This window comes from Schistocerca americana, chromosome 4 (assembly GCF_021461395.2).
Source record: "Schistocerca americana isolate TAMUIC-IGC-003095 chromosome 4, iqSchAmer2.1, whole genome shotgun sequence".
NCBI lineage: Eukaryota > Metazoa > Arthropoda > Insecta > Orthoptera > Acrididae > Schistocerca > Schistocerca americana.
The window spans coordinates 139,036,200-139,180,378 of record NC_060122.1 but is presented as its reverse complement, the minus strand read 5'-3'; the positions used below and the strand labels follow the sequence as shown (position 1 = coordinate 139,180,378).

The window sequence follows — 144,179 nt, the reverse complement described above, 5'->3', positions numbered from 1 at the left end:
CCGAATCTAAGCCGCACCTGAAATTTGAGACTCGAAATTCGAGGGGAGAGAAACGTTTTAGGCCGCACCTCCAAATCGAAACAAAGTTGGTCCATTGTAATATGAGACACAATTTAGGTCGAATGAATGATGATACAGCTACAGTAGTTTGATTCATGTCATGAGGTTAGCAGGAAAGCTTTACCAGGTAGCCATTGCTATGGGTCAGATGCTCCGTCCGTATTTATACGTTGTTGTTGTTGTTGTTGTGGTCTTCAGTCCTGAGACTGGTTTGATGCAGCTCTCCATGCTAACCTATCCTGTGCAAGCTTCTTCATCTCCCAGTACTTACTGCAACCTACATCCTTCTGAATCTGCTTAGTGTGTCCATCTGTTGGTCTCCCTCTACGATTTTTACCCTCCATGCTAAATTTGTGATCCCTTGATGCCTCAGAACATGTCCTACTAACCGGTCCCTCCTTTTTGTCAAGTTGTGCCACATACTCCTCTTCTCCCCAATTCTATTCAATACTTCATCATTAGCTATGTGATCTACCCATCTAAGCATTCTTCTGTAGCACCACATTTTGAAAGCTTCTATTCTCTTCTTGTCTGAACAATTTATCGTCCACACTTCACTTCCATACATGGCTACACTCCATACAAATACTTTCAGAAACGACTTCCAGACACTCAAATCTATACTTGATGTTAACAAATTTCTCTTCCTCAGAAACGCTTTCCTTGCCATTGCCAGTCTACATTTTATATCTTCTCTACTTCGAAAGTTATTTTGCTCCCCAAATAGCAAAACTCCTTTACTACTTTAAGTGTCTCATTTCCTAATCTAATTCCCACAGCATCACCCGACTTAATTCGACTACATTCCATTATCCTCATTTTGCTTTTGTTGATGTTCAGCATATATCCTCCTTTCAAGACTCTGTCCATTCCGTTCAACTGCTCTTCCAAGTCCTTTGCTGTCTCTGATAGAATTACAATGTCATCGGCGAACCTCAAAGTTTTTATTTCTTCTCCATGGATTTTAATACCTACTCCAAATTTTTCTTTTGTTTCCTTTACTGGTTGCTCAATATACAGATTGAATAACATTGGGGAGAGGCTACAAACCTGTCTCACTCCCTTCCCAACCACTGCTTCCCTTTCATGCCCCTCGACTCTTATAACTGCCAACTGGTTTCTGTACAAATTGTAAATAGCCTTTCGCTCCCTGTATTTTATCCCTGCCACCGTTAGAATTTGAAAGAGAATACTCCAGTCACCATTGGCAAAAGCTAGAAACGTAGGTTTGCCTTTCTTTAATCTTTCTTCTAAGATAAGTCGTAAGGTCAGTATTGCCTCATGTGTTCCAGTATTTCTACGGAATCCAAACTGATCTGCTCCGAGGTCGGCTTCTACCAGTTTTTCCATTCGTCTGTAAAGAATTTGCATTAGTATTTTGCAGCTGTGACTTATAAAACTGATAGTTCGGTAATTTTCACATCTGTCAACACCTGCTTTCTTTTGGATTGGAATTATTATATTCTTCTTGACGTCAGGGTATTTCGCATATCTCATATATCTTGCTCACCAGATGGTAGAGTTTTGTCAGGACTGGCTCTCCCAAGGCCATAAGTAGTTCTAATGGAATGTTGTCTACTCCCGGGGCCTTGTTTCGACTCAGGTCTTTCAGTGCTCTGTCAAACTCTTCACGCAGTATCGTATCTCCCATTTCATCTTCATCTACATCCTCTTCCATTTCCATAATATTGTCCTCAAGTACATTGCCCTTGTATAGACCCTCTATATACTCCTTCAGCCTTTCTGCTTTCCCTTCTTTGCTTAGAACTGGGTTTCCATCTGAGCTCTTGATATTCATGAAAGTGGTTTTCCTGTCTCCAAAGGTCTCTCTAATTTTCCTGTAGGCAGTATTTATTGTACCCCTAGTGAGACAAGCCTCTACATCCTTACATTTGTCCTCTAGCCATCCCTGCTTAGCCATTTTGCACTTCCTGTCGATCTCATTTTTGAGACGTTTGTATCCCTTTTTACCTGCTTCATTTACTGCATTTTTATATTTTCTCCTTTCATCAATTAAGTTCAATATTTCTTCTGTTACCCAAGGAGTTCTACTAGCCCTCGTCTTTTTACCTACTTGATCCTCTGCTGCCTTCACTGCTTCATCCCTCAGAGCTACCCATTCTTCTTCTACTGTATTTCTTTCCCCCATTCCTGTCAATTGTTCCCTTATGCTCTCCCTGAAACTCTGTACAACCTCTGGTTCTTTCAGTTTATCCAGTTCCCATCTCCTTAAATTCCCACCTTTTTGCAGTTTCTTCAGTTTTAATCCACAGTTCATAACCAATAGACTGTGGTCAGAGTCCACATCTGACCCTGGAAATGTCTTACAATTAAAAACCTGGTTCCTAAATCTCTGTCTTACCATTATATAATCTATCTGAAACCTGTCAGTATCTCCAGGCTTCTTCCATGTATACAACCTTCTTTTATGATTCTTGAACCAAGTGTCAGCTATGAATAAGTTATGCTCTGTGCAAAACTCTACCAGCCCCAATCCATATTCCCTACTATGTTTCCTTCTCTCCCTTTTCCTACTCTCGAATTCCAGTCACCCATGACTATCAAATTTTTGTCTCCCTTCACTACCTGAATAATTTCTTTTATCTCATCATACATTTCTTCAATTTCTTCATCATCTGCAGAGCTTGTTGGCATATAAACTTGTATTACTGTAGTAGGCATAGGCTTCGTATCTATCCTGGCCACAATAATGCGTTCACTATGCTGTTTGTAGTAGCTTACCCACACTCTCATTTTTTTATTCATTATTAAACCTACTCCTGCATTACCCCTATTTGATTTTGTGTTTATAACCCTGTACTCACCTGACCAAAAGCCTTGTTCCTCCTGCCACCGAACTTCACTAATTCCCACTATATCTAACTTTAACCTATCCATTTCCCTTTTAAGTTTTCTAATCTACCTGCCCGGTTAAGGGATCTGACGTTCCACGCTTCGATCCGTAGAACGCCAGTTTTCCTGATAATGACGTCCTCTTGAGTAGTCCCCGCCCGGAGATCCGAATGGAGGACTATTTTACCTCCGGAATATTTTACCCAAGAGGACGCCATCATCATTTATCCATACAGTAAAGCTGCATGCCCTCGGGAAAAATTACGGTTGTAGTTTCCCCTTGCTTTCAGCCGTTCGCAGTACCAGCACAGCAAGGCCGTTTTAGTTAATGTTGCAAGGCCAGGTCAGTCAATGATCCAGACTGTTGTTGCCCCTGCAACTACTGAAAAGGCTGCTGCCCCTCTTTGGGAACCACACGTTTGTCTGGCCTCTTTTTAAGTACCCTTACTTTTTCATGTGCTTTGTCTGGTTTGAATCGATTGCGTATTTTTCTTTGATCTGATAGTGCCGTTCTCTTTGTTATAGGTGTTTACGGCACTCTAAGCTAAAAATCTGAAAATGCATTATTGTACTGTGTCACGCATTGTTTGTCGCATTCTGATAATATGTGTTTACGATCTGTCGCCGCTCGCGGCATGGCTTGCTTTTGTGCACGCTATCGCCGCTTACAATAAAAAAAAAAAAAAAAGAGGAATTGTCTCATTAGCGAAACAATGGCAAGAGACTGCTATTTGTTGTTACTTACACTGCTGCTTTCTTTGATAATGATCAACAAGAACCAAATAATAGACTGCGTATGATAGAAGATGTTCTGAATGAGAGTTTAGCTAAAATTTTTCTCCGTTTGAAGTTCTTTGCAGACGCCTCTTTTGTACATTACAATCTGCACAGAAATTAGAGTCATCTTGAATTTAAAAATCTAGTCAATTGCCGTGCTTCATTTCTGACTGTATCACTATTAGGCATAAGAATACTACGAATATAAACATGACATTATATGTATATTCTTCCGCGTTTGCTGTTGTCTCACACTAGTATTGTAGTTTATTCGGCTGAAGGATGTAAATGAGACAGCAGCAAACACGAAAAAATACATGGCAAAATGTTTATATTCATATTATTCTTATGGTGAAGAGAATACAGCATGTGATTTACAATTCATAAAACTTCCTATTAGCAACCATCTCTTCTCACAGGTAGGAAAAAATTCAGAACATACAGCTGGCCATATTGACAAACATCCCAAACAGTCTTGCCAGTCGGATTTTCATAGTACATTGGAATGCTGCTACATTTGAAGATGATCAAAACGGAATTTGTATTTACTTCATTGGATAATGTATGAAAATGCAGTGGTCGAAACTCGGGGCGGAGAAAAAAAGCTCGTTTCCCACCTTTTTTAAATTTATTTACTGACGCAGAGGTTTTGGTTCCAGTATTTATCTTTGTGCCTGCAAAGCATGCCTCTGTAGCGCTACATATAGTTGTCGGCTGAAGTTAGTTGTGGCGGCACCTACCAACATTTTTCAGAATTTCCGCTTACTTTGCACTCGATTCTAAGCCGCAGGCGGTATTTTTGGATTACAAAAACTGGAAAAAAAGTACGTCTTAGATTCGAGTAAATACTGTGATAATTCTGATTCTTTTCAGGCATCTACCTGGCCGGCCGCGGTGGTCTCGCGGTTCTAGGCGCGCAGTCCGGAACCGCGCGACTGCTACGGTCGCAGGTTCGAATCCTGCCTAGGGGATGGATGTGTGTGATGTCCTTAGGTTAGTTAGGTTTAATTAGTTCTACGTTCTAGGGGACTGATGACCACAGCTGTTAAGTCCCATAGTGCTCAGAGCCAGGCATCTACTGCTGCTGTTGCGACCGAACAGCGTTTGCAGATACAGAATCATGATAATAGTAGGAATAATTTTAACAATTCACAATCTGTAAAAGGTACAGCTAGATCGTAGCCACAACAGCCTAATCACAGTGTAAAAATTACCAAAGTTACTGACGAGTCACAAAGTGGACCTTCCACTTCATCAAACTAGAGATGGCCAATCTGTCTTCTGAGGCTGGTTACAGGGAAGGAGAAAGCAATGTGCAAATCCATGTTTGTATGTTACGGTATAATGATGGAGTAAAGTTGCAAGATGAGCTCAGTACAGAATCAGGAAAGTGCAAGACAGCAAGTAATAAGTCGATACAATCTACAGGGTGAGTCGTGTAAGACGTAACATCCCCTTTATTCCGGGGGTGATTGCACGTATCGCCAAGCAGTTTTTGGCAAATCATAGCGGACTATGGGGCACATACGTTGATAGATGCACAATAATCACAACGTTTATATTGACTGAGATAATGAGGCAAGTACATGTTTTTTTAAATGGGACGCTATACTTTTTTTACCATAGTTCGAACGCTCAGGAAAAGACGCGTATAGTGATGTACCACATGTTGCTATTGTGATTCAAACTTTGCTTAAAAGACGCTGGGAAATATTGTACAGTTGAAGGTCAATGTGATCGGAAGTGGCTGCAGACTGTAAACACACCTCATGTGACCCAGAAAGCAGGCCGCATCATACAACTTGTAGATCATGTGACGTTGAACCAGTAGGACGTGCATCTCCTATCCAGATGTAGTTGCCGCTGGAACATTACATCCAGGTATGTACACAAATCAGGAGAAGTTAGACATGTTACTTCTGTATGGCGAATGTCGTAGGAATGCTGTCGAAACTGTACGGCGGTACAGGGATATGTATCCTGATCTTCGGTGTCCTACTCGCCAGGCCATTGCAAGAATGGTTACTACACTAGTGCGAACAGGCAGCTTTAACAGCAAAAAACGGAGGAGGAAGAAGACTGCGACCAACAGAGGCGACGAAGAGGCTGTTCTGGCCATGACGTTTATCGATCCTCATTGTGGCACGAGACATACTGCCGCGGAATGTGGGGTCATCCAGACGAGTGCCATGTGCAATCTGCACTGGTATAAGTTCCACCCGTATCACCTTTCACTCCATCAGGCACTCGAAGGATGCAATTTCGAATATTGTATGGAATTTTGTTGGTTTGCTCTGCGATGCCTGCAGGATGATAATACGTGTGCTCTTCACTGACGACGCAACATTCACTAATCATGGGAATGTAAATTTATGTAACATGCACTACTGGGCTGCTGAGAACTCACATTGGCTTCGTCAGGTACAGCACCAAAGGCTATGGCGCGACAACGTGTGGTGCGGCATTGTAGGAAATTGCATCGTAGGACCTTATTTCATTACAGGAGTATTAAATGGAAATAGGTATGGAGACTTTCTTAGGAACATTCTACCTGTTCTGCTAGAGGAGATACCACTCAATGAGCGCCTGTGTATGTGGTTCCAACATGACGGTTGCCCAGCTCACTCCTCACGTGTTGCAAGTCAAATATTGAACGAGACATTTCCTGACTGCTGGATTGAATGGAATGCTGCAGTACAATGGCCTGCCAGGTCCTCGCGATTTGACTCGATTTCTTTTTGCGGGGAACACTGAAAGATGTGGTCTACCGTGGAGCCCCAACAATGCCAGATGACGTGCGCTGCTGAATCGTCACAGCTTGCTCCGCCATATCATCCACCTTTCATCTGTTACCAGTTCTCTTGAATGTCGATTACAGATGTGTCTTGCAGTTGAGGGTAAACCGTTTGAGTACATGCTTAAGTAAAGTACAACGCCATGTTTTGTTAAGAACACTGTGAATTGTGAAGGTTATCAGTAGGTACCAATATATTATTAAACAATATGTGTAAATGACCAGCGACATCCTTGAAGAATAAATGTAACATGTGTCGACAATGTGTATACCATGTAGGTTGTCCTTCTGTCGTATTGTTTGGTGGGAGGCGGTCAGCATATGAATGTGAATAAAATGATTATCTTATCAAATGTGTATTCTCTCTAATTACAATGTCCAATACTATATGTGGAAACAGTGGACACTTCATTACCCCACAGACACACTCAGGCATCACCCGGTGAAGAGTTTCCCATGACGCATCCATCAATAACATTATCAGCAGCTTACTGTGTGTCAGGTGTGACATGTTAACAGGAAGGGGGCAAAGCTTAAATGACATGACAAAGCGGTTGCTATGTTCACACACTAACTATTCATTTCAGCCTGGGAATGTCCACACATTTGGCATAGTTCACATAATCCCCTTTTGCTATGTGATTAGCTAGCATGTGCCACAGTTAAATACAAAACGCGACTTGCCACCCTTGTACCTATAGTGTATCATGAAGAGGGTGAATGAGGATTTACCTACGTAGCGTAGGCCATGTATGTTGCATAGAGCACGGAAACTCGGCCTGCAGGTCGTGCGAGGCATGTTTACAGTCTGCAGCCGCTTATGACCACCTCAACCTTCAATCGTACAATATTTCCCAGAGTCTTTTAAACAAAGTTTGAATCACAATAGCAACATGTGTTACATGTGTATTTTCCAGAGCGTGCAAACGATGGTAAAAAAAGTATAGCATCCCATTTAAAAAAAACATGTACTTGCCTCATTATCTCGGTCAATATAAACATTGTGATTATTGTGTATGTACCAAATTATTTTTCCCATAGTCGGCGATGATTCGCCAAACACCGCTTGTCGATATGTGCAATCGCCCCCGGAATAATGGGGGGGTTACGTCTTATGCGACTCATCCTGTATAATTAAGGTGTCGCTCCATGGTGTACCTGTTGATATAATTATTGACACTGGTGCTACAGCTTCAGCCATGAGTATGAATTTATACAAACAAATCAGTGTAGGTCATAAGATTCCAGTTTTCCCAGTGCAGAGTTGTAATGTCACTGCAGCTTTTGGGCTAAAGTGAGTGACTTTCAAGATGCACCCTCTCATTTTACTCATGTACACCTTGAAGTTGTGGGACTGCTTCCTCTGTTGAATGGCCAGTGATATCTCCTTAGAACCATTGACCGATTTACGTGCTGGCCCGAGGCAACGCTTGTGGAAAACATCACTGTGGAAACCTTAGCCTGTGCCTTCATGTCAACTTGGCTAGCTAGGTTTGGGTTCCCGCTCCACTTAACTACCAATCGAGGCAGGCAGTTTGAATTGGTATTTTTCACTCAGCTGGCTAGATTCTGTGGGTATGTATATCATGAAATTACTAGTTACCACCCTGCAAGTAACAGCATGGTTGAGAAATAGTACCATTCTCTGAAGGCAGTCCTCATGTGCTATGGTACATCCTGGACTTCTACTGTTCTGATAATTCCCCTGGGTTGAAGAATGATGTATAACCAATATTTGGACTCCACGGCTGTGAAATTAGTCTATGTAGAACATTTGCTTCTTCCTGGGAGTTCGTTGAGCCCAGCTCTCTATAGTTACCAATTCAAAATCAGTCAGAATTCCTTCAACAATTAAGAGCCATGTCACATGCATATAACCCCCGCAGTCTCCAGATCTGGTATACCAATGACTTATTTGCCTTGCAGCTTGGAAAGCTGCATGCATGTGATGCTTTGAATAGACAATGTTAAGCTTCCACTGCAATTGCCTTACACTGGCCCTTACTGTGTCCTGTGACAAAGCATGCAGACTTTAGACATTGTGGTAAGCAGCAAGAGTACAGCTATTTGCATCAAAGATGTATACAGCCTCAAAGAACAGCACTGAGACTACAGCAGACTTCAGTACCGGCATCACAATTCCTACCGCAGGAGCAACGACTGAGCAATGTCGACCAATGAGAGAAACGCATGACTCGTTTCGGCCACCAAGTACATTTTCCAGCCTGGTCCCGTAACGACACTCCAATTCAGCTGTGGGGGCTGATGCAACAACTGCTACAAAGTTTGTGCCAACCAGTGATGTTATTGTGTTCAGTGGTGCAGTGTTGTGGGTCGCAGCTGTCAAACAGCTTCCGTGTGAAATGCCAGGTGTGCTGTGTTTGATAATACATTTTTAAGTTGTCTTGTATTGTTTATTCTTTGGCATGTAAATTTTTATATGACTTTATATGTTCTGTGGTTTCACGTTCTATGATTGTATCTGTCAACAATTGGTTTTGTGACTCGCTTCTTCCTTAGTTATTCACACTTTCAGAACTTTGCACCTGTGAGTTAAACATTTGGATTCATACTTAGGGAGTAGTCGCTTGTCTAATCTGTTCACTGTCTCTAATGACTTCTTTGTCCTCCTCCAATCTGTTCAGCAGACACTGTTGCCACAATAAAGAATTTTGTTCCACTGAAACCTCCAGGCTCACTTTTTTTCACACTCAGCAACGGCCAGTTAGCTCAAGCTGTGCCAGTTAGCCCAAGCTGTGCTTATCCTGACAGTACTAATTTCACTCGTAATACTGAATGGTGGTCACACACTTCTATGAAAGCAGTCGCTGGTGTATGCTGCTAGTACAAATTCACCTGCATTCTTATTTTCTTGTTTATTATGAGATCCACTCCTTTATAAACCTTACTGACAAATTTGTAATCACCTGATCAGAAATCCTGTCCCATTAGACACCATCCCATCTATTTCTCTTTTCAAGTTTTCTAACCTAATAATATTATTAAAGAGTTTTATATTCCACATTCTTCCTTGCAGTAAATCAGACATGGTTTTTTCTTTGGCCAGCATCACACGGCTTACTGCTGGAGGATACCATCATCATTAAACCATGCAGTAGAGCTGTTTGTAACTACCACAATAGGAATGAATTTAGTATTGGCAATGTTGTAACTGAATGCTAATTCTAATTCAGTTCAAACACACGTAGCAGCAGTAAAGTGGTTTTCATATTATAGTTATTTAGAAGTGGCAGACTGCACAGTATATGTGTCAACTTAAACACTGACTTGACAGGGCAGTACTAGAACAGAAATGCGGCAACATAATAAGAAATAACCAATAACATTTATTAAGAGTAGGTTACACAATGGTACTTAACTTCGGCACAATTTTATGCATGCCACTCGATGTTCAATACTTAATATGATGATATCTAAATATCTTTGATAGCTCTTGGCAGTCTATGATCGTGTCACTATGACTGAATATAATTATGCAGACACTCTTGACTGTCTTCTTACTCCATAAACAGTCACTTCTAAGATGGAAAGTTGTTTTCTCAATAGTGTGCTACTTATCATAACTGTGGGAGCTACTGGAGCTTGTTGCAGGCATTGAACTGTGTCATTTTATAGCAGGGTATTAACTGTGTGTGTGTCCACAGCACACTGTGTTTTGTGCCTGTGGGCAGAAGAATTTCCATCTCTGCCAGCACAAGGCAGAAGCAATGTAGTCTGTGATTGACAGTGCTCTCTCTGGTGGCTGCATCATTACTGGCCAATGAGACCACGCTCAGATGGACATGGTGCAGAAGCAGAAAGTTGTTCAAAGCTGTCAGTGCCACCTGGAGCTGCTGCTCGGAAGTGAGGGGCACCAGGTGAGTGGTTATGCCTGTGTGGTGATGGCCTCACATGGTATTTGTTGTGTGCCCTTAATCCCAGTACATGAAATCTACGTACATAGTGTAAATTGTGTTTGATGGTATCTAACACTGAAATTTTTATCAAACCAAGATACTAGAGTCCGTGAGCAGTAAACTGGATGTTCCATTGGAAAGTTACAAAATAAACGTTATGTTGAAGCAACTTTAGTGTTAGTGTGATTTTGTTTTTGAATAGGTTCCACTTAGAGCAAACATGTTTCTTTTCTTCTTTTTACACAGTCACGTTTGCTGACGTTACAGAATCATAAATATAAGGTACACAGAACACAGAAGAATGCTACAAAGTTAACAACCATCATCCTACAGTCGCAGAACACCTTATGGATATGGAACAGAGACCACCAGACATGAATACTGACCTAAAAATTCTCAAATGTTGCAACAACTCCCAACAAACTAATACTGAAGAAAACTTCTGAATACAGAAAGCCATAATAGAAGGAAAAGAAATAATAAACAAATACATATCTCTCTACAAAGTAACTCTGTTCTCTGTCCTCAAAGAACTGTGAGACAAATCATACACGCCCACCCACCAAACCCTCCCCCCCCCCCCCCACACACACACACACCCTCTCTCTACACATTCACTCTGATACAATCTTTGTTTTCATATCTTCTAAATTGTGGGCATGGAGTTTCACAATGAAGACAATGTGGAAACCTGTAAAAGTAATATTCTAACATTCCCAGTACTAAGTTTTCGATGTAAGTAAGTTTTCTATGTTAAGTTCTCTACAGTGCAAATGTTAAACTGCAAAAGAAGTATGGTTACAGCACCTAGTACAGAAAGCCATAGACACCAAATATGTTAAGAAGGTAGCCATATATAATCTTTTTGTGCTTTCAGATTTGTGAACACTTTACTTAAAAAGTATAATTTGATATGTGCAGACAGTAAAAAGCTATTTTTTGTGTTATATGATAGAAAGAAAATAAAAAACTCACTGATGATACTGTAACTTCTACGAAACATGTCTGGGAAGACAAGAAGAAAAATTGTGTTTGCTCATAGTAGAACCTAACCAAAAGCAAATTTATTTGTAAGCAAACATAGACACGAGTGAATTTCAACCTCAAACTGTTAGTGTGTTTAGATAGTGTGCAATATTGAGTTTCTTCACATAGTTCTGTTCTGCTTATGTCTGGTGTTATTATAAATATATACATTAATTAAGGGGTAACTGACTTTCTACAAACACTCCTAGTGTCTTAAACAAACACTAGTAAGACATAACTGTGCTTTTGAAAGAAATAATGAGAATTTTTTCTGGAAAGTACACAGCAATGAAATAAGAACTTATTTTTGAAGTTATTGTGTTCAAACTTTGAATTTCTAATATTAACCACTATAAAAAATTATCAAACTATTTCCGGCTGCTACAGAATGTATTGTTATCGTTTTTGTCATCTGCAGATAATGCAGAATTACTATATTACTGAAGAAAGCAAATGAATTTTCATACAGTGTTAACTGCACTGTCCTTAAATCAATTGAGATGTATTATAAAGTTACAAAGCAACCATTTTCTACTAGGAGTATAATGCTATAACAATTTCTTGTTCATTGTGAAGAGTTATCTGCTTACGTATCCATGTACATGCAAGATGGCCACGAGTGTGGAAGTCGGAAATTTTAACACGAGAAATAGTTATAGTTATGTAGTTAAAAAGAAAACCTGCGAAAATTGTAAAGCTGAAATTACAACCCTAAACGAACGAATTTCAAGCCCACAATTCATAGTCAATAATTTAAAAAGGGAAATAGCTGCACTGAAGAAAGAAATAGGCGAAGTACAAACAGTGGAAAATTCGTGTGAAGTGAAACATGATACACGTGAGAAATCATCCAAGTGGATAGCAGTGTCGCATAAAGTTCGGTCTCAAATCACGAACTGTTAAAAGTGTTACTTTCTTAGATAAAAACAAATATGATGTCTTGTGTCATAACGAGTGTACAACTGATCGTGACATTGTAAAAACCTGTAATTCGGACACCAACAGTAAACTTGGAAACAGTGGTAAGGGCAACCACGTATCATTAAGGAAAAAGTGTGGTATTCTCGTGCTTGCCGACAGCCACAGCAGAAATCCATCAAGTATGCTCCAAGAGAAAAATCGAGAAACGGCAGTGACTAGCATAGTGAAACCTGGAGCGGGAACACACCACGTCGTAGACACTGATCTTAGCGGGTTCGAATGACATAGCTAAAAATGAAGCCGATGCCTGCATTAAAACTCTACAGAACTTTCTAGAAGTGAATAAATCTAGGAATACAATAGTAGCCACTGTGCCTCATACACGACCTAATTTACAGATCATGTGTTAATGTAGAAATTAGGAAAACTAACATCAAAATTAAGAAATTGTGTGCAGAATACGCAAAGTGCGATGTACTGGACGTAAGTAAACTACATCGAAACCTGCACACCAAACACGGAATGCACCTTAATTACAACAGAAAAAATGTTATGTGCGATCACATCAGTGAAATAATTAAAGAAAGACTATTACAAAATAAATCTGTCTATCAGCTTCCTGAACAACTTACAGGCAAAAATGAGGTAAGCAAATTCAACAAGAATGAAGAAAGCAGGAAAGAGGAGACATCAGAACACCCACAAAGGACTGCAGCAGCTACACCTGTAAGTGTTAATTTAAGATCAAGTGGGAATATACCCAAGGAGGAGGATTTTTTCCATCCCCTTCTGAGTAAAGAAAAAACTTAGCATCACCAAACAAGTTAAAGATAGCATCGTCAAACAAGTTAAGCAAAGGACTCCATCAGCAAATTGTAGGATATAAGGTAAAGTCTGAACCACCTCCACCAATGTATTAAAAAATTAAACAAAAAAATTCTTGATCTAAAAGTATACATCCATAATGTACAAGGGCTCAAAACCAAACTTAATGAATTAGAAATTTTGATCTCAAGTGCAAGTGAACTTTCAGATACACAGATATTATGTATTGATGAACATTTCATGAGGTCTTTTGAAATAGAAAATGTTGTGATACCAAATTTTAAACTTGTAGGTCACTTCTCAAGAACATCTTACAAAGGTGGAGGTAGTTGTATATTTGTAAAAGACAACATTACTGCTACACCTCTTGATATTTGGAATTCATATAGTATTGAAAAAGATATAGAAGTGTCAGGTGTAGAGCTTACAGATCTAAATGTTTATACAATAGCACTTTACAGGTCACCCTCTGGTAACATAGGGACTTTCTACAAAAATCTAGCACCAGTAATAGAAAATCTAAGTAAAAGAAAATCATATAGTGTTCTAATATGTGGTGGCTATAATATAGATTTTGTCTCAGAAAACTCTAGCCATCTAAGCATTAAAAATTTTATGAACAGCTATAACCTAGACCTAATGGTCAACACTCCAACCAGGATAACAAATCACAGTACCACTTGTCTGGATCAAGTAGCAAGCAATATAAATTGTACTGTATCCTCCATCAAACTAGGATTTTCAGGCAACAATGCATTAATTATGCAGGTCTGGTTGCAAAATAACAGTCACGAACACAATAAAATCACTGTACAGAGGAGAAACTTCAATAAAATTCACATGCATACTTTCCTCTTTGATATACAAAATGAAAACTGGCAAAATGTATATGAGGCTCAAACAGTAGACAGCAAATATGAAGCATTCTTGGATATTTTCTGTTATTATTTTAATTGCCACTTTCCCTTAGAAACAAAATGTATCAACAAAGATAGAAAACTCTCCAGCAGGATCACCCCAGGAATCATTAGATCATCACAAAGAAAAAGAGAACTTTTTTACATTAGCAAATCCAAACTAGGCAGTAGTGAAGCATTTAAGTCATACTTTACTCTATATAAAAAGATATTAAGGAACGTAGTAAATGCGGCCAAAAAGCTACAGAATGAGAACTACCACAATTTGTCATCCAATAAGAGCAAAAGCATGTGGCAACTTATTAATATGAATACTAATAGAGCAAAACAGCTACAAAGTGATATTACCTTAAAAATAAATGGAAAATTAGTCTCCATTGGGAAAGAAACAGAAGAGGAATTCAATAACTACTTTACAGAAACAGTAGAAAACCTGGCTAACTATCTTAAAAATAGCTGTCCCTTACAACTGGAACCAAACTTATGCTCTGAAACTCTATTTTTAAGGCCTACATCTGAAATTGAAATAGAAAAGACACTTCATAGCAAAATTAAAAAAAAAAAAAAAATCATCTGCTGGACAAGATCAAATTCCATGCTTCCTCCTTCATAACTGCAGTAACTTTATCAGTAAACCCCTAGCCCACATGATAAACTTCTCATTCCTGAATGGTGCATTTCCTGGTATGCTCAAAATTGCAAAAATTATACCTGTTCACAAAAAAGGAAGCAAAGAATCCTAGTAATTATCGACCCATTGCACTGCTTTAAACTTTTACTAAAGTATTTGAATATATAATGGCCACCAGAATCATGTCCTTTCTAGACAAAGAAAATATCCTGTCACCTGCTCAGTTCGGCTTCCAAAGTAAGAAATCTACAACTGATGCAATACAAAAAATTTCTAGATCATGCACTGGAGCTTGTGGACAAAAAACTCCCAGCCATGGGTATCTTCCTAGATCTAACAAAGGCCTTCGACATGGTTAATCATAGTATACTTTTGCAAAATATGCATTCCTATGGAATAAGAGGAAATGCCGATGACTGGTTTAAAAGCTATCTGGAAGATCGACAGCAGTATGTCGAATTAAATGAAACTAAGCTCTCAGGTACAGCTAACACTGCACATTCCTCCATACATACCATAAAGCAAGGTGTTCCCCAAGGCTCCGTCCTGGGCCCCTTGCTGTTCTTACTTTACACAAATGACCTTCCTCACAGCCTACCCGACACAAAAACCCTTTTGTTTGCTGATGACACCTTCGTACTCTTATCTGCGCCCGAACAAATTCTCCAATCTAATATAGATAGGACCACAGATCAAATAAGTCGATGGCTTCAAAGTAACAGGCTGCTTCTTAATGCAAAAAAGACAATTGGAATAACATTTCACACTGCCCAAAACAGAAATCCATTACTACCAACTATATCACTGGAAAAAATAATGTTAAACTTGAAAATGAAATAAAATTTTTGGGGGTCACTATTACTGATACACTCACATGGAAAAGGCACATCGATGTTACCAGCACAAAACTTAGTAAAGTATGCTTCATGATTAGATCAATAAGGAACGTCACTAACACAAGTACCCTAACCACTATGTACCATACACTCTTTCACTCTGTACTTAACTACGGAATCATCTTCAGGGGCCAAAATTTTGAATCAATTAAGATATTCAAACTGCAAAAGAAGATAGTCAGAACAATTATGTTCAAAAAACAAAGAGACACTTGTAAACCATTATTTAAGAAACTAAATATTTTGCCCTTCCCATGCCAATACATACTAGAATTATTAATCTTTACCAAAAAAAGTATCAACAAAATTAGCAAAAATATGGGTTACCACGATTATGACACAAGATCAAAAACCTCTCTAAGAATACTTACCCACTCAACAAAATTGTACAGTGATGGTGTCAAGTGCATGGGAATAAAATTATATAACCATCTTCCGACTTTTATACAAGAAATCCAAGAAATAAATAAATTCAAACAGACGGTGAAATCTCTTTTAATAAAAGACTGCTTTTATACCATCCAGGAATATTTTGAATCAAAATTGTCTTAGTGCATGATAACGTATCAAAGCTGAATGTTATTAAGTCAATTCTGTCACATCATGTAACACTTCTCTGTAAAGCTGTAACTTTAAGTAACATAATTTGTAGGTAATGTAAAATAATCAATCTTCTATGTTCTTGTTTACTGTTTTAGACTCCTGTAAACTGTATATTTGTATTGACTTATCCCATATCAGTTGTACAAGCCATTGTACTGATTTGATCTACGGGACAAATAAATAATAAATAAATAAATTAATAGTCATAATATCTCCAGCTGAGAGATGAACAGTCTATTTTATATAACAATGTTGGCTGCATTTATTATTTGATGATGATTGTTTCATGACATATCTAATGAGAAAAGGAAATTAAATATTTTTCTCAAACAGTTGGCTGATTCATATTATGAATTTTATCCTGCCAGGTGGTGTTTGAGATGTTGTGGAAGATCAATGTACATGTGTGCAACATGTCATTTAATCACTCTTGTTTAATTTTTGTCAGTGGTACTAACAACTTGCCTTCCTGGTAATAAACAGAAAACAATTAACAGTACACAAACTTGTTAACTTGGAAACAGTGTGAATTATCTACCGAATCATCAAAGAAGATAATTTTTAATGTATTGATGCAAGAAACAGAAGAAAACGTCAAAGAATTAAGACCTTCAAGTGGGCATTATCATGTACTTTCTCTCTCTTTCTCAGCCACACAGTCAATTTTCCACTTTGAATTTTGTTTGTTCATGGAGGAGTGTAATCCAAATACATTTGCTGGATGTGTGTCAGTTTTTCTTTGTTTCTTTTAGAAGAACATGATGAAATACGTGTAATCTACTGAATCTTTTGTGCTTTGGAACCATGAAACAACTGATATTTTTACAATTTTTACATATCCCATGATCCATGGACCTTGCCGTCGGTGGGGAGGCTTGCGTGCCTCAGCGATACAGATAGCCTTACCGTAGGTGCAACCACAACAGAGGGGTATCTGTTGTGAGGCCAGACAAACTTGTGGTTCCTGAAGAGGGACAGCAGCCTTTTCAGTAGTTGCAGGGGCAACAGTCTAGATGATTGACTGATCTGGCCTTGTAACACTAACCAAAACAGCCTTGCTGTGCTGGTACTGCAAACGGCTGAAAGCAAGGGGAAACTTCGGCCTTAATTTTTCCCGAGGGCATGCAGCTTTACTGTATGGTTAAATGATGATGGCGTCCTCTTGGGTAAAATATTCCGGAGGTGAAATAGTCCCCCATTTGGATCTCCGGGCGGGGACTACTCAGGAGGACGTCGTTATCAAGAGAAAGAAAACTGGTGTTCTGCAGATTGGAGCATGGAATGTCAGATCCCTTAATCAGGCAAGTAGGTTAGAAAATTTAAAAAGGGAAATGGATAGGTTAAAGTTAGATATAGTGGGAATTAGTGAAGTTCGGTGGCAGGAGGAACAAGACTTTTGGTCAGGCGAATACATGATTATAAATACAATTTCAAATAGGGGTAATGCAGGAGTAGGTTTAATAATGAATAAAAAAATAGCAGTGCGGGTAAGCTACTACAAACAGCATAGTGAATGCATTATTGTGGCCAAGATAGACACGAAGCCCGTGTCTACTACAGTAGTACAAGTTTATATGCCAACTAGCTCTGCAGATGACGAAAAAATTGAAGAAATGTATGATGAAATAAAAGAAATTATTCAGATAGTGAAGGGAGATGAAAATTTAATAGTCATGGGTGACTGGAATTCGGTAGTAGGAAAAGGGAGAGGAGGAAACGTAGTAGGTGAATATGGATTGGGGGTAAGAAATGAAAGAGGAAACCGCCTCGTAGAATTTTGCACAGAGCACAACTTAATCATAGCTAACACTTGGTTCAAGAATCATAAAAGAAGGTTGTATACCTGGAAGAATCCTGGAGATACTAAAAGGTATCAGATAGATTATATAATGGTAAGACAGAGAATTAGGAACCAGGTTTTAAATTGTAAGACATTTCCAGGGGCAGATGTGTACTCTGACCACAATCTATTGGTTATGAACTGTAGATTAAAACTGAAGAAACTGCAAAAAGGTGGGAATTTAAGGAGATGGGACCTGGATAAACTGAAAGAACCATAGGTTGTACAGAGTTTGAGGGAGAGCATAAGGGAACAATTGACAGGAATTGGGGAAAGAAATACAGTAGAAGAAGAATGGGTAGCTTTGAGGGATGAAGTAGTGAAGGCAGCAGAGAATAAAGTAGATAAAAAGACAAGGGCTGCTAGAAATCCTTGGGTAACAGAAGAGATAATGAATTTAATTGATGAAAGGAGAAAATATAAAAGTGCAGTAAATGAAGCAGGCAAAAAAGAATACAAACGTCTCAAAAATGAGATCGACAGGAAGTGCAAAATGGCTAAGCAGGGATGGGTAGAGGACAAATGTAAGGATGTAGAGGCTTGTCTCACTAGGGGTAAGATAGATACAGCCTACAGGAAAATTAAAGAGACCTTTAGAGAAAAGAGAACCACTTGTATGAATATCAAAAGCTCAGATGAAAATCCAGTTCTAAGCAAAGAAGGGAAAGCAGAAAGTTGGAAGGAGTATATAGAGGGTCTCTACAAGGGCAATGTACTTGAGGACAATATTATGGAAATGGAAGATGATGTAGATGAAGATGAAATGGGAGATATGATACTGCGTGAAGAGTTTGACAGAGCACTGAAAGACCTGAGTCGAAACAAGGCCCCGGGAGTAGACAACATTCCATTAGAACTACTGACAGCCTTGGGAGAGCCAGTCCTGACAAAACTCTACCATCTGGTGAGCAAGATATATGAGACAGGCGAAATACCCTGACTTCAAGAAGAATATAATAATTCCAATCCCAAAGAAAGCAGGTGTTGACAGATGTGAAAATTACCGAACGATCAGTTTAATAAGTCACAGCTGCAAAATACTGACGCGAATTCTTGACAGATGAACGGAAAAACTAGTAGAAGCCGAACTCGGGGAAGATCAGTTTGGATTCTGTAGAAATATTGAAACACGTGAAGCAATACTGAACTTACGACTTATCTTAGAAGCTAGATTAAGGAAAGGAAAACCTACGTTTCTAGCATTTGTAGACTTTGAGAAAGTTTTTGACAATGTTGACTGGAATAATCTCTTTCAAATTCTGAAGGTGGCAGGGGTAAAATACAGGGAGCGAAAGGCTATTTACAATTTGTACAGAAACCAGTTGGCAGTTATAAGAGTCAAGGGACATGAAAGGGAAGCAGTGGTTGGGAAAGGAGTGAGACAGGGTTGTAGGCTTTCCCCGATGTTATTCAATCTGTATATTGAGCAAGCAGTGAAGGAAACAAAAGAAAAATTTGGAGTAGGAATTAAAATCCATGGAGAAGAAATAAAAGCTTTGAGGTTCACAGATGACATTGTAATTCTGCCAGAGACAGCAAAGGACTTGGAAGAGCAGTTGAACGGAATGGACAGTGTCTTGAAAGGAGGGTATAAGATGAACATCAACAAAAGCAAGACGAGAATCATGGAATGTAGTCAAATTAAGTCGGGCGATGCTGAGGGAATTAGATTAGGAAATGAGACACTTAAAGTAGTAAAGGAGTTTTGCTATTTGGGGAGCAAAATAACTGATGATGGTCGGAGTAGAGAGGATATAAAATGTAGACTGGCAATGGCAAGGAAAGCGTTTCTGAAGAAGAGAAATTTGTTAAAATCGAGTATAGATTTAAGTGCCAGGAAGTTGTTTCTGAAAGTATTTGTATGAAGTGTAGCCATGTATGGAAGAGAAACATGGGCGATAAATAGCTTGGGCAAGAAGACAATAAAAGCTTTTGAAATGTGGTGCTACAGAAGAATGCTGAAGATTAGATGGGTAGATCACATAACTAATGAGGAGGTATTGAATAGGATTGTGGAGAAGAGAAATTTGTGGCACAACTTGACTAGAAGAAGGGATCGGTTGGTAGGACATGTTCTGAGGCATCAAGGGATCACCAATTTAGTATTGGAGGGCAGCGTGGAGGGTAAAAATCATAGAGGGAGACCAAGAGATGAATACGCTAAGCAGATTCAGAAGGATGTAGGTTGCAGTAGTTATTTGAAGATGAAGAAGCTTGCACAGGATAGAGTAGCATGGAGAGCTGCATCAAACCAGTCTCAGGACTGAAGACCACAACAACAACAACCATTATTATGTTTACAGATGTGTGATTATAGCAATCTACCAATTTAGTATAGAGAACTATGGTATCTTAAGTAGTAAATGTTATCATAGGCAATAATTTTATGATTGTATGCGTTAAAATATACTGCCAGAACTGGTGTTTTGTCTCAAGAGTACCATCAAATGATGTGCAGGTCTTTAACCACTGCATTAAAGACACGTAACGTGTATCCACAAGACATGTGGCCTGCAATTGAAGAAGTGTCATGATGATCTCTCCATTGGCAGAAGATTCCAGAATAGTCCCCCATTCGGATCTCCGGGAAGGGACTGCCAAGGGGGAGGCTACCATGAGAAAAAGATTGAATAATCAACAAAAGGATAACGTTCTACGAGTCGGGGCGTGGAATGTCAGAAGCTTGAACGTGGTAGGGAAACTAGAAAATCTGAAAAGGGAAATGCAAAGGCTCAATCTAGATATAGTAGGGGTCAGTGAAGTGAAGTGGAAGGAAGACAAGGATTTCTGGTCAGATGAGTATTGGGTAATATCAACAGCAGCAGAAAATGGTATAACAGGTGTAGGATTCGTTATGAATAGGAAGGTAGGGCAGAGGGTGTGTTACTGTGAACAGTTCAGTGACCAGGTTGTTCTAATCAGAATCGACAGCAGACCAACACCGACAACGATAGTTCAGGTATACATGCCGACGTCGCAATCTGAAGATGAACAGATAGAGAAAGTGTATGAGGATATTGAAAGGGTAATGCAGTATGTAAAGGGGGACAAAAATCTAATAGTCATGGGCGACTGGAATGCAGTTGTAGGGGAAGGAGTAGAAGAAAAGGTTACAGGAGAATATGGGTTTGGCACAAGGAATGAAAGAGGAGAAAGACTAATTGAGTTCTGTAACAAGTTTCAGCTAGTAATAGCGAATACCCTGTTCAAGAATCACAAGAGGAGGAGCTATACTTGGAAATGGCCGGGAGATACGGGAAGATTTCAATTAGATTACATCATGGTCAGACAGAGATTCCGAAATCAGATACTGGATTGTAAGGCATACCCAGGAGCAGATATAGACTCAGATTACAATATAGTAGTAGGCTGAAGTTCAAGACATTAGTCAGGAAGAATCAATATGCAAAGAAGTGGGATACGGAAGTACTAAGGAATGACGAGATACGTTTGAAGTTCTCTAACGCTATAGATACAGCAATAAGGAATAACGCAGTAGGCAGTACAGTTGAAGAGGAATGGACATCTCTAAAAAGGACCATCACAGAAGTTGGGAAGGAAAACATAGGTACAAAGAAGGTAGCTGCGAAGAAACCATGGGTAACAGAAGAAATACTTCAGTTGATTGAAGAAAGGAGGAAGTACAAACATGTTCCGGGAAAGTCAGGAATACAGAAATACAAGTCGCTGAGGAATGATATAAATGGGAAGTGCAGGGAAGCTAAGACGAAATGGCTGCAGGAAAAATGTGAAGACATCGAGAAAGATATGATTGTTGGAAGGACAGACTCAGCATACAGGAAAGTCAAAACAACCTTTGGTGACATTAAAAGCAACGGTGGTAACATTAAGAGTGCAACGGGAATTCCACTGTTAAATGCAGAGGAGAGAGCAGATAGGTGGAAAGAATACATTGAAAGCCTCTATGAGGGTGAAGATTTGTTTGATGTGATAGAAGAAGAAACAGGAGTCGATTTAGAAGAGATAGGGGATCCAGTATTAGAATTGGAATTTAAAAGAGCTTTGGAGGACTTACGGTCAAATAAGGCAGAAGGGATAGATAACATTCCGTCAGAATTTCTAAAATCATTGGGGGAAGTGGCAACAAAACGACTATTCACGTTGGTGTGTAGAATATATGAGTCTGGCGATATACCATCTGACTTTCGGAAAAGCATCATCCACACAATTCCGAAGACGGCAAGAGCTAACAAGTGCGAGAATTATCGCACAATCAGCTTAACAGCTCGTGCATCGAAGCTGCTTACAAGAATAATATACAGAAGAATGGAAAAGAAAATTGAGAATGCGCTAGGTGACGATCAGTTTGGCTTTAGGAAAAGTAAAGGGACAAGAGAAGCAATTCTGATGTTACGGCTAATAATGGAAGCAAGGCTAAAGAAAAATCAAGACACTTTCATAGGATTTGTCGACCTGGAAAAAGGGTTCGACAATATAAAATGATGCAAGCTGTTCGAGATTCTGAAAAAAAGTAGGGGTAAGCTATAGGGAGAGACGAGTCATATACAATACGTACAACAACCAAGAGGGAATAATAAGAGTGGACGATCAAGAACGAAGTGCTCGTATTAAGAAGGGTGTAAGACAAGCCTGTAGCCTTTCGCCCCTACTCTTCAATCTGTACATCGAGGAAGCAATGATGGAAATAAAAGAAAGGTTCAGGAGTGGAATTAAAATACAAGGTGAAAGGATATCAATGATATGATTCGCTGATGACATTGCAATCCTGAGTGAAAGTGAAGAAGAATTAAATGATCTGCTGAACGGAATGAACAGTCTGATGAGTACACAGTATGGTTTGAGAGTCAATCGGAGAAAGACGAAGGTAATGAGAAGTAGTAGAAATGAGAACAGCGAGAAACTTAACATCAGGATTGATGGTCACGAAGTCGTTGAAGTTAAGGAATTCTGCTACCTAGGCAGTAAAATAACCAATGACGGACGGAGCAAGGAGGACGTCAAAAGCACACTCGCTATGGCAAAAAAGGCATTTCTGGCCAAGAGAAGTCTACTAATATCAAATACCGGCCTTAATTTGAGGAATAAATTTCTGAGGATGTACGTCTGGAGTACAGCATTGTATGGTAGTGAAACATGGACTGTGGGAAAACCGGAACAGAAGAGAATCGAAGCATTTGGGATGTGGTGCTATAGACGAATGTTGAAAATTAGGTGGACTGATAAGGTAAGGAATGAGGAGGTTCTACGCAGAATCAGAGAGGAAAGGAACATTGGAAAACACTGATAAGAAGAAGGGACAGGATGATAGGACATCTGCTTTTTTTTATATAAAAAAAAATAAAAAATAAAAAAAAAATTAAAAAAAAAATTTGGGTCATGTGACTCTGCTGTGCCATTCTTACATCAGCCAACAGCACATCTAGCGAGCATTTTGGCGCACAGTGTAGCTGTTTTACTAATGGCATGGCAGAGTCACAGGACCTAATTGATTTCCACTGCAGCTAAAGGTCAGACAATATCAATCCTACCATTTAGTTACTGTTTTATTTTTAAATGCTGTGTCAGTAGTGGTGCATTCTAAGACAATTTGACAATAATTTTCAGCACCTAAATGCAGATTGAAGTTATCCAAACAATTCATGTGTTTCTCTTGCTATCCAACCTTTCTTACCTGTAAGAAGAAAACTGCTAATATACATGTAAGCAAAGTTTTCAAACAATTTGATATAGTAGCTTCCAGATACCTCAAACATGAACAAAACAGAGACTAACTGGTCATTGCTTAGAGCTTCTGAACAGAATTCATCAGATTTAAGGTCAGTATTAAAAATGAAAATAACGTTACTAAAATAGCAAAATAATCTGAAATTTTTTTAAAAATTATGATTCTCATGAAAGTGTAATAAATATTAATAAAATAACAAAAGAGGAGCTATAACTGAAATATGTTCATGTGATATATCTTTAACAATTAATTCTAGACTTATTAATTGATATTGTCCAATTTTAATTATTTCAATTTACCTTAGAAAACATCTACGTATTAAAATCAGTTAACACGATGTTGTTAAGTGCATTTATTTTCACAGACTATGTTACAGACATAAATGGGAATTATGGTTAGTGACACAGAAAATAGAATATTTTAGGTATAGAGATTAGCTTATAAATTTCTTATAACTTTGTGTGGAAGACAAAATGTAAAATCTTTATTATTTGTTTAGTACACCATTTAACAACAATATAAAAATAGGAAGTGTGAAACTGGAAAAAAAAAGCATTTCATCCACAGTAATTGTCATTTTGTAACATATATTACAGTGTATCTTTTGTGTGTAATACACCAAAAATATACTAAACAATATTCAAATAGAAAATACGTATTCTCTGTGGAACACATGAATGAGGGTTTCTTGTGACAAGTGATTGTGGTTGAGACCATCAATGAATTGTATCTTCAATGCCTTTAGCTTCACTGTGTGTTTCATTTACAGTATGGAGAATATTGTTTAGTGGCAGTCTGATGTACGATTTTGACAGCAGAGTGTGTAGAAAACTCTGCAGTCATACCCTAGGCACAAATACAATTTATAAGACCTGATTTTTACTGATTGACACTGATCTATCTTTTAAATACATTTCAGTGTTAACCTCACTAACTGATGTTAGAATGGGCAGTTCCCAACTTATTCTGCTTGCTTGAGATTTTTCCAAGTAACTTCCATTTTAGTTTTGTTTTCATTATTTATTCACAATCCTTGTACAGTCATTCTGTGTACCTGTTCTCAACAAGTTACCTCATAGTGTTATGCTGCTGTGATGCCATATTTGCTAATGCAGGACTCTGTGGGAGAGGTCTGTAAAACTCTGATTCCCTTTTCTGATCTCTGAGATGGAAAGCATTTTACTACCCATATCAAACCAGAAGGAAAGCAGACTGTATACAGTATGAACAAGTGTGTAAGCATTGTGGATTAAGTACTGATTATTTAGTTTCGAGTTTCCTCTCTCACATTTCAGTGAGTAATATTATGTAAGTGTCCCCTCTTTCACTTTGTGTGTCAATTACATTTTCATTTTAATTATAAGTGGAAAAATCGTTCTACTTCATATGCATTCATCATCTGCAATTGTATCTTACCATGAAACTCCAAACAACAGAAAGAAATATGCACACTGAGAAGCACATGCACTGACACTTATACACAGCTCAGTACATTTGTATATTGTTTATTGTTTTCCCATCAAGGTGTAATATTGTTGCCATACCATTTAGAGAGCTTGGTGATGGTTGCATCCCAGCAAATCTAAATGAAGTACAGGCTTATGGAATGATCCACTGACATGACTGTAGATTGCAGAGGAAATATTACAGTGGAAGTGAGACTGTGTCTGCATTAACATACCACAAAAACCCAGAACACAGTATAATAGTATCATTCATTCATTGGTAGCTATGCTCGTTAGACAGGTGCTTATTGGATCTTAATAAGTGGAAGTCACTTGCCTAGTGCAGTCCAGTTTTGATGCAAATGACTGTAGAAATGTATGTCAGAATAATGAGGATTATTTTCCATATCGAGAATAGGTCTATGCACACTTGTCAGAAATATGGTACAACAGTCCATTGGCATGTTGTTCACAAATCACACAGGTGCCTCAGTCTTTTTTAGAAACAGAGGTAACCGATTTTCATGATTACAATGTACCTAACCATTGCCAACAAAGAAAATACTGCTGATATTCGTTACACTTATAGTCCATACAATGGTTTTGACCTCTGGGCTAGGATGCAAAGTAGATAGCTGTGCAGCTAGCCAATCAGTGCTCATTCAGTTTCCACGTTCTGTGCTGTGCGAACGTCCATCACATTTGAGCATTCTATCATGTTCTATGTGTGCAAAACTATGATTGATTGATTTCTGTGTACTCTGTGAGTTTTTTTTTAATAATAGCTGAAACACTTAGAAGGTGCTAAGAGTTACACAGACAGGCAAGGGACCTTATATTTGAAGTGTACTCGTTCTTCAAATGTGAGGCAGGTTCAGTCGAGTCGGTCTGTGAGGTTGCCAGACTGCAGGAACACACTGCAGTGGCTTGTGGCGATACTGGTGCATTTTCAGCTGAGTTGACAATGGAGCATTTCTCGGGAGCTGTGTGGCCAGCGGCCATTAACGCTGCCACCGACTATAGAAGCTGAACATTGATGAGATTAAATGGAACAAAATGTGGAGTTGCACAGTATGCCTCACATATACAGGGTGACAATCATTGAAATATATGAATCATTATAACTTCTGAATGGTTTGCATTAGGACGTTCAAATTTCACAGTTGGCCACTGGGCACAATGGGGATTAGTTTGTGCATGCGCATTTGGTTTAGTGACAAAGCCTACTCTCATTTGGATGGGTTTGTTAATAAGCAAAGATGGCGCATTTGGGAGATTGAGAAACCGTATTTCACGATCAAGAAGTCTCTTCACCCTCAACGGGTGGCTGTGTGGTGTGCAGCATCCAGTCATGGAACAATCGATGCAATATTCCTTGATAACTTGGTGATCACCGAATGGTAAGTGAAGGTTTTGGAAGATGATTTCATCCCCATTATCGAAAATGACCCTGATGTCGAAAAGATGTGGTTCATGCAGGATGGAGGTCGACCCCGTCTAAACAGGACAGTGTTAGATGTCCTAGAGGAGTACTTTTGGGACTGCATTCTGGTTCTGGGGTACCCAGAGGCCACTGGCATGGGCCTCGATTGGCCCCCATATTCTCCGGATCTGAACACATACAACTCCTTTTTGTGGGGCTACATTAAAGACAAGGTGTGCAGAAGTATCCCAAAACCATTGCTGAAATGAAAACAGCCATTCAGGAGGTCGTCAACAGCATCGATGTTCCGACACTCCCTGGGTCTCGCAGAATTTTGCTATTCGTCAGTTCCGCATCATCACCAGTGATGGCAGGCATATTGTACATGTCATAACCTAAATTAGAATATGTGTAGTGACGTTTATGTATTGAATAAAGTGTGTGGACGCCATAATTTTTTTTTCATATACTTCAATAATTGTCACCCTCTACATATTGCTAGTCAAGGCAGTTGCCTGCTGTGCAGAATATTGCGGAGCCATTGTGTTTTCATGAGCCCTCAGTGTACATATTCCCATAAAAACACCATAAAATGGAGGCGTGAATTTCTAACAGTTTCTTCTTTTAGTTGTCATGCCGTAGTAAGAAGTAAGGTGTGCAATCCAGAGCGAACGATGGATCTCCAGCACCACAAACACAAATGCAGTATTGTTTGCTATGGTCTGAAAGATGTCCCTGTGGCACTGCAGACTGTAAATCGTAAAGTCATAATACGCATTTTGGATTGACATCTCTGAGGTCGCCGACTAACCTGAAACGTCAAAAAAAAATACATGATTTCAACCACTGATGGCTTTTTACACAAACTGTTCACAACTTTGCAAAAGCGATAATGTGTTACTCACTCGGCAGTGTTCGTCACATACACCCATCGGAACTCCTTAGACATTGGCTATGCAGGATAACGTGGGGGACCCTATAGAATGGTAAGCAAACGAAGACAAAGTTGAAGGAAGTATGGCCATCGGTCCTGTCCCTGTTATAATAGGCCCGAAGCCAAGGCTAAATGGTCAACATCATGGTTGGAGCCTTTTACAATTGTTATAATGTGGTGATGGTAGACTTAGCAAAAGCTGTTAAATTAGGAAATAGCAGTGCCTTTGTTATTAAGAAGAATGATGTAATGTTCCTCTGGACACGAACGAAGGGATATTACACAGCCACTGCTATTTCACCAATATCAGGCCCTCGACTCTCACTAAATATGTGTTCCCAAACAGGGATACACGTAACGTACGAGTGCAGGTTGTGACACATGTAACACATGTCGAACTTTGGGTCTGGCTGTGATTTGTCCTCAGGTAGCTGAAGCAGTTAAGGTGACCACTCCTATAAAATGGGAAATCAAGGATCCAGTCCCAGTATGGCACAAATTTTCGTTATCGTCATTCCGATTTACAGCCAATGGTGGTTCATATTGACAACTATGAATACATTTCTTGTTACAGTTATTCAAATTGCTTGTACATATTCCCCTCAGTCCTTTAATCTCCAGATCCCACACGGTCGTTCCACTCACAGGAAATCTTTTGGACGGTACCCACGTCTATCACAGAGTTCGCTAGTACACGTCTTTGTGGTAACGCTCGAGTCGGAGGAGATAGCTTGTTTGAATCCTGAAGCAGTCCTGTAAAATGGAAAATCAGGGATCGAGTGCCAGTATGGCAGAAATTTTCGTTATCGTCACTCCAATTTACAACCAATGGTGGTTAATATTCACCGCTACGAATGCATTTTGTACTCCAGTTATTCAAATTGCTTGTACATATTCCCCTCAGTCCTTTAATCTCCAGATCCCACACGGTCGTTCCACTCACGGGAAATCTTTTGGACGGTACCCACGTCTATCACAGAGTTCGCTAGTACACGTCTTTGTGGTAACGCTCGAGTCGGAGGAGATAGCTTGTTTGAATCCTGAAGCAGTCAAGGTGACCACTCCTGTAAAATGGAAAATCAGGGATCGAGTCCCAGTATGGCAGAAATTTTCGTTATCGTCACTCCAATTTACACCCAATGGTGGTTAATATTCACCGCTACGAATGCATTTTGTACTCCAGTTATTCAAATTGCTTGTACATATTCCCCTCAGTCCTTTAATCTCCAGATCCCGCACGGCCGTTCCACTCACGGGAAATCTTTTGGACGGTACCCACGCCTATCACAGAGTTCGCTAGTACACGTCTTTGTGGGAACGCTCGAGTCGGAGGAGATAGCTTGTTTGAATCCTGATGTGGGAAGGATTTTCGAATCCAGTATATGTCCGGCAAGTAAATTGCCTGTGCGCCATTCTTAGTGCCACCTCTATGTACTGTCTCGGGAAATAAGGAAATGTGACATTAAGAATCACGTTCCCATCGGTGCTCTTCGAAAGGAATGGGTTATGTATTGATACTGTGTTGAAGGTGTCAATTCTTTTATGAACAGAGAGCAAACACGTGATGCCACACTGTAAATACAGCCACTACACGTACACTGAAGACAAAACTCTCACAGTTTGCGGGGAGAAGGACTGTCGTGCGCCAAGGAAGCAGACACTGCGCTATTAGGCGTCAGAACCTACACCTTGCGGTTTCGCAGTCGAAAGTGTCGTACGACGCACTCCGTTTGAATGAAAAGCAGTTTTCAGTCGGTGAGAAGTTAGTTGCTGAAATTAAAGACGTCTCTTTTGAGTCTGCAAGCGGAACTGTGCGAAGTCCCCACATCTGCACACGACGTAGTAAGCGGAGGAGCAGGGAGGCGGTGCGCCGGCAAGCCGCGGCTAGACGGAGGCGCGCTTGGTGGCGGAGGCGTGCGGGGGCGGCTGCAGCGGCTGGTCGGGCCGGCAGGGCTGGTAGCAGCCCGCGGGGGCGGCGCCGGAGGCGGAGGCGGCTGCGCAGGACGAGGGCCCGAGGCAGGTGCACGAGCACACAGACACCTGGTCGGCGTCGGGCGCGTCGCCGGCGCCGGCGTGCGCGTGCCCTGCCAGCAGCTTGCCGTTCATGGCCAGCACCTCGCCGTCCAGCGTCAGCACGTGCTGCGACGCCGGCTGCAGCTCCGTGTCCTCGCGGCGCACGTCCTCCGCGTTCCTGCGAAAACGCGACCACACTCCTCAGCCGACAGCGTGCACACTTCCCACAACCGTTCGAGAGTCTCTCATCTCTGGAGTGAGCATCCACATGCGCAGAACAGATTTTGTGTTGTCAACATACACTGCAGGCCTGGTCACGTGTTCTCGGGACGTCGTGTGTTTGTCTGTATAGCGCCCTGTATATTTCGAATGTCACTACATCCCTAGTACATCTACATCTACATTTATACTCCGCATGCCACCCAACGGTGTGTGGCGGAGGTCACTTCACGTGCCACTGTCATTACCTCCCTTTCCGGTTCCAGTCGCGTATGGTTCGCGGGAAGAACGACTGCCGGAAAGCCTCCGTGCGCGCTCAGATCTCTCTAATTTTACATTGGTGGTCTCCTCGGGAGGTATAAGTAGGGGGAAGCAATATATTCGATACCTCATCCAGAAACGCACCCTCTCGAAACCTGGACAGCAAGCTACACCGCGATGCAGAGCGCCTCTCTCGCAGAGTCTGCCACTTGAGTTTGCTAAACATCTCCGTAGCACTATCACGGTTACCAAATAACCCTGTGACAAAACGCGCCGCTCTTCTTTGGATCTTCTGTATCTCCTCTGTCAACCCTACCTGGTACGGATCCCACACTGATTTGCAATACTCAAGTATAGGTCGAACGAGTGTTTTGTAAGCCACCTCCTTTGTTGATGGACTACATTTTCTAAGGACTCTCCCAATGAATCGCAACCCGGCACCCGCCTTACCAATAATTAATTTTATATGATCATTCTACTTCAAATTGTTCCGCACGCATACTCCCATATATTTTACGGAAGTAACTGCTACCAGTGTTTGTTCCGCTATCATATAATCATACAATAAAGGATCCTTCTTTCTATGTATTCGCAATACATTACATTTGCCTATGTTCAGGGTCAGTTGCCACTCCCTGCACCAAGTGCCTGTCCGCTGCAGATCTTCCTGCATTTCGCTACAATTCTCTGATGCTGCAACTTCTCTGTATACTACAGCGTCATCCGCGAAAAGCCGCATGGAACTTCCGACACTATCTACTAGGTCATTTATATATATTGTGATGGATTCTTTTCGTACTTGTCGTGGATTATTTATATATGTTATGCAGACATTTTAACAGTATCCATTTGAGACAGGGAATAAACCAGCTACGTAACTTTTAAGGGCAAGTGATATTGCATTCTGCTTCTTTGCGATAGGTGTCACAATTCAGATGCACTCGATTTTTGATAGTTTCCGGTATGATACTGCACTTTATAGTATTACAGAGCCTGACGTACATTTTTGCAGTGATAGTCTTGCGAAATGACTTGACATTACGTTAGTACTTTTGCAATTGTCCGAAAAACACCGAATTTGCCACACATTAGCGATTATATCCCTGCTAATTCGTCGTTTTTTTCTGCTATTTTCGCGTATTTATCTTCTCGTTTTTGCGACCTAAAGCACAATTTTTCTTACTGGTGACACTTTGAAGAGTTTATTTAACGCATTTTACGTACTTGCTCCCAGTTTATTAAATAAATAGTAGACTGAGTAAGAAGGGGGGGGGGAAAAGGCGATCGGAGAATAAATGTACTGTAAAGCAAATACAGTTGGTCATGTAACAGTCAACCCATATAACACCATTAAGGGAAGTGGAAAGTGACACTAATGAAAGAGTTTGGGGACATGTTTATTAATATTTTACACTTCTTAATCAAATGGCGAAGAAAATAAATTGAAGGCAAAACACACCAAAGAAGATGAATGTGTACTTTGATTAGCTACACTGCAGAAAATGTATTTAAGCTGAATGCAGAAATTGGTAGTAGGTGCTGTGGAAAATTAAAAATAGTTGGTATAGCATCTACCTCTCTCCACACACGTCCAAATTTTTCTCTGTCTAAACGTTCCTCTTCAAAGTGTTTTGAACATACTTTGCAATATTTTGTGGGGACAAAATTACTCCTCCTTATTTTCTGCAGCCACATCTTTACTCGTTGTTCATCCTTCGTGAAACTAAAATATAAATCACACATAATCATTCTCCATGTCCTAGACACACTTAACATAGTCTCCTACTGTAACTTTATAGTAAACAAAAAGGTTTGGACACACACACGATACGAAGACAATTACAGACTCCAACTCTATTGAATTTATCTGTCTCCCGTCTTTCAAATCTATATACATAATCCACAAATCACTCATAAATGCATGGAGGATAGTATTTGCTGAAACAGCTAACCATTCCCTTTCCTGTCCCACTAGCAAATTTACGAGAGGAAACGATTGTTTGTAAGCTTTTGTACGAGCCGTACCTTATATAGTCATAAAATCGTAGAAAAAATAGGTCTACAGAATCAAGCCGTAATTATAATGCGTCTCGAAATTTTTAAACATAGTACCCATGAAAAGTTACTATCCCTCCTTTCACATATTTTTCTTTGCATCCGTAGCAACAACAGTAATTCACCATCGCTATTACACTATCAACAAATGGTGAAAACACAACAAAAACTCTTGATATTATAAACTTCAAACTCTGCAGAAAGCACACACGCACAGCGAACTCCCGAAAACACCTGACAATCCTGGTTTAATGTAGACAACATGCGCAGAACGCAATGCTCACTCCAGAGACATTTACTCCATGCTGTACCCTCCTGTTCGGTACATGGAGGTAAAAATAAGAGGAGTTGTCATGACGTCACAAGCTTGAAGCCAACCCAAGTGAAGATCCGCCATGTTAGCTACCCCAAAACCTTCCCATCTGGTGGTTTGATTCCGTGTAGTTGTGAAGTGTTTTGATAAAAAATGCCGGCTTGCGTTGCTTACGGGTGTACTAATCGTTCTGATTGTAGTCTAAAGTTTAAACAAATCACATTTCATTCGTAAGTGGAGTTATTTAAGCGCTATTTCCTTATTTATACTTGAAATTCTGATACACTGTAAAGTTTTACAGTATGATTTTATTTCTGTGATTTGACTTCAGATTCCCTGTCAATCCAACACGACGAGCTCTCTGGAGGTGAGCAATACACTTGGTTTTCAGTGTTTGGTTATTCCCAAGTAACTGAAAAGTTCTGGCAAGAAATATCCTGGAAATGGGGACTAATGTTTTAAAATGCAATGACTTAATACAAGACTAATGTAACTACATGTAGTTAATTAAATCTTCAGTAAAATGTGTGGAACACCTGTTACAGTGGTTAAATTATAAGTACTTAAAGGGTTACATATTTGTTAAAGCGAAGTTCCCTACCTAAGTCCAGGCTATTTAGATCATTACATTAATCGCTGTGTTGTCGTGTTACCCTGCAAATTGCTGTTATTTGCCGCACTGAATGTCACTTGGGAGGTACAATTTAAAAACAAAGCAGATGTGTAAACTACAATGGGCCTGACAATCTTAAATTCAATTCTTTGCCTTCGTAATTTAACGAATCGTTCACTTTGTTGACATGAGAACTGGTTTCTTTGTATCATCCATGCATACATCTATGGGACCCCAATGGAAATAAGGTAAGTTTCTTACAAACTTGAACATTTAAATTTTGCATTTGACTTGAAAATGTAACGAATACAAATCGGTTCCTCTAAACTACTAATCATTGCTTTTGGAGTTCTGCTTTATCAATTATCGACACAAACACAATGAAAGTGAATAGAAATGGATTACGAAAGCACGCTTTTCATAGCACATACTTATTATCCCGGTTATTCGTTGTGTATAAGCAAAAAGGAATTACAGTACTGAGGGCAGAAGCGTCATATTTTCGTGTCGTATTACTGTATCGAGTACGCATTTAAGACCAGAAAAACGTTTGAAGTTGCGTTCCTTATGCTGTGTTGTTCACTAAAACAGTGTAACATTTACTATATAAAATAAATATCACGTGCACAAGACAGAAATAACGAACAAGAAGCAATTGTAAACACTCGTCTGCTAATGTTTTGGGGGATCCAAGATGGCGTCAGGCCCCGCCCACTGGCATCAAAACAACTTACAGCGTAAGTCTGTGGCGCCATCTCCCCTTATTCTACCTCCATGGTTCGGTATCATCTCATTTCAAAGAAAGATCACACTTCAGAAGAAAGAGGAAGGATTGGAGTAGTTCCCAGCAAATACACTATCTGAGCAGAGGTTTCTGTACACCCCTGTGCAATGTGGAATTGATCGGAAGTTGTCACGAGAGACGGACTTGCCAATATAAAAGGAGGCAGGGAGTGTCGTGTTGCCGGCAGAGAAGCTGCTACAGAAGAATGGGCCCACGCGAAGGGCTCATTGGCTTCGAACGTGGGATGTCACCAGAGTAAATGTCAATCAGGGACGTTTAAACTGTTTTAAGGATGCAGTGATAGTGGAGCGTCGTGGCACGATTGGAGCAGGGCGGTGCGGCGAGCGAAACAGCGACGGCGAAACAAACGAGTGCCGCGGAGTGCGCGTGTTTACAGTGGCGCTGCTAACAGGGCGGAGTGAAGCAGGCGGCACACAGCGGCGCTGAGCGAAACTAGAATGAATGTTTCTGACAAGGGAAACTCCCCACCGCACCCCTTCAGATTTAGTGATGAGACGGCACAGTGGATAGCCCGCCAAAAGCTGAACACAAATCGAGCACGAGCTTTTTAGCCATCATATTCGGCTACAAGATCTTCTTACAAGGGAACCTCCCCATCGCACCCCCCTCAGATTTAGTTATAAGTTGACACAGCGGATAGGCCTTGAAAAACTGAACACAGATCAATCGAGAAAACAGGAAGAAGTTGTGTGGAACTATCCCTCAGGTGAAAAGTTAATTTTCGCAAAGTTATGATCTGTCCGTTCGTTCACTGACGCCTCTGTTCACTGTAATAAGTTTAGTGTCTGTGTTTTGCGACCGCACCGCAAAACCGTGCGATTAGTAGACGAAATGACGTGCCTTTTTTTTTTTTTTTTGTTCGTTTTCGTTCGTTGTATCTGCTCGGTGCGGACGTCGCAAGACACCCGTTTCAGTTCGTAGTTGATCCATTATCTCAGTTTTTTTTATTACAGAGGGCAACCAACCCTCTGACAGAACACGCTGAGATACCGTGCCGGCGTCTCTCGAATGGGCACCGAAAACATTTGATCACAAGGTCATAGGTCAACCAATTCCTCCACAGGAAAACACGTCTGATATATTCTATACGACACTGGTGACGGCATGTGCGTCATATGACAGGAATATGTTGTCGACCCACGCAACTTGTACACTTGGCGAATGGGTAAGAAGATTCTTTTACCTTGCCCGATTTAGGTTTTCTTGTGGATGTGACAATTGTCTGAAAATAAAAAAAAAACTAAACTTTTCACTCGAGGGGAGGAATGAACCAAGGACCTCTCGTTCCGCAGCTGCTCACGCTAACCACGGCACCACGGTGCTCCTGATTTCATTTAACCCCTGATGTTGCATATCTTGCGCATGGACTACTCAGTTTGTACATTTTGCTTATTTTTTTCACGGTTCCACACAACTTCTACCTGTTTTCTCGATTGATCTGTGTTCAGTTTTTCCAGGCCTATCCACTGTGCCAACTTATAACTAAATCTGAGGGGGGTGCGATGGGGAGGTTCCCTTTTTAGAGCAGTCGAGAAGGCAGAAATGGCAAGATAACGTAATGTGGCGTGATATAACGATGACAGATGGTTTGTTCGGTACGGGTATCGTGAGAAAGACCGTCTAAATTGTGGGCCTTCTCTGCGATTGGCTGCTGCTTTCTGAAGTTCCGTGCCAAAATGATAATCTTCTATTATTAACATTAGACAAACTAAACAGCGTATTTACTTGCATTTCAAATTATAGCCTCTCTGAATAGCGTGCTATCATTCCATTATTTCACAAGTATTAGTAACCTACAGAATGGTAAACGACTGCTAAACAAGAAGGCAGAACCACTTCGGAGATCTTTGGATTGCACCTAACTTGGATGGCGGTCGAAGTGGTTCGGCTGTAACATCATAGCTGGTTCGGCAGCATTGAACGACATGCTGGCTGCCACGGTCGGTGTCAGTTAAGACTTTACTAGTAATTTATGTTTTTTAATTATCAGATATAGTTCGGCAGTTTCGGAGGATAGACATTTTGTCTGCCGCGGTCGGTGTCACTTAAGACTTTGTTTTCAAGGTCTAGTTTGTAAAGGTTCGGTAGTCTCTGAGGACAGACATGTTGTCTATCGTTGTCAGTGGCAGGACATTATTAGCAATGTATGGTTATTTGGACATATACTTGAGAACAATGTGACAGCAATTACAAAAATATGCAGTTCATTGTTTTGTTGAAGAATGGAAATTCTTTGTGACTCTAAAGTAGAATGTAATGTGCAGTTTCTGGTTGTCCTGCTAATAAAAACTGAGTGGCAGCCCGTGTAAACAAACTGATTGGGAATTTAATTATTTCTAAAGGAACAGTTCCCCGCTAAGAGTTTCTTACAGCCTCAAGGTAACGGATTCGCGACCTACGTGCCGTTTTCTGCGCAGGGGACAACAACTATAGAAGACTGCAGGTTGCTGAACATTTATTAGAACTTATGCATTCCAATCTGGGCGGTGGAAGCAAATAGGCACCTCGCCTGTACCACAGCCTTAGTACAAATGAGATCAGTGACACATCATCTGTGGTAACACAGAGGAGGTATGAAAGAGAGAAATATTTTTGAGGTAAGGGGTTTATCATACGCGCATATAGCCAGGTCCCTCCCTCCCTCTCTCTCTCTCTCTCTCTCACTCACTCACTCACTCACTCTCTCTCTCTCTCTCTCTCTCTCTCTCACTCACTCACTCACTCTCACTCACTCACTCTCACTCTCTCTCACTCTCTCTCTCTCTCACACACACACACACACACACATACAGACACACACACTCTTTTTCAACTTGTAAGGTGTACTGAACTGTGGAAAAAGAAGTGAACTGTCCAATCTCAAGATGTGTAACATCCAGAGAATTTCAGTAGCCGCGGCGTCATGGTTGTGTGGTGCTGTATTTTTTATTTTTCCAAAATTATGAACTGTCCATCCGGTCTGTTCGCCGTATTCAAATTTGTATCTGCGTCGCGGTGCAAAATCCGTATGCAACAGCGAGGTGTACGGAAGGGGCCTCCAAACGTACGTACCTCCTATTTGTTGTACACAAGTGCCACATGTTATGGCTATTGTGTTCCGTTTTGGAAGTTTTGACTCTTGAATTTCTTTGTTGTAACATAGTTCACATCCGTTTACTTGTTGTTTTCTTTTCTGTGGGATGTCTATGCGGGATCTCGCCTGCTTTCACTATTCATCATATTTACTTGCGTCAGTAACATATTTGCACCACATGTCTCAATGTATAGTATGACAATTGACAAAACTACAGAAGGACAAGAGACACAGCAATGACCAGACGAAAACTTCATAATTTTGCGAAAAAAAAAGAATGTTTATGAGGGAGATTTGATCATGGATCTCCTGCTTTGTGGTGCAACACCGTGACCACACAACCACGATGACGTGGTTCTTGTGCTTTGCTACATGCTCCATGTCTTAAGCTCAGAACGTTCACTCTTTCTGTTTTGTTTCTTTTTTCAAAGTTCAGTACACCTTCTGTAATATCCTCGTTGACACTGTAGAGTCTTGTACCATGGAAGCAAGGGAGAGGATGTGGTTGTGGGTGGCCAGTAACCTCTTCCCACAACGTAAATGCACACGTAGATTAACATGGTTCTTCAATTACACGAACAGATAACGGCTACTTAACTTGTAATAGAGTCCATGTGTTGTGGTACAAGCTTTTCCGTAATAGTCCTCTTGCAGACGATATCGGTGGTCTCGCTATAACCTGACGCTGTATACTGTCGTAGCCTATGCGCGCTCTGCGAATGAATGACAGAAGCGGAACTAGAATGAGTCAGTGAGAATGACTGGGTTAGTGACTGAGGCCCTCCGGTGAGCGGTGGCGATCTAAATACTTGCTGTCGAGCTTGCGAGTCTTGTCTTCGGCCTCTCGTGATAGGCGCGCTTGATCGACCTCGCGCTACATCTTTGCCGCCCAATGTAACAGCATGATAACGTAAAAAGCTTCCGCAGAGTGTTTGCGGATGATGCTGTTGTATATAGAGAAGTTGCAATGCTAGAAAGTTGTTGTGCAATCCCGGAAAATCTGATAAGATCGACGTCTGGTGCAGGCAGTGGCAATAAGCTGTCAGCGTGAACGAGTGTAACATATTGCGCATAGATAAACGGTAATTTCCATTGCTAAGTGATTACACGACTGCCGAACAGTCACTGGAAGCACTCACATCCACAACATGTTTGGGAGTGTGCGTACGGTGTGGTTTAAGTGGAACGACTACATAAGACTAACCGTAGGAAATGCAGATACCAAACAGATTCATTGGAAGAATTCTCAGGAACTGTAGTCCAACCGCACAGGCGGTACCTTTTTGACCGATAGTTGGACTGTGTTCGTCAGACTGCGACGTTATGAGACAGAGCTGAAAGAGGAAACAATGAAGATTCTAAGAAGAGCAGTGCGATCCGTCACGGAGATGCTCACCCATATGCTGTGGCAGATGGTACGAGAGAGGCACTGTGCATCGTGGTGTGGTTTATTGTTAAAACCTGGAAGAGTCAACAAATATTGTTTTCTCCTACATACGTTTCACGAAAAGACCCGAAGGTAAAATTACAGGTATCTAATCCCACACAGATGCCTACCAACAACCTGTCTTCCTGTACACCATTCGCGACTGTAAGGGGGGAAGTAACAATGGTATACAAACAAGTCGCCCCCTCCCAACACACATCATGAGACGGATTGCGGATTATAGATGTGCATGTGGGTCAATGAAATCGATCACCCATGCAAGGCCCCATCGATGGAAGGATGTGGTGCTCACCAGGTTGCGAATAGGACACTGTCGAATGACACACACTTTCCTGCTCCAGCAGGATGATTCATCAATATGTGAAACTTGTGGAATGTTATTTTCGGTATAACATATTCTAACTACGTGTATTTCATATGCTGACGTAAGGGCAATCCTCAGCTTGACTACAGATCTGTCTACCATCCCAGCTGATAATTTAATCAGTGTAACAGGCATTTCAGAACTTCGGATGTGTTGGGCTTCCTACCTAAAGTGCTGGGAAGAGGAAGTTAATGAGCCCTGAATGAATGTTTCGGCCACTGTTTGTTATTAAGCGACTAGCCACTCATATACAAGGAGAATCAAGAGGGAACGTATATTCTTTGAGGGGTCATAACGTAAGTTAGTTAGCACCTCACATTCGATGAGAACAAAACTACATGTTCATTTTACTATCATATACACTATTACTTAATTTACTGGTAAAATTAACTCAAAATGGCTCAAATGGGTCTGAACACTATGGGACTTAACATCTGAGGTCATCAGTCCCCTAGAACTTAGAACTACTTAAACCTAACTAACCTAAGGACATCACGCACATCCATGCCCGAGGCAGGATTCGAACCTGCGACCGTAGCGGTCGCGCGGTTCCAGACTGAAGCGCCTAGAACCGCTCGGCCACTCCGGCCGGCAGTAAAATTAACTATTTGAAATTTAAAGGACGCTTATATAATTTCAGTAAGAGTTTTATAGAACTCTTTTGGACGATTTTCTCGAGTCCTGCGTTTTTGATTTGTGTCATTGTTATTGTCGGGGTGCGATATATTGTAAACAAGTCTCTGTAAAGCCATCGTTATACAGGACGGTTGAGGGACGTCGGATTTTCAATATAAAACGTCAAATGAAAAAATACCTGCAGCTGTCTACATTTCAAATTTTATTTTACTTATGCGAACAGTTTCGGCGTTTCTCCACGCCATCTTCAGGCCCCCCTTACCGACATGTGGGCAGAATCCAGCCTCGTATGCAATAGAAGTAGGGGCCAGCATTCAGTAACTGATATCCGTGGACTACATTTTTAACAACGCGATCCCTTCGTTCACCAGTCGCAGACCAATTGTACGAGGGTAATCAGAAAAGTAATGTCTCCTATTTTTTTATAAGTACATAGACCTGTTTATTTCTGCAATCGTTTACATCAGTTTACAGCTTGAACATTTAGCTGTTTTTTGACATAATCACCTTTTCTGTCGATGCATTTTTGTAGACGCTGTGGCAGTTTTTGTATGCCCATGTCATACCAGCTCGCCGCCATGCTGTTCAGAAAGTTATGAACCTCTTCTTTCACTTCGTCGTCGGAGCTGAATCGCTTTCCGGCCAAATGTTCTTTTAACCTAGGGAACAGGTGATAGTCATTGGGCGCCAAGTCACGACTATAGGGTGGGTGGGTGATTATGTTCTAGTGAAACTGTTGCAGGAGAGCAACGGTTTGCCGAGCGACGTGTGGGCGAGCGTTGTCATGGAGAATGTGTACGCCCTTGCTCATCATTCCTCTTCTCCGGTTCTGAATTGCCCGTTTGAGTTTTTTCAGAGTCTTACAGTACCTGTCGGCGTTAATTGTGATCACAGTGGGTATAAAGTCGACCAGCAATACACCTTTCCGATCTCAAAAAACGGTTGTCTTGACTTTACCGGCAGACTGTGTCCGTCTGAATTTCCGCGGCTTTGGCGAAGAAGGATGCCGCCACTGGCGTGATTGTTGCTTGGTCTCAGGTGTAAAGTGGTACGGCCAGGTTTCGTCACCTATGACAATTGAGTGCAGAAAGTTGTCCTGTTCGGCTGCAAAGCGGTGAAGAAATGCGCTGGAAGCATCAACTCGCTGCCGCATGTGGTCCTCAGTAAGCATGCGTGGCACCCATCTTGCGCACACCTTCCGGTAGTTCAATGTTTCCGTTAAAATTGTGTGAGCGGTGCCTCGGGAAACCTGAGGAACCAACGTGCAGAGATCATCCAGCGTGATCCGCCGATCTTCACGCATGCTTTGCTCAACTTTCAACACTGTCTCCTAAGAAACTGACCGTCTCCCGCTCCTTTGTTCGACGTTAATTTCGGTCCGACCCGCTGCAAACTCTCTACACCACTTACGAACATTTTTGACATCCAAGCTCGACTCACCATACACTTCCGTCAATTGGCGATGGATTTCAATCGGTGCAGTGCCCTTTGCATTCAAAAACCGAATAACTGTTCGCAGTTCGCACTTGGCGGTAACATCCAACGGGAGCTCCATTCTCAACGGCTGCCAAGCCAAGACTGAGCGCCTCAGCGCGGCGTGCGCATGTTTACACACAGCGCGTGCCACACAGAGTTCTGTACTTAAAAAATAAAAAATAGGAGACCTTACTTTTGGGATTACCCTCATCATTGATTAACGAAGGGTTGCGTTGTTAAAAAAGTAGTCTTCGAATAGCAATTACTGATGCTGGCCCCTATTTCGATTGCACATGGATTCTTCCTACACCTCGGTCGTTATTGATTTGACGTTTTATATTGTAAACAGTTATGGCCTCATAAGCCTCTCTCGGCTACAGTTGTTCAAAAATGGTTCAAATGGCTCTAAGCACTATGGGACTTAACATCAGAGGTCATTTGTTCCCTAGACTTAGGACTACTTAAACCTAACTGACCTAAGGACATCACACACATCCACGCCTGAGGCAGGATTCGAACGTGCGACCGTTGCAGCAGCGCGGTTCCGGACAGAAGCGCCTAGAACCGCACGGCCACAGCGGCCGGCTGGTACAGTTGTATTCCGTTACCGAACGAGCAGTCATCTCCTGAGGAGGTAACGGCGGTCACACACAGGTGGGCGACTCACATGGTCATGAAGCGCAGCACCAGCAGGTTGATGCTGGCCGCGACGACTGCCAGCCCGAACAGGATGAAGACCAGGCTCAGCGCCACGTAGCCCGGCTTCTCGCTCAGCGCCTGGTCGTTCTGCAACACGAGACACACGAACGCAGGCACAGCTGACGTAAGGCCCGTGTCACAAGAGCGGCTTAGGGCAACACCGGCTCAAAGGAAGGCCTCGGCGCTTGTTCGTGACGTCACGTCAGCTAGGCACGGCGAACGCCAGGTCTGTTGCAGGCAGCAACGCATGGGCGTGCTTATCGCTATAAATCTCTTATTTTTGGACAAAATGTTTGGTATTGTTTTGGATTTTGCACTTTTATTTAGATGAAAGATTTTCTTACTATCGTAAAGCTACAAATGAAGATCATAGTTCTGTATTACTGAAGCCTGTCGAAACAAACGTAGATCAACATGAGAAGATGCTTTGCCCCATTGTAAGCTTCGGAAATTTTACATTCGAGTAACTATATTTACTTGATCCATTTTGTTATCGACACTTACCCCAGCCCCCTTACAATTAACTCGTTTCTTTTATTTATTTATTTATTTTCGTTTGACATCGTCACTGGAAATGTGAACTAATTTACATGTGTAAATGTCCAACTGTTGCCAGTCATTAGATTACAGTCGTTTTCAACGAAAGGAATTCTAAACAGGAAACAAAATAGCTTCATACATCGAACATACTGCTGAGCTTAAACTTTTTTAAACATGCACATTAGAAAAGATAAATATTCCCCTCTTGCAACTGAAAGGAGAAACTTTATAAGATAAAAAAAATTATGTGATAAAACAAGTATCTCTTTTGCCTCTTCTTCTGTCCCCCACCCCCTCCCCCAACGTGTACAATCGCAAGATATTTCATTAACATTCAGTGCTCCTCACCCCATAGTCAACCAAGATACATAAAGAAGAGCACCAATATGTTCACAATTTCTTGTAAAAGCAACCCAGTACAAACGTAACTTCCTCAGATTTACAAATAAGGTAAAGAAGCACGAATTCTGTTGCTGCTGGACCATGAAGTTGTTTTTGTATGTCAATCCTTAAAACAGGTGGAAATTTAAGTTCAGGAGCACACTATTTGTTAAGAAGTGTAATGGATTGCACAATTAATTGATTGCAGAAATCTCTCAGAACAATGTGTGTTGGTCAACTATCGCCAATAGTTCACATTTTCCTGTGTCAGAGAGGGAGACACCAGCATTATGAGTATGCCTGTAACAGACCTGGCGTTCGCCGTGCCTAGCTGACGTGACGTCACGATCAAGCGCTGATGCCTTTCTTTGAGTCGGTGTTGCTTAACGTCGAAATTGACTGCTCCAAGTGCGTGCGGCTCCCGTGCCTGCCTGTGACGCAGCAGCCAAAAACGTCGCGAGAGCATCTATGACGTCGACGACGTACAGATTGAGCCGAGTGTGGAGTTCTAAATTTTCGAGTGTGCCACACACTGTGCACGCGCAGAAACAACGGACTGTGGTGGCGGCTGCACAATTGGAACTTAACCTACTATGGGCGAGTTCACTGGAGTTATAGAAATTGATTTAGTGCTTTCGTGCCTTATCAGTCTCCATTGTGTTGTTTGCTTTCTTTTCGTGTCACACTGACAAGATTGCACGAGGTCCTGGTATTTTTCCTATTAGCGTTCTGCTACAGTAGAGACGAAATATCTGAAAGCAGAAAGATATTTACGTTTCACGCAGAGAAAACTTACACTGTGCATATATAAGAATGTAAATACACTACTGGCCGTTAAAATTGCTACACTAAGAAGAAATGCAGATGATAAACGGGTATTGATTGGACAAATATATTATACTAGAACTGACATGTGATTAAATTTACACGCAACTTGGGTGCATAGATCCTGAGAAATCAAAACCCAGAACAACCACCTCTGGCCGTAATAACGGCCTTGGTACGCCTGGGCATTGAGTCAAACAGAGCTTGGATGGCGTGTACAGGTACAGCCGCCCATGCAGCTTCAACACAATGGCACAGTTCATAAATAGTAGTGAATGGCGTATTGTGACGAGCCAGTTGCTCGGCCACCATTGACCAGACGTTTTCAATTGGTTAGAGATCTGGAGAATGTGCTGGCCAGGGCAGCAGTCGAACATTTTCTGTATCCAGAATGGCCCGTACAGGACCTGCAACATGCGGTCGTGCATTATCCTGCTAAAATGTAGGGTTTCGCAGGGATCGAATGAAGGGCAGAGCCACGGGTCGTAACACATCTGAAATGTAACGTCCACTGTTCAAAGTGCCGTCATTGCGAACAAGAGGTGACCGAGACGTGTAACCAATGGCACCCCATACCATCACGCCGGGTGATACGCCAGTATGGCGATGATGAATACACGCTTCCAATGTGCGTTCACCGCTATGTCGCCAAACACGGATGCGACCATCTTGATGCTGTAAACAGAACTTGGATTCATCCGCAAAAATGACGTTTGCCATTCGTGCACCCAGGTTCGACGTTGAGTACACCATCGTAGACCCTCCTGTCTGTGATGCAGCGTCAAGGGTAACCGCAGCCGTGGTCTCCGAGCTGATAGTGCTGCTGCAAACGTCGTCGAACTGTTCGTGCAGATGGTTGTTGTCTTGCAAACGTCCCCATCTGTTTACTCAGGGATCGAGACGTGGCTGCACGATCCGTTACAGCCATGAGGATAAGATGCCTGTCATATCGACTGCTAGTGATACGAGGCCGTTAGGATCCAGCACGGCGTTCCATATTACCCTCCTGAACCCACCGATTCCATATCCTGCTAACAGTCATTGAATCTCGACCAACGCGAGCAGCAATGTCACGATACGGCAAACCGCAATCGCGATAGGCTACAATCCGACCTTTATCAAAATCGGTAACGTGATGGTACGCATTTCTCCTCCTTACACCAGGCAACGCCGGTCAAATGCTGTTTGTGTATGAGAAATCGGTTGGAAACTTTCCTCATGTCAGCACGTTGTAGGTGTCGCCACCGGCGCCAACCTTGTGTGAATGCTCTGAAAAGCTAATCATTTGCATATCACAACATCTTCTTCCTGTCGGTTAAATTTCTCGTCTGTGGCGCGTCATCTTCGTGGTGTAGCAATTTTAGTGGCCAGCAGTATAGATAAATATCTTTCATGAAAATTGTTTCAGCACTGAAAGAGTCAGAATTATTTGGTGAACTAAATAATTTCCGATGTTATTTGGCACTTTGCAAGAAATCAAGGTGCACAGGGTAAAGGAAAAAGGCACTATTTATTGCGTTCTACACTGAGCTCACGGAATTCATGGGATTGCGATATGCACATATACGGATAGTGGTAGTATCAAATTCAGAAGGTATAAAAGGGCAGTTCATTGGTGGAGCCGTCATTAGTATTCAGGTGATCCGTGTGAAAAGGATTCCGACGTGATTGTGGCTGCACGATGAAAATTAACAGACGTTTGAGCTAGACGCACGTGAAATTCCATTTCGGAAATCATTGGGAATTCAAAACTCCGAATCCACAGTGTCAAGAGTGTGCCGAGAAAGCCACATTTCAGGCATTACCCCTCACTACTGACAACGCAGTGGCCGATGGCCTTCACTTAACGACCGTGAACATCGAAGTTTGTGTAGAGTTGTCACTGGTAGCGGACAAGCAATACTGCGTGAAATAACTGCAGAAATCAATGTGGAACGTACGAATGTAAGATATCCGCTAGGGCGGTGCTGCAGTATCTGGCGTTAACGGCTATGGCAGCAGACGACCGAAGCGTTTGTCTTTCCCAACGGCTCGACGTCGGCTGCGGCATCTATCCTGGGCTCGTGACCAAATCGGTTGTACCCCAGACGACTGGAAAACCGTGGTCTGGCCAGATGAGTTACGATTTCAGTCGGTAAGAGCTGGTGGTGGGGTTCGAGTGTGCCGCAGATCCCACGAAGCCATGGAACCAAGTTCATTAGAACGAAAAACCAGTCCAAGTAGCAAATTTTAACTTTTTATTCACTCGATGGCTAGTTTCGGACCGAGAAGACCCATTTTCAGATCATCTTAAAATAGTCGAAAATGGCATTTCCGAAGATGCCATTTTCGACTATGTTATGACGACTTGAAAATCGGTCTCGGTCCGAAATGTCACTGAACGAATAAAAAAAAAATTGCAGCTGAGACTGGTGTTTCGTTGTACTGATTAACAGAAGTTGCTGACCCAAGCTACTCCAGCATGCTGCAAGTTCGTAAATGAACCCAAGTTGTCAACAAGGCACTGGGCAAGCTGGTGGTGGCTCCATAATGAAGTAGGCTGTGTTTACATGGTATGGACTGGGTCCTCTAGATGTTCGGCTATTTGCAGACAATTTGCAGCCGTTCAGGGACGTCATGTTCCCAAACAATGACGGGATTGTCATCTTGGATATTCGGGAATCCAGCCGGATGTTCGCGTCGTTCTCGCACGATATTTCAACAGCGTGCCTCGCTGTCTTCTTCAGGTGCTACCTGAGACTGAGAGTCTCAGGTAGCACCTGAAGAAGACAGCGAGGCACGCTGTTGAAATATCGTGCGAGAACGACGCGAACATCCGGCTGGATTCCCGAATATCCAAGATGACAACAGATCGCCGGGAAAGCATGAAGAATTACAATGACGGGATTTTTATGGATGACAATGCGCCATGTTATCGCGTCACAGTTGTTCGCGACTGATTTGAAGAACATTCTGGACAATTCGAGCAAACGGTTTGGTCGCCCAGATTGCCCGACATGAATCTCATCGACCGTGTATGAGACACAACCGAGAGGCCAGTTCGTGCACAAAATCTTGCACCGGCAACACTTTCGCAATTATGGACGGCTGCTGAGGCAGCACGGTTTCAAAATTTCTGCAGGGGACGTCCAGCGATTTGTTGAGTCCATGCCTCGTCGAGTTGTTGCACTAACCAGGACTAAAGGAGATCTGACACAATATTAGAAAGTACCCCACGACTTTTGGAGCAACGGCCTTGCCGCAGTGGATACACCGGTTCCCGTCAGATCACAGAAGTTAAGCGCTGTCGGGCGTGGCCGACACTTGGATGGGTGACCCTCCTGGCCGCCATGCACTGTTGCCATTTTTCTGTGTGCACTCAGCCTCGTGATGCCAACTGCGGAGCTACTCGCCCGAATAGCAGCGGCTCCGGTCAAAGAAAACCATCATAACGACCGGGAGAGCGGTGTGCTGACCACACGCCCCTCCTATCCGATCATCCTCTGAGGATGACACGGCGGTCGGATGGTCCCGATGGTCCAATTGAGGCCAAGATGTTCGAAATTCTGAAAAAAATAGGGGTAAGCTACGGGGAACTACGGATAATATAAAAATAAGTACAAGAAGCAGGAGGGAACACTAAGACTGGAACGTCTAGATGGAAAGACTCGGATAAGAAAGAGTGTAAAACAGGGGTGCAGTCTTTCACCCCTACTGTTCAATGTATAAATGAAAGAAGAAATAATGTAAATAAAAGGAAAGTTCAAAAGTGTGATTAAAATTCAGGATGATAGGATATCAGTGATAAGATACGCTGATGACATTGCCATCCTGAGTGACATGAAGAAGAATGACATGCTGTGTTGAATGGAATTGTCTAGTGAGCACAGAATATGGACTGAGAGTGAATCGAAGAAAGGCGAAAGTAATGAGAAGTAGCAGAAACGGGAATACCGATAAACTCAACACCAGACTTGGGGATCATGAGGCAGACGAAGGAATTATGCTGTATAGGCAGAAAAATAACCTATGATGGACGGAACAAGGAGCAGATAAAAAACTAACACTGGCAAAGGGGGTATTCCGGGCTAAGACAGGTCTGCTAGTATCAAACATAGGCCTTAATCTGAGGAAGAAATTTCTGAGAATGTGCTTTTGAAGCACAGCATTCTGTGGTAGTGAAAGACGAACTGTGGGAAAACTGGAACAGAAGAGAATCGATTTGAGATGTCGTGCTACGGAAGAATGTTAGAAGTTAGGTGGACTGATAAGGTAAGGAATGAGAAGGAATCGGCGAGGAAAGGAATATGTGGAAAACACAAACACGAAGAAGGGAGAGGATGATATGACATCTGTTGAGACAGTTGTAGAGGCTAAAAATACCGGGTGATCAAAAAGTCAGTATAAATTTGAAAACTTAATAAACCACGGAAGAATGTAGATAGAGAGGTAAAAATTGACACACATGCTTGGAATGATATGGGGTTTTATTGGAACAAAAAAAAACACAAAGTTCAGAAAATGTCCGACAGATGGCGCTGGGCAGCAAAACGTCAGTGACTGCGCATGACAATCTTGTATAAAATGAGCTATAATGAGAGAGAGAATCAGATGCGCCAGCAGTCGCAGCATGTTGATGTTACCTGAAAAGGCGCTTTTAGTGAAGCTGTATTATCAGAATGGGGACTGTGCTAGTTCAGCGTTACGATCCTATCGCCATAGGAAGGGGATTCGAACGGGTAAAGGTCCGTTGACTAATGCAGATGTGGCGAGAATGGTTTCGAAGTTCGAAGCCACAGGTTGTTTAGACGATAGACCCCGTAGTGGCCGACCGAGCACAAGGCATAATGCTGCTGAGAAAGTTCAGGAAGAAATGGAGACTGTAGCGGGTTCGTCTATGCACGGGGAAGTCAGCGCTCGTGCGGTCGCACGTCGCACGGGCATTCCATACACTACTGTTTGGTTGGCACTTAGGCGTACGCTCCGATGCTATCCGTACAAAATCCATCGGCATCATGAACTGTTACCTGGCGATTTAATGAAGCGGACAGCATTTGCGATGTGGGCGTTTCAAAAGATGGCGGAAGATGACGATTGGTTGAGTAACGTGTTGTGGACCGACGAAGTTCATTTCACGCTCCGAGGGTCTGTCAACGCCCACAACTGCAGAATTTGGGCTACCGAAAACCCTAGAACTGTCGTGGAAACTCCACTGCACGACGAGAAAGTCACGGTATGGGTTGGAATTACCACATCTACCGTTATCGGGCCTTTTTTCTTCGAGGAAATGCGTGATTCTGGTTTTGTAACTACTATCGTGACGCGTGAGAGGTGCGCCGATATGTTACAGAGTCGCATCATCCCCAGCCTGGCTGATGAACACCTGCTGGAACGTACGATGTTTATGCAGGATAGCGCTCCACCCCATATTGCTAGACGCGTGAAAGATCTCTTGCGCGCGTCGTTTGGTGATTATCGTGTGCTCAGCCGCCACTTTCGTCATGCTTGGCCTCCCAGGTCACCAGACCTCAGTCCGTGCGATTATTGGCTTTGGGGTTACCTGAAGTCGCAAGTGTATCGTGATCGACCGACATCTCTAGAGATGCTGAAAGACAACATCCAACGACAATGCCTCACCATAACTGGCTGGCTCTGAGCACTATGGGACTCAACATCTTAGGTCATAAGTCCCCTAGAACTTAAAACTGCTTAAACCTAACTAACCTAAGGACATCACACACACCCATGCCCGAGGCAGGATTCGAACCTGCGACCGTAGCAGTCCCGCGGTTCCGGACTGCAGCGCCAGAACCGCGGCCGGCTCACCATAACTCCAGACATGCTTTACAGTGCTGTTCACAACATTGTTCCTCGACTACAGCTGTTATTGAGGGATGGTGGTGGACATATTGAGCATTTCCTGTAAAGAACATCATCTTTGCTTTGTCTTACTTTGTTATGCTAATAATTGCTATTCTGATCAGATGAAGCGCCATATGTCGGACATGTTATGAACTTTGGCATTTTTTTGGTTCTAATAAAACCCCATGTCATTCCAAGCATGTGTGTCAATTTGTACCTCTCTATGTACATTATTCCGTGATTTATTCAGTTTTCAAATTTATACTGACTTTTTGATCACCCAGTAGATTAAAACCCATTGACTGTTTCCAGACTCAGACTAACTATTTCGAAGAAGTGCCAAATTACAGATTCTTAGATGTGCAATATTGGTGTCTTCTAGTTACGTGATTTACTTGACATCTGAAATTGTTTTTGGGTAGATTTGTATCTAGAGAAGTTGCTGCTGTTGGCAGAACTGGAGAACAACGAGTAGATGAGCATCCAGATAACCGACAGCAATTGCTCACACTCGCGGCAAGGATTTTTTCTTTTTTTTACAATTAACTAATTGTGGCAAAGTTGGTTGCGGAAATCGACATTGTCACACAACCTCGCGAGGCAGCCGCGGGTGAAGAGGACGCACCTGCAGGGCGACGTAGTCGCCGAAGCCGATGGTGGTGAGCGTGACGAAGCAGTAGTAGAAGGAGTCGAAGTAGCTCCAGCCCTCGTAGCGGGAGAAGACGGCGGCGCCCGTGGTGATGATGGCCGAGCTGAGCAGCCCCGTGGCGAGCATCAGGTTCATCTCGGTCGCCTCGACGCGCGAGCACCGCATGTACGTCTTGGCGCGCCGGATCACCACCGAGGCGAACTTGTTGAGGCGCTCGCCGATGCTCTGGAACATCACCAGCCCCAGCGGGATGCCCACCATGGCGTACGCCATGCAGAACGCCTTCCCTCCGATCGTCACCGGCGTCGAGTGTCCGTACCCTGGCGAGCAGAAGCAAAGGGGATAACTCGGTACAGCGAAGTCACTGAAGGTAACGAAAATCCTTGTGCGACTCTTGCGCATCTTCGAAACGAGTAATGCTAACAGTTTGCACAGAACCATAAGAGCTTTGTGCAGTAATGCAAGTGGCATGATTTGCTAATCAATTTCATACAGTGGTATTAAGCGGGGTAGGACGTCAAACGGGCCGTCTTGGAGCAGGAGAGACACCACAGTACATTTTAATTTCCACTGTCTATGCTTTTACGAATAAATTTATAAAACTTTGTCAACATGACCAGGAAGGATTCAGGATTAAAAATCATAGCAGTGGAAGTTACTAAAAAAAATAACAAAATAAATTTCTTTACATGTGAAAGTTCATCATTTTTTCACTTCTATTGGCTGCGTTTGTTGCTATAGGTACACGTTTCTTCACAAGTAAGAGAGATTCTTCGATGAATTTTGCACAGCATACAAATCATACTTACAGGTGTATGAAACTCTAGAAATTATTTAATTTATAAAAAAATGAATGTTCTGTTACATTTTAAACTTTATGCTGAGAAAAAACTCAAATATTGGAGTTAATTATCTTAATTTTTACTACAGTTTTTAATATATTTGGAAAATTCTAGAGTTTCATACACCTGTAAGTATGGTTTGTATGCTGTGCAAAATTAATCGAAGAATCTCCCTTACTTATGAAGAAAAGTGTACCTATAGCAACAAATGCAGCCAATGGTAAGTGAAAAAAAGGTGAAATACAAATGTAAAAAAAACAAATTATTTTCTTATATTTTTGGACTTCCACCACCATAAGTGTAAATCCTGAATCCTTTCTGGTTATTCTGACAAAGTTTTATGAATTTATTTTTAAAAGTATAGACAGTGGAAGTTAAAAACTCCTCTGGTGTCTCTCCTGCTCCAAGTCGTCCCGCTTGACGTCCTACCCCGCTTAAAATATTGAAACGCCAGAATATGATGATATGGTTGTGTACCAACCATGTATCAGGCAGCTGGCCACAGTATTTCATAATAGCGAGACCTCCTTCAATTTGTGTTCCTTGCGGGAATGTCAACAAGCGCGAAACGAAACGGCAGCGATTCGTCACGTTAGCAGGTAAGGTGTTTGGAAAGCAGGACATCAGCGCTTTGCGCGAACTGGGTAGTTAGCGTCAGCAGAAGCCTAGTAAAGCAATACTACTGAGAAGTATCATGTCAGCTTGTAACGTGAAGTAAGAAGCCACATCGCTAACGGGACAAGGCATATTGAATATTATTACGCACCAATCTGTTGGCATAACAAGTGTGTTAAGCAAATAGGACGCGATATGAATCGCCGATACATTCGTATTAGGAAACCCTATGCAGTCATTACAAGCGATGTTGGGTCAACACCAGCTGATGTGTCACGCTATAAATAGGCCAGCATTTGAGTTCAGAAGAGAGTTGGTCAGAAGGATCGATGGCGAACAGAAGGGTCGTACTCGATTCTCTGACACAGTATTAACGCTGGGTATAGGTCTGTTGTAGATTTCCTGCCCGTACTCAACACCGCCAACAGCGGCCGGAGAGATGTCTTCCTCCCTGTAAGCACCAGCCTCGAGTTCGGCGCTGCTGACAGCTTCCAATGCAGATGGGAAAGCCTGGGGGTCTTCTGAGTCGATTCGGGCCAGGGCACCAGCGTTCCTGACACTGCACGGCAGGCCAGGGTTGGCGCACTTCTCGACCACACGGCAACCGTCAACACGGTTCGGAGAGCAGAGATGAGCCAGAGTTACGGGAGGGTATCGAGGACCTCCTAGGCCGACGTGTATAAGCCACATACGCACGCGCCACCTTCTTCGCGTGCGGAGGGTGGAGACGCAGCATCCACTTCCTGACAAGCGAACCTCCCCATCGCACCCCCCTCAGATTTAGTTATAAGTTGGCACAGTGGATAGGCCATGAAAAACTGAACACAGATCAGTCGAGAAAACAGGAAGAAGTTGTGTGGAACTATGAAAACAATAAGCAAAATATACAAACTGAGTAGCCCATGCGCAGGACAGGCAACATCAAGCAGAGTGTGAGCTTAGGCGCGCCGTGGTCCCGTGGTTAGCGTGAGCAGCTGCGGAACGAGAGGTCTTTGGTTCGAGTCTCCCCTCGAGTGAGAAATTAAATTTTTTATTTTCAGACAGTTATTATCTGTACGTCCGTCCGTCCGATGCGGGGACGCTACACCTAAACAAACATCGAAACACACGACGTCAGTCGACTACAGCGGCAGAGCACAGGGAAAACTGTGAAACTGTTGCATTCATTTGTTGCAGTTTATGTGACAAACTCTTATGTTTTCATCACATCCACAAGAAAACCTAAATCGGGTAAGGCGGAAGAATCTTTATACCCATTCGCCAAGTGTAAAAGTTAGGTGGGTCGACAACATATTCCTGTCATGTGACGCACATGCCGTCACCAGTGTCATATAGAATATATAAGACGTGTTTTCCTGTGGAGGAATCGGTTAACATATGACCTTGCGATCAAATGTTTTCGGTTCCCATTGGAGAGGCACGTCCTTTAGTTTACTAATCGCACGGTTTTGCGGTGCGGTCGCAAAACACAGAGGCTAAACTTATTACAGTGAACAGAGACGTCAATGAATGAACGGACAGATCATAACTTTGGAAAAATAAAGAAAGTAAACTTTTCACTCGAGGGAAGACTTGAACCAAGGACCTCTCGTTCCGCAGCTGCTCACGCTAACCACTGGACCACGGCGCTCGTGAGCTCACACTGTCCTTGATGTGACCTATCTTGCGCGTGGGCTACTCAATTTGTCTATTTTGCTTATTTTTTTTATATTTCCACACAACTTCTTCCTGTTTTCTCGATTGATCTGTGTTCAGTTTTTCAAGGCCTATCCACTGTGCCAACTTATAACTAAATCTGAGGGGGGTGCGATGGGGAGGTTCCCTTGTGAGTAGCTGCCGGGAGCTCGCAGCACACCCGGACAAGCAGCGGCAGAGGACCGCTGTAGCATAGCTAAACGAGAGATGTACTTGCAGAAATAAAAGGTTAAAAGTCACTCTTCTTTTACTGCACCCACCGGCGTACACAGGTTACAGCCACCTCCTCTTCCCTGAGGAACCGGCAAGTGGCGAACTGGGAGAGTGTCCCCTGACACACCACCCATCTGCCACGCCTCCCAATAGTCGTCACCTGAAATATTATTAAAAACAAGGTGGTGATGATGCGACGAATGTGACGTTGCATCACGAGCCGTTCAGAGGCGTTTTGAATGGAATATGGAAGAACCACCCAGAGTGAGCTGGGGCTAGGTTGTCTGGGGGAGGAGACCAGACAGCGAGGTCTTCGGTCTCGTCGGATTAGGGAATGACGGGGAAGGAAGCTGGCCGTGCCCTTTCAAAGGAACCATCCTGGCATTTGCCTAGAGCGATTTAGGGAAATCACGGAAAACCTAAATCAGGATGGCCGGACGCGGGATTGAACTGTCGTCCTCCCAAATGCGAGTCAAGTGTACTAGCCACTGCACCACCTTGCTCGGTTCAGAGTGAGTTGATGGAGGATATGTGTACCCTCAAATGGGTAGATATTTTGAAGTACATTGATAAAGAAGAGTATTATGTTTTCACCAGTGGGAGGAGAATATATGGAATTGTTGGAGTGAAGCGGCATTTCGTCAGGGCAGATTGGGACATTCAGTTCAGATTTGGTTTGGAGGGGTTTAGCTTTACACTTGTAGGAGTAGGTGGAATGGGAAGGGTTGTACATGTTTCAGAGCGATTGGGACTGGAGGTTAAGACTGTGTTGGTACAGGTAGTTGGCCATGTAGTGATGGTATGAGGGGGTAGGGTTTTGCAGTCAGGAGTTAAATGCTCTTCGAAGATGAGGCAGTAGTGGGAATGGTAATCTTTGGCCTCGTGTTTGCAAGGTTCTACTTTGCGTTTTCGATGAAATCAGTAGGATCCATACTTATCGAGGCCTGTGGTAGATGGGTCTTCGAGAAGACGCGAAAGAGGAAAGCGGTCACGATTATGTAGAAATCAGCACATGTACTTTCTTTCGCCAACAACAGGTACGAGCACACAGGTCTATACAATCTTGAATATCTGGACTGTGGTCGTTTTCACATTGGACATACCAGTACACCATTTGAGATTAGATTCAAGGAACGCACAGCAGCACTAAGAACCGAAACATACCACACATGAGCAATAGCCTCCATCCAGCATGCAAGCAAACACCAAGTTGACGATAGAAGTACATATCAGAATCCTGCGTATCCAATCTAAAGCTAAAGAACTAGACATTCTTGAAACACTCCGAATATACAAACAATTAAGCAAACAACTTCAGTCCATCCTAAATGACGAAAATGACAGCAGTTACATCAGCATTATCTTTGTTTTTAACAGCAGCCTACATGATTAAATTTGAAATGCGCGCTCACACACATGCGCGCGCACACACACACACACACACACACACACACACACACACACACACACAATCCTTCCCTTCATGTTTACCATAAATAATTAGTTAGTTTTTACCCCTGACAGATTGAGAGTATATATATCAATTTATACTATAAATAGAACATATATCTGTATATTATTTTAAAGCATATGTCTACCTGCAAATTATCGAAGCATGATCAATGTATTAATTCGACATTTATTTATTTATAATATGTAACAGATGAAAGCCCATCAAACCCACAGCTCTGGCATAACCAAATCTTTGCTATGCTTCTGTGACTCCTATATCCGAATTCCAGCCTAAATTATTTATGTATATTTTTGTCACTGTTGGCAACACAATTATTGCACTTAATATTTTCAACAGCTCACCTGATAACTTTGACAGGAAAAGATTTGTGTACCACTTGGAATATTTACTCTCACACACTTATTAATCTCCTCCACCAAAGCTAGCGGTTCAGGCGCTCAGTCCGGAACCGCGCGACTACTACGGTCGCAGGTTCGAATCCTGCCTCGGGCATGGATGTGTGTGATGTCCTTAGGTTAGTTAGGTTTAAGTAGTTCTAAGTCCTAGGGGACTGATGACCACAGATGTTAAGTCCCATAGTGCTCAGAGCCATTTTCCTCCACCAAAGATCTCCACAATGCTTTAAAAATTGCTCTGAAATTTAGTTTTATTTTGCTGTCTGTTCTTTGTGCTTTCAAAAGTGCCTCTATTTTGCTATATGCTTTTTGCAGCAATAAGTTTCCAGACGCCATCTTTGTTTGCAAAGTATGACAGTTTAAATGTGATGTATTACGAAAGTGAAAGGAGCCTGTGACCACTGGAGTTATTCTGGTTTAGTCGATGTATGTTAAGTTCACATTTATGATATGAATGCATGGCGTCTCTTTTTTGGACATACCTGAAAGAACAGACACCACGTGGAATCCGCAGCTGTGATACGTTGAAGGTGGAGGGGGTGGGGTGTAGAAAGGAAAGGAAAGGAAAGGGGAGGGATTACAGATGTCAGCCACATTGGGAAATTTGCGAAATCATCAGCGACGAGTGAAAATGTGTACATCATCAACCTGATGATGGAGGTTTACATCTCTGAAACGCGTTGTGGAAATAAACAGTGACTTAACATTCGATGACAGGTACGAGAATAAGCTGTATGAAATTGATTAGCAGATCACATCACTTACACTGCTGCACAAAGCTGTTATGGTTCACAAACTGTAGGCTGAAGAGCAGCTATATGGCTGCTGCCAGCCTATTACATACAGCAACATGATTCCATTACATCATTGATTTATTTCTCACAAAGGAACGTACACCATGGAATACGCAACAGATCAAGCCATGGAAAATGAATATTGTCAGTGTCTATAATTACAAATATCAGCCCGCAACATTCTCCCCACCCAGGTAAACTTCTAAAGGATACAGTTCGTATCTTTCCATCTCTTTCGTCATGAAGATCTTCCATCCGCACCTTCTTCTACATGTGACGTGGGCGAATATCCTCGTGCAAAATTACGAAATTCCCATATGGCGTCTTCCTGAATCTGTCCTTGGTTGATGAGCTTCATAGAAGTTTTTGAGCACTATCACGTACTTTTTCTTCCACCTCTTCTCCCACGCTCTGGAGTAAGGAAACGTAATGCGCGACCTGCAGTCAGGGGTCGTATTCGAATATCGAATCACCAGCGTGTGAGCTCCTAAGATGTTGTTATAATGTTATTAAACTGCGTTTTGATGTCGGTTTTACGTCCCATCGACAACGAGGTTATTAGAAACATTTTGACGAGAATGAAGAGACTGCGAACATGTTTATGATACCCGATTTTGATGGCAGTTATAAAAGGTGTTTTGAAAAAGTGAAACTGGCCCTTTTTACTAAATGTCGTAGCTCCTCGTGGCATATTATGCAATAGTCGTTGAGGAAGTAACGGACTGTGTGGTAATTTTGGCGAGCATAACAACAAATTTAACCTCTACTGATATGAAGATTGTTTATAAGCTGACACGATCGGGAATCAGACAGAATGCAATGAATTCGATGTAACAGTTGGAATGTTATACGTGAAATTACAGGTGAGCTGTAAATGGAATTTCTTGAACAATGCACCAGAGACTTGCCATTAGGGCACAGACTTGGAAGCGGTTTTATGAGTTGACTGTTCTGAGAAATACTTAATCGATTCTTAAAGCACTTGCCAAATATTCGATAATCTAATTCCGAAAAGTATAACGAAGTTTCAGCTACTTAAAAAATGTTACAGTCTGCGTATACAAGCAATGCTGTCATAGCTTTCACTGATTTAATTGGCTGAGTGTGTGTTATCCATGGCGAGGGAGCGGAATGAATGCAGTTCATAGAGGTAAGTGAAAGCATCCGCTGAAGTACTGCAGATGCATGTAGTCACAACAGCTATGCCGCCACAAGGGGAAATGAGCTCCCGAGTAGTTTTTGAATAGTATACAGGGTGTTAAGAAATTCCCACTACAACCTTCTAGGGCTTGTAGAGGGAGCGAGTATATAATATTTTCAATAGGAAAGCATGCCAGTAAACGTCATCCAGCGAAGCTACAGACCGTTAAAATTATAGGCGCCGACGCCTGTAAATGTATGTACATAGAGGGTGATTTCGTGATGATGTTACAAACTTTCAAGGATGATGCAGAACGATAAATTTATCAATTCGAGCTTAGGTTCCCTGTACGGGAAACGAACGAGTCGAAAGTTATAAGCGAAAATCATTCTGATACCTCTGACAAAAAAAAGTCTGATAGACATGGGTTTTAAAATGCATACCTTAAAAGCTATAATCATTTGTTTTTCTTATTTGGTCCATACAACCATGTCTGAAAGTTGCATACCCTACATTATTAGCAACAGCAGTACCGGTACATGTATTCCGCTTTCAGACGCATCAGAATCATTTTCGCTTGCAACTCTCGACTCACTCGTTTGCAAACTAGGGACCCTTACCTCAGGTTGACACATTTATCCTTGTCCATCATCCTTGAAAGTTTGTAACATCATCACGGATCGACACTAAAGAACCAAAGAAACTGGAATACCTGCCTAATACAGTATGTGATCAAAAGTATCGGGATACCCCCAAAAACATACGTTTTTCATATTAGTTATATTGTGCTGCCACCTACTGCCAGGTACTCCATATCACCGACCTCAGTAGTTATATCGTGAGACAGCAGAATGGCGAGCTCCGCGGAACTTACGGACTTCGAACGTGGTCAGGTGATTGGATGTCACTTGTGTTATACGTCTGAACGCGAGATTTCCACACTCCTTAACATCCCTAGGTACGCTGTTCCCGATGTAGTAGTGAAGTGGAAACGTGAAGGGACACGCACAGCATAAAAGCGTTCAGGCCGACCTAGTCTCTTGACTGAGAGAGACCGCCGACAGTTGAAGAGCGTCGTAATGTGTAAGAGGCATCACACAGGAATTCGAAACTGCATCAGGATCCACTGAAAGTACTACGCAAGTTAGGCGGGAGGTGAGAAAACTTGGATTTCATGGTTGAGCGGCTGCTCATAAGCCACACATCACGCCGGTAAGTGCCAAACGACGCCTCGTTTGATGTAAGGAGTGAAAACATTGGACGATTGAACAGTAGAAAAACGTTGTGTGTAGTGACGAATCACGGTACACAATGTGGCGATCCTATGGCATGGTGTGGGTTTGCAAATACCCGGTGAACGTCATCTGCCAGCGTGTGTAGGGCCAACAGTAAAATTCGGAGGCGGTGGTGCTGTGGTGTGGTCGCGTATTTCACGGAGGGGGCTTGCATCCCTTGTTGTTTTGCATGGCACTATCACAGCACAGGCCTACATTGATGTTTTCAAAAATGGTTCAAATGGCTCTGAGCACTATGGGACTCAACTGCTGTGGTCATAAGTCCCCTAGAACTTAGAACTACTTAAACCTAACTAACCTAAGGACAGCACACAACACCCAGCCATCACGAGGCAGAGAAAATCCCTGACCCCGCCGGGAATCGAACCCGGGAACCCGGGCGTGGGAAGCGAGAACGCTACCGCACGACCACGAGATGCGGGCCACATTGATGTTTTAAGCACCTTCTTGCTTCCCACTGTTAAAGAGCATTTCTGGGATGGCGACTGCATCTTTCAACACGATCGAGCACCTGTTCACAATGAACGGCCTGTGGCGGAGTGGTTACACGACAATAACATCCCTGTACAGAGTCCTGACCCGAATCCTGTAGAACACCTCTGGGATGTTTTGGAACGCCGACTTAGTGCCGGGCCTCACCGACCGACATCGATACCTACCCTCAGTGCAGCACTCTGTGAAGAATGGGCTGCCATTCCCAAGAAACCTTCCAGCACCTGGTTGAACGTATGCCTTCGAGAGTGGAAGCTGTCATCAAGGCTAAGGGTGGGCCAACACCATAGTGAATTCTAGCATTACCGATGGAGGACGCTACGAACTCGTAAGCCATTTTCAGCCAAGTGTCCGGATACTTTTGATCACATAGTAGGGACACTGTAGGGACCTTACGAGCACGTTGAAGTGCCACAACACGACGTGGCATGGACTCGACTAATGTCTGAAGTAGTGCTGGAGGGATCTGACACCATGAATCCCACAGGGCTGTACATAAATCCGTAAGAGTACGAGGGGGTGAAGATATCTTCTGAACAGCACGTTGCAAGGCATCCCAGATATGCTCAATAATGTTCATGTCTTTGGTGGCCGCCGAAATGTTTAAACTCAGAAGAGTTTTCCTGTAGCCACTCTGTAGCAATTCTGGGCGTTTGGGGGTGTCGAATTGACCTGCTGGAATTGCCCAAATTGCTCAACGGACAAGAATGGATGCAGGTGACCAGACAGGATGCTTACGTACGTGTCACCTGTCAGAGTCGTATCTAGACATGTCAGGGGTCCGATATCACTGCAACTGCACACGCCCCACACCATAACAGAGCCTCTACCAGCTTGAGCAGTCCGCTGCTGACATGCAGGGTCCATGGATTCATGAGGTTGTCTTCATACCCGTACACGTCCATCCGTTCGATACAATTTAAAATGAGACTCGTCCGACGGGGCAACATGTTTCCAGTCATCAACAGTCCAATATCGGTGTTGATGGTCCAGGCGAAGGGCAAAGCTTTGTGTCGTGCAGTCATCAGGGGTACACGAGTGGGCCTTCGGCTCCGAAAGCGCATATCGATGCTCTTTTGTTGAATGGTTTTCACGCTGACACTTGTTGATGGCCCATCACTGAAATCTGCAGCAATTTGCGGAAGTTTCCAGATTGAGATTTTCACTGTGCAGCGGAGTGTGAGATGATATGAAACTTCCTGGCAGATTAAAACTGTGCGCCGAACCGAGACTCGATTCTGGGAGAAGCAAAACCGTGAGGACGGGGCGTGAGTCGTGCTTGGGTAGCTCAGTTGGTAGAACACTTGCCCGCGAAAGGCAAAGGTCCCGAGTTCGAGTCTCGGTCCGGCACACAGTTTTAATCTGCCAGGAAGTTTCAATTTGCGGAAGGGTTGCGCTTCTATCACGTTGAACGATTCTCTTCAGTTGGTCTCGTTCTTTGATGATCTTTTTCCGGCCGCAGCGATGTCGGAGATCTGATGTTTTACCGAACTCCTGAAATTCACAGTACACTCGTGAAATAATCGAACGGGAAAATCTCCACTTCAGTGCCGCGCGGGGTAGTACGCGGTATGAGGCATCCTCGTCGCGGTCCGGGCAGCTCCCTCAGTCATACGTTCGAATCCTCCCTCGGGCATGGGCGCATGTGTAGACTTTAGCGTAAGTCAGTTGAAGTTAGATTAAGTAGTGTGTAAGGTTAGGGACCGATGACCTCAGCAGTTTGGTCCCATAAGACCTTACCACAAATTTCCAAAAATTTCCACTTCATCGCTACCTCGGAGATGCTGTGTCGTATCGCTCGTGCGTCGACTGTAACACCACGTTCATACTCGCTTAAATCTTGATAACCTGTCATTGTAACAGCAATAAACGATCTAACAACTACGTCAGACACTTGTTTTATGCAGGCGTTGCCGACCGCAGTGCCGTATTCTGCCTGTTTACATATCTCTGTATTTGATTGCGGATCCTATACCAGTTTCTTTGGCGCGTCAGTGTACATACATTTACATTCGCCGGCGGCTATAAATTTGACGCTCTGTAGCCTTTCCGGACATGGGCTCCTATTCATAATACTATGTACTCACTCCTTTCTACAAGTACTAGAAGCATGTAACAGTCAGTACAGTACATGGCAAATGACGCAGAGCTGTGCAGCTGACAGCAAGTGATGGTGGACAGAGTGCAGGACCAGGCGGCGTCAGCGTGGCGCACTCACCTATCATGGCGAGCACGACGGTCGCGAAGTAGAAGGCGCCCGCAAACTTCCACTGCGGTCCCGCCTTGTGCGGCTTGTTCTCGATGATGACCACCTCGATGACGCGGTAGTCCTCCGCCGTGATGTTGTACTTCTTCACCAGCTGCTCCCTCAGATCTGCACAACGTACACACATACACGTGTAAGCAACGTGACCTCTTATGTAGCACCATCCGTACATCCGTACAGACCGCCTCGTAAAAAAAAGGAAAGCACACAGGACTAGAAGAGCAAACGAAGTGAAACTCCACGGACTGAGACGGTATGTGATGCTCTTTCTGTGCTTACAATATCGAGTCAAATATAACGAGAACTTGACAAATGCACCAACTTATATGACATTTCACCTCCTCTGACCTGCATGCATGCATGCACTGGTTCGGTTTGGAACGGTGTCATGAAATGTCGTGTGGCTAAGGCCTCCCGTCGGGTAGACCGTTCGCCTGGTGCAGGTCTTTCGATTTGACGCCACGTCGGCGACCTGCGCGTCGATGGGGATGAAATGATGATGATTAGGACAACACAACACCCAGTCCCTGAGCGGAGAAAATCTCCGACCCAGCCAGGAATCGAACCCGGGCCCTTAGGATTGACATTCCGTCACGCTGACCACTCAGCTACCGGGGCCGGACAACGGTGTCATAAAGCCATTGTATCCTCAGCTGACCCACAATTACTGTAATTGGTCCTTACACAGAACGGACAGAAGTCGTGGAACAGCGATATGCACGTATACAGGTAGCGGTATTATCACGTACACAAGGGGTAAAGGGGCAGTGCATTCGTAGAGCTGTCACTTGTACTCAGGTGCGTAATGTGAAAAAGTTTACGATGGCATTCTGGCCGCACGACGGGAACAAACAGAACGCGGAATTGTAATTAGAGCTAGACGCATCGGACATTCCATTTTGAAAATTGTTAGAGATCGACCTCTCACCATCCAGTGGCCGATGGCCTTCCCTTAACGACCGAGTATAACAGCGTTTCTATAGAGTTGTCAGTTATAACAGAGAAACAACACTGCGTGAAATAACAGCAGAAACAATGTAGGTCGGACGACGAACTTATCCTTTAAGAGAGTACGGCGAAATTTTGCGTCAATGGACTAGAGCAGCAGACAACCGAAGGGAGTGCCTTTGCTAATAGCACGACATCGGCTGCAGCGCTTTTCTTGGGCTCATGCGCATAGCGACTGGAAAACCGCAGCCTGGACACATGAGTCCCGACTTCAGTTGGTAAGAGCTGATGGTAGGGTCCGAGTGTGGCGCAGATCCTAGAAGTCACGGACCCAAGTTGCCAACAACAGACTGTGGCCGGCCGCTGTGGCCGAGCGGTTCTAGGAGCTTGAATCAGGAACCGCGCGACCGCTACGGTCGCAGGTTCGAATCCTGCCTCTGGCATGGATGTGTGTGATGTACTTAGGTTAGTTAGGCTTAAGGGGCTCCGGAAAGGCTCAAAATCATGAAAAGTTCAATTTTTACTTTTTTGCGTTTTCTGAATCTGCAGACTATTACCTTTTAATAGATATATAATTTATTCAATTCCGAAGACTACAACTATTTTTAAATTTTTTTTGAAATGTGTTCTACATGGGCGTGACCCACTGTGGCGCTGTTAAACTGCTGTCAAATGGTGTTATTATTAACGTCCGTGTTCATCAAGTACATTTTAGTGATGTGAGATAAAGTATGTGTTGTGGCTAACCTGTGATGGTTCAATATATATCGCTTGTGTGATTGTCGATTGTTTCATGGTTATTTACTCTGTCGTTATCTCGAAAATATTCGTAAATAATTCTGTTTCTTGAGTCTCTGTTTTGTTGAAGTATAATAATGAGTAAAAGTAAAGTTATTAGAAATCCTCTGAAGGCTTTTAAGAAAAGGAGAAATGTTGGAAAGCCAAAGGTATGTGTTATTACTGTAAACAATAAAGACGATAACCAAGTGAGTGAACCTAACCTCTCTTGTACACCTGCCCATAGCAGTCAAAGTGGGAAAGAAAATACTTCACAGAAGAAGCTTGGTTCAATGAGTGAAAACTATGAATGTTTTATGGGCGAATCGGATGTGAATGAAATATTTGATATGTCGGTTCTCAAAGGAATTTTTTCAAACTGTGTAAGATGTATTCATTGTAGTGAAGTTGGTCTGGAACTCTCCATAATAAAGCACGGAGGACTTGCTAGTGAAATACAACTGAAATGTGATGAGTGTTCATACATGACCACCTTTTGGAACAGTGTTGCAGTAACTGCAACTGAAGAAAATGGTAGCAAAATCTACGAACACAACAACGAGCGATGCTTGCTTTAGACAAGGAACGCCTTCGGGCTGCAGACAGGGCTGTAAAGAGTCTAGAAATACAAGCAAGAGTAAACAGGAGGAGGAACAAGAGGAAGCTGGAGAAGGAGTTTGCAGAGGATGAAGATAATCCATCCTATGGACCTGGAATGCACTAAAAAGTTAATCCAATCTTTGTCGCTCGATTCCCAAAACTTTTATTTTCTCATACTAATTACATGTTTTCTAAGGATCTTCCAAACATATTTGTTTCAAACTTTCAGTAAATGTTACACAGTACCTTCTGCATAATTTAACACAGCCTTTTTCCAAAAAACTGTATATTTTTGAATATATAAATAAAAAATTGCAAAAAAATGTTGTGAATTTTTATTACAATTGAAAAAAAATCATCTTTAATAACTGAACTAAAATTTTGTAAAATCCCTGTGTTAAGTTGTAGCCCATATTCCAATAAATAATCTGTAAAAAGTTCTTCCTACCTCAAATACTTTGTGAGGAAAGATGTAATTTATAAGCGTTATTTTAACATTGCAAGTATAGGGCGTTTCGGAGCCCCTTAAGTAGTTCTAAGTTCTAGGGGACTGATGACCTCGGATGTTAAGTCTCAGAGTTCTCAGAGCCATTTGAACCATTTGAATCAACACACTGTGTAAAGTGGTGAGGGCTCCATAGTAGTGTGGACTGTGTTTACATGGAATGGACCGCGTCACTGATAACAAATGCTTATGTTCGGCTACTTGGAGACCGTTTTCAGCCATTCATGTACTTCGTGTTACCAAACATCCGTACGGGCGAATGATTTGGGCACCCAGATCGCCCGACATGAATAACGTCGAACATTTATGGTAGATAATCGGGAGCTCAGTTCGTGCACAAAATCATGAATCGCCAATACTTTTACAATTATTAACGGCTATAGAGACAGCATGGCTCAATATTTCTACAGGGGACTTCCATCAACCGGCTGAGTGCATGTCACGTCGAGTTGCCGCACTACGGCGGGCAAAAGGAAGTTCGACCTGTTACTAGGTGGTATCGTATGACTTTAGTCGCCTCGGTGTAATACCTCGGATCCTGGCACTGGGATAGAGTTGATATGCGAGTGGAAAATTGGAAATCTATGGTGAGGTCTTATGGGCCCAGACTGCTGAGGTCATCGGTCCCTAAGCTTATGCGTTACTTAATCTAACTTAAACTATCCCGCTCCGCCATGCGAGAGGTTCCACACAATCCTCGTCTATAGAGGACAAACCTCGGGGTCTCGCTGCAAACGAAATGATTCAAATGGTTCTGAGCACTATGGGACTTAACATCTGAGGTCACCAGTCCCCTAGAACTTAGAACTACTTAAACCTAACTAACCTGAGGACGTCACACACATCCATGCCCGAGGCAGGATTCAAACCTGCGACCGCAGCGGTCGCGCGGTTCCAGACTTAAGAGCCTAGAACCGATCGGCCACCCCAGCCGGCGCTGCCAACCGCAGTAACTGCACACCAAACGGACAGTTCATAGACACGCGTGCCTAGCGTGGGCGGGCATTGTCTTATTAACAAATGGCAGTTCGATAATGTCGCATGAGAGATAACGTGTGAATACATAGAATATCCTAGACGTACAGTTTCGCCATCAGCGTTCTCTCAATTATTAGCACCGTGACCTGAAGTCATACCCGATGCCTCCCCACACCATGATGCCACGAGTAACACAACACGATGATTGTGCCTCTCCAAAACAATGGAAAAATGGGACTTCTCCGCAGATTGCTGCCATATTCAGTGTCGGCCTTCCCGGATTTTGCAGTACCACGATTCATCGCTGAACACAATTCGACGCCATTCATCAGCAGTCCGTGCTTCCTAGTCACGGCATCAGTCCAAACGCAGTCCTTTGTCTTGTGGTGTTAACGGCAGCCTAAGCACGGGACGATAATTCGCTATTCCAGCTGCTGCTAGTCTCCGACCAATGCTGGGTGATGGTACTCTCGGATGATAAACGTGTAGATGTGAAGGGGTTACAGTGTGCTCGGTGCACCATATGGCGACCCTCCTTTGTGGTGGTCAGACGCGGTCGACCGGAACCTTGACAATTTGTATCTCCTCTCACGTTCCCTTCCAATCCACCATTTAAACTTTATAAAATGGATTTTTTCATCTTTTTCTTTCTCCTTCATTATGACTGTGGACAGGAAGAGGTATATTTGGTATTCCCAATAGACGGCATTTATGGAAAAATTCGCAGGTAGGTCTAAAGTATCAAAATGAAAAAAAATATTTGCATCTATAAAATCAAATGTTTATTACGACAATGCAGCACTTCATAGCATTTCACAAACTGTAGGATCTGTATTGGGAGGATATAAGTTGCTCGTGGAGCTGTAAGAAGTTGTATGGAAATTTAGTTAGTGGAATGGTATGTGGAGATGTATAGTGTGGGAGATTGGTTTGCAACAAACAGGAAATTTGGGACAGAAGTAACTAGGATGGAGGTATGAGAATAATTATGAGGAGAGAAGAAAATCAAAAGATGGGAAAGGAGGAGGAAAGCATTATGTGAGAAGCTTTGCAGTTTTTTCCAGATAGACAGGTTACTAATAATTATGTCTAGCAGGTCTTTAATATGCAACATGAACAGTTAGAGTCCCGAAACACTTCCCTGGAGCACGCTAGAAGTAACAGCTACATTTGTTGATGACTCTCCTTCCAAAATAACCTTCAACGTTCTCTCAAACAAAAACTTATCATACACATTCCCAGATGGTTGAGGATGGGGATAACCTACGACTTCACCACAGTGTTGCTATCGCTGCAGCGGAAAGTATAGATAAAGGAGTAAATAGACCACTTGTGCTATGTAAAAATTTGAAGTTAATGAAATCGTTTACTTGATCTGTATAAAAGTGATAAGAAAAAAGTTGATGGAAATTCGAAAATTAACTAATTGTGCTACGTGAAACATGCTAACAATTCCAAGAAGCCAATCGTATCCGTAGGAGAATCCAGAAAAACTTTTCACACTTGATGGCTGGTACTTCCTCGTTTCAAGTCTGGGTTGGCAAAGATTTTGTAACTGTAGCAATCTACGTCCTTTTCAGTTATGTCCACTATTTGTACACTTTGCAAATACTGCGCTGATCCTCATTATGTTTATCTGTTGGGATTGCACTCCCGAGGTGGCAATATTTCGAAATCTTTGAGATCATCGAATACGTAGCGGCCACTGAAAATCTGTGCCAGACTGGGACACGAATCCATTATCACTCGAAATCCTAGCACGCCTCCAGGGCTCACTCGCACTTTCACTCTCATTAGAGTTTGCACAGCACCGGGTGAAGGTGGAGGACTGTGACACACTACCACAAGGAATATGATTTCAAAAGAATTAGATGCACTGAAATGAAGTGAATGGATTGACGAGAGTGAAATCAATGGAGATGCAAAACATGAAATGATATCAGTGTAAACCGTTCAGATATGCTCAACCTACAGTTTAATAAATATGTAGTGATAAACGAAAATTTGTATGAGAGTGGCATTCGAATCCGACTTTCCTCGCGATATTAATTATGATTTTGGTGTCTTCACCCTCTGTGTACCATCCCTTACCGGAAACTGCAGTCCTGCACCTAGAATAGTTTACGAAGTGCTGTCCAAATTAAGTGGTTTACCCTGCATATATAAAATCGCCATCAGCCATCAGATTTTTATTGCTCGAAAAGGTCTCCTCTAGAGTTTTCCACGCTTTGGATTTTATTCAGTCAAAGGAACAGTGCAGCTGTAGACGTAAATATACCACAATGGGCAACTTGCAGATTGTGAAAGAACTTACAGACGAGAGCAAAATTATCACCGATCTTGGGATTTGTAGAATCGTAGCCTATCGATACTGCCGGAGCTGGAGCCTCGAAGATGCCTGTGGGCGTCGCGAATGGTGCTTTGACCATCGTCACTAATGAAGAACCACCAGGCCGCCGACAAATCGAGATCGCCAGGACTGTGTTACAAGGACGGGCACCTGGGGACCAGTCTTCTAGTACAAGATTACTAGTATGTCTCTATTTCGTGCTGAACATTACACAGAGTTGTCGATAGTTAGCTCCACCGACAAACATTCAATCTGCTAGCCGCGTCTGCCACATGTTGTCAACAATGTAGTATTTCTTCACACACAGGTTGAGTACGACCTGTTTATTTAAAGTTTACTTGCGTCAACCAATCTTCCGGATGCCGCTACAGATTACTACGGCGACAGATCCCTTTGGTCACCTTCCACTAGTTTATCACTAGCAACCAGGACACAACGTTTGGCTCCTTAGAACAAAGCGGTTGCCGACTCGCATCATAACACGACTCATACATTTTGATGAAGCTTCATTCATTTTCCAACAAAGCATGTACTAACAGTTGTGGGGAAAAAAGCTTTGATTCCATCTATGTAAGTATAGCATAGAAAGAATACACCCGTGCCACAGTATCCACGAAATTTAATGAAGATACTAGAAATACTAACTGGAAGAGGAGTTAGGCCATGAGCTTTCTTAGCACTACAACTCTTTTCTCCAGCCCTAGAGGCTAATTTGCATATCCCTATACCTTTTATTGGATCACGAACGTTTTGATGACCGTATTGTACTGTTTGTCCCTAGTGAGGATAAACCGGAACGGTTAATGGAAGAATATAACACAGTAATTTTGAAACTCAGGCTGAATATCAATCATAATAAATGGTTCAAATGGCTCTGAGCAGTATGGGACTTAACATCTGAGGTCATCAGTCCCCTAGAACTTAGAACTACTTAAACCCAACTAACCTAGGACATCACACACATCCATGCCCGAGGCAGGATTCGAACCTGCGACTGTAGCGGTTGCGCGGTTCCAGACTGAAGCGCCTAGAACCGCTCGGTCAACACGGCTGGCTCAATCATAATACGTCGTAATTAATGTAGTATGAACGAATCGAAAAGAAAATATGAGCAATTAGCAGTGAAGACATAGAACCAGTCAATTTGTGTGTTTAGTACCGTTGGTGATAACTAGCGGATGGTGTGTACTGTAGTGCGGCAAGATGTTGGAGCTTACACACTGCGGGGCTCCCTGCCTAAGCGATTGCAGGTGACAAGTATGTGCAGTATATGTTAAAGAGATTTTATGCGAATTTAACGCGTTGAGCGCGGAGCCAATTTCACTGGTTTTTCCGTTGAGGCTGCAGTCCCGCGTGCCGGCAAGTATTTGACGGCCGCCTAACGCTGCGCCTGCAAGCACGCAACCCATTCGTCAGCCGCGCCGTACGTGCCACATACAACAAAGGCGTTACCGTGGAAAAAATTGGCTTGGCAACTGCCGCTGAGCAGCGTACGTAAACAAAATGTTAAGTGCACCATTTGGTGTTGTTGAGTTGGCGTATAAATGAGCGCCAAATGTAATTGTAAGGTTCCATAGACATTTTCAAGTCTCAAACATATATGATGTATACACGCAGATGGTAGCGAGAAATGAAAATTTGCTAGAAGGACAGGATTCGCACCCAGGTATCTTGCTTGTAAGGCAGACGCACTAAATGCTACGCCATCGATGAAGAATATTTTGATCCTGTCGAAATACTATGTATCGACGGGTCTCTAATACCATTCGGATAACGAATTACATACAGGTAATATTTAAAACATAAGAGACACAGGTATGACATCAAAATGATTCAACTGCACTGCGACAATGAATACTACTAGAATTCTCGAATTTACGCTGCCGAAGTACTTGATAAGGAAAATACCACGCCAACAAATGATGTGATGAATTTTTGTTAAGATTTATTCAATAAAAGCCATACATTAACTACCGAAACGATGTAGATTTGGGAAATTTGGCAAGCAGACTCATCACGTAGAATACGCATTTGATTTGTACCCTTCGATTAAATCGCAAAGGAATTCCCAAAGAAATTATAACGACCAAACTAAAACGCGGGGAAGTGGGGGCAAACGAGAAAAGGAATTACTGTTTTGCAATTGAAAGACAAGAAATACGTTTTGGTTTTTTCCACTAAACATTCGAGTGAAACGGAAAACATGACAACCAAAAGATGGATTTACTGAAAACCGAAGATTGTTACTAAAGGTAATAAGTGAAAAACTGCTATTGGCGTTTCCGATCAAATGCATACATAAAGCAGTAAATGGTATGGAATGTCAGCACTTCGATCTTTTCTTGAACACCGCAGCTGTGAACGCTTCATATGTATTCCAAGATGTGACGGCACGGAAAACATCAATCACAAAATTTCGAAAACAGTTGGTAGATGCGCTCTTTACGGCCTTCACACGAAGGAACTCCAGTCAGTGTTAATACAAGAAGGCGCAAACAAAGGTAGGAAAGGTGCATGAAGTGTGTAGATATCATTCTAAATGTTAGAAGACAAACACGAAAACACTCTGGCGCAATGCAGCTAGAAAATTAACTAAACAGGTAGTTACCTTTTGTAATACGTGCAAATCTAAACCTCGTCTTTGTACTGAATGTTTTAACAAACTTCGTTAAAATTCATTTGTTTGTTAAACTTTTTACTGCCGCTCCTATGCAATGAGGTCATCCGCGGAACTGACGACGTGGTTAACATGTTAAATAATTTTACGTGTTTATTACACTGAAGAGCCAAAGAAACTGGTACACCTGCCTAATATCGTGTAGGGCCCCAGCGAGCATGCAGAAGTCCCGCAGCACAACATGGTATGGACTAAACTAATGTCTGAAGTAGTGCGTGTGTGTTCAAATGTGTGTGAATTCCTAAGGGACCAAACTGCTGAGGTCATAAGTCCCTAGGCTTACACGCTATTTAAACTAACTTATGCTAAGAACAACACACACACCCATGCCCGAGCGAGGACTCGAACCTCCGGCGGTAGGGGCCGTGCAGTCCGTGACATGGCGCCTCAAACCACGCGGTCACTCCGCACGGCTCAAGTAGTGCTCGAGGGAATTGACACCATGAATCCTGTAGGGCTGTGCATAAATCCGTAAGAGTACGAGAGGGTGGAGATCTCTTCTGAACAGCATGTTGAGAGGCATCTAAGATATGCTCAATAATGTTCACGTCTGGGAAGCTTGGTGGCCAGCGGAAGTGTTTAAACTTAGAAGAGTGTTCCTGGAGTCACTTTGTAGCAATTCTGGACGTGTAGGATCTCGCTTTGTCCTGCTGGAACTGCCCAAGTCCGTCAGAATGCACAATGGACAAGAATGGATGTAGGTGATCAGACACGATGCTTACGTACGTGTCACCTGTTAGAGTCGTATCTAGACGTATCACTCCAACTGCACACGCCCGACACCATTACAGAGCCTCCACCATCTTTAATAATCCGCTGCTGACATGCAGGGTCCATGGAGTCATGATGTTGTCTCCATACCCGTACACGTTCATCCGTTCGGTACAATTTAAAACGAGACTCGTCCGACGAGGCAACATGTTTCCAGTCACCAACTGTCCAATATCGGTGTTGACGTGCCCAGGTGAAGCGTAAAGCTTTGTGTCGTGGAGTCATCAGGGGTACACGAGTGGGCCTTCGTTTCCGAGAGCCCATATCGATGATGTTTCGTTGAGTCGTTCACACACTGACACTTGTTGATGGCTCAGCATTGAAATCTGCAGCGATTTGCGGAAGGGTTGCACTTCTGTCATGTTGAACGATTCTCTTCATCGTCGTTGGTCCCGTTCTTTGAGGATCTTTTTCCAGCCGCAGCGATTTCGGAGATTTTATGTTTTACCGGATTCCTCATATTCACGGTACACTCGTGAAATGGTCGTCGGGAAATGGTCGTGCTGTTCAGAAGAGATGCTGTATCCCGTCGCTGGTGCGCCGACTATGACACGACTTTCAAACTCACTTAAATCTTGATAACCTGCCATTGTAGCACCAGTAACCGATCTAACAACTACGCCAGACACTTGTCTTGTACAGGAGTTGCCTACCGTATTGCCCTATTCTGCCTGTTTACATATCTCTGTATTTGAATACGCATGCCTATACCAGTTTCTATAGCGCTACGGTGTATGATAGTGTGGGATACATATATTTCACAAACGTCTTTGTTTTAATGTTTTATACAGAGAGCGCGAGCGACGCAACATTCCGACAGCAATATCTTAATTGCAGCGACGATAGACGCCGCCACAGCTTACGCAATAGTCAGTGATCGAAAGAACTTCCCGCCGTTCATTGTTGCAGACCTCTGACTCCACTGTTACTTAGGCCGGTATTACACAATCAAATTTCTTTGTCCAATATCTTTGTCCAATATCTTTGTCAAAGATATTTGATAGTGTAATAGGGATCTTTGACAAATGTCGTCCAATATTTGATCAAATCTAGGCCGAGGCCGTATATTTGATCAAAGAAATCGCTTGTCTTCTGTTCACTGCAATCCGATATGTTACCACGCGGAGCGCTAGCATCGCTGCAGCGTTCTGTCGTCTGTAGTGTTTTTATAACCATTGCCGGTAAATACAATTGGTGTGTGCCGACAACTACAGAATTAATAGAGATGTCTGAAGCTTATGAGGCGCTTTACAACGTGAGGCACCCTGAATAAAAAATAGATTAAGAAGATTGGAGACCTAACCTGACCTAACCTAACCTAACATAACATAACCCTCTCCTGTAGCAAGGAATCGGAGTGTTATAGTGAGCCTGTCTTCTGAAGATGTAGCAGTTCTTAAGTGAAAATTGTGCTTTGTGATATGAGGATACACTTCATTGAGCACATACAGAAATGTATGCTCATCCATTCTTAAGTAATTGATGTACGACTTGACGTCTTCCACTGTAAGCTCACGTAACAAGTTTTGTTGAATGCTTTTATCGTGTCGTCGTAAAACCCACGGCTTCACCCAGATTAGATTAGTTTTTCGTTCCATAGATCCGTGCTGAGGAGATCCTCGTGGATGTGGAACATGTCGATGTTTTTTTTTAAGCTGAAATAAAAATACTAATAGTATGAATAAATACATCATTTGTTTCTATTAAAAATTTCGCCAATGGAGTAGAAGGAGTTGGCCAGTAGTAAGTCTTTCAGGCTCCTTTTAAACTGATCTTTATTTCTAACTGAATTTTTTATGTTTCCTGGCAAATTATTGAAGATGAGTGTTCCTGAGTAGTGGACCCCTTTTTGAACTAAAGTAAGTGTTTTTAAGTCCTTGTGCAGATCATTTTGTTCCTGGTATTGTATGTATGAACTGAGTTGTTTGTTGGAAAAAGAGATATATTATTTACGACAAATTTTATTAAGAAGTAAATATACTGAGAGGCAGTAAACCTGCGAGCCGGAAGTATAGTGAGACTCTGTCATTTGGGCCTACGAGAGTTATACTTTTTTTTGTTTGTTTCTCATGCCTAGATAACTGTACAAACATATCGTTGCATGTATTGTAATAATCATTACATATAATGATCCACATGCAACAATATCTCTACGGAAGTATCTAGGCATGAAATACAAAACAAAAAAAGCTAACCTGCAAATCTCGTACGTCCAAACGACAGTCTCACTGTACTTCTGGCCCGCCAACAGTTTCATTTTCTTTCTTATTTTCTCCCAGTACCAATGCAAGAATCTGAAGTACCCAGTTCTTTGAAGAGGTTTCTGCAGGAGGTCCGTGAATTTACTCCACAAATAATACGTATTACACGCTTTTGGACCTTGAAAAACTTTTGTTTGACTTCAAGATTTACCCCAAAATATTATCCCATATGACATTATGGAATGAAAGTATGCAAGCTTTTTCATTTTTATGTTGCCTATGTCTGCTAACACTCGAATTGCAAATACAGATTCTTTAAGGCGTTTCTGCAGTTCTGTGGTGTGCTCCTCCCAACTGAATTTATTTATTATCAAGTTGTAATCCCAGGACTTTTAAGACTGTCAACCTCGTATGTATGGTTCCATTTTCTCCCCCCACTTCTTTTCCGCATGTGCACACAATGCAATTGGAGTACGTAGAACTGCTGCGGTTAATAACAAGTTGTTGTCAGCCATCTTGAACTTTGATGAAAAATTTGATGACAGTGTAATACCCCTTGTAGCGCTACGTCAAAGATCTTTGTCAAATATATTGGACGGAATATTGGATCACATCTTTGATCAAATCTTTGACAAAGAAATTTGATAGTGTAATACCGGCCTTAGAAAAATCCATTGCAAAACTAAAATGAGAGACTATCATGCTTACGCAATGCAATTGTTGTAATGCTTCAGTTCTAATTGAGTTCTGATCTAGTTCACACTGTTACTACGTACTGCAGAATATACACGGCCCAGTTGTTATGGTAATGCGGAAACTTATAGATTTATCTGACTTCCAGAAGGGCATGATCATTGGCTTTCTGGCCAAGGCTGAGCGATTCCGGTACGACTAAGTTTGTAATCTCTTTGGTGTCGCCGAGGTTGAAGTATACCATGTTCGGCAGAATGGCGCTATCCGAAGCCGACAATGGTGCAACTGTGGTGCACCACGGGCCACAGATGACAGGGTGAAGGGTCTTCTGAACGATCAATCAGCGAAAATTGATGTCCATGGACCTATGCAGCAGGCGCCTGGTTCGTGCTCCCATGCTGACTGCTATTTATCGGTGACAAAGGCGGAAATTAGCGCGCCAGTACCGCAAATGGACTTTCACTGAGCGGTGATTGGTGTCATTTTCAGGTGAATCTCATTTTATGCTCTCCATGCTGGAGGAGGGAGTGTTATGGTCTGAGGAATATTTTCATGGCATTCCCTGGACGATCTCGTCATTCTGGAAGGCACAGTAGATCAACAGAAGTACGCACCTATCCTTGTGGACAACGTCCACCCCCACATGCAGTTTGTTTTCTCTTTTGCTAGATGGCATATACCAGCTGGATAGTGCAACATGTCACAGAGCTCGCACCGTACGTGAGTGGCTCTAAGAGCACCAGGATAGGTTTACTGTACTCCCCTGGCCACCAAAGTCCCCGGATTTAAACCCAATCGAGAATCTGTGCGACTACCTCGGTTGGACTGTTCGTGCCGTGGATCCTCAACGGAGAAACCTGGCGCAGCTGGCCACACACTGGAACTGGAATGGCTCCACATCACATTCGGTACGTATCAGAACCTGAGTGACTCTGTTCCTGCACGTCTGCGCTACAAAAGGTGGTTATTCCAGCTTTCGACAGATGGTCACATTAATGTGAAGGTACCATGTATATGCGTCTGAGTCTGTGAAGACAGTAAATTATATTGCACTGGGAGAGCTTTTTTTATGCAGTGATGATTTACTCTATGAAAACGACGTGCTTTATGCAGACCGGTCAGAAGTTTGTAAGGGTGTTGCAGGGTAGACTGTGCAGAGAAATAATTCTTGAGAAAAAAATTCGATAAGTTGCTCCGTTTACGAATTAATTAGCGTGGACAGTATAAATGAGTTTCTCTTCATGTGCAGTACGTAGGTTTCTGTGGAGCTCTTTACATATCATAACATAATTTGTCTGACGAAGCCGAAATTGCTAATGATTTTCACTGCAGCATCACAGCTAATGGTGTGATATGTGTCATGCGACAGGTTTGTAATCAGGTCTGAAGATGGTCTTTATAGACCGAAATTAATAAACAACAAAAATTTTGACCCTATACTGGAATTACAATAAAGTAATTAGCATTGATGTTAGCAAATAAGGTCACTGTGCGCACAAATTCAAGCGGTCCGCCAGAGATGGTTCAAATGGCTCTGAGCACTATGGGACTTAACATCTGAGGCCATCAGTCCCCTAGAACTTAGAACTACTTAAACCTAACTAACCCAAGGACATCACACACATCCGTGCCCGAGGCAGGATTCGAACCTGCGACAGTAGTGGTCACGCGGTTCCAGACTGAAGCGCCTACAACCGCACGGCCACACCGGCCGGCGGTCCGCCAGAGATAGTGTTGCCGAACGCGCTCTTCGTTTGATTTCCTAAAACGAACAGGAGAGTTGTTTTTACATAACGAAACTACAATCGTCTAATATAACTATGGGTTCTTTGACTGCTCTGTGCGATGGCGAGTGGAGCAACAACGTATGAAATATTAGTTCACTTTTTTACAATAATGATAAAGAGATTTAATTAACTTTGTTCAATCAATTGTCATAGGATTGTGCTGAATATTTGCAACTGTCTTTGATATTAAAGTGTTACTTGACGCTCAGATTTACTATTCTCATTTCTTGAAGTTCACACAGTTCAGAATGACGGTTCAATGTGTCAGGTCTAGACGATGCAGTTTGCTTGATCGGAGCTCACGACCTGGTCTGACACCCAAACTTCCAGATGTCAGACATTCATTCGCTACCGAACGTTGTATATCGATTGATTATCAACCAAAACACAGAGCTGGCCGGTGTGGCCGAGCGGTTCTAGGCGCTTCAGTCTGGAACCGCGCGACCGCTACGAAGGCAGGTTCGAATCCTGCCTCGGGCGTGGATGTGCGTGATGTCCTTAGGTTAGTTAGGCTTAAGTAGTTCTAAGTTCTAGGGGACTGATGACCTCCGACGTTAAGTCTCACAGTGCTCAGAGCCAAAACACAGATTTAGTTCGTGCTGTGTGCTGTCGTCCAGCAGAACATGCGTAAACGGTAATTACAAGTATCACCAGAGCTACGGAGCAAAGGAAAAGTATCAGAGCGGTTGAACTGGAGATCTCGGTTGGATGAGAAGATAGAGCGTTCAAACCCCACTGATGACAATTTTTTTAAGTGTTTACGCGTGAAACTGTTATATGAGAGGAAATTTTCCTGACATGCAAAAGGACTTTTAGGAGTCTGTCGCAATGTTCTATTGGCAGTCTGCTTTCGCTTCGTTAGTTGAACATTATGTACTTATTGATATTATTTTGTTTAGTATTAATTATTATTATTACTGTTACTTCCGCACGTGTGATACAATTGTTAATTTTTATATTCTGATTGCATAAAATGTGAAACTACAAATGCACTCTATAGGTTTACTTTTTTCAAAGAAATGAAGCGGAAGCAGACTGTCAGGAGAAAATTTCTGTAAAATCCAAACAGCCGTTTTGCATATCATGAATTCTAGTCCCATATAACACTTTCATGCATAATGCAGTAAAGAAAACGGATTGCTCACGATTAAAAGCTCTACCAACTGCCGCACAGAAGTAACATGTTTAAGTTACTCATAGTTATGCTTTTGATGTGATCTATAGTTCTGGTGTTACTTTCAATTAACGTTTACCTCCGTCCTGCTGGACGACAGCACGAAGTAGCAACTAAATCGGAGTTCTGGTCGGTATTCTGTCGACATACAACGTTTGGTACCGGTCTGAGTGTCTGCCATCTGGAGGTTTGGGTGTGAGCCTTCGTGTGCTCGGCTGTGTATCGACCTCCTTGCGGTGGGGCTGCAGCGCTGAGAGAGAGGGCGTGGCTGCGCCAGCGTCTCACATCCGTCGTTGCGGAATGCAGTGAGATATCGGTAGCTCACGTCGTATCATTGCGAGATGCCGACTTTGTTACGGTACCGCGATCTTTGGGTGATACCACAGGAGCGAAACAAAAATTAGACATGGGACTGCAGTAAGGATCGAACCCGAGCCGAAGGCTATACCGTGAGAGCAACTGATACAATTTTATCTGGTGGGCCGCTTGAATTTGCGCGCGCAATGGGCTGATTGGATCACTTCACTGATGATTAGCTCGGAAAAGGCGCAACGTATCGATTTTTTTCTTAACAACTAGTTTTCATCACAACCTGCACTGCAACACCCTTAGAAGTTTTTCAGACTGTTTCTGGCCACCCTGTATATGTTGAATATTAATATCCCACTAAGCAAACTCACATAAATTAAATACTTAAATATAAACAGAAAAGGAAATAATTTTTAATGATGCGCTCAGGAAGCATAAGTATTATCTCCGCACATATACCGAAATACATTCTATAACAATAAACTGTCATGTGCACAAAACATACAACGAAAAAAGTGAATCTACTTTACTCTTACTGCGATAAATGAATCTGGAGCAAGAACAAATTTATGCACTACATTCCAACGCCTGAGAATTAAAGTGGTCTACGCACTGGTGGCAGTTATTCTTCCGAGCACGGTCGTACCAAATCTTGGGGAGCCGGATGTAACACCACAGTGGACAGCAAAAGAAAGAAACAGAAGAACAAAAATGAAATTGAATGAATTGTAAAAGGACCAAGGTAGTTCTTTAGTCGATTGCAAGAGATGAGAAAACACCAAGAGGATGGTATCTGTTGTTGTGGTCTTCAGTCCTGAGACTGGTTTGATGCAGCTCTCCATGCTACTCTACCTTGTGCAAGCTTCTTCATCTCCCAGTACCTACTGCAACCTACATCCTTCTGAATCTGCATAGTGTATTTATTTCTTGGTCTCCCTCTACGATTTTTTCCCTCCACGCCGCCCTCCAATACTAAATTGGTGATCCCTTGGTGCCTCAGAACATGTCCTACTAACCAATCTGGTCAAGTTGTGCCACAAATTTTTCTTCTCTCAAATTCTATTCAATACCTCCTCATTAGTTATGTGATCTACCCATCTAACCTTCAGAATTCTTCTGTAGCACCACATTTCGAAAGCTTCTATTCTCTTCTTGTCTAAACTATTTATCGTCCATGTTTCACTTCCATACATGTCTACACTCCATACAAATACTTTCAGAAACGACTTCCTGACACTTAAATCGATACTCGATATTAACAAATTTCTCTTCTTCAGAAACGCTATCCTTGCCATTGCCAGCCTACATTTTATATCCTCTCTACTTCGACAATCATCAGTTATTTTGCTCCCCAAATAGCAAAACTCCTTTACGACTTTAAGTGTCTCATTTCCTAATCTAATTCCCTCACCACCTCTCGACTTAATCCGACTACATTCCATTATCCTCGTTTTGCTTTTGTTGATGTTCATCTTATATCTTCCTTTCAAGACACTGTCCATTCCGTTCAACTGCTCTTCCAAGTATTTTGCTGTCTCTGACAGAAGTACAATGTCATCGGCGAACCTCAAAGTTTTTATTTCTTCTCCATGGATTTTAATACCTACACCGAACTTTTCTTTTGTTTCCTTTACTGCTTGCTCAATATACAGACTGAATAACATCGGGGAGAGGCTACAACCCTGTCTCACTCCCTTCCCAACCACTGCTACCCTTTCATGTCCCTCGACTTTTATAACTGCCATCTGGTTTATGTACAAATTGTAAATAGCCTTTCGCTCCCTGTATTTTACCCTTGCCACCTTCAGAATTTGAAAGAGAGTATTCCAGTCAACATTGTCAAAAGCTTTCTCTAAATCTAAAAATGCTAGAAACTGAGGTTTGCCTTCCCTTAATCTTTCTTCTAAGATAAGTCGTAGGGTCAGTATTGCCTCACGTGTTCCAACATTTCTGCGGAATCCAAAGTGATCTTCCCTGAGGTCCGCTTCTACCATTTTTTCCATTCATCTATAAAGAATTCGCGTTAGTATATTGCAGCCGTGATTTATTACACTGATAGTTTGGTAATTTTCACATCCGTCAGCACCTGCTTCTTTGAGATTGGAATTATTATATTCTTCTTGAAGTCTGAGGGCATTTCGCCTGTCTCATACATCTTGCTCACCAGATGGTAGAGCTTTGTCAGAGCTGGCTCTCCCAAGGCTGTCAGTAGTTTTAATGGAATGTTGTCTACTCCCGGGGCCTTGTTTCGACTTAGGTCTTTCAGTGCTCTGTTAAACTCTTCTCGCAGTATCACATCTCCCATTTCGTCTTCATCTACATCCTCTTCCATTTCCATAATACTGTCCTCAAGTATATCGCCCTTGTATAGACCCTCTATATACTCTTTCCACCTTTCTGCTTTCCCTTCTTTGCTTAGATCTGGGTTTCCATCTGAGCTCTTGACATTCATACAAGTGGTTCTCTTTTCTCCAAAGGTCTCTCTAATTTTCCTGTAGGCAGTATCTATCTTACCCCTAGTGGGATAAGCCTCTATATCCTTACATTTGTCCTCTAGCCACCCCTGCTTAGCCATTTTGCACTTCCTGTCGATCTCATTTTTGAGACGTTTGTATTCCTTTTTGCCTGCTTCATTTACTGCATTTTTATATTTTCTCCTTTCATCAATTAAATTTAATATTTCTTCTGTTACCCAAGGATTTCTACTAGCCCTCGTCTTTTTACCTACTTGATCCTCTGCTGCCTTCACTACTTCATCCCTCAAAGCTACCCGTTCTTCTTCTGTTGTATTTCTTTCCCCCATTCCTGTCAATTGTTCCCTTATGCTCTCCCTCAAACTCTGTACAACCTCTGGTTTAGTCAGTTTATCCAGGTTCAAATGGTTCAAATGGCTCTGAGCACTATGGGACTCAACTGCTGAGGTCATTAGTCCCGTAGAACTTAGAACTAGTTAAACCTAACTAACCTAAGGACATCACAAACATCCATGCCAGAGGCGGATTCGAACCTGCGACCGTAGCGGTCTTGCGGTTCCAGACTGCAGCGCCTTTAACCGCACGGCCACTTCGGCCGGAGTTTATCCAGGTCCCATCTCCTTAAATTCCCAACTTTTTGCAGTTTCTTCAGTTTTAATCTACAGTTCATAACCAATAGATTGTGGTCAGTGTCCACATCTGCCCCTGGAAATGTCTTACAATTTTAAACCTGGTTCCGAAATCTCTGTCTTACCATATATATAATCTATTTGAAGCCTGTCAGTATCTCCAGGCTTCTTCCATGTATACAGCCTTCTTTTATGATTCTTGAACCAAGTGTTAGCTATGATTAAGTTGCGCTCTGTGCAAAATTCTACCAGGCGGCTTCCTCTTTCATTTCTTCCCCCCAATCCATATTCACCTACTACGTTTCCGTCCCTCCCGTTTCCTACCGACGAATTCCAGTCACCCATGACTATTAAATGTTCGTTTCCCTTCACTACCTGAATAATTTCTTTTATTTCATCATACATTTCTTCAATTTCTTCGTCATCTGCAGAACTTGTTGACATGTAAACTTGTACTACTGTGGTAGGCTAGGGTTTCGTATCTATCTTGGCCACAATAATGCGTTCACTATGCTGTTTGTAGTAGCTTACCCGCATTCCTATTTTCCTATTCATTATTAAACCTACTCCTGCATTACCCCTATTTGATTTTGTGTTAATAATTTTGTATTCACCTGACCAGAAGTCTTATTCCTCCTGCCACCGAACTTCACTAATTCCCACTATATGTAACTTAAACCTATTCATTTCCCTTTTTAAATTTTCTAACCTACCTGTCCGATTAAGGGATCTGACATTCCACTCTCCGATCTGTAGAACACCAGTTTTCTTTCTCCTGATAACGACGTATTCTTGAGTATTCCCCGCGCGAAGATCCGAATAGGAGACTATTTTACCCCCGGAATATTTTACCCAAGAGGACGCCATCATCATGTAACTATACAATAAAGCTGCATGTTCTCGGGAAAAATTAAGGCTGTAGTTTCCCCTCGCTTTCAGCTGTTCGCAGTACCAGCACAGCAAGGCCGTTTTGGCTAGTGTTACAAGGCCAGATCAGTCAATCATCCAGACTGTTGCCCCTGCAACTACTGAAAAGGCTGCTGCCCCTCTTCAGGAACGTTTGTCTGGCCTCTCATCAGATACCCCTCCGTTGTGGTTGCACGTACAGTACGGCTATCTGTATCGCTGAAGCACGCAAGCCTCCCCGCCAATGGCAAGCTCCATGGTTCATTGTGGGGAAGGTACATAACATTAGAAAAGTAGTGGCATGTATGTACGCAGCTGACGACCATACTGCGTGGAAAATTCTATTGTGAGCCTTCATCTATCAGTGGATGGTAATGGTCGATACCGATGACGATGCGGTACAGTAAAAATATAGAGAGGTATAAGTGTAGATATTTTTATTGGTGGCTGAGGAGAGTGTACTGGACAACAATACATTAGAATGTACTTCGTTTGCAGATTAATTGTTGTAGCTGTTAGGTGTGGTATGTTTTTAGATTAGTTAGTTTCTCCAAGTACATGAGGCAAGAGCAAGCTATTCATGTTTATTTTCTCCTGGGTGGCAGGCCAGGCGTTGAAGTGTGGACTCGTGGACACAAAATGGTTAATATCTGCTTCGAAGCGTAGTCCACTTAATGGTGCAGTTGAGACCATGCAGAAAACACCAGGTAGTAAATTATGTGACATCTTTGCGGGAAGACTGTTAGACGCAGAGAAAAAGCAAGTAACACACGGATGTGGGTGCACATTAAGGCACCAGTGATCACAGTTTATGCACTTACACCGTGTATAAGCAGATATGGATATCGCAAGCTTTTGATCTTCCAGGTACGGATTATGGGGCTCGCAGATTATCCGTGCTTACTTCGTCGATTTCCGAAAAATATAAAAAACGAAATCTGAAGTGTCGTTATAACTGGAACGAATACTTCCATTTAGAATACAGATTTATTGTTGTACGGGAATAGATGACAAAAATAAATGCGTGTGGTTAAATAAGATGTCTATGAACTTGGATTAGAGCAGCTAAGTGGGGCGGATATAGTGAAAGAAGTGCGTTAGGTAGTTGAAGAGAACGAAGACGGAGCCGTTTTCACACACACCGAGGCACTGAAATACGCTCTCAGAAATGCAGCACAAAATTCGTTTGGTTGTATCGATGTTTTTATTCTCTGAAGAATGAGAACCGTGGTGAAGAAAAAGTAAATAAAAAAGAAAGCAGAAAAAAATTGGACAATTATTTCCAGAAAGTGAACTGAAAGCAGGTGATACGAAATACAGTGTGGTGTAAGTGTTATTTTCTAAATAATTTGCCAGTCTCAGGCGATTAACGTGTAAGTAACGCAGTGGTCTCTCAAATGTGACATGTAACATAGCCTGTAAATACAGTAATCTGCAGTTTTGAGTAATAAAATGTGTTTTTCGAATTTCCAGAGTTCTGCGTTTATAGTGTAGTCTGAGGTCCGCATTAACCCGAATAGTCGGAAGCTTGAGTAATTTTCTTCTTGTGGCGAGTATCGTATTATTCTACGTGGTATCACCCTCAGCTGAAAGATGGGAAATACACTAATGGCCATTAAAATTGCTACACCACGAAGATGACGTACTACAGACTCGAAATTTAACCGACAGGAAGAAGATGTTGTGATATGCAAATGATTAGCTTTTCAGAGCATTCACACAAGGTTGGCGCCGGTGGCGACACCTACAACGTGCTGACATGAGGAAAGTTTCCAATCGATTTCTCATACACAAACAGCAGTTGACCAGCGTTGCCTGGTGAAACATTGTTGTGATGCCTCGTGTAAGGAGGAGAAATGCGTACCATCACGTTTACGACTTTGATAAAGGTCCGATTGTAGCCTATCACGATTGCGTTTTATCGTATCGTGACATTGCTGCTCGCGTTGGTCGAGATCCAACGACTGTTAGCAGAATATGGAATCGGTGGATTCAGGAGGGTAATACCGAACGCTGTTCTGGATCCCAACGGCCTCGTATCACTAGAAGTCGAGATGACAGTCATCTTATCCGCATGGCTGTAACGGATCGTGCAGCCACGTCTCGATCCCTGAGTCAACAGATGGGGACGTTTGCAAGACAACCATCTGCACGAACAAATCGACGACGTTGAAAGGTCTCTGTTGGATTGCTTTCATGCTAATTTCTTAAATATGTTGTCATTTACGGAATAAATTCCTCTTCTAAATTTACTGTGGTGTTTCTGACTATCTGGGAGGAGACTGAGCAGTGGAACGTGTTAGTTTTACACATAAACAAGAGCGATCTGTCACACTACTACACTGTAAAACACAGTTTGTATGTAATTCATGTCACACAGTCTCATACAGACCCTACATCCGCTTTCTTTTATATACTGTATATGATAAGATACTGTCATCCCCTTCCCTTCTATGTGAGAGGATGAATGAGCAAATGTATTTCTAGTTGCATGCTTGATGGTAGCAGACAAGCCTGTCTGCTAGAGAACAGTAGGACCAACGTCGGAACAGGTAGCTACGCTTTCTAAAAGCAGAGAGGTTTCTATTGTTAGTATGGTCCTGTCCATCCCTTGTCATGTTCGTATAGGAAACTGCCTCTCTGGTCACTTCCGTTTGTATCTGTTAAGCACGCTCGTAGGGGCCCAGGTCAGTCTGTCCGCGGCGAGTGTCTGAAGTGGTAAGATCTCCGGCTAAGCGCGTGTCTGCTAAGTCTGTAGGACAATGGATTTCTTAAGTTCAGCCTAACTGAAAATTTAATCACCTTTATTTCAGGTTTAGCTCTAAAATATCTAATGTTATTTAAAATTGCAACGCAGTGTAATTCGAGTGTGAAGTTCAGAATATCTTCCGGTAGTTGCTTTCTCACCACTTTGTGAGTAAAGTGGAACCATGTGTTGATCAGTAACTCTAAGATCATCAATCTTAAATGCGAATGTGCGTGAGATTATAACGTCTCATCTTGACAATATTTTTCAATATAGCAACTTTTCTTTATGTTCAACCCACGTGGGGTGTACTTTGTGAGACCAGTACCACGTGCTTATACAATTGTTTGACCCGTCAGGTTAATAGTAAGACGATAGTGACCAGTTCGAGGTTTTTCTTTTGTAAATTGCGTTTCGATGTAATTTATTTTAATTATCAAAATTATTGTGGAGTTACACTCTATGTGTAAACCAAGTTGACCACGTGAAGCATGTGGTGTAAGCATCAAAGTAGCCCTCAGCTATTCTTTTCGGGAAGATTTCACAGAGAGTTAGTATGAATTTAGTATACCAGTGTGTGGTAATTTCATGACGGACAGGATTGCGCTACGAACGTAACTTCTTTGGGTGAAAATTGAATCGATTGGTTGTGGTTGATTTCCTCTTGGATATGTTGCAACGTTCTTCGTGTGTTATTTTATGAATGCAGTGTTGTATGTAGTCTCCCAATCTTGGCTCCCTATTTGATGTGTTCTGTAAGATTACAAACTCACATTTACACAATCCTAAATAAGGCACCAGTTTAGTTATGAATCAAGTTTGATATGCTGAAATTTTAACGGAACAATGATCAATGTTAAAATAAATGTCCAAATATAAACTGATTTATTTCTTTTCATTTAAATCGTATATATATATCACCGGTTATCGTAAGATGCGTACTAAAAGATTATAATTAATGTTAGTCTGGTTGGGAATTTGGTAAGCTAGACTGGATACCTGGTGAAACAGTTGCGCAGTAATGCAAGGTTAACTTCCTCAGATAGCTCACAGCTTTTAACCCACTTTTATGGTCTTGAATATCAGCACCGCTCTCAGAACAAATTAATGCAACAACATTACAACGTTTGCAGCAGCATGGACTATCAGCTCGGAGACCCTGGCTGCGGTTACCCTTGACGCTACATCACAGACAGGAGCGCCTGCGATGGTGTACTCAACGACGAACCTGGGTGCGCGAATGGCAAAGCGTCATTTTTTCGAATGATTCCAGGTTCTGTTTACAGCATCATGGTGGTCGCATCCGTGTTTGGCGACATCGCGGTGAACGCACATTGGAAGCGTGTATTCGTCATCGCCATACTGGCGTATCACCTGGCGTGATGGTATGGATTACACGTCTCGGTCACCTCTTGTTCGCACTGACGGCACTTTGAACAGTGGACGTTACATTTCAGATGTGTTACGACCCGTGGCTCTACCCTTCATTCGATCCCTGCGAAACCCTACATTTCAACAGGATAATGCACGACCGTATGCTGCAGGTCCTGTACAGGCCTTTCTGGATAAAGAAAATGTTCGACTGCTGCCCTGGCCAGCACATTCTCCAGATCTCTCACCAATTGAAAACGTCTGGTCAATGGTGGCCGAGCAACTGGCTCGTCACAATACGCCAGTCACTACTCTTGATGAACTGCGATATCGTGTTGAAGCTGCATGGGCAGCTGTTCCTGTACACGCCATCCAAGATGTGTTTGACTCAATACCCAGGCGTATCAAGGCCGTTATTACGGCCAGAGGTGGTTGTTCTGGGTACTGATTTCTCAGGATCTATGCACCCAAATTGCGTGAAAATGTAATCGGATGTCAGTTCTAGTATAGTATATTTGTCCAATCAATACCCGTTTATCATCTGCATTTCTTCTTGGTGCAGCAATTTTAATGGCCAGTAGTGTATGTAACTGGGACAAATTCAGAACCGTCATTCAAGGTATTCTTATTTATAATCACGTTAACACTAGCAGGTGGGAGGGCTCGGCTGAAATTCACTGGACTTTGCAATGTTGTTTGTTAAACATGCCATTACGCTTGTGTATCTTGAGAGCAAAGTTGCCAAACTGCAGTTCCAGTGTAATTCATAAACCGCTGGGACACTTGCGCTGTGAACGGGCACGGCTGCCGTCGGCCGTGAAGGAACACCGCTGGCCGGTCGAGCAGGCGGTCTATTTTCAGAAGGCCACAAAGTCCTTACACGCCAGCGCTCTTCAAGTGACCTGCCGCTTTGAGGCAAAACCAGGTACCTGACTCTCTGGCCGCACGTAAGTCTTTGCTTAGCGAACGTATGATTTTCTTTAAATACGTGTCCTGCTGTCCTTTGATGAATGGAAAATGAAGAACTTCTTTAGTGTTTTAGTTCCTGGCGCTTTTTAGCAACACTGTGCTTGTGGTGATAGCTATTGACTGTCATGGCAGGTAATCATTAACTTTTCTTTATGCATTACCACTGATGGTGGCACCGGCTGACGCAGATAGGGTGAGATAGAGAGGGCTCTTGCTACGAAGGTAAGAGTATTTTCTATTTTATTCTTACTCTCATTTTTTTTTCTTTATTGATTTTCAATTCCCCCTGAAGGGGGTGGGCTGGCAGCAGCTTACTACGCTGCGCTACAGCCTACAGACTTTTTTTTAAAAAAAGGAAGAAGAAAGAAACAAGAAAAAACAGGCGATAAAATGGTGATTTAAAGTGGAAAATGGCGTAAAAATGCGGAAAGTTAAAACAGAAAGCAAAAGGGGACGGCAATGTTGATAAAATACACAGGAATCAGACAAGTAACATAGTAGACACACAATTAAAAAACATGGCGACAGTCTGGTTTCTGTTCGCAAGTGATAAAAGGCACACCCAGCGACAGTATGATGGCTGTTCGCTACACTTCCCAAGAGACACAACACGGAGCATGCACTGGAAAAACTCACTGTAAATCACTGCACGAAAAAGGCGGCACAAAGATGGCACTCCCGATCCAAGGCAGATGGGGGGGGGGGGGACCTGAGGTAGGGGGAAAAACAAGGAGGGAGGAGAGGAAAAATCGAAAAGGGGGGGGGGAACCAAGGAGGGAGACACTAATAAAGGGGGAGAAGGGCAGACGCGAGACGGAATGAGAGGAGGCAGAGGAGGGAAATGTAAAAGGACTCGGGGGAGAGAAGGGGGAAAAGGGAGGTGTGGAAGAAAGAGGATGGAAGTGGGGGAGAGGGAGCCCGGGAAAAGGACAGAGGAAAGGAGGGGGAGTGAGGATCAGAGTTGATATGAGGGATAAATGGAGGGAGAGAGGGCATCATCCGGGAGGGGGAGTTGATGGGAGCCACCTTGGGAAAAGAGATGTAGGGTGTAGAGATGGAGGGTAGGGGGGACACAACGGTGAAGACGTGGCAGGGGGCGGGGATGGGAGAGGAGAGGAGCAACCAGGGGGTGAGGGGGTTCAAGACGGCGGGATGTGTAGAGCATGCGGATATGTTTGAGGAATAGGAGCAGATGGGGGAAAGGAATGAGGTCATAGAGGATCCGCATGGGGGACGGGAGGCGAATACGGAAGGCGAGGCGGAGTGCTATTCTTACTCTCAGCCACGTTTCAGGCATAAAGGAACTCCGCATGTTGTGAACGATGGGAGCATAACTTATTTCACATTAAACTAACACGTTCGAGAGTTGATGATCTGTTTCCACCTTGAAGAATACTTATACAGGGTGGTCCGTTGACAGTGACCAGGCCAAATATCTCACGATATAAGCTTCAAACGATAAAACTACAAAGAACAAAACTGTCTAGCTTGAAGGGGGAAACCAGATGGCGCTATAGTTGGCCCGCTAGATGGCGCTGCCATAGGTCAAATGGATATGAACTGCGTTTTTTTTATATAGGAACCCCTATTTTTTATTACATATTTGTGTAGTACGGAAAGAAATATGAATGTTTTAGTTGGACCACTTTTTTCACTTTGTGACAGATGGTGCTATAATAGTCACAAATGTATAAGTACGTGGTGTCACGTAACATTTCGCCAGTGCGGACTGTATTTGCTTCGTGATACATTACCCGTGTTAAAATGGACCGTTTTCCAACTGCGGAAAAGGTCGATATCGTGTTGATGTATGGCTATTGTGATCAAAATGCCCAACGGGCGTATGCTATGTATGCTGCACGGTATCCTGGACGACATCATCCAAGTGTCCGGACCGTTCGCCGGATAGTTACGTTATTAAAGGAAACAGGCAGTGTTCAGCCACATGTGAAACGTCAACCACAACCTGCAACAAATGACAATGCCCAAGTAGGTGTTTTAGCTGCTGTCGCGGCTAATCCGCACATCAGTAGCAGACAAATTGCGCGAGAATCGGGAATCTCAAAAACGTCGGTGTTGAGAATGCTATATCAACATCGTTTGCACCCGTACCATATTTCTACGCACCAGGAATTGCATGGCGACGACTTTGAACGTCGTGTACACTTCTGCCACTGGGCACAAGAAAAATTACGGGACGAAGACAGATTTTTTGCACGCGTTCTATTTAGCGACGAAGCGTCATTCACCAACAGCGGTAACGTAAACCGGCATAATATGCACTATTGGGCAACGGAAAATCCACGATGGCTGCTATAAGTGGAACATCAGCGACCTTGGCGGGTTAATGTATGGTGTGGCATTATGGGAGGAAAGATAATTGGCTCCCATTTTATCGATGGCAATCTGAAAGGCGCAATATATGCTGATTTCCTACGTAATGCTCTACCGATGTTACTACAAGATGTTTCACTGCAGGACAGAATGGCGATGTATTTCCAACATGATGGACGTCCGGCACATAGCTCGCGTGCGGTTGAAGCGGTATTGAATAGCATATTTCATGACAGGTGGATTGGTCGTCGAAGCACCGTTGCATGGCCCGCACGTTCACCGGATCTGACGTCCCCGGATTTCTTTCTGTGGGGAAAGTTGAAGGATATTTGCTATCGTGATCCACCGACAACGCCTGACAACATGCGTCAGCGCATTTTCAATGCATGTGTGAACATTACGGAAGGCGAACTACTCGCAGTTGAGAGGAATGTCGTTACACGTATTGCCAAATGCACTGAGTTTGACGGACATCATTTTGAGCATTTATTGCATTAATGTGGTATTTAAAGGTAATCACGCTGTAACAGCATGCGTTCTCCGAAATGATAAGTTCACAAAGGTACATGTATCACATTGAAACAACCGAAATAAAATGTTCAAACGTACCTACGTTCTGTATTTTAATTTAAAGAACCTACCTGTTACCAACTATTCGTCTAAAATTGTGAGCCATATGTCTGACTATTACAGCGCCATCTATCATAAAGCGAAAAAAGTGGTCCAACTAAAACATTCATATTTTTTTACGTACTACACGAGTATGTAATAAAAAATGAGGGTTCCTATTTAAAAAAACGCAGTTGATATCCGTTTGACCTATGGCAGCGCTGTCATGCGGGCCAACCATAGCACCATCTGGTTTCCCTCTTCAAGCTAGACAAGTTTCGTTCTTTGTAGTTTTTTCGTTTGAAGCTTATATCGTGAGATATTTGGCCCAGTCACGAACAATGGACCACGCTGTATAAGATGACAAGTTACGTGTTTCGACGGAGAGAAATCGACGTACCTAGAGACCTGTGCTCTAACAGCGCAGCGAGGCAATGTCGTGGCAAGAGCGCGTGCTCTGTACGTGGTGTAACATGATTCACAGTGAAAACTAACACTGGTGAGAAAGTATACGACGCTGGGAGCAAAAACGTTCCTATAAACATGGGCCCGTAAATGAGCAATTTGCGAGATAGTTGCGAATTTGTGGTTATAAGCAGCCACTTACTTCAGTATCAAATACTATCATATACGATATTCCAATGCCTGTGTTGCTAAGGAGAACGGTGCAATGTTCCTTCAGACATGCATGTACTGCATTTTTCTTCTTAACAACACAGGTACTGCAATACAGTAAAAAACCTTCGATACCAGGCAGCGACTTTCAGTTAAAATGTCCTCTCCTGTATGGGAATTCCATAATGTGTGTACGAGTACAGGTTTTGACGTAGGAACAACGACATACAGAAGTTTGGATCTGCGGGTGGGTCATGCACAGGTAGCCAAAACAGCCACGGAGGCACAAATCTAGATTGTCGTCATTCTATTTTATGAGGGTTATTCGAAAAGTAATGAACGATCGGTCGCGAAATGGAAACCACAGTGAAACTCCGATGAAGTTTTGCACAGGTGTGTTGGGCAGTGTCTCTAGTATGCCAGTCAATCGCATTACGTCGTTCTTTGTAGTTCCAAGCACACAGGGGGCACATAAAGATACCTAGAACAATAGCGTCTCCCGCCAAGTACGAGGGCAGGGTGAGAAATTTCGCCTGAAGCTATGCAGCCAACATTACATAACTGTCGTGCGTTTTCTTCTTAAAGACAATTCTCAGCCGAATTCTGCAGGGGCAATGAAGATGCTCCTGCATCCTTTTCAATTGGAAATGTTTGATTACCCACAATACAGCCCGTAATTGTCTCCCTCTGGGTTTCATCTCTGCTCACATGAACCGCTGGCTATGAAGACAACATTTTGGCACAAACAACGAGCTGTAGGCCAGCGCAGAGAATTGGTGGAAAGCACTGGCGGCAGCCTTCTATATTGAGGGTATTGGAAAGTTGGTACACCACTACGACAAACGTCTAAATCGGATCAGCAACTAAGGAGATAAGTAGCTGGAAGTTGTAGCTAACTGTTGCAAAAACACAGTTTTGATTTTCACTGTGGTTTCCACTTCGCGACCTTTCGTTCCTTACTTTCCGAATAGCCCTTGTACATCTGATCGTTGTCCGTATTCGCGACTGCGAATACCTTTCGTGTATAAATACTTTCCTAGTAGTACAAATGTATTTCAAACATAAACTTTTCGGTTATGTCCCCATCTAATTAGGTTCAAATTTCTCCCAAGGCACAAATCAATTTTTTTTGCATCATCCCTTTATTTTTAAAATCGTGAAACAGAAAACAAAAATTGAAACTGACGCAAGCGTATATATTCATTTGCGATGTATTCAGATGACCAGATCAAGAAAGCAAACATCTGTGTGTGTGTGTGTGTGTGTGTGTGTGAAATCTTATGGGACTTAACTGCTAAGGTCATCAGTCCCTAAGCTTACACACTGCTCAACCTAAATTATCCTAAGGACAAACACATACACCCATGACCGTGAGAGGACGAACCTCCGCCGGGATCAGCCGCACAGTCCATGACTGCAGCGCCTGAGGCCGCTGGGCTAATCCCCCGCGGCTGCAAACATCTGTGCAACGACAAAATCAGCCGTTTTCCCCGAGTATTTCTCATAGCACTCCTGAGCGACGTCAGTACGTGGTGGAACGTTCCCTTGCTAGGATGTAGGCTTGAATCCGTCGTCGCATACGATCTATGAGATCATCAAACCAACCCTCTTCTAAATTGTCCCACTGTTCAAGGACGAGTACGCACAGTATGCTGTCTTTGTCGACATCCAAAATCGATCGATCGCTCGCATTTTCGATTGGTTTCATGTCCGAGGAACAGGCAGGACACTCCATTCTGGTGATCCTAGAATGCTGAAGGATTGTGTGACGAAATTGTCACCACAATGGTGGCTATATGGTTGCACTATTGGTTGCAGAATATCGCCCCTGTACCGTAGAGCGTGGAATGTCAGAATCTTGATCGTGGTGGGGAAGCTAGAAAGCCAGCCGGGGTGGCCGAGCGGTTTTAGGCGCTACAGTCTGGAAAGGTGCGACCGCTACGGTCGCAGATTCGAATCCTGCCTCGGGCATGGATGTGTGTGATGTCCTTAGGTTAGTTAGGTTTAAGTAGTTCTAACTTCTAGGGGATTGATGACCTCAGAAGTTAAGTCCCATAACGGTCAGAGCCATTTGAACCTAGAAAATCTGAAAAGGGCAAATGCAGAGGCTCAGTCTAGATATAGTAGGGATCAGTGAAGTGAAACGGAAAGAGGACAAGGATTTCTGGTCAGATCAGTATAGCGTAACATCAACAGCAGCGTAAAATGGTATAAAGGGAATAGGATTCGTTATGACTAGGGTAGAGTGTGTGTTACTGTGAACAGTTCAGTGACACGGTTGTTCTCTTCAGAATCGGCAGCAAACCAACACCGATAACGATTGTTCAGGTATACATGCCGACGTCGCAAGCTGAAGATGAAGAGATAGAGAAAGTGTATGAGGATACTGGAAGGGTAATACAATACGTAAAGGGAAATGAAAATGTAACAGTCCTGGGGTATTGGAATGCAGTTGTAGGGGAACGAGTAGAAGAAAAGGTTACAGGAGAATATGGGCTTGGGACAATGATGAGAGAGGAGAACGACTAATTAAGTTTTGTAATTAATTTCAGCTAATAATAGCGAATACTTTGTTCAAGAATGACAAGAGGACGAGGTATACTTGGAAAAGGCCAGGCGATACGGGAAGATTTCAGTTAGATTACATCATGCTCAGGCAGAGATTCTGAAATCAGATACTCGATTGTAAGGCTTACTCAGGAACAGATATAGACTCAGATCACAATGTAGTAGTGATGAAGGGCAGGCTGAAATTTAAGAGATTAGTCAGGAAGGATCAATACGCAAAGAAATGAGATACGGAAGTACTAGGGAATGACGAGAAACACTTGAAGTTCTCTAAGGCTGCAGTTACAGCAATAAAGAATAGTCCAGTAGTTAGTGCAATTGAAGAGGAATGGATATCACTAAAAAGGACGATCACAGAAGTTGGAAAGAAAAACATACGTATAAAGAACATAACTGAGAAGACGCCATGGCTAACAGAAGAAATACTTCAGTTGATCGATGAAAGAAGAAAGTACAAAAATGTTCAACGAAATGTAGGAAAACAGAAATACAAGTCGCTGAGGAATGAAATAAATAGGAAGTGCAGCGAAGCTAGTACGAAATGGCTGCATGAAAAATGTGAAGAACTCGAAGGAGAAATGACTGTTGGAAGGACTGACTCAGCATATAGGAAAGTCAATACAACCTTCGGTGAAATTAAAAGCATGGGTGATAACATTCAGAGTGCAACGGGAATTCCACTATTAAATACAAAGGGTAGGAGGAAAGAGTACATTGAAGGCCTCTATGAGGGGAAAGATTTGTCTGGTGTGATAGAAGAAGAAACAGGAGTCGATATAGAAGAGCTAGGGGACCCAGAATTAGAATCTAAATTTAAGAAAGCTTTGGGTGGCTTAAGATCAAATAAGGCAGAAGGAATAGATAACATCCCATCCGAATTTCTAAAATCATCGGAGGAAGTGGCAACAAAACGACTATCCACGTTGGTGTGTAGAATGTATGAGTCTGGCGGCATACCATCTGTCTTTCGGAAAAATATCCACACAATTCCGCAGACTGTAAAAGCCGACAAGTGCGAGAATTATCGCACAATCAGATTAACAGCTCATGAATCCAAGTTGCTTGCAAGAAATGGGAAAGAAAATTGAGGGTGCGTTAGATGATTATCAGTTTGGTTTTAGAAAAAGGTAAAGGCACCAAAGAGGCAATTCTCACGTTGCGGTCGATAATGGAAGCAAGACCAAAGAAAAATCAAGATACGTTCATATGATTTGTCGACCTGGAATAAGCCTTCGAAAATGTAAAATGGTGCAAGATGTTCGAAATTCTGAGAAAAATAGGACTGAGGTACAGGGAGAGCCGGATAATATACACTATATACAGGAGTAAAGAGGGAATAATGAGAGTGGACGATCAAGAACGATGTGCCCGGATTAAAAAGGGTGTAAGACAGGGTGTAGTCTTTTGTCCCTATTGTTCAATCTGTACATCGAAGAAGTAATGATGGAAATGAAAGAAAGGTTCAGGAGTGGAATTAAAATTCAACGTGAAAGGATATCATTGATACGATTCGCTGATGACATTGCTGTCCTGAAAGTGAAGAAGAATTACATAATCTGCTGAATGTAATAAATAATGGGATACAGAATATGGATTGAGAGTAAATCGAAGAAAGACGTAGGTAATGAGAAGTAGCAGAAATGGGAACAGCGAGAAATTTAACATCAGGATTGATGGTCACGAAGTAGATGAAGTTAAGGAATACTATTACCTAGGCAGCAAAACAACCACTGACGGACGGAGTAAGAAGGACATCAGAAGCAGACTAGCACTGGCAAAAAGGGCATTCCTGGCCATGAGAAGTCTACTAGTATCAAACATAGGCCTTAATTTGAAGAAGAAATTTCTGAGAATGTACGTTTGGAGCACAGCACTGTATGGTAGTGAAAGAGAGACTGTGGGAAAACCGAAACAGAAGAGAATTGAAGCATTTGAGATACGATGCTATACGCGAATGTTGAACATTAGGTGGACTGATAAGGTGAGGAATGAGGAGGTTCTGCGCAGAATCGGAGAGAAAGGGAATACGTGGAAAACACTAACAAGGAGAAGGGACAGGATGATAGGGCATCTCTTAAGACGTGAGGGAATGACTTCCATCGCGTTAGAGGGAGTTGTAGAAGGCAAAAACTGTAGAGAAAGGCAGGGACTGGAATACATACAGCAAGTAACTGAGGACGTACGTTGCAAGTGCTGCTCTGGGGTGAAGAGGTTGGCACAGGAGAGGAATTCATGGTGGGTCGCATGAAACCTGTCAGTGGCCTGATGACTCAAACAAAGAAGAGGAAAACAACAGTAGAGCAGAGGGATTGCCTTCCACTACCACGAGAGATACACGATGATCTCATGTAACACCACTCCAGAACATGACTTCACCACGACCTTACTGCTCATGTGAGAGACAGTTCGATATCACGGATCTTGGAGGCTAAAGTAGAAGCCCTACTCGACTTATCCATCTTGACGCCTTAGCAGTCATCTCAAGCACAGCCGGCCGTGGTGGTCTAGCGGTTCTAGGCGCTCAGTCCGGAACCGCGGGACTGCTACGGTCGCAGGTTCGAATCCTGCCTCGGCATGGATGTGTGTGATGTCCTTAGGTTAGTTAGGTTTAACTAGTTCTAAGTTCTAGGGGACTGATGACCACAGATGTTAAGTCCCATAGTGCTCAGAGCCATTTTGAACCATCTCAAGCACAGAAAAAAGGGATATAGAGTTACGTCCATAAACAATAGCCAACGCCGATCCTGGAGCGTCCATTCTACATTATATCTTTCCCATCCGTAAGGGAGTCCATGATGTTCTGGTGTGCGACGTGGTGCTCGCCATGGTCAAAAGGGGTGGAGGTACAGTAGTGCCCTAACAGTTTGATGCGATACATGGCGTCCTGTAGCCTCTGCGAATGCCTTATGGAGCACTCAGCCCACGGTTCCATTGACTCTATCATCCCCTGCACCTACCGGACGTGGACGAACCGTTCGATGTAAGTCCTCAACACTACCTGTCAACTGGAACCGATTCCATGCCCGAACCACATCATTTTGACTCCAGTGCACAAATCGAGCAACTTCTCTGGTTGAAAAGCCTTCTGCACGTAACGCGATGTTGTGGACCCAATAATCGTTAGCGATTGTCCTTTGTGGCATGATGGATGTCCACTCTACTGTTCCACAGACGTTCTAGTGAGTCCCTACTGCTGCTTTACTTTCAGCGGAGTTGCTGCAATCCATTTGCTTGCGGCATTCTACCATGACTGACTGTCATGCGGGGTCCAGGGTTCAATTCCCAGCCATATCGGAGATTTTATCCAATAGGGGACTGGGAGTTGTGTTGTTATAATTGCACCATCTTCGACGTGCCTGTCGTAGAATTAGCGTCAAATAAAAAGACTTGCACTAGGCTGTTGAACAATCCCAGATGGGGTCACCTGAAAAAAAAAAAAGGTCAGAGATGACCTCCCCATCGGTACACGAGCAGTCACAATTGCAACACACTTGCATGACATCTCGGGATGATGCATAGCTTTTGTTGTTGTATTTCAGCACGTTACATGTTTCAGTTAACTGTTCACTCGCATCTATTCAAAGAGTTGTACCACATACCGTTCTTCGTTTGGATGCAATACTGCAGTCCTTCTGCTGTGAGTTAGGAATTCTTTCAAACGTCCCCGCCTCATATCGCGAATCTTGACGAAGCTGTACGAGTCGCTCCCACAGTACTTCAACTGTGTCGACAGGAATGTTGTACACTTTTGAGGTGACAAAGACAGAAAAGTCAAGAGGAATGAGTGAGGTGATATTGGAGGATAAGATGCAAGCCCTGCTTGACCTGTCCATCTCAGCGCGTTAGAGTTCGTCTCACGTCAGCAGTAAAATGTGACAGTGTTTTATCATGCATCTATTTCATCCCCTAACCATGGGCCACTGGTGAATTTTGGGCCGATTTAGATGGGAACTTCATCGAAAATTATAAGTTTCAAATACATTTGCGCTCATTAGGATAGCATTTCATACTGAAGTCAGTAGCGCCTTATAACCAAACATTTGCAATTATCCCACAAACGCCTGGTTAGCGGATCGACTTGTACTGAAACTTCTTACTTCTGTTGTTGTGTACTTTCAGCCGCGTCAGTTATCGCTATTAGCACTGATTCATTTAACACTTATTCAGCTTGTATCCAGGATTTCCATAAAAAGTTGCGTGATTATTACAGGCGATAGCACTCGTCAGAACTAGGAAAAAAAATATTAGTCACCATATCTTTGGTTCTGGCGCTGCAGTCCGGAACCGCGGGACTGCTGCGGTCGCAGGTTCGAATCCTGCCTCGGGCATGGGTGTGTGTGGTGTCCTTAGGTTAGTTAGGTTTAAGTAGTTCTAAGTTCTAGGGGACTTATGACCTAAGATGTTGAGTCCCATAGTTCTCAGAGCCATTTTGAACCACCATATCTTCTGAGAGATTAGCTGTCACCTCACATTTTCATTAACGTGCAGCTAACTTAAATTATTTATACGTATATGAATATTTAAATTCGCTTCTGGACGCAGTACCTATTTTGAGGTAGCTGATTATAAAACTGCAGTGAAAGAAAAGAAATCGTCCAGAAGCGCATTACGACTGTCGGACAGCCGCGAGAAAGGCGCATGTTTTGTTGCTTTTCTGCCGCCAGTCCCTACGGACTGATCATGTGATTACGCCGTGAAGTGCAGGTGGAGGTACCTAAGGAAAGCAAAGCCAACTCATTGTGGCTTGGACGGTAGCAGCGAACAGATCGACGACGTCGCAGACAATTGGAAACGAGGTTAAACAATGGTTGTGTGTATTGCTCCTTCCTTGTTTATTATCTTTGGACAAATCATTAAACGGAAGAAGAGGCCAACGATCACTCATTTTAACCCTCCTAGTACCACTGGCGTCAATATGACCCTATAGCCACATGAAAATGTATATCTCCCCTGTTTTCAGTACTATTGTTTTCATAATATGTGACTTCCCCACTTTGAGTCTCGTGTGTCCAAACACTGGGGCCAATTTAGCCCAAATCACTTTTTTTGCTTGTCCAGAATAGAATGATGACTGTTGCGTTGAACAGCATTTATACAAAAAGCTCCAACAATGAAAGTATTATTTCCCATTTATTTTTGTACCCATCGTTAGGGCTTCTTTGCCTCAGCTGCTTTGTACCGCTGGGATCAATATGACACTATAAGTACCTCAGAAGTACACTGGGTGATTTTTTGACCATGTACAAATGAGATGAGAGGTACGGAAGAAGAATGAACTCATGTCCGGAAAAGCATGGTTTCCATGTTAGAGACCATTTTTTCAATAATACATCGTGTGACAACAAACCGAAACAACCTCGGGCTAGCACAAGCCGGTCTGACGACATGATCGAGAAAGTGGAGAGAATTGTTTTGGGGGATCGCCTAATGACTGTTGAACAGATCGCCTCCAGAGTTGGCATTTCTGTGGGTTATGTGCTCACAATCCTGCATGACGACCTGAAAATGCGAAAAGTGTCATCCAGGTGGGTGCCACGAATGCTGACGGACGACCACACGGCTGCCCGTGTGGCATGTTGCCGAGCAATGTTGACGCGCAACGACAGCATGAATGGGACTTTCTTTTCGTCGGTTGTGACAATGGATGAGACGTGGATGCCATTTTTCAATCCAGAAACAAAGCACCAGTCAGCTCAATGGAAGCACACTGATTCACCGCCACCAAAAAAATTTCGGGTAACCGCCAGTGCTGAAAAAATGATGGTGTCCATGTTCTGGGACAGCGAGGGCGTATTCCTTACCCATTGCGTTCCAAAGGGCACTACGGTAACAGGTGCATCCTACGAAAATGTTTTGAAGAACAAATTCCTTCCTGCATTACAACAAAAACGTCCGGGAAGGGCTGCGCGTGTGCTGTTTCACCAAGACAACGCACCCGCACATGGAGCTAACGTTACGCAACAGTTTCTTCGTGATAACAACTTTGAAGTGATTCCTCATGCTCCCTACTCACCTGACCTTGCTCCTAGTGACTTTTGGCTTTTTCCAACAATGAAAGACACTCTCCGTGGCCGCACATTCACCAGCCGTGCTGCTATTGCCTCAGCGATTTTCCAGTGATCAAAACAGACTCCTAAAGAAGCCTTCGCTGCTGCTGCCATGGAATCATGGCGCCAGCGTTGTGAAAAATGTGTACGTCTCCAGGGCGATTAAGTCGAGAAGTAACGCCAGTTTCATCGATTTCGGGTGAGTAGTTAATTAGAAAAAAAAATCGGAGGCCTTAGAACTCGAATGCACCTCGTATTGCACGATGAACAACTACACCCATAGCATTACACATTAACTCAAGAAGGCCGCATTCCACGAGTTCAGTTTTCGACTGCGTTTTGTACCAAGTGGATGATTTTGAACATTTAATAAATAACGTGATATGGACTGCTGAAGCTAGCTTCATTTTTGAAGGTATTTTCAACCTCCACCACAGCCGTTGTTGGTCGGAACACAACCCACATGTCACTCGTGAACGTGGCTTTCAGGTTCACCTCGGCATAAACTTGTGGTCTAGAAACGTGGAAGAAGTGCCTTTGGGCCCTTATTTATTGCCGGACAAGTTGAATGCTCCCCTGTATCGTACGTTTCTTTATAATATGTTCCATGCCGCATTACAAAACGTTCCACTTGGTATTCAGCGACAGTTATAGTTTCAACATGATGGTGCACCGCCACATTTTGGAATGAATGTGCGTAACTATTTAAATGAAGCGTTTTCAGGGAAATGGATCGGTTGTGGAGGGCCACTGTTCTTGTCTCCACGTTTCAGGGACGTCAGTCCATTAGATTTTTCTTTGTGGGGACTGTTCCGGCGTAACGACAAACGCCGGCGCGACGATGAAGAACGGAAGTTGAGTATTGTCAATTTATCTTACGCCATTAATACGAGTTGCTTGAATTGTTGTCTAGCGATCTGAGAAAACAGCTTCCTAGGCACCCTACAATAGATGAGTGGGCAGGATACTACAAGGACACTTAAAGAAAAGATACCAAATTTAAGATGTGTAAATTGGATACAAATTGATACTTTAACTGAAAAACAAACTTTTGCTACGAACGCGACTCGAACATTGGCAAGTCGGTGTATTTTTTCCCCACGGCATTGCCTCATCTCATTGAGCTAGCGGGACAGCCCCAGCTCTGTGTAGAGTTCGTGTCTAACATTCTGCGTGGTGTCTGTTGTTGTACATCGTGTCTCCCTACCACTTTCGCGCAACGACGTTCTGAGCGTGTTTTTTAGGGAATTGACTAGTTTGAACCTGGGACCTGTTGCTGGTAAGGAGACGTCAGACCACACATGATATGTAGAGTTCAGAAGAGTTCAGTGAGACTAGTGATGATATAACCAAATACTTAATGATTTCAGCGTCAGCTCCACTGCACTCCCTGTAAAAGAATCTTAATACTAACTAAATTTAGTGGAAGGGGTTCAAGGCTTTCCTATTTTTAGTTAGCTGGTAAAATAACGTCGAAAAAGCAGTCAAGTTTACCATCGGAAATTTTATTCTACTCACAAAACATTGTTTATAAATTGCACTATTGATAAAAGGAAATGTTTTAATACAGGATGGTAAAAACCGACTGCGTTCAACAAAAATGTGAACGAATATTCCCTGAATGGGTTTCCAAGTTCTACAATGGATCGAAGGATGACCTATGTCATATCACATCTATAATCTAGGTTTAAATTAAGTTTCACAAAAGAGAAAATTATCAAAATGGTCTACAGTGAGCCTCAATTATCTTTAATTACTTATCTAACTTGTCGTAAATTACAGTGGCTGATATGGCTTCTCAATAACAATATAACAGAAAAATCATCGCGTTTCAGATTTTTACTTCAAGTGGCAAATGTGAACACCATGAGCTTTAATTGACGATCGACAGTAGTATTACGCAAAAAGGGGGTGTAACAGATGAGACTTCTGCAGTTCTGAGTGAAGCTTTACGCGCTGTTACGCGGCATCGCGTGTGTTCATTACCTTGTCGGTGTTCGTCAGGGGGCGGCGGACAGCACAGCTCCGCTCACCTCGCCGTCTCGGAAGCAACTCTCTCCTAACTTCTCCTTACTACAATTTACCGAAGTTGGTTTAAAAAAAAAAACTATCTGGCTGTGTTTTCATCTGACCAATCAGGGTCTCAGTGTTAACCTTAAGCTCCGCCTACAAAAATTCTGTCTATCCAACGAGAAACGTTATACTTTACGTGGTGGGGCAATATTTTTAAAGTTTGCAACGTAACAGAGACGCGAAAAAGTCTCACGCTAAAACTTGCAGCTGGTGTGGTCCTTTTAGTGTTATCGTAAGATCTATACTGTTCTTCTGGAGGGCTCTATCTTTTAACATGGGCTGGGGGGTGGTCCTGACGTAACAGAGACGCGAGAAAGTCTCACGCTAAAACTTGCGGCTGGGGTGGCCCTTTTAGTGTTATCGTAAGATCTATACTGTTCTTCTGGAGGGTTCTACCTTTTAACATGGGCTGGGGGGTGGTCCTAGCGGTTAGCTGGCAACGTGGGTGTCCGTCCCTTATCGTAGGGCCTTCTAGCTTAACATGGTTCTGCTCTCGGCTTCTGTCCTCGTTTCTCCCCTCGGAACTGCGTCTGTCTCACGGTGGGAAGGTATGACATACATTTAGGCATTCTTGTGTTAGTCTGTGGTATTCCATTTGCTGACTCGTTACTCGTATTACTTTGGTTAATTCAATGTCACGATTTATTCGGAGCTATGTGACATATTACTGGATTTGCTTATCATGTCAGGGTTTTCATGGAAGGTGTTGGATTTGCCTGACACCTTACACATGCTACCTGTTCTTGGCCACGCTGCAAGCAGTTACAGTATTGCTAGAGCCTCGTTTTTTATTCGCGTTCCTATTAAACCTGTTGGCGGGACTAGGTTTTGCTATGCCGACCTCCAAGTACGGCGTTTTTTCTCCACCCTGTGTATGACCTTCTCCTCCTGAGTCACCGAGCGAGGTGGCGCGGTGGTTAGCACACTGGACTCGCATTCGGGAGGACGACGGTTCAATCCCGTCTCCAGCCATCCTGATTTAGGTTTTCCGTGATTTCCCTAAATCGTTTCAGTCAAATGCCGGGATGGTTCCTTTGAAAGGGCACGGCCGACTTCCTTCCCAATCCTTCCCTAACCCGAGCTTGCGCTCCGTCTCTAATGACCTCGTTGTCGACGAGACGTTAAACACTAACCACCACCACCATCCTGAGTCAATTATACCCAATGATGTTTTGTTCAGCTGTATATTTAGAAAACATTAGGATTTATTTACAGTTTTTGCAACGAGTATCAAATGGCTCTAAGCACTACGGGACTTAACATCTGAGGTCATCAGTCCCCTAGACTTAGAACTACGTGAAACACCCCCTAACAAAAATTTAGGAATTACTGTGCTGGTGAACCTCTTACGTTATTTGATTTTCAAAGAGCTCAGCAAAACTGAACGTACTCAGACATTTCTCTCTTTACTTATTCTGATCACCACTAAACTGACACACAATATTTTTAGAGCAACGCAATCTGACTTTCAATAATCCCTAAAAAAGAATGGCCGTGACTAACAATAACCAATACCTTTCATGAATCACTTACCTCACAAAAATCTTCGTTACTCGAACTACTGCAATACAGCGAGCGCCAATACTGCCAGCTAAATAAAAGATTCTAACTACTGAAGGCACTAACTACTGATAGGCATGGTTAGCAAATGAAACATTTTGATAGGGAACAAACAATATATTTACCTTAATAGTGTTCAAAAGTCATAATATATATATCAGTTCATGACATCCGGTCTTACAAATTTCGTTTTTCTGACAGACACAGTCCAGATCGTACGCTCTCAAAACTCTGCCATCTCTCTCCCCACATCCACCACTGCTGGCGGCTCACCTACTGCGCAACGCTACGCGCTGTTCACATCCAGCTGCCCAACACTACAATAGCAAATATTGCAACAATGCCAACCAGCCACAGGCTGCACACAGCACAGTCAGTGATTTTCATACAGAGCGCTACGTGGCGTTACCAACATAAAAACCTAAACAGCCTACTTACACACGTAAAACTAACTAACCTAAGGACATCACACACATCCATGCCCGAAGCAGGATTCGAACCTGCGATCGTAGCAGCTGCGTGGTTCCGGACTGAAGCGCCGAGAACCGCTCGGCCACAGCGGCCGGCGCAGCGAGTATCACTAGAGTCATATGACCCCAATCTAAATCTTTTACTTTTGTTTTATATCTTGAAGTAACGTTTGAGAAAACAAAATGAAGACTATTACTTTGAACAGCTGTAATGTATGTTTTTATGTTATTTCATTAAAATACTGCCAATATATCCCATGTAAATTTCTTGGAGTCATTATGGCCTAAGTGGTTCACAGTGAAACAAAAAAATAAATAAATAAATAAAAACATCCCGGTAGTAGTAAGTTTAAGTTGTAGACTGTTATTTTCACATTGTCTGTCTGCATCAACTGTTAATATACAAAACTACTACCTTTTCCACAAAACTGATGAATCATGTTCGACACTTAATCGAACAAAACGAGTTACACCATTTTACTTACAGTATTCACATCTTTCTTACACCCTCGATATTCCATGCCAGATGTTCATTTTATCTGCCTTATTATCACGGGAGAACAGTGTGCTGACCCCATGCCTCTCCGTATCGTATCTGAGTGACGCCACACGGCAGATAACGACACGACAGCGGTCGACATTGCGTCCTCTTCAGACCCTGATTGTGTTTGGTAGTTCAGTATAAAATATGGCTGGAGAACATTTTGAGTCTAATGAAGAGATAACTGATGCTGAAAATGAAACTTCCTGGCAGAGTAAAACTGTGTGCCGGACCGAGGCTCGAATTCCGGACCTTCGCCTTTCGCGGGCAAGTGCTCTACCAACTGAGCTACCCAAGCAGCGGACATGCCATGTCTCCGCAATATCCTTTCTTTCAGGAGTGCTGGTTCTGCAAGGTTCGCAGGAGAGCTTCTGTAAAGTTTGGAAGGTAGGAGGCGAGGTATTGGCTGAAGTAAAGCTGTGAGGGCGGGGCGTGAGTCTTGCTTGGGTAGCTCAGTTGGTAGAGCACTTGCCCGCGGAAGGCAAAGGTACCGAGTTCGAGTCTCGGCCCGGCACACAGTTTTAATCTGCCAGGAAGTTTCATATCAGCGCACACTCCGCTGCAGAGTGAAAATCTCATTCTGGATGTTGAAAAAGTTTTTTGTAGGATTTCGAGAAATTCAATTTAGGGATGGTATCCAATCAGTGAAAAACCAGTGGACAATGTCCATTGACGTAAGAGGGGCTACGATATAGTATAGAGACAGCTGAAGTGCATCCTACCTGACAGCACCTCCCAGCGCTTGCTCTCCGTGTCGGACTCGAGGGCGTCGAAGACGGCGGCGCCGACGAGCAGGTAGGTGAACGTGCACACCACCAGCGACAGGGTGCGGACGTTCTGCCTCTTCATGGTCGCCGGCGCCGCCTCCGCTGCCGCTCCAACGAGGCCTCACCGCACTGCGCCGTGAAAAGAGACAGGTTTCAAAATGTGAGATGGTACCTATGCAGTAACACCATGCAAGTTAGAGACAGAGGGTCAGAGGTTATGGGGATCGTTTATGAGGAACTGGAATTCTATAACAATACTTGCTACACAGCTAAATATATGAGTCATTGTTGTTAGAGCTCACTTTTTGTCCGTGTTTCAAAATGTGAGATGGTACCTATGCAGTAACACCGTGCAAGTTAGAGACAGAGGGTCAGAGGTTATGGAGGTCGTTTATGAGGAACTGGACTTCTATTACAATACTTGCTACACAGCTAAATACATGAGCCCTTGTTGTCAGAGCGCACTTTTTGTCCGTGTTTCAAAATGTGAGATGGTACCTATGCAGTAACACCGTGCAAGTTAGAGACAGAGGGTCAGAGGTTATGGAGGTCGTTTATGAGGAACTGGAATTCTATTACAATACTTGCTACACAGCTAAATACAAGAGCCCTTGTTGTTAGAGCTCACTTTCTGTCCGTGTTTCAAAATGTGAGATGGTACCTATGCAGTAACACCGTGCAAGTTAGAGACAGAGGGTCAGAGGTTATGGAGGTCGTTTATGAGGAACTGAAATTCTATTACAATACTTGCTACACAGCTAAATACATGAGCCCTTGTTGTTAGACTTCACTTTTTGTCCGTCTTACAAAATGCGAGATGGTACCTATGCAGTAACACCGTGCAAGTTAGAGACAGAGGGTCAGAGGTTATGGAGGTCGTTTATGAGGAACTGGAATTGTATTACAATACTTGCTACACAGCTAAATACATGAGTCCTTGTTGTTAGAGCTCACTTTTTGTCCGTGTTACAAAATGCGAGATGGTACCTATGCAGTAACACCGTGCAAGTTAGAGACAGAGGGTCAGAGGTTATGGAGGTTGTTTATGAGGAACTGGAATTCTATTACAATACTTGCTACACAGCTAAATACATGAGTCCTTGTTGTTAGAGCTCAGTTTTTGTCCGTGCTACAAAATGCGAGATGGTACCTATGGAGTAACACCGTGCAAGTTAGAGACAGAGGGTCAGAGGTAATGGAGGTCGTTTATGAGGAACTGGAATTCTATTACAATACTTGCTACACAGCTAAATACATGAGCCCTTGTTGTTAGAGCTCACTTTTTGTCCGTGTTACAAAATGCGAGATGGTACCTATGCAGTAACACCATGCAAGTTAGAGACAGAGGGTCAGAGGGTATGGAGGTCGTTTATGAGGAACTGGAATTCTATTACAATACTTGCTACACAGCTAAATACAAGAGCCCTTGTTGTTAGAGTTCACTTTTTGTACGTGTTACAAAATGCGAGATGGTACCTATGCAGTAACATCGTGCAAGTTAGAGACAGAGGGTCAGAGGTTATGGAGGTCGTTTATGAGGAACTGGAATTCTATTACAATACTTGCTACACAGCTAAATACATGAGCCCTTGTTATTAGAGCTCACTTTTTGTCCGTGTTACAAAATGCGAGATGGTACCTATGCAGTAACACCGTGCAAGTTAGAGTCAGAGGGTCAGACTTTATGGAGGTCGTTTATGGGGAACTGGAATTCTATTACAATACTTGCTACACAGCTAAATACATGAGCCCTTGTTGTTAGAGCTCACTTTTTGTCCGTCTTACAAAATGCGAGATGGTACCTATGCAGTAACACCGTGCAAGTTAGAGACAGAGGGTCAGAGGTTATGGAGGTCGTTTATGAGGAACTGGAATTCTATTACAATACTTGCTACACAGCTAAATACATGAGCCCTTGTTGTTAGAGCTCACTTTTTGTCCGTGTTACAAAATGCGAGATGGTACCTATGCAGTAACACCGTGCAAGTTAGAGACAGAGGGTCAGAGGTTATGGAGGTCGTTTATGAGGAACTGGAATTCTATTACAATACTTGCTACACAGCTAAATACATGAGTCCTTGTTGTTAGAGCTCAGTTTTTGTCCGTGCTACAAAATGCGAGATGGTACCTATGGAGTAACACCGTGCAAGTTAGAGACAGAGGGTCAGAGGTAATGGAGGTCGTTTATGAGGAACTGGAATTCTATTACAATACTTGCTACACAGCTAAATACATGAGCCCTTGTTGTTAGAGCTCACTTTTTGTCCGTGTTACAAAATGCGAGATGGTACCTATGCAGTAACACCATGCAAGTTAGAGACAGAGGGTCAGAGGGTATGGAGGTCGTTTATGAGGAACTGGAATTCTATTACAATACTTGCTACACAGCTAAATACAAGAGCCCTTGTTGTTAGAGTTCACTTTTTGTACGTGTTACAAAATGCGAGATGGTACCTATGCAGTAACACCGTGCAAGTTAGAGACAGAGGGTCAGAGGTTATGGAGGTCGTTTATGAGGAACTGGAATTCTATTACAATACTTGCTACACAGCTAAATACATGAGCCCTTGTTGTTAGAGCTCACTTTTTGTCCGTGTTACAAAATGCGAGATGGTACCTATGCAGTAACACCGTGCAAGTTAGAGACAGAGGGTCAGAGGTTATGGAGGTCGTTTATGAGGAACTGGAATTCTATTACAATAGTTGCTACACAGCTAAATACATGAGCCCTTGTTGTTAGAGCTCACTTTTTGTCCGTCTTACAAAATGCGAGATGGTACCTATGCAGTAACACCATGCAAGTTAGAGACAGAGGGTCAGAGGTTATGGAGGTCGTTTATGAGGAACTGGAATTCTATTACAATACTTGCTACACAGCTAAATACATGAGCCCTTGTTGTTAGAGCTCACTTTTTGTCCGTGTTACAAAATGCGAGATGGTACCTATGCAGTAACACCGTGCAAGTTAGAGACAGAGGGTCAGAGGTTATGGAGATCGTTTATGAGGAACTGGAATTGTATTACAATACTTGCTACACAGCTAAATACATGAGTCCTTGTTGTTAGAGCTCACTTTTTGTCCGTGTTACAAAATGTGAGATGGTACCTATGCAGTAACACCGTGCAAGTTAGAGACAGAGGGTCAGAGGTTATGGAGGTCGTTTATGAGGAACTGGAATTCTATTACAATACTAGCTACACAGCTAAATACATGAGTCCTTGTTGTTAGAGCTCACTTTTTGTCCGTGTTTCAAAATGTGAGATAGTACCTATGCAGTAACACTGTGCAAGTTAGAGCCGAAGGGTCAGAGGTAATGGAGCTCGTTTATGAGGAACTGGAATTCTATTGCAATACTTGCTACACAGCTAAATACATGAGTCCTTGTTAGAGCTCACTTTTTGTCCGTGTTACAAAATGTCACTTTTTGTCCGTGTTTCAAAATGTGAGATAGTACCTATGCAGTAACACCATGCAAGTTAGAGACGAAGGGTCAGAGGTAATGGAGCTCGTTTATGAGGAACTGGAATTCTATTGCAATACTTGCTACACAGCTAAATACATGAGTCCTTGTTAGAGCTCACTTTTTGTCCGTGTTTCAAAATGTGAGATGGTACCTATGCAGTAACACCGTGCGAGTTAGAGACAGAGGGTCAGAGTTTATGGAGCTCGTTTATGAGGAACTGGAATTCTATTACAATACTTGCTACACAGCTAAATACATGAGTCCTTGTTGTTAGAGCTCTTCTTTTTGTCCGTGTTTCAAAATGTGAGATGGTACCTATGCAGTGACACCGAGCAAGTTAGGAGACAGAGGGTCAGAGGCTATGCAGCTCGTTTGTAAGGAACTGGAATTCTATTACAATACTTCCTACACAGCTAAATACATGCCTCTTTGTCGTTAGAGCTCTCTTTTTGTCCGTGTATGCTGTCAAGTATAAAATTATGGATATAGGGTTCTGCCGTGAGGAAACATAGTTTTCTTCATTAACACCGATACATGTTTCTGTGAAGTCACCATCATGTTTGGTTTCATTTTTTTAGTCTAATCACAGATAAAAGTTGTGGTGTCACCGCCAGACACCACACTTGCTAGGTGGTAGCCTTTAAATCGGCCGAGGTCCGTTAGTATACGCCGGACCCGCTTGTCGCCGCTATCAGGGATTGCAGTCCGAGCGCCGCCACACGGCAGGTCTAGTCTAGAGAGACTTCCTAGAACTCGCCCCAGTTGTACAGCCGGCTTTGCTAGCGATGGTTCACTGTCTACAGACGCTCTCAATTGCAGACGACAGTTTAGCATAGCCTTCAGCTACGTCATTTGCTACGTCCTTGCAAGTCGCCATATTCAGTTACTATAATCTGAACAGATAATATTGTGAATCATGTATCGTCAAGAGCGACGTTCATCTTTAATGGATTAAAGTTAAGTATCAAACTAATTACGTCCGCTTTCTGAATTCTCATTCCTTGTCATGTTCCAGACCTCACGTCAGTATAGTTCTTCCCTCTTCACGGCAGCCTGCGTGAGCTAAAACGCGTGCATTTCGGCCTCTTCTAGTAACACGGTGTTGGCTCTTCAGCCAACACAACAAAACTTTCGCGTGATAATATACAGGGTGGTCCATTGATAGTGACCAAGCCAAATATCTCACGAAATAAGCATCAAACGAAAAAACTTCAAAGAACGAAATTCGTCTAGCTTGAGGGAGGCTATGGCGCGATGGTTGGCCCCCTAGATGGCGCTGCTATAGGTCAACTGCGTTTTTTAAAATAGGAACCTCCATTTTTATTACATATTCGTGTAGTACGTAAAGAAATATGAATGTTTTAGTTGGACCACTTTTTTCGCTTTGCGAGAGATGGCGCTGCAATAGTCACAAACGAATAAGTACGTGTATCACGTAACATTCCGCCAGTGCGGACGGTATTTGCTTCGTGATACATTACCTGTGTTGAAATGGACCGTTTACCAATTGCAGAAAAGGTCGAAATTGTGTTGATGTATGGCTATTGTGGTCAAAATGCCCAACTGCCGCGAAGCCCTGACAAGTATGAGGGTCTCGGCGGTGGCCGCAGAAGGGTCTGGGCGTGAGCCTGCCTGGAGCCGCCGTCGGTGCAGATCTTGGTGGTAGTAGCAAATATTCCAGCGAGGCCCTGGAGGGCTGACGCGGAGAAGGGTTCCGGCCGAACAGCCGTTGCACACGAGTCAGTCGATTCTAAGCCCTAGGAGATATCCGATGTTGATGGGGGCTGTCAAATTAGTAGATAGAGTCGGAAGTTCCATGCGGCATTTCGCGGATGATGCTGTAGTATACAGAGAAGTTGCAGCATTAGAAAATTGCAGCGAAATGCAGGAAGATCTGCAGCGGATAGGCAGTTGGTGCAGGGAGTGGCAACTGACCCTGAACATAGACAAATGTAATGTATTGCAAATACATAGAAAGAAGGATTCTTTATTGTATGATTATATGATAGCGAACAAACACTGGTAGCAGTTACTTGTATAAAATATCTGGAAGTATGCGGAACGATTTGAAGTGGAATGATCATATAAAATTAATTGTTGGTAAGGCGGGTGCCAGGTTGAGATTCACTGGGAGAGTCCTTAGAAAATGCAGTCCATCAACAACACTCGTTCGACCTATACTTGAGTATTGCTCATCAGTGTGGGATACGTACCAGGTCGGGTTGACAGAGGAGATAGAGAAGATCCAAAGAAGAGCGGCGCGTTTCGCCACAGGGTTATTTGGTAAGCGCGATAGCGTTACGGAGATGTTCAGCAAACTCAAGCGGCAGACTCTGCAAGAGAGGCGCTCTGCATCGCGGTGTAGCTTGCTGTCCAGGTTTCGAGAGGGTGCGTTTCTGGATGAGGTATCGAATATATTGCTTCCCCCTACTTATACCTCCCGAGGAGATCACGAATGTAAAATTAGTGAGATTAGAGCGCGCACGGAGGCTTTCCGCTTTCCGGCAGTCGTTCTTCCCGCGAACCACACGCGAGTGGAACAGGAAAGGGAGGTAATGACAGTGGCACGTAAAGTGCCCTCCGCCACCACCGTTGGTTGGCTTGCGGAGTATAAATGTAGATGTAAATGTAGATCTTTTTCTTTATTTCGCTCTACGATTGTGGACAGCGTGTTCTGTGGTACGCTTAGGTTCACGTTACTATACGACGTTTTATATGCCACTATTACCGTAACAATTCGGAACGACTCCTCATAGACATTTTGTCAGCTGTTGCTTTTTTCCGAGTTTCATGTACTATCAAGTGCATTTTCTCCGAAGTTGTTCTCTGCATTATAAGGAAAACTTTCTTTGTTATACTTACATATAAATTATAATGCGACGGCCAATATACACGTTGACTGTTGCCTACATTTACAAATATACTTCGCAGCCGTCAGTTGTGCCCGTGTACTGTGGCAGCTACTGCAGCCTCTCAGTCGCAATATAGGCAACTACAAGCGAGCTGTCAAGGGACGTGTTTCAGGGCCCCGGATATAGAAGCTATCACAGAGGTGACAGCACGGCTGAGCTGCACCACTCACCTCCCCTCCCTCTCCACCAACCACGTCTCCAGCGCACACCGTGACGCACGCCTCTCCCGCCGACCATTGATTGCCAGCGGAGGCGGCTACCCGCAACCCGCTACACGCGACACGCGACCGCTACGCGCCTTGGCTTGCCGCACGCTGTATACGTGGTTGGACGTTCGTAAGCTTTGTATATTTACACAGAGAAGTCCAAAAATGTATCCACTATTTAAAAGTCCATAACTTGCAAACTAATTGACGGAGTTGTGTCGTCTTTGGTAGTGTAATAGTTTGTAGTTCTGGCAATCGCCACACAAGCGCTGTATCGCGTTGTTTTGTTTTGTTAGATGACAGTCGCCAGATAGTCAGTGTTTTGTTTATAGTTGCACCTAGTTACTCGAGTAAACATGGCTGGCGCAAGGCTTACATTCGATGAAAGGAAGTCAGTTTTGAAGCGGTATTTTAAGCACGAAAACATTAATGAGTTTCAACGGCAATGGTGAAATGAGTATCAAACAGATTCACCGACACGTTTAACGATTCGTCGCATTCGAGACAAATTTGAAGACGAAGGCTTTGTTAAAGATGTATACAAACAACGATCTGGACGACCTGTAACAGTAACAAGTCCAGCTAACTCCCGTCGTGTGTTACAATTCACTCGCTCGCCACAGAAGTCTGTGAGGCAGTGTGTCTGTAAAACTGGAGTGAGTCGCTCAAGTGTTCGGCGAATTTTGAAGACAGCAGAGTGGAAGTGCTACGTCCCACGATTGCTACACGCAATGAACGAGGACGACCCAGATCGTAGAATGGAATACTGCGAGTGGTTTACTAACATGGTACGCAACGATGAAGAGTTTGCTGAGATGATTGTGTGGTCTGATGAGGCACAGTTCAAACTCAATGGCACAGTAAATCGCCGCAATAGCATCTACTGGGCCGCCGAAAATCCGAACGCCGTGGATTTGCCAGAAGTAAATGTGTGGTGTCGGTTGTCTTACCGAAGCTTGATTGGGCCATTCTTCTTTGACGGCACAGTTACCGGTGAGGTGTACCTTCAGAAGCTTCAGACATCCATTTTACCTGCCACCCGAGACTTTTATGGAGACGGAAGAGTTTACTTTCAACAAGATGGTGCCCCAGCCCACTACCAAAATCGTGTTAGGGCGTATCTCGACGAAAACCTACCAAGAAGATGGATAAGCCGTAGAGGTGCTGTGGAGTATCCACCACGTTCCCCAGACCTAACTCCTCTGGAATTTTACCTGTGGGGAACACTAAAGGACGTCGTTTATCGACAAAAGCCACGCACATTGGATGAACTTCGAGAATCCATCGTACATTCATGTGCAAATAACACACATTGCAGTCGTATCATCGTGCTGCAGTTCGGCGGCATCGTTTGTGTGTGGATGTTAATGGTGACCATTTTGAACACCTACAGTGACATCTTTAAGTTGGACTTTAAGCTACACTTTCACCAAAAATGAGACAACTCCGTCAATTAGTTTGCAAGTTATGGACTTTTAAACAGTAGATACATTTTTTTGACCCCTCTGTATGTGGTGGTTATCTGTCCGCTTTATTGTCATCACTCTTCTGACCGGTCCGAATACTTCCTCCCCTCTGCCAATCTCTTCATCTCAGCGTAGCACTTGAACCCATCTTCCTCGATTATTTGTTGGATATGCTGTTCCCCTGAAGTTCCCTTGAGTGTCGTCAGGTGCCGTGAATATTCTTTAATGTCTGAACGCCTGTCCTATCATCCTGCTCCTTCTTCTTGTCAGTCTTTTCTACTTGGCCCTCCCGTCGCCTCTCCATTTCTTTCAAACCAGTCCACCTAATTTTGAAAATCCTTCTGCCACACCTCTAATGCTTCGATTGTTTTCTTTTCTATTTTTCCCGCAGTCCACGATTATTTTCATAGAATTCTGTGTTCCAAACGTATATTCTCAGTAATTTCTTCCTCAAAACATGACCAATGTTTGATACTACTATACTTCTTTCGGCCAGGAACGCCTTCTTTGCTTGTGTAAATCTGCTTTCTACATCCTCTTAGTTTCGTGCATCATGATATCAGAATCCTTCATTTCATCTCCTCCGTGGTCACCAGTTCTGCCGTTAAGTTTATATTGCTGGCCACACTTTTGCTGCTCCTCATTACCTCCGTCTTTTTTCGATTTACTCTCAATCCACAGTGTGCGCTCATTAGACTATTCATTAAATTCAACACTGTCATACTACGGTATGAAATAGGGGTTGAAAATTATTACGAAAAAATAAATAAATGTAAATGTCGTGTGACTAGGGCCTCCCGTCGGGTAGACCGTTCGCCGGGCGGAAGTCTTTCGATTTGACGCCACTTCGGCGACTTGCGTGTCGATGGGGATGAAGTGATGATGATTAGGACAACACAACACCCAGTACTTGAGCGGAGAAAATCTCCGACCCAGCCGGGAATAGAAATTGGGCCCTTGGGATTGACATTCTGTCGCTCTGACCACTCAGCTAGCGGGGGCAGACTGTTACGAAAAAATTTCGTTACATCAAAACATTTTTAACGCTAAATCTATGAAAACTGACATTTGACTTCTCGGCCAGAGGATGAAAGTTCCTGTGGAGATATCACCACAAGAACACAAAAGGCAGGATTAACAATAACCTCCGACTCCATCTGCCATACTGGATTTTTTCATTAGGAGTAATTTCTGGAAAGGCCATGCTTCTATGGCCTTAATTATCGTGAAAAGTTTGGAAGGTTTTGCAATTTATGAACTAAATCTAAAACAGCTCTTTAACAGTCATCTCGATAAATCGATTTCGTCAGAATTACATATAACAAGAAACGATTCTTTAATACATTAACTTTCAGTAATCTTATATATGTTTATAAAATTATTTCTGTTGTAATTACTAAGCAAGCGTGAGCGAAGCAGTGGTCGCTGAGCTGGTTGTTGACATCAGTTTTGTTTTCATTCTTACGTAGTGCATATATCAACACACTCCACCGGTATTTTCTCAGTTTGCTAAATGCTCTGGATGATCAATATAACTTTGGGCCAACTGATTTCAGCATGTCTGCAACAATTCCATCTTCACCACATACTTTGTTATCTTTTAATCTTTTAATTTGTCCAGCAATTTTCACTTTATTTCATGATTGTGAATCTGGATTGGATTTTTGAGAATTTCGAGTGGAAATATTTCTATAGACTCTGGGCGGTTTAGGAGTTTTTCAAATATTTTCAAAATTCTCTGCAGATTTCTTGGTTGTTAAATGTCAGTTGCCTTTTTTTCCTTTTTAAAGCAGAGCTTTTGGGGCTGGCACTTAGATTCGTTTTAAATGGTGTCTTTTTTGACTGTCCCCACATTGCCTTTTTGTTTGCCTTATTAATTTTGAAGTTTCTTTTCCAGTTGCAAGGAACGTGTCGCGCGCATTTTCTGATTTGTTACCAAAAGCCTTTTTTCTGGCTTTGGCTTTGTAAAGGAATTTGGTTTCCGACGGTTTTGGTTTACACTCTTAAGACCCCACAAAAAAAGGAAAAAAAAAACGGCTCGCCACCAAGTAATTATCCGAATGGGACGGAAATAGGTAGATGTGAAGTACATGTACAGATAAAGTGATGATATAATTTCAGACAAATTTGGTAATTTATTCAAAACAAAGATCTTCACAAATTGCGCAAGTTAATAACGCGTTGGTTCACCTCTGGCCCTTATGCAAGCAGTTATCTGGCTTGGATTTGAGTAATGGAGGCACTGTATGTCTCCCTGAAGGATATCATGCCAAATTCTGTCCAATTGGTGCGTTAGATCGTTAAAATCCCAAGCTGATTGGATTGCCTGCCCATAATGCTCCAAACGTTCTCAGTTGGGAGACCTTGCTGGTCAAGGTGGGGTTTGGCAAATACGAAGACAAGCAGCAGAAACTCTTCACGTGTGCAGACCTGTGTTATCTTGCTCAAATGTAAGTCCTGGATGGGTTGCGGGATATGCACGTAGATGTAGAAGAGGTGCGTTTGCATCACGAAGAGGACCACCGTTGAACTTTCGAGAACATATATTACAACAAGAGTCCGGCAACAAATTATTTTCTCCCATGTACGTCCTATGAAACGACCACAACTAGACTATTTCAGAAATTAGGCTTAAAACGGAGGTCTCACGCGCCATTCGCGAATTGATCAGGGATGGGAGGAAAATGTAGTAGGGCCAGAATTTGCTATCAAGTGTAACGATTCAGTTCACGACACCCAGAGATTTATGGCTCTATATGGCATTTTTGTTTGTTTGGAGAGATGCATATGGGGCTTGAAGACGGAATAATGAAATGCTGAAACTGGTAGCCTTCAAAAAAAAAAAAAAATAATAATAATAAAAAAAAATTAAAAAAAAAAATAAAAAAAAGTTACACGGCTGTTGGTGAATTTCGTTGACATTGGCAATTACTTAACCAGTCGATGTCCCTGTCCGTGATGGATCAACAGAGATTTCTTCTACTGTTGTGACTGTTTCGTCTTTTTTCTACTGTTTTATTTATTTTTTTGGGTCATCAGTCTTCTGACTGGTCTGATGCGAATCACCATGAAATCGTCACTTGTCCCCATCCCCTTCGTCTCAGATTAGCGCCTGCACCCTACGTCCTCAAGTAATTGTTGGATGTAGTGCAAAAAAAATGGTTCAAATGGATCTGAGCACTATGGGACTTAACTTCTGAGGTCATCAGCCCCCTAGAACTTAGAACTACTTAAACCTAACTAACCTAAGGACATCACACACATCCATGCCCGAGGCAGGATTCGAACCTGCGACCGTAGCGGTCGCGCGGTTCCAGACTGTAGTGCCTAGAACCGCTCGGCCACCCCGGCCGGCGGATGTAGCGCAATCTCTGTCTTCTTCTACACGTTTTACTCTCTAGAGCTCCTCCCATGACCGCAGAAGTTATTTCCTAATGTGTTAACATATATGCTGTTATCCAGTCACTTCTTCTTGTCTGTGTTTCCCGTATATTCCTATCTTCGCCGACTCTGCGGAGAAACTTCTCATCCTTTGTCTTATTAGTCCACATCAGTCAACATTCTTCTACAGCGACATGTGTCAAATGCTTCAGTTCTCTTCTTTTTTTAGTTTATCCTTAATGAATGATTCACAAGCATTCAGTCCCGTGCTCCAAAGGTACATTTTCCGACACTTTGTTCTAGAATTAAGCACTATGTTCGGTAGTACTCCAGGAACGCCCTCCTTCACTTGTGCTAGTCTGCTGTTCCTGTTACCTTCGTCCGTCATCTTCAAAGGTAGCAGAAATACTTAACTTCTTTTATTTCGTGGTTACCAATTTTGATGTTTTGTTTATCGATAATCTCATTTCTTCTTCGATAATCTCTTTCTTAGATTTACTCTCAATCTATATTCTGTACGCATCGCTTTGTTCATTTCAGTCAACAGGTCCTGTAATTCTATTACATTTTCACTGAAGACAGCGATATCATTAGCGAATATCATCGTTGGCATCCTATCATCCAGATTTCTAGCTCCCCCCCCCCCCCCCCCCTCTTGAACCTTTATCTTATTACCATCATTGTTTTCTCGCATAGATAGAAGAATAGGGGCGAAACGCTACATCTCTGTCTCTCCGTCCGAACAGGCCTCCGAAGACCCAACGGTACCGACCGACCGACACGCCATCCTCATATGATAGGCGTCACTGGATGTGGATATGGAGGCCGGCCGCGGTGGTCTAGCGGTTCTAGGCGCGCAGTCCGGAACCGCGCGACTGCTACGGTCGCAGGTTCGAATCCTGCCTCGGGCATGGATGTGTGTGATGTCCTTAGGTTAGTTAGGTTTAAGTAGTTCTAAGTTCTGGGGGACTGATGACCACTGTAGTTAAGTCCCATAGTGCTCAGAGCCATTTTTGGATATGGAGGAGCATGTGGTCAGAACACCACCCTCCCAGCCGTTGTAAGTTTTTGTGATCGGAGCTCCTACTTTTCAGCCAAGTGACTTCTCAATTGACCTCACAAGGTCTGAGTGCACACTACTTGCCAACAGCACTCAGCAGCTCGGACGGTCACTCTTCCAAGTGTTAGCCAAGCCCAAGAGCTTTTATCTTCGGTGATCTGGTAGGAAGGGTGTTAACGTTGCGGCAAGGCCGTTGGCACATCCATGTCTTATACCCTTTTTAATTCGAGCTCTTCGTTCTTTGTCTTCCTTTCCTATTGCTCCCTCTTGGTTCCGGTAGATCTTTGGTCCTTCCGTATTAATAAGTTCTATTATCTTGTAAATAATAGATTTCAGCTATCAGTCGTCCTTTTGAAATCTTATTGGCAGTTCTAGATTTCAGCTATAAACTAGCCATCCTCAATGCATTATCATTTTTGACCAATGCATGTCATGCCTGTTGGTCGGGCTTCATCCACAGTTCATTGAATACTCATGGAGGGTAATCTGATGAAGTTGTATTATTCTCAGAATTTCAGTCTTGCACCATTTAGCGTTGTCGAATGCTTTGTCTATGTGGACAGATCTTATAAACGTGTTTTGATTTTTCTTCAGTCTTACTTCCATTATCGTCAACGGCCTTCCAGTGGTAACATCGATTCCCGTCAGATCACCGAAGTTAAGCTCTGTCGGGTTGGGCTAGCACTTGGATGGGCGACCATTCCGTCTGCCGAGCGCTGTTGGCAAGCGGGGTGCACTCAGCCCTTGTGAGGCAAACTGAGGAGCTACTTGATTGAGAAGTAGCGGCTCCGGTCTCGGAAATTGACATACGGCCGGGAGAGCGGTGTGCTGACCACATGCCCCTCCATACCCGCATCCAGTGACACCTGTGGGCTGAGGATGATACGGTGGCCGGTCGGTACCTTTGGGCCTTCATGGCTCGTTCGGGAGGAGTTGAGTTACTTCCATTATCAATCGTAACGTCAGACCTGCTCCTCTGGTGCCTCCACCTTTCTGAAAGTGAAACTAATCGTCATCTAACAAATCGCGCTTGCCAGCAACTTCGGTGCGTCGGATATAAACTGACTGTGCGATAGCTCTCAAACATATCTGCCGTTGTTAACTTAGGGTTCCGCGGATGACATTTCTCCAGTCTCTTAGATTCCAGCCAGCCGCTATGACCGAGCGGTTCTAGGAGCTTCAGTCCGGAACCGCGCTGCTGCTACGGTCGCAGGTTCGAATCCTGCCTCGGGCATGGATGTGTGTGATGTCCTTAGGTTAATTAGGTTTAAGTAATTCTAAGTCTAGGGGGCTGATGACCTAGGATGTTAAGTCCTATAGCGCTTAGAGCCATCTGAACCATCTGAATCTTAGATTTTACACGCCAACTTGAATAGACGTTTAATTGCCACTTCCCTCAATGATTTTAGAAATTCCGAAGAAATTGTGCCCTCCACCTTGTAAGATAACAAATCTTCCAAACGTCTGTCAAGCTCTGGCTGCGATAGCGGACCCCCTCTGCCTTCTAAATCAAATTCCATTCCACCTTCTATCGATTCAGCACACAGCTCCTCCGCTTCGTAGGAGCCTCCAATGTATTTTTTCCGGCTGTACGCTCAATCTTCTGCTTTTAAGAGCGCAATTCCTCCTGCCTGTCAATGATGACACCTTTGCTTTTAATTTCACCGAAGATGCTTTCACTTTTGGATATGCTTAATCTATCTTTCTGGTGAACATTTTGATTTGTTCATATTTTCCTCAGCCATTTCCCTTAGCTTCCCTGCTCTTCCCGTTTATTTAATTTCTGACTGAGATGTATTGTTTTAATCTTTTTTTTCAGGTGTGTGTTTGTACATCCTCCCTTCGTGTATCAACTGAAGTATCTCTTCTGTTACCCTCAGGTTTCTTCGCAGTTGGCTTTCTTCTGCCTGTATTTGTCTGTCCATCTTTTGTGATTGCCCTTTTTAGAACTATTCATTCCTTGTCAAATGAACTGCCTATTGGTGTATTCTTTACCGTAGTATCTCCAGACACAGGTAACTTCAAATACATATCATCATTCCCCAATATTTCGAAAACTCAGTTTTTTCCACGTTGATTCTTGCTCACTATTCTCTTAAAGTATAATCTACTCTGTCGGTCGGGATGACCGAGCGGTTCTAGGGGCTACAGTCTGGAAGTCTGGAAGCGAGCGACCGCTACGGTCGCAGGTTCGAATCCTGTCTCGGGCATGGATGTGTGAGATGTCCTTAGGTTAGTTAGGTTTAAGTAGTTCTAAGTTCTAGGGGACTAATGACCTCAGAAGTTAAGTCCCATAGTGCTCAGAGCCATTTTTTTATAATCTACTCTTCATCTTTACTTAATTGTGGGCAGAGTGTATATCTGCTCATGTGTTAGCCTTGCAGTCCAATATCTTACTTCTGAATCTCTATCTGACCATCTTGTCTCCACGTGATTTTCACGTATACCTCCCTCTCTTGTGACTTTTCAACAGTACCTTTGCTATCACTAGCTGAAATTTGTGTCAGAACTCTATTAATCTTCCTGTTTTCTCATTCGTATTACCGAACTCATATTCCCCGCTGACATCGCCTTCAATTACTTCCCCTGTCACAGCGTTCCAGTCCCCCATGATTATTTGATGATCACATTCCTTTGCATACGGTAATGAGTTAATCGCTCGGTGCCCTTATATATTTTGTCCCTCTCTCTCTCTTCACCTTCTTCTAGTGAAGTCGATATGTATACATGAATAATCGTTGTTGGCCTGCGAATCACCATGAAATCGTCACTTGTCCCCATCCCCTTCGTCTCAGAGTAGCGCCTGCACCCTACATCCTCAAGTAATTGTTGGATGTAGTGAAAAAAAAAATGGTACAAATGGCTCTGAGCACTATGGGACTTAACTTCTGAGGTCATCAGTCCCATAGAACTTAGAACTACTTTAACCTAACTAACCTAAGGACATCACACACATCCATGCCCGAGGCAGGATTTGAGCCTGCGACCGTAGCGGTCGCGCGGTTCCAGACTTAGCGATCGCGCGGTTCCAGACTGTAGCGCCTAGAACCTCTCGGCCACTCTGGCCGGCAACTAACCGAAGGACATCACACACATCCATGCCCAAGTCATGATTCGAACCCGCGACCATTGCAGTCGCGCGGTTCCAGACTGAAGCGCCTAGAACCGCTCGGCCACAATGGCCGGCAATCCCCTCTTTCCCCCTCTTTGGCTGTCCCCTCCTGAAGATTCAAATGGGAGAATACCCTGATGGGGGAATGATCTGTTGGGGAATAATCTGATGGGGAATAATCTGGAATCTTTTTCCAATGGAGACAGCATCATGACACTTTTTCACCCTCGGGTCACGTGTCCTGAGGACACACTTCATATATAGTTAATACAATGGTTTTCACTATCCTCATGCCATTGATCACTACTGATTCTTGCTCGTTTTAGGGACAGTTCCCATCCCAAGGGCAGGAGTGTGCCCTGAACCTCTTTCTGATCCTCCAACCTCCTTAACAAGGCCGTTGTCAGAACCCAGACGACTCCTTATGGCAGGAATCCTAGTGATATTGCTGGTACTTTTTATTTAAAATGTTAGCAGTGGCTGAGGCCGAAAGCTGGTATATAATAAGAAACTCTACACCTAGATCACGGTGCGAGTGCCAGTAGCGAGAAGACAACTGAAAAATCGTCCGCTAAGTATTGAGCAGTTTAGTCGGCTCCTATCTGCGGGACGTTTACTATTACTGACAGTAGCAAAAACGTTCGCCCCTGGTAGCTGAGTGATCAGCGGCACAGAATGTCAATTCTAAGGGCCCGGGTTCGATTCCGGCTGGGTCAGAGATTTTCTCCGCTCAGGGACTGGGTGTTGTGTTGTCCTCGTCATCATCATTTCATCCCCATCGACACGCAAGTCGCCGAAGTGGCGTCAAATCGAAAAACTTGCACCCGACGAACGGTCTACCCGACGGGAGGCCCTAGTCACACGACATTTCAGTAGCAAAAAGTCTCATATTTAAAATGGCGAACCGAGTGATCCTATTTACCTACTCAATGTGCTAGGCAGGGTTTTAGCAAACTGGTATCGAAAAAGAATACTGTGATAGGAAGGACTGTCTGACAGTCGTCAACGGAAGCCCCTTTGATGGAACTGTCCGATAATATTGCCTCCAAGTAGTGTCAACTTTATGACGAAAAATGTAGTTGATACACCTCCCCTACCGACACCGATAGCGGCTAAGGATCTGTAGGATACAGACAACTTCTGTGGTTTAAGGGGGAGGGGGGGACGAAAACTACCTCTCTCCTTCAGATTTTTCTTTCTGTGTCCTCTGACGTCTCTTTGAGACCATTCCTATCAACTGGGAGGCGTTCTGTTGTGTACAGTGCCTCTGGTCTTATGACTGGACAACAGTGTCTTAGCTCTGGGCTAAACTACACGAACTGCTTGTCGCGGAAACCTTTAGTCTGGCATTACGTCACTTCCATCTTGTTCATCCTACATTTACAGGCTCCTGAGTGAACATCCGTGCCCGCCTCATTTTTTTTCCCTCATGTACAACTACCTCTCTGGGCGCTGATAAGAAATTATTTATAAACTCTGTTTTCTCAAAGGAGGTTTGGAGGCACGTATGCGTTACTTATTTATTTTACAAATTTAAAACAGTTCGTATTACATTTCTAACAATATTCATATGTCAGGATGTCCACAGTCAAACTCAATTTATAATTTCGTCCTGTCATAAGAATATGTTGCGTTGCAAGTCGTAATACGTTTTTATATTCTTTAATAGAGCTACATCTACACATTCCATAAATTATCTGGGAGTTGGCATTAGGAGTGATTTAAAATGGAATGTCAATATAAAATTAATCGTCGGTAAAGCAGATGCCAGACTGAGATTCATTGGAAGAATCCTAAGGAAATGCAATCCGAAAACAAATGAAGTAGGTTACAGTACACTTGTTCGCCCACTTGAATACTGCTCACCGGTGTGGGACCCGTGCCAGATAGGGATGATAGAAGAGATAGAGAAGATCCAACGGAGAGCAGCGCACTTCGTTACAGGATCGTTTAATAATCGCGAATGCGTTAGGGACTTGATAGATAAATTCCAGTGGAAGACTCTGCAAGAGAGACGCTCAGTATCTGGGTGCGGGCTTTTGTTGAAGTTTCGAGAACATACCTTCACTGAGGCGTCAAGCAGTATATTGCTCCCTCCCATGTATATCTCGCGAAGAGACAATGAGGATAAAATCAGAGAGATCAGAGCCCACATAGAGGCATACCGACAATCTTTCTTTCCATGAACAATACGAGACTGGAATAGAAGGGAGAACCGATAGAGGTACTCAAAGTACCCTCCGCCACACACCGTCAGGTGGCTTGCGGAGTATGGATGTAGATCTAGCAGTTCGTACCATGTATCATCCATATTTCATCGAATAGTATTACTCGGCAATGAAACACCACGCGAAAGTGACTTCCGTTGTTATCTTTTGAACACCATTGTATTTAACGACTAAGCCTTACATAAATAATAATTCCAATTATTACATGTGGAAATATACGAGATCGGGACTCATTAACGTTTGATTCTTTATGGTGCACGTTAATTAGTACGGAACCTACCAAGTCACATACTTTTTTTTTTTTTTTTTTTAATTCAGTGGCTGAGGAAATCCTCAGCTACACGTTGCGAAATGATCTCCAAGGCATCTATTTCAGTAATACTTCACGAATGGAAATAGAAATTTTATGTTAGATCTTCAGAAACCGTAAGCGCAACCACTAAGTATGAAGTATGAATTGAACTGGATCTTTAGCTGCGTATACTAGAACTGAATGAGACATTTTTTTACAGTAAAGAATAAAAGCGTAGTAACGTCACACTCACCGGCGGCTCAGTGCGGACTGCCGTGCAGTGTCAGTCTGCCGGGGCGTGCGGCAGCAGCAGAGGCAGCCTGTCCCTGTCTTCGCCGCTGTCGCCGGTGCTCGAGTGTCAGCCCGGCCGCAGCCGCAGCCAGGGACTAGATATGAGCTGGCGCAAGTATCGATCCGGATGCTGGCACTCGGAGAGTGCGCACGCAGGATCCGTGGCGCCGCGCGCGGCCGGCTGACAAACTACTACCTGCAGGCTATACGTAAATATAAAAGCTGTATGGAAACGGAATCATATATTTTAAGCATTATACTGTTCTCACCATTTATTATGTTATCGTCAACCAGTTATCAATTTAGTCATGCCTACTCTACAGTTTATATTCATTCTTTGTCAGTATAAGTTAGATAGGAGCTGACGCAAGTATCGATCCGGATGCTGGCAGCCGCAGGGTGCGGCCGCTAGACCCGTGGCGCCGCGCGCGGCCGACTGACACACTACTACCTGCAGGCTCTATGGAAATATAAAAGCTATATGGAATCGGAATATATATACTAAGTATTACACTGTTCTCACCATTTATTATGTCATCGTCCTCCAGTCATCAATTTAGTCATGCCTACTCTACAATTTACATTCATCCTTTGTCAGTATAAGTTAGATAGGAGGTGATGCAAGTATCGATCCGGATGCTGGCAGACGGAGGGTGCACACCCTACACCCGTGGCGCCGCGTGCGGTCAACTGCCACACTACTACCTGCTGGCCCCCGGTTTGGCACCTGTTTCGAGATTTACATGTAATCCCTCAGCAACCACTGATGTACACCCTAAATAAAAGCGGCATCTGCAAAAAGCAATTCTTATGGAGTGATAAACGTATTTGCAACTGCAAGAATGCTTCCACAGCAACTATAGCAAATTGGGTTTTAAGGAAAATAAAAGCTATATGGAATCGGAATCATATATTCTAAGCATTGTACTGTTCTCACCATTTACTATGTTATCGTCATCCAGTCATCAATTTAGTCATGCCTACTCTGCAGTTTACATTCAACCTTTGTCATTATAAGTCCATTTATAATGTTATGGTCATCCAGTCATCTATTTAGTCATGCCTACTCTACAGTTTAGCCGGCCGGAGTGGCCGTGCGGTTCTAGGCGCTACAGTCTGGAACCGTGCGACCGCTACGGTCGCAGGTTCGAATCCAGCCTTGGGCATGGATGTGTGTGATGTCCTTAGGTTAGTCAGGTTGAATTAGTTCTACGTTCTAGGTGAATGATGACCTCAGAGGTTAAGTCGCATAGTGCTCAGATCCATTTGAACCGTTTCTACAGTTTACATTCATCCTTTGTCACTATAAGTTAGATATGAGCTGACGCAAGTATTGATTCGGATGCTGGCAGATGGAGGGTGCACACCCTACACCTGTGGCGCTGCGTGCGGCCGACTGCCGCACTACTACCTGCTGGCCCCCGGTTTGGCACTTGTTTCGAGATTTACCTGTAATTCCTCAGCAAACACTGATGTACGCCCTAAATAAAAGCGGCATCTGCAAAAAGCAATTCATATGGAGGCAAAAACGTATTTGCAACTCCAAGAATGCTTCCAAAGCAACTATACCAACACGGGCTTTAAGGAAAGCTATATGGAATCGGAATCATATATTCTAAGCATTATACTGTTCTCACCATTTATTGTGTTATCGTCATCCAGTTGTCCGTTTAGTCATGCCTACGGTACAGTTTACATTCATCCTTCGTCGCTATAAGTCCTTTTATTATGTTATCGTCATCCAGTCATCAATTTAACCATGCCTACTCTACAGTTTAGATTTATCCTTTGTCAGTATTAGTTAGATAGGAGGTGACGCAAGTATCGATCCGGATGCTGGCAGACGAGAGTCGCACCCTAGAAAGTGACGCCACATGCAGCCGACTGCAACACTACTATCTGCAGGCCCCTGGTTTGACGCCTGTTTCAAATTTACCATTAATTCCTCAGCAACCGCTGATGTACGCCCTAAATATAAGCGGTATGTGCAAAAAACCATATGAAGTCAAAAACGTATTTGCAACTGCAATAATGCTTCTACAGCAACTATACCAACATAGGTTTTAAGGAAAATAAAAGCTATATGGAATCGGAATAATGTATTCTAAGCATTATACTGTTCTCACCATTTATTATGTTATCGTCATCCAGTCATCAATTGAGTCATGCCTACTCTACAGTTTAGATTTATCCTTTGTCAGTATAAGTCAGGTATGAGCTGACGCAAGTATCGATCCGGATGCTGGCAGATGGAGGGTGCACACCCTACACCCGTGGCGCCGCGTGCGGCCGACTGCCACACTACCACCTGCTGGCCCTCGGTTTCGCGCCTGTTTCGAAATTTACCTGTAATTAATCAGCAACTGCTGATGTATGCCCTAAATTAAAGCGGCATCTGCAAAAAGCAATTCATATGGAGACAAAAACGTATTTCCAAGTGCAAGAATGCTTCCACAGCAACTATACCAACATGGGTTTTAAGGAAAATAAAAGCTATATGGAATCGGAATCATATATTCTAAGCATTATACTGTTCTCACCATTTACTATGTTATCGTCATCCAGTCATCAATTTAGTCATGCCTACTCTACAGTTTACATTCATCCTTTCTCTCTATAAGTTAGTCCTCAACGGTTAGTTGCCTTTCTTAACGCCGTTTTAACATTTGGAAGCGTTGATTGCACTGTCTTTGCAGAAAATTATTCGTGTGACCACAGTGTTGGAAATATTCCTCTACCTTCAACGTCTTTTAATTGCCAAATCAGATATATGTTATTGTTGTTGTCTTCAGACAGTGATCTGGTACAACTTGCCACGCTAATCTATCCTGAAGCCGTTGTCACACGAACCGCACATTTGGACGCCACCCTTGAGCTTGCCGGATACACCGAGCTGCTGAAAGCTGATATGATGTGCAGCGATCTGTCTTAATGTGACATACGCGATTACAGTGTGCTCCAGCGGCAGTTCTCAGCTCTGCCTTTCTCACAAATCACACAGTTTGTTTACGAAATGGACGGGCGTAAGATTCCTAAAAATGGTTCAAATAGCTCTAAGCACTGTGGGACTTAACATCTGAGGTCATCAGTCCCCTAGACATAGAACTACTTAAACCTAATTAACCTAAGGACCTCACACACATCCATGTCCGAGACAGGATTCGAACCTGCGACCATAGTGGCATCTCGGTTCTGGACTGAAGCGCCTAGAACCGCTCGGTCACAGCGGCCGGAGTAAAATTCCTACATCAGCCTATTAAAATGCACATTTCCTCGCTTGTCCATTGGCTAGTCATGGTTTTCTGTCTGTAGAACACACGAATAAAAACTTGAATACCCAAGAGCAAGTTGTAAGACAAAAAGGAAAGTTTCACGTACAATTAGTAAGGACATCAGCTTACAAAAGTGCCATTGAATATAAATTAGTCCAGTACAAATTGACAGTAGTCTTCCACATAGAGAAAATTTTTTTCAACAGTGTCACATTTTAGTAAAACCCTAAAGTCATTATTATTTGATCGCTACATCTATTCAGCAACAGAATCTTTGCGACATGTCAAACACAAGACAAAACGAGAAAGTGCAAAATATATTCCAGCCAATAGTGCAAGCTCTCTTTCAAATAAAGCTAATGGAACAAATATATATTACTGAGAGAGAGTACAATCATACGCACATATCATCGAATATTATAAAATATACATGTGTTGAATTAATAAGGAACTCTCAGAACCTATTAGAATGCGTGATGTGAGTAAAATAATAATAATAATACTCATAACAATTTGGATATAATGAGACGCGAACCTGCAACACAAAACGCATCAATTTACAACTCTGCATCTCTGGCCATTACACTACACTGTACTTGCGCAACATGGGACCTTGTCACGTATGTTACGATCTTCTGAAGGCTTTAATCACAGATATGTTACTACCTGACGTTTAGTTATAACAAATCGTGCCAAGATAAAAGTATTTTTGATGATTCCAGAATAAGATTTTCACTCTGCAGCGGAGTGTGCGCTGATATGAAACTTCCTGGCAGATTAAAACTGTGTGCCCGAGTTCGAGTCTCGGTCGGGCACACAGTTTTAATCTGCCAGGAAGTTTCATTTTTGATGATTCTTCAGTGTGCCTTCACCTTGAAACGACATTCTTTCATAACGTGTAAGTTACAATTCGAAAAGTCTGTAATCACCTGTATGATGTTTCCCATCATTTGACCACAACAAATCATACTAATAAACGACGGGTTTTCGAAAGACCAGTTTGCTGGTACTCTGAAATGGAATATATTCGTAGGACGTAAGTTATAAAACTCACCAAATATGGTCTTTATCTCAAATCCAATATGGCGTCTGCATCTGAAAAGATATGGCGTGCATTTGACGTAGCCGGTGTTGTTCCATCTATTGATCTATTGGCCTACGTCCACATGCACGTTCAGAATACCTGTCATGCTTGATTTTGCTCTACAATTTCAGAAAGACCCCCCATCGTTCTTTTTCCACACTATGGCGTCAGAAACTCGGCGCGCTCAACGTTGACTTCGATTTCACGGTCCGTGTGCCGACGGCTTAGGCAAGCTGCTTCATCTTTGCGTAACGGTTGCAGCCTTCATCCATTTGAACCTGCTTACTGTATTTCAGCCTTTGTCTCCCTCTACGATATTCCCCCCCCCCTCCCCCCCATCCACACACACACACACACACACACACACACACACACACTTCCATCCGCCATCCGTTACGAAACTGAAAATTCGTTCATGCCACAGAATGTGTACTCTCAACCGAGCCCTTCCTTTAGTAATTGCATCACAAATTTATTTGTTGCTTAATTCGATTCAGTACCTTATCATTAGTTATTCCATTTGCGCATATAATTTATTTCTTCTATAACACCACATTTCAGAAGCTTTTGTTTTTGTTGTTGTCTCAGCTACATGTCATCTACGTATCACTACAGTCAAGAAACAAACCTGAAGAATAGACTAATTATCAAGTAACATTTATATTCTATGTTAACAAATTTCTCTTTTTCATAAATGCTGTTCGTGCTACTGCCATCCTGCATTTTATCATATCTTCTCTTCGCCCATCAACATTTTCATAAATGCTGTTCGTGCTACTGCTATCCAGCATTTTATCATATCTTCTCTTCGCCCATCAACAGTTACTTTGCAGCCGGCCGGAGTGGATGAGCGGTTCTAGGCGCTCCAGTCTGGAACCGCGCTACCGCTATGGTCGCAGGTTCGAATCCTGCCTCGGGCATGGATGTGTGTGATGTCCTTGGTTAGTTAGGTTTAAGTAGTTCCAAGTTCTAGGTGACTGATGACCACAGAAGTTAAGTCTCATAGTGCTCAGAGCCATTTGAACCATTTTTGAGTTATTTTGCAGCATAAATAACAACGCTCATCGACCCCTTTCAATGACTCGTTTCCTGATCTAATCCCATCAGCATGAAATGATTTAATTCGACTACATCGCGTTACCCTGTCTTGCTTTTCGTCATTTTCATCTTATATTCTTCATTTAAGAAAAAAGGAGCAGGTTGGGTGTAACAAGACGAGACAGATTGCGAAATGTGTATGTGAGGGAAAGACTAAAGGAGGAACCAGTACAGGACAGGATAGAAAAATCAAGACTGCAGTGGTATGGACACATGAAGAGAATGGATGAGGGAAGAATTCCAAAGAGGATGTTTGATCTGCAACTGGAGAGGAAGAGGCCCAGAGGAAGACCAAGAGATAGATGGGTGAAGGGAGTGAAGGAATGTGTGATGAGAAGAGGAGAGAACTGGACGAAGGTGGAAGAGGGGGAATGGTGGAAAGACAGAACACGATGGAGAGGCTTGTGTTCCCGACAGATCCAGCCAGTGGCTGGAGACTGTCCAAGATGATGATGATTCTTCATTTAAGACACTGTCCATTCCACTCAACTGCTCTCGCAAACCCTTCTCTGTCTCTGACAGGATTGTAGTGTCATCGGCAAACCTCGAAGCATTTATTTCCTCTCTCTGAAAAAATCCCTTTCCAAATTCCTCTATGGTTTCTTTTTAATGCCTGTTCACTGTACACATTGACTAACACCAGCGGTATGCTGCAGGCCCGTCTCACTCCCTTCTCAACTACTCCTTCCCTTTCACGTTGTTCGTCTCTTGTAACTGCAGTCTGGTCTCTATAGAAGATGTGAATAACCTTTCGCTCCCTGTATTTTACCCCTGCTACCTGCTGAATTCAAACAGTGTAGTTCAGGCAACACTGTCAAAGCATTCGTTAAATCTACAAAAGTTATAAACGTACATTTCCCTTTCTTTAAACACTCTTCAAAGATAAGTTGTGTCAGTATTGTTCCGAATGTTCCTATATTTCTCCGCAACATGTACAAAAACCTTGGTCTTCTGTACATTTTTGCGTTCTTCTGTAAACGACCAGTGTCAGTATTTTTCAACCACGAGTTATTAAATTCTTATTTCAGCATTATTCACATCCATCACAACCTACCTCCTTTGGAATTGTTACCTCCTTTTAGAAGCCTTGAAGGTCTCATGCATAATTCGTACCAGGCGGAATAATTTTGTCATGCATGGTATTTTCCAAGGGTGTCAATAATTCTGAGAGAATACGGTCCACTCCAGGGGATTTGTTTAGACTTGGGACTGTCAATGCTTTGCCAAATTCTTTCCGCAGTATTACATCTGCCATCTAATCTTCACTTACTTCCTGTTCCGTTTTCCCTTCTTTGTTTAATATTGGCTTGCTATCTGAGACCTTCATATGCAATCTTCTTTTCTCTTATTGCAAGCGTGTCTTTAATTTTCCTGTGTTGTTGTTGTTGTGGTCTTCAGTCCTGAGACTGGTTTGATGCAGCTCTCCATACTACTCTATCCTGTACAAGCTTATTCATCTTCCAGTACCTACTGCAGGCTACATCCTTCTGAATCTGCTTAGTGTATTCATCTCTTGGTCTCCTTCTACGATTTTTACCCTCCACGCTGCCCTCCAATGCTAAATTTGTGATCCCTTGATGCCTCAGAACATGTCCTACTAACCGGTCCCTTCTTTTTGTCAAGTTGTGCCACATACTCCTCTTCTCCCCAATTCTATTCAATACTTCATCATTAGTTATGTGATTTACACATCTAATCTTCAGCATTCTTCTGTAGCACCAGATTTCAAAAGCTTCTATTCTCTTCTTGTCCAAACTATTTACCATCCATGTTTCACTTCCACACATGGCTACACTCCATAGAATTACTTTCAGAAACGACTTCCTGACACTTAAATCTATACTCGATGTTAATAAATTTCTCTTCTTCAGAAACGCTTTCCTTGCCATTGCCAGTCTACATTTTATATCCTCTTTACTTCGACCATCGTCAGTTATTTTGCTCCCCAAATAGCTAAACTCCTTTACTACTTTAAGTGTCTCTTTTTCTAATCTAATTCCCTGTGCATCACCCGACTTAATTCGACTACATTCCATTATCCTCGTTTTGCTATTGTTGATGTTCATCTTATATCCACCTTTCAAGACACTGTCCATTCCGTTCAACTGCTCTTCCAAGCCCTCTGCTGTCTCTGACAGAATTACAATGTCATCGGCGAACCTCAAAGTTTTTATTTCTTCTCCACGAACTTTTATTCCTACTCCGAATTTTTCTTTTCTTTCCTTTACTGCTTGCTCAATATACAGATTGAATAACATCGGGGAGAGGCTACAACCCTGTCTCACTCCCTTCCGAACCACTGCTTCCCTTTCATGTCCCTCGACTCTTATAACTGCCATCTGGTTTCTGTACAAATTGTAAATAGCCTTTCGCTCCCTTTATTTTACCCCTGCCAAGTTCAGAATTTGAAAGAGAGTATTCCAGTCAACATTGTCAAAATCTTCTCTAAGTCTACAAATGCTAGAAACGTAGGTTTGCCTTTCCTTAATCTTTCTTCTAAGATAAGTCGTAGGGTCAGTATTGCCTCACGTGTTCCGATATTTCTACGGAGTCCAAACTGATCTTCCCCGAGGTCAGCATCTACTAGTTTCTCCATTCGTCTGTAAAGAATTCACGTTAGTATTTTGCAGCCGTGACTTATTAAACTGATAGTTCGGTAATTTTCACATTTTTGAACACCTGCTTTCTTTGGGATTGGAATTATTATATTCTTCTTGAAGTCTGAGGGTATTTCGCCTGTCTCATACATCTTGCTCACCAGATGGTAGAGTTTTGTCAGGACTGCCTCTCCCAAGGCTGTCAGTAGTTCTAATGGAATGTTGTCTACTCCTGGGGCCTTGTTTCGACTCAGGTCTTTCAGTGCTCTGTCATACTCTTCACGCAGTATCATATCTCCCATTTCATCTTCATCTACATCCTCTTCCATTTCCATAATATTGTCCTCAAGTACATCGCCCTTGTATAGACCCTCTATATACTCCTTCCACCTTTCGCTTTCCCTTCTTTGGTTAGAACTGGGTTTCCATCTGAGCTCTTGATATTCATACAAGTGGTTCTCTTTTCTCCAAAGATCTCTTTAATTTTCCTGTAGGCAGTATCTATCTTACCCCTAGTGAGATAAGCCTCTACACCCTTACATTTGTCATCTAGCCAGTTGCACTTCCTGTCGATCTCATTTTTGAGACGTTTGTATTCCTTTTTGCCTGCTTGATTTACTGCATTTTTATATTTTCTCCTTTCATCAATTAAATTCAATATTTCTTCTGTTACCGATGGAGTTCTACTAGCCCTCATCTTTTTACCTACTTGATCCTCTGCTGCCTTCACTACTTCATCCCTCAAAGCTACCCATTCTTCTTCTACTGTATTTCTTTCCCCCATTCCTGTCAATTGTTCCCTCTGGTTTAGTCTGTTTATCCAGGTCCCATCTCCTTAAATTCCCACCTTTTTGCAGTTTCTTCAGTTTTAATCTACAGTTCATAACCAATAGATTGTGGTCAGAGTCCATATCTACCCCTGGAAATGTGTTACAATTTAAAACCTGGTTCCTAAATCTCTGTCTTACCATTATATAATCTATCTGAAATCTTTTAGAATCTCCAGGCTTCTTCCATGTATACAACCTTCTTTTATGATTCTTGAACGAAGTGTTAGCTATGATTAAGTTATGCTCTGTGCAAAATTCCACCAGGCGGCTTCCTCTTTCATTCCTTACCCCCAATTCATATTAACCTACTAGGTTTCCTTCTCTCCCTTTTCCTACTACCGAATTACAGTCACCCATGACTATTAAATTTTGGTGTCCCTTCAGTATCTGAATAATTTCTTTTACTTCATCATACATTTCTTCAATTTATTCGTCATATGCCGAGCTAGTTGGCATATAACCTTGTACTGCTGTGGTAGGCGTGGGGTTCGTGTGTATCTTGGCCACAATAATGCGTTCACTATGCTGTGTGTAGTATCTTACCCGAATTCCTATTTTTTTATTCGTTATTAAACCTACTCCTGCATTACCCCTATTTGATTTTGTGTTTATAACCCTGTAGTCACCTGACCATAAGTCTTGTTCCTCCTTTCACCGAACTTCACTAATTCCCACTATATCTAACTTTAACCTATCCATTTCCATTTTTAAATTTTTTAACCTACCTGCGCGATTAAGGGATCTGACATTCCACGCTCCGATCTGTAGAACGCCAGTTTTCTTTCTCCTGATAACGACATCCTCTTGAGTAGTCCCCTCCCGGAGATCTGAATGGGGGACTATTTTACCTCCAGAATATTTTACCCAAAAGGACGCCATCATCATTTAACCATATAGTAAAGCTGCATGCCCTCGGGAAAAATTACGGCTGTAGTTTCCCCTTGCTTTCAGCCGTTCGCAGTACCAGCACAGCAAGGCCGTTTTGGTTAGTGTTACAAGGCCAGATCAGTCAGACTGTTGCCCCTGCAACTACTGAAAAGGCTGCTGCCCCTCTTCAGGAACCACACGTTTGCCCGGCCTCTCAACAGAGACCCCTCCGTTGTGGTTGCAACTATGGTACGGCTATCTGTATCTCCGAGTCACGCAAGCCTCCCCTCCAACGGCAAGGTCCATGGTTCATGGGGGGAGTTTTCCTGTAGACACCATCTAAATTTCTCCTAGCCATTCTTGCTTCTACATCCTTGTATCCGTTCTGTAGACACTTCTGCTTAGCCATTTTACACTTACGTCTATCTAAAAAAAATGGATCAAATGGCTCTGAGCACTATGGGACTCAACTGCTGAGGTCATCAGTCCCCTATAACTTAGAACTACTTAAACCTAACTAACCTAAGGACATCACACACATCCATGCCCGGGGCAGGATTCGAACCTGCGACCGTAGCGCGTCTATCTCATTTTTTAAATCTATATGTTCCCTTTTGCCTACTTTATTTGTTGCATTTTTATGGTTCCTCCTTTAGTCATTTGAATTCAGTATCTATTTTGCAATTTGGAATTTCTAGTGGACATCTTTTTGCTTATTGGAGCCTCTGCTGCCTTCATTGTTTGAAAATATGAAAAAGTTTGTGTTTTGAATGTGTTCCGTATGGAAGACTGCCAACACAGTGTAGCCATCTTCCTCATGGTCCAATGTGCTGCGACATCGGCTCTGCTACGCACGTCTGCAGGAATGTGAAGCCTCTAGCAATAACAACGACTTTAATATTCATTCATTCGTTCAAAATTTAGCAGTGACATTTTTTGATATTGCGTAATATGGTATACTGGCTTTGATACTTTTAAGATAGCTGCCGTCTGAGAGTCAAGTCTGTTTCGGTACAACATTGACACAGTTTTTATGAATTTTGTATTTATATTCGGATCATCGGTTTATTGTGTGTTATTGCAATTGATATCATATCTGTATAAGTGTTATCGTAATGACAGCTCTTCCTGTGTGCTCTTGATCTCTGGCAAACGACGATGGTTGCGGGCAGTAACGGTCAGTGCTGTCTCCTTCTTGTTCTATACGTATACACTGACAGGTATGCTGTGGTCAGACTTCGGATATTTTTAACAAGTTACTCGTTGTAATGGTTTTGGGGTGATTAACACTCATTTCTCAGGTACCAATTGTAGTCAAAGTATCATACGTTTTCTGTTATTAAAATGTTGTTATTTTATCATTAAAATTGTATATATATTCAAAGAAGCAGTTACATTAGATCAGGACTATTAACATTCAATACTTATCTTTAGTGACTGCAGTTCTATTGGCCTTGCCGGCCGCGGTGGTCTAGCGGTTCTCGGCGCTCAGTCAGGAACCGCGCTACTGCTACGGTCGCAGGTTCGAATCCTGCCTCGGGCATGGATGTGTGTGATGTCCTTAGGTTAGTTAGGTTTAAGTAGTTCTAAGTTCTAGGGGACTTATGACCACAGATGTTGAGTCCCATAGTGCTCAGAGCCATTTGAACCATTTCTATTGGCCTCCAATTGAAGAGTTCTTTGTTGAGCACTGGATGCATTTATCAAAGCCATTGGCTTGAGATTGAAATGAAATGGGTATGAAACTGTTAGTTATCGAATGTAATAACCTGATGAATAGAATGTTATGTTATTTATTTTATGAGATTGATACTTCAACAAATTGACTTCTTGTAATTTTAGCTGAAAATGGTGTGTGTGCTACTCTTGTAATGTGAAGTAGACGACTATACGGAAAATATTGAAATATCAGTAAAAAAAAGCAACAACTTGTCACAAAAATTTTGGAATAGAATTTTGGAAAGGATATCCATTCACATTAATGTAACTTTGTCAAATGAGCCACTGTTTTACTGAAGTAAGTTTTATGGGTTGTATGGCTTTCTGGGTAAACGGGCACACGTTATTTTGAATAAAACTTTTAACGTTTTCTTTTGGTATTTTGGTCAGCAACAGGTCCTGACCATCTTCATAAAGAGTGGGCACGGCACCAGCCGATCATTAGTTTCGTTTCGTAAACATATAGACATACACATCACGCACTCTTCTTCGAAATAAATGTCGTGTGTCTAGGACCTCCCGTCGGGTAGCCCGTTCGCCTGGTGCAAGTTTTTCGATTTGACGCCACTTCGGCGACTTGCTCGTCGATGGGGATGAAATGATGATGATTAGGACAACACAACACCCAGTCCCTGAGCGGAGAAAATCTCCGACCCAGCCGGGAATCGAACCCGGGCACTTAGGATTGACAGTCTGTCGCGCTGACCACTCAGCTACCGGGGGCAGATCTCTTCTTCTTTGACACATAAACTCTGTTACATCATCTGTTAGAGTAGCACTGGCAACAGCCTTTCGTACAGACAGATCTGCACTGAATTGCCAGTAGTATTCCAATATATTGACGTATGTTCTTCCTGTATCTGACCAAGTCCAGCTTAGCACAGGTGAGAGGTATTATCATGTAGCATTCTGCCTAGTGGCAGGTCAGTGTCTTCACATAGAGAATTTATGACGCCAGTGCTCCTTGTCTTCTGTTTCTTCCTTCAGTCTGCTGTATCTTCTTCCATTTTGAATTCTTCTTCTTCATCGTTCTGTAATTCCTTTGATCTTCTCTTCCATGACGTCGTGTATGAGCCCCTCGTTTCTTTGGTCTTCCTCTGAAGAACTGTATTCAAAATAGTTTCGTCTCTCCTACTCTTTTCCGCAAATCGTCGTTTGTTATCCGATCTGTTCACTTGATCTGCACTATTCTTCTCCAGCACCACATTTCAAAACTTGTCAGGTATTTTTTTTCTGCGTTTCTCTCGTTGTCCACGTCTCTACTCCTTGCAGTGCAGTGCTGTAGATGTAGCATTTCACCCGTTCTTCCTTAACTCCAAGCTCAACTTGCTGGTCAGCAGAGTTCTCTGCTTGTTAACTGCGACTTTGGCCATAGGATTCTTGCTCGAATTTCCTTTGTGCATTGGGCGTTCTTGTCAGCAAGCTTCCCAAATACCTGAACAGCACCACATTCTACAGTTCTCGATTGTCGACAATTATCCCAAAGGTTTCTCCCAGTTTGACATCCGCGTCACTTTTGATTTCTCGATGTTGAGTTCCGTGCCAAATTTCTTTCCAGTTTCCACCAACCGTTTCATCATGTGTTGCAGTTGTCTTGCATTTTTGACGAGCACTACTAGATCATCTTGATACTTGATGGTGTCCATGAGCCGCCCTCCTATCCCTACAAAGCTTCTCTCGCCAGTCATTCTCCCTACAGATTGAAGAGACTAGACGATCGGTAACATCCTTGTCTGACTCTTCCTCCTGTTTCCATACTGTCTGTTTCTCCGTGGTTCAGTCGCACCTTCACTCTTTGTTCCATGTGCAAGGTAAGAATTAGTCTTCAGTCTTGCCTTCCTATTTTCTTAAAGATGTTCTTCAATTTTGTCCAGTTGACTCTGTCAAGGGCCTTCTGTCGGTGTATAACACAAGCGCAAACTTCTTCTTTAACGGCCAAAGCTCTCTTCTACAAAATCCTCACCATGCCGATGGCTTCTCCGGTTCCTCTTTCTTTCCTAAATCCAAACTGGTTCTCTCATTACTCCTCCAATTTTGTATTCAACCTGTCTGTTGAGCATTCTTGTAATATATGAGATCAGACTAATTGTTCTGTAATCACTATATTTCTTAGCTTGTTTCTTCTCAAGAGCAACTATTGTGACGTCCAAAAAGTGCTTAGGCCATTCTCCAGTTCGCACATTTTGTTGATGAGTTGCGTCAGTGCTTTTAAACCTCCGTTCCCGATATCTTTCAGTAAATCAACCGGTAAGTCATCGTCTCCTGTAGCTTTCCTATCTTCATGTTCTTAATCTGCTTCCCTACTTCATTTGTCAATACGCTGCGCTCTTTTTCGTCTTCGTCGGTAGCCTCCTCTGTCTCTATTTCGATATCTTGCGAACGATATTCCTTATTATAGAGTTCCTTTACGTATTCTTGCCATATTTACAGCATGTCCTCTTGTTCAGTATCCATTTGTCCTCTAGAATCTCTTATTAAGAAGGTCCTTACTCCTTTGTTTTCTATCCCTCCCAGCGCCTTCGTTTTTTGGCACATGAGATCTTACCTTCCTCTTGTTTGTAGTTCCTCTACTTCGTCGCACATTTCATCTACATAATTTTCCTTCGCTTTGTCTGTTTCTGTCCCTAAGAGCGTTGTTAAGTCCGCTGCATTCTTCTTCATTAATATTTTTAAACTTTATCTTTTCTTCCATCTTCTCCAGCATCTCACTGGATACCCAGTGTTTCCTTGATCTCTTTGCATCCCACCCAACTACACTCTTTAAGGTGTACAACAAAACAAAGTTAACGTTTCACCACTACACTTCTGCACTTGAATTTTCACCTATCAGTTTATTAAATTGTTGCTCCAAGGATATTCTTACTGCCTCATTGTTCTCTCCTAGCTTTTCCAGGTCCTGTCTTTGCTTTCTCCTCCCATGCTGTCGGATTCTCTTTAACCTAATACTGATGTCTGCAACCAAAAGGTTGTAATCTGAGTGATATCGGCAGCCGGTATAGTCTTGGCGTCTTTCACGCTGCCCGTAATCCTCTCTTTGACGAGTACGTCGTCTCTCTCATAACTGTTAATGTCTCCTGCGCTCTTCCATGTGTACAATTTACTCTTCTTTTTCTTGAACCACGTGTGGATGACAATAAAGTTGTTTCGGTAATTTCATTCCACTAACATCCCTCCTCTGTCGTTTCTTCTTCCTAATCCTTATTGTCCCACGATGTTTTCTCCACTACCTTGTCTAACCACACTGTTTCATTCGCCTATGATTATAAATATGTACTCTGCGTCAGAGTGGATGATGTATTCTATTTCATCGTACATTTTCTCAACTTCTTTGTCGTCATGGTCTGATGTTGGCATGTATGCTTGAACTATAAGAATATCGACAGGTTCTGCGCTTACTTTTACAAACATTAAACGATCGCTGTGGCACACCACTTTAGACACACTTTAGCGTTATTTGATTTACGATCACTATTGATACACCACGTTCAGAACTTTTTGCACTGGAAATAAACATTGCGTAATTACCTGACACTAGTTCACCACTATCTGCCCATCTCACTTCACTGAAACCATTATGTTCACTTCACATTTGTCCATTTATTTCTTCAGATTTTCCAGTTGTTCTGCTATTCGAAATGTTCTTACGTTCCATATCAATATACTGATATTAAAATGGTCATCACTTTTGATAGCACCGCCTGAAGAACTCCTCTCCTGGAAATCCGAAAGGGAGAGTAATTTACCTCCAGAATTTTTACTCTAAGAATTGCCATCACTATTCTCAGTCTTCCGATGTTCAGGAAGTGAAATAATGTTGTAGTCTTTCCATTTCCTTTCCACATCGCAGTATCATGGCTGAAGAACCAGACTAGGATTGGTTTTCGATCTTGATCCATCTAAAGCATTATTTGCTCTGTGCATCTATGTAGGCGCCTACCCAGTTCACCAGCTACTCAGCCCTGCGACGTGGACGTTGGGTTGCAGGATCGCCTCTTCGCTGGCCGAAGTGGCCGCGCGGTTAAAGGCGCTGCAGTCTGGAACCGCAAGACCGCTTCGGTCGCAGGTTCGAATCCTGCCTCGGGCATGGATGTTTGTGATGTCCTTAGGTTAGTTAGGTTTAACTAGTTCTAAGTTCTATGGGACTAATGACCTCAGCAGTTGAGTCCCATAGTGCCCAGAGCCATTTGAACCATTTTTGATCGCCTCTTCCGCCACTAGTTCACCATGATGAGTTGCATATCCGTTTTCATCTGCCATTGATGTCTTCACCATTACGCTGGGAAGGGGCTCTCGCGAGGTACTGTCACTCGAGCCAAGTGAATCAAATTGTTTAACGAGCTGTTACCAGAGTCTAACATGTCGTGACACTCCGTCTCGTTTTCGTTACACACAGCGGCCAGCAAGCGACGCTGCATAGTACGATGTGCATTCAAGTTCTAAGGCCTCCGATTTTCTTTCTCCAGACTGGAAAGAGATAGAAACATGCGCATTGTTTTAAAATGAGGCCGCGTTCATTGTCAATACGTCCCAGGGATGGCAGCACCGTACGGCAGATGGAATTTTACCGCCAGTGGAGAGAATGAGAACTGTTTTAAATACTTAAAATGGCTATGTTTTCCTTACTTGAACAGCGTGCAATCATTCGTTTTCTGAATTTGCGTGGTGTGAAACCAATTGAAATTCATCGACAGTTGAAGGAGACATGTGGTGATGGAGTTATGGATGTGTCAAAAGTGTGTTCGTGGGTGTGACAGTTTAATGAAGGCAGAACATCGTGTGACAACAAACCAAAACAACCTCAGGCTCGCACAAGCCGGTCTGACAACATGATCGAGAAAGTGGAGAGAATTGTTTTGGGGGATCGCCGAATGACTGTTGAACAGATCGCCTCCAGAGTTGGCATTTCTGTGGGTTCTGTGTACACAATCCTGCATGACGACCTGAAAATGCGAAAATTGTCATCCAGGTGGGTGCCACGAATGCTGACGGATGACCACATGGCTGCCCGTGTGGCATGTTGCCGAGCAATGTTGACGTGCAGCGACAGCATGAATGGGACTTTCTTTTTGTCGGTTGTGACAATGGATAAGAGGTGGATGCCATTTTTCAATCCAGAAACAAAGCGCCAGTCAGCTCAATGGAAACACACAGATTCACCGCCACCAAAGAATTCGGGTAACCGCCAGTGCTGAAAAAATGATGGTGTCCTTGTTCTGGGACAGTGAGGGTGTAATCCTTACTCATTGCGTTCCAAAGGGCACTACGGTAACAGGTGCTTCCTACGAAAATGTTTTGAAGAACAAATTCCTTCCTGCATTGCAACAAAAACGTCCGGGAAGGGCTGCACGTGTGCTGTTTCGTCAAGACAACGCACCTGCACATCGAGCTAACGTTATGCAACAGTTTCTTCGTGATAACAACTTTGAAGTGATTCCTCATGCTCCCTACTCACCTGACCTGGGCTCCTAGTGACTTTTGGCTTTATCCAACAATGAATGACACTCTCTGTGACCGCACATTCACCAGCCGTGCTGCTATTGCCTCAGCGATTTTCCAGTGGTCAAAACAGACTCCTAAAGAAGCCTTCGCCGCTGCCATGGAATCATGGCGTCAGCGTTGTGAAAAATGTGTAGGTCTACAGGGCGATTACGTCGAGAAGTAACGCCAGTTTCATCGATTTCGGGTGAGTAGTTAATTAGAAAAAAAATCGGAGGCTTCAGAACTTGAATGCACCTCGTATATCGGATGAGCGCGAATACTAACGTTTATACTGATTTGCTGCGACACGGTTTTTACGAGAGGGAATGCATGCAGAGCCATAAAAATCGACCATAATTAGAAAATGACAGAACATTTTTTTATCATTTGTATTTCCTAAGGACCGTGGGAGGTACGAAAGGTACATTGTAAGACAGTTTTCTGAGATTCTCTTGTAACATACAGACATTTACCGAATAACGTCATTTTCCTTGAATAACAAAAAACTGCTAGTAAATACTAGAAGACCTGACATTTTTCAGAAAGACGTCATATATCTACGCAACAAAGCGGAGTTTTATTCGCTACACCTTCCGTCGAATCAGTGAATGCAGAACGTACGAAACCTATATGATATGTAATACCTACATTATGTAACGTGCCAAATAAACCATCAAAACTTTAGCTTAAGGGAAAACCACACAGACGTGATAGTAAGTCGTCAAAAGCAATAAAACAGTTTCCCAACACAGAAGAAACTAATTCCAGATTTGTCGCTAAACCTGGGCCATAAAGGGCAAGAATCTACAACACATACGCTTTTGAAGCAAAAGTAATTACGTATATATAAATATTCGTGCATTAGAAAGTCGAGTGAAGGGCAAGAATGGACGAATCATTAGACTCCATGACAAGTTTTTAAGTGTCAAGGAAACTTCCTATGATAATAACAACAGGCAACAACTGAAATATATGTTTCTCCCGCAAGAAAAATGTGTTTATATTCTATTGCGCTGATCGGAATAAGCCACAAATATACACATATTCGAAAGCATTTCTTCATGAATGATGTAGCTTATGTAATTGAATTAGTGTGATTCGGCTGTTTTAAATGTATTTTGCGATAATTCACATCTTTTCATAATTTACTAACACATGGAACACAAAAATATAACAACTATTTCTTTGATTAAGTAGAAAATAATTAAGAAGAAACATTATACCTACGACGCATGTGACTGTCAGCTTTCTCACCGCTTGGAGCGCTAGTGTCGCTCCAGCTCTCAAACGGTAACAGTTTTTGCACCAGAGAGGCTCGCGACTGTATTTTTGTTCGTTGGCGATCGTTGCGTTTGGTCGTTGCGGACGTCACGTGACATCCGTTCGTTTGTTTATCTTTCACTCAGTTTTTTCTCACAGGTGCCAACCAGCTCTCTGACCAAACACGTTGAGTTACCGTGCCGGCTGTATTAGAGTATGGTGTTACTCCTCCCCTTCTTCACCCTTCTTCCTTTCTCAGTCGGGCATGGGACCGGCTGTGGCGGTCAGAGATACTAGGGCTGTGTACTCTGACCGCAGCTTGCTGCCGCGAGAGGCGCCACCGTAGCCACATGCATGTGACACGGTGCCGTCCACTGATAGGAGACTACCTGTAAAAACCGCGGCCCTACTCTTCCCAGACAGTCTCACTAGCTCACTGAAGCCTTAGATATGCGCCATCTGTATTATGTCTTTGATTCGGACTGCTCCTTGAACGGTTTGTGTACATTGGTTTTGTCTCCTCTCCATCTAGTGAACCCTGCCATCGTCAACCCAAGGACTCTCCCGTTTGCTCCGCTAATCCTTGCGTTACCGCCAGTGCGAGTGATCATAAACAGTGCTCTATCTATGTACAGTAGAGAAGCTGTCACGTTACAATTTAAACTGGGTCGCCCCGAAGAGAAGCGCTATATAGTCGGTCGAAACTTCAATTTTAGTAATTGTCTTTAGTTTAAAAATGATGGGAGCTAATACCCAAAAAGGGTATTATTCAAAACTAGCTGTATCCGACCATGCTTTTCAGTGTTTCAGTCTATTTAAATGGAAAAGAAAGAAACGAGAAAGCACACCCTTCTAATAAGTATGGGAATTGGATACACATCCTAGTCTCCTTCTCTCCCGTCTCTGTCCATCTCCCCATCCCTCTTTCTTTCTTCGTCTCCTCCTCCTCCCCCTCTCTCCTCTTCCACCCTCTCCCTAATCCTGAGCCTTGTTTATTGTTATTGCAAATTCAGATTCTAAGGCAGTTGAGCCGTGGCGGACTGGCGCCAGCACCGAGTACGCTCGTTATATCGTTGCGATCGATTTTGGAGGTTATATGTGATCTTTGGATATCGTGTGGCTTTCTTCCGGGATGACAGGCGTCAAGAGTCGGCCGTCAGCTTTCGAAAGAAAAACATTGAGAGACTTGGGACGTCTCTGGAGAAAGGAGTGTCGACTGCGACCGAGTGTGCCCTATCAGCGTGATATGCCGTGGAGTTGTATTGGTCGGCAAGTCTGTGTTTTGGGCAGCTCGGATATCCAAGTTTCGTGATTTCTATCAAGGGAAAGGTCCCTGAAGTAAAGTGGTTAAGCTGCATGAGCCGCAGAGTTTTGCTGTGTGCCAACATCAAGTAAGTTGGCCGTTAGTGTATGTGGCTGAGCTACGCATTAAGAGGCGTTTCACTCGCTAGATGATTGTGGAACTTACACAGCCGTTAATCGAAAAGTATGCTGATGAGCTCCGTGTGAGCTGGTTAAATGGAGGCTTCGCAGTGATGTCTTATAACTGAACTGGTTTTTCTCTAATTGATTATTAAAGGTATTAAGTGATTGAAAAGTGCACCTAAGTGATATTACTATTATTGGTGAACTGTCATTAAATGGTTTCAATTTAATGGTCAGTGATTGCTGTGGACAGAACATTTTATAGACTGATGCATGTATGTCTGGTGCAAGGATTCTGCCCTGTATTTTTGTGTGTGTTTCAGACAGCTGCAATTGTCCTGTGATTGTCAACATCTGCTGTAAGTGCCAACGCCTTGGTGGGGAGTGGGGTGTAGCCCGCAGCCTAGGTCCTGCTGTGTTTATGTAACCTTGCCACGGCTGGATTTCTTTGGGCGAAGACCCTGTACCAAAAGTTTAGTATATCTTTCCTTTCCGCCAAGGCGGGTAAAACGCGTTTTGTAATTTGACTGTGATTTTCTGATGTTTAAGCAAATGAGTTTTTGGGTTACATAAAGATAGACCTGCAACTAAGTAAACGTTATCAAATAGAGCAGGTGTAAAGTAATTAAATTCTCTCTATCAATTGTCATGTAATTTTTGGCTAATTGCAGTGATCTGTCTCTGTAGAAATAGACAGTCCACAGTGCTTGTTGAGTCGATGTCACGTCTCTATTTAAGTTACAGTGTGTAGTCACGTAAAGTGTAATCTGGGTTTGTTTCATGTCAATCTTTCTAGCTTTTGTTACATATCCATGTTCTAGTGAATTGTGGTTAACAACGTGAGTTTTAAGTGTTGTTTAGGCCGTGTTGGGCCGTGTAGTATTCAAATGCAATTAAGTGGCTGCCCCACTCTGATAGGAACTGTACTGTCAGTTGTAAGCTTTTGTTAAGTGTGGCGAAGCCATGGCAATACTATGTTTGCTAGTTACTTCTTAACTGATTTCATATGCATTTTATGGTTGTACTTGTTGTGTTCTGATAACTGTCTTGTTTCAGTAAGAACTTATACTAAGTAACTGCTGCATTGTACTGAAGATTGTGGGGAATTATCTGAAGGAAACTTAAGTTAATAAATGAAGTATGTGTAAATCAAAGTATGACTACCAGCCATGATTCGCCATCCTGTTTCCTCCCTTATAATCGTTGTGGTATGGATTGTGCAAGGTCGTGTTAAAGGGGTCACGTACCAGCAGTATTCCAGTCACAAACCAATAAGCCATACATACAACTTGCTAACAACGTTGTTGGATTAAAAAAGTATCTAGTCTGTATGTGTCTAAATGTTTATTTCAGTAATGTGTAAAAATTTGAAGTAAATCAGAAAGGTACATTTTGAGATTTTTGGTAACAATATTTTCCCTTTATGTATAACATATGTAGATTTATATATTATATGTGTTAGAAATATATTAAATAATTTGGTTTGTAAGAAGGTGCCCTTATTAGAATTCAACGTTGTATGAAAATTTCAAAACAATCGATCTGTGTGTTAATGTTTTTGAGCAAACCAACATTTAATTTTTTATAAAATTTCCTTTTTTATTGCATATATATATATATCAGATAACGTTACAGTGGGTATATAAAAACATTTGAGTATTCGAATACAATGTTGTGTGAAATTTTGAAAGCAGTACATGAAGTACTTTCACAGATATAGAAGATTGTTGTTTATAAAATACGTAAGACAGCCACAGATTTCATCCAGACACAACATGGATAAATTTAAGTTTATAAACTGATATTTAAGAAAACACGTGACTTATCTTTCTGTTGAAGGATGTGTGCACACTTGAATTTGCTGTGAGTGTGGAGAATGCAGATAAGACGTCTCATGTACCGACGCAGCAGAAACCGCACCGCGACAGCCACAGCATTGAAAACCATAAATGAATCTTGTGACACGTGCAGTCATTTACAACAACTCACGCTGCTGCGGTTGTCTGCTGGGGCGGTACAGCCTTTCCCCAAATGAAACAAGAAGTTTAGTTGGAAACGAGCCCATTTGGACCTGCCGAGGCGACTGTAAACCTTTTTGTTGGATTAGATTATAAGAGCCAATGCTTTGGTCACATGTACAGTCGTGCTCAGAAGTATCCGAACCACCTGAATTGCATTTCACCTGATTCGCATGCAACTCACATAAAGCGGCTGTCTAGCAGGTGCTCTAAACGCTCCTCGACACAGTCGTTTGAGTATTGAAAATGGTTCCAACAAGTCACCACTAGAAAGCACTGCTCTGTATCGCAATAACTCAAGATGTAAAGTAATGCCAAAGTACTACAAATATCAGGGAACCCCTTATCACAGATAAGACTGCCCTTAAGGCTTGTAAACTCACATTTATTACAATAAATAACATACCTGAAATGTTACCACTCTCATTATTACGTCAGATAGGTAATGCACGTAGTAAGTTCGTCGTATTCATGATTTCTTCTTCAAAGTAACATACTGTACTTATTGTTTAACACAAAATGACATTAAAAATTTAAGTTATTCACGAGCAGCTAGTTGAGAATATCCATGAACTTCAAATGACACGACGAACCGTCTCGTTCTGCATATGGATTCAAACCCAGGTCATGCATACTAAGCAAAGACTTCGTGACTGACGGAAACTAGCG

At 42.8% G+C, this 144,179-nt stretch overlaps 1 protein-coding gene across 1 annotated transcript; it reads right to left on the bottom strand.

Annotated features, from left to right (window-relative positions):
• Positions 1–29,453: 29,453 nt before the first annotated feature.
• Positions 29,454–121,932, bottom strand: LOC124613302 (two pore potassium channel protein sup-9). The gene is made up of 6 exons (XM_047141998.1): positions 121,825–121,932; positions 103,406–103,579; positions 60,954–61,109; positions 49,756–50,099; positions 41,512–41,630; positions 29,454–29,760 (listed from the first exon to the last, which is right to left on the bottom strand). The coding sequence occupies exons 2-6, from the start codon at positions 103,530–103,532 to the stop codon at positions 29,454–29,456; spliced, it is 1,053 nt and encodes a 350-aa protein (XP_046997954.1). The 5' UTR covers positions 103,533–103,579; positions 121,825–121,932.
• Between the last annotated feature and the right edge of the window lie 22,247 nt (positions 121,933–144,179).

Coding starts and splice junctions, on each gene's coding strand:
- LOC124613302 (XM_047141998.1), bottom strand. CDS start 103,532: ATGAAGAGGCAGAACGTCCGCACCCTGTCGCTGGTGGTGTGCACGTTC. Junction 41,631..49,755: donor GCGACTACGTCGCCCTGCAG/GTGCGTCCTCTT, acceptor CTCGTGTTGCAG/AACGACCAGGCGCTGAGCGA. Junction 29,761..41,511: donor GTGCTGCGCTTCATGACCAT/GTGAGTCGCCCA, acceptor GCGTTTTCGCAG/GAACGCGGAGGACGTGCGCC.